The sequence below is a fragment of the Amblyraja radiata genome, chromosome 18 (genome assembly GCF_010909765.2).
Source record: "Amblyraja radiata isolate CabotCenter1 chromosome 18, sAmbRad1.1.pri, whole genome shotgun sequence".
In the NCBI taxonomy this organism is placed as follows: domain Eukaryota; kingdom Metazoa; phylum Chordata; class Chondrichthyes; order Rajiformes; family Rajidae; genus Amblyraja; species Amblyraja radiata.
In genome coordinates this window covers 31,934,058-32,078,236 of record NC_045973.1, presented here as the reverse complement: position 1 = coordinate 32,078,236, position 144,179 = coordinate 31,934,058, and the positions used below count along the sequence as shown (strand labels likewise).

The following is a 144,179-nucleotide window of genomic DNA, read 5'->3' as shown; positions in this document are numbered from 1 at the left end:
CTTCAATTATTGGCTCGTGTACAGCGATACAGTGAAATGCTTTTGTGTGCAAGCTAGCAAATTAAATTAGATAATACTATACACAAATACAATCATGCGCAAGTACAACAGGTAGAGCAAAGGGAAAAATACTGGAGTGCAGAATGTAGTTGTACAGCACTGTATCGTTGCAGTTCCAAGACAACTCCAATGTCCGCAATGAGGTAGGTTGGAAGATTGTGACTGCACCTGGCTGTGACAACCCTAATTTATGGGAGGACCTTTGGACAGGTGGACAGGAGACATTTAGACAGGTACATGGACACTAAAGGTTTAGAGGGATATGGGCCAAATGTCAGCAGGTGGGACTAGTGTAGGTAGACAGGGCATCTTGGTCAGCATGGGCAAGTTGGGCTGAGGAGCCTGTTTCCATGCTGTATGACTCTATGAGTCTATGACCATTCAGAAGTCTGACAACAGAGGGGAAGAAGCTGTTTCTGGGTCTGGTGGTACATGCTATAAAGCTTCCGCGCAAGGGGTGCAGGGAGAAGAGGGGATGAAAAAGGCCCTTGATTATGTTGAGGCATAATGTGTAGATGGCGTCGATGGTGGGGAGTCTGGTCTGTGTGGTGAACTCAGCTACATCCACAACTCCTGCAATTTCTTGCGGTCTTGGAATTAGTAATCCAAAGGTGAATAAACTCAATTCTTCCTCTGTCAAATAACAAACTGGTATTTTTAGGGTTTTTTGTTTTTTTTTAATATTTTTATTAGAAGCAAACACATATTATAAACATTTCATGTATATCAGGTACATTATTAATATTATCAATTGTGGATTGATTCTGCTTCTAGTTTTTTTTTAAAGATAGGAAGTAAGAGAGAAAGAGGAATAAAAACCACAAATGTCAATATTAAAAAAAAGAATGGAATGATTTACTAATAATACATCATTGGAGATAGGTTCGTGGATTATAAAGTATAACTTTTCATCTAATTCTGAGTTCAAGCTTCAGTTAGGTTCCCGTGCTGGACCGATCTACCCCTTCAAATAATCAATGAATGGAGACCATATTCTAACAAAAAGTTCTTGTTTGTCCATTAAGACAAGTCTGATTCTTTCCAGGTGTAGGGTCTCTGACATTTCCATAATCCACATTTTAATTGTGGGGGTTATAGGGCCTTTCCAAAATTTTAGTATTAATTTTTTCCCAGTGCAGTTTTAGTTTTCAAGTTTTAGTTTTAGAGGTACAGCATGGAAAGAGGCATATCAACCCACCACATCCACGCCAACCAGCAGTCGCCCAGTTCTACGTTACACGCTAGTGACAATTTAACCTACGAAGCTGCACATCCTTGGAGTGTGGGAGGAAACCAGAGCACCCGGAGGAAACCCACAGGGTCACAAACTCTGTACAGACAGCAGCTGGAGTCAGGATCGAACCCTGGCCCCTGGCGCTGTGAGGCAACAACTCTATGGCTATGCCACTGTTCTGCCCTAGGCACAGTAGGTTAGCTAGTCATGCTTCTCCTTTATGTGGAATATATTGTGTGCACGACCCTACAGCAGTAGTTTCCAGCTTTAGTGTCTGATGTCCATGGTATTTTGAGTACTGGCAAAGTGGAATAGAATTTAATCTCCTCATTTATATCCACTTCCAGTTACACTTGCACAGCTTGTATCGAACCAGTTATTATTTTCAACAACTTGCATGTACAGTGTGTTAGCAATGCAGTAAATGTGCTCGCCAGCGAGTTGGCTGTGCCTTGATGATGAAATGTGGGCCTGGTACAGAGATGCTGCTGGATTTTATCACAGCAAGGTTTGACTCCACTTGGCAGCATGACTGTGACTGGAAACTCACATCCATTGCCACTTGCTGGGCATGTCTACAGCCTTGCTCCAAGTAATGCCTCCACATATTCTTAGCCTGTGATTCTGATTGTTGCTACGATAGAGGAGGGGAGATGCAACGAGACGGCTGGGGTTAGTGAAGGGCAGCTGGGAACGATTTAAAAAACAAAGAGGAAGAAACCGGAAGCTCGATTTGGAGAAAAGGTCAAGAATCAAAGGTGTTTAATAGTCATTAGCACTGAAAACGGAATGGAGAGGGGCGGCACAGTGGCACAGCAGTAAGGTTCATGTTCATAAGTTCTAGGAGCAGAATTAGGCCCTTCGGCCCATCATCTACTCCGCCATTCAATCATGACTGATCGATTTTTCACTCTCAACCCCTTTCTCCTGCCTTTGCCCCATTTTCCCTGACACCCTATTACTAATCAAAAGTCTGTCAATGTCAGAGATGCTGCCTTACAGCGCCAGAGACCCGAGTTCAATCCTGACCTCGGGTGCTGTCTTTCTGGAGTTTGTACGTTCTCCCTGCGACCATGTGGGTTTTCTCCAGGTGCTCCAGTTTCCTTCCACAGGTTTGCAGGTTAATTGGCTTATGTAAAATTGTAAAGTGGCCCCAGTGTGTAGGATAGTGTTAGTGTACAGGGTGATCGCTGGTGGGTGCGGACTTGGCAGCCAAAGGCCCTGGTTCTCTGCTGTATCTCAAGCATCTAAAGACTAAACAGCGAGATTCTTACTTGCAGCATCTTCACAGCTACACTAACACAATAAATAAGTATACGATAATCAATAATACAATAAATTATCAGAAATACTAGATAACCAGAACAGTGTAGTGCAGACTGAAGTAAATCCTGCAACCTAAAGGAAAAATATCATGACCAAAGGAATTATTATGAGGTGCATGGAATCACTATGGCAACTGTACAACTCCAAGGACAAGCACAAATAATACCTTGGAACACATCTCCCAAAGAGAGTTGAACCTGTAGTTGTTATTACCAAGGTTTAGTTTTAGTTTTAGAGATACATTTTGGAAACAGGCCCTTCGGCCCACCGAGCCCATGCTGACCATCCTATTACCAAGTAGAGTGCAGCCCTGGCCTACCACCTTCCTCATTGGAGACTCTCGTATTATCTTCAGTCGGACTATACTGGGCTTTATCTTCCAGTAAACACTACTCCCTGTATCCTGTATCTGTACCCTGTGGAAGGCTCGACTGTAATCATGTCTAGTCTTTCCGCTAACTGGGAAGCACGCGACAAAAAGCTTTTAATTTCTACCTTGATACACGTGACAATAATAAACCAAATTTAAATAAACAAAACTAAACTAAACTGAGATAAATGAAACAAAATTAAACAAAACACTCCAAAGACGTACAAATCAACTCAATAATTGTTGATTTTGGTAAAAAATGTAAATTGTCCCGAGCGTATGTAGGATAGTGTTAGTGTGTAAGATAGTGGCAGTGTGTAGGATAGTGTTAGTGTGCAGGGGTTGCTGGTCGGCACGGTACGGTAGGCCGCAGGGCCTGTTTCCTGTTTCCCTGCTGTATCTCTAAATTAAACTAAAATAAACAGAATTAATCTAAACTGACTAATGATCACCTACCCACTTGTTCTATCCCACACCCCAGGGACAATTTACTGAGGCCGTTTAAAGTACAAACCTGCACATCTTGAGAAGTTATTTCAATTAATACTGACAGTCATCTTCTAACACGTTCGTTAGTGCAATTATTACTGCAAGAGTACACAACTCTAGTAATAACTCCAGCAGTCACATTTGGTACATTGTTTGGCATGGTATAAATATTGCATGCATTGTCTTTACTTATTCCTTTCCACATTGCAATATGTGGCTACGCATCCTCCCTAAGGGCCTCTCTGAGCCCCGTCACTGGCCACACAGGCCAGGAGGAGCTAACGTCTAGCACCATGGACAGCGCCTTGAAGCTTGAAACTCCAGCACCCTGGACAGCGCCCAGGACTGGGCTGAGCTAAGGCCACAGTCCGAGGGTCAGTAGTTGCATCCAAATTCGCCAAGATTGGATCAGTTCCCCTGCACAATTACGCTTTACTTTAGACTTTAGAGGTACAGCGTGGAAACCAGCATCCGTGGTGCCTTTTTAGACATTATTTTGGACTTTACACGTGAGAGATAGGGTACGGAAAGATGCCCTTCGGCCAACCGAGTCCATGCCGACCAGCGATCACCCCGTACTCTAGCACTATCCTACACACTAGGGATCAGTTACGATTTACAGATGCCAATTAACCTACAAGCCTGTGCGTCTTTGGAGTGTGGGAGGAAACTGGAGCACCTGGAGGAAACCCATGTGGTCCCAGGGAGAACAAACAAACTCCATACACAGCACCCACAGTCAGGATTGAACCCTGGTCTCTGGCACTACAAAGCAGCCACTCTATCGCTGCGCCACCGTTCAGCCCCTGTACCTCATCAACCCTAATCCTTAAAAAGCAAGGCAGTTCCAGGCAGGAGGGGAATGAGGAGAAAGTGGAGGTCTCCTTACTAACTGGGCTTCTCTTTGTAGGATTGGAGCAATACTGAGCTGCTGGGTCAGGCCAGAGACGCCAGCACTTCCTGATCTCCCCACAGATGATGAGGGTCTATACCCCCACACATGGTCTTTGATCGGTTCCTAGTCCTTCCTGCTTTCTCTGTAACTAGATCTCTTTGTATGAGTTTACCCTATGTGACGGTGTAATCATTGTTGACCTGGTGTCTTCCCTGATGCCACAAACAATACACAATTATTACTGGAATTGTGTACTCTTAAGTAATAATTGAACTGTTATTGCTGATCAATGTGTTATAATCTTCTTCTTCTTCTTCGTGTGTTTGAGGCAGCAGAGGTTATGTAACGCCCTCCAGGCACTGCGCTGTTGTCGATGCAGCACGGTGATGCCATCCGGTTCGACATCCGTAGATGCCCACCCCAAAAAGGGTGCATGCTCCGGGTTGGCGCCAAGCTGCTACGACTGAGGTTGCATTAGGGCTGCAAGCTGTTGTTGTTTGTTGTTCGTTGTTATTTCTGCTGCAGTCTCTGTTTGTTGTCATTGGCCTGACTGAGGTCAGTTGACAGGGCTCATCACAGGGAGGTTGACAACGTGAGCCCCATGTGTGATAATCACCCAGTGGGACACCGCTGGTTACAGGCCTTCAAACACAATCACCCCCTACCTTTACCTTCTTCCTCTGGACTTTAGACAGCGTGGAAACTGGCCCTTCGGCCCACAGTGTCCACGCCGACCAACAATCACCCTGCACACCAACACTATCCTACACACTCGGGACAATTTACAATTTTACCCAATCCGATTAACCTACAAACCTGTATGTCTTTGGAACATGGGAAGAAACCGGAGAACCCGGGAATATCCAGAGAAAACTTATGTGCTTACAGGGATAACCTACAAACTCGGTACAGGTAGCACCCGTAGTCAGGATCAAATCTGAGTCCCTGGCGCTGTAATGCATCAAAGTTACCGTCGTGCCACTGTGCCACCCACATCTGCCTCTACTGTCAAGTTCATTTTTGATTTCCAAACTTCTCAGGATCCCAATGGTTCTAAGCTTTTTGACCAATCTCCTATGTATGGCACAGTGGCGCAGCGGTAGAGTTGCTGCCTTACAGCGGCAGAGACCAGAGTTCAATCCTGACTACGGGCGCTGTCTGTGTGGAGTTTGTATGGTTCTCCCTATGACCGCGTGGGTTTTCCCCAAGTGCTCTGGTTTCCTCCCACATTCTAAAGACGTGCAGGTTTGTAGATTATTTGGCCTCTGTAAATTGTCCTTAAAGTGTAGGATAGAACCAGTGTAGGTTGTCCGCGCGGACTCAGTGGGCCAAAGGGCCTGTTTCCACACCATGTCTCTGAACCAAACTAGTTCAAGTTCAAGTTCAAGTGAGTTTATTGTCATGTGTCCCTGTATAGGACAATGAAATTCTTGCTTTGCTTAAGCACACAGAAAATAGTAGGCATTTACTACAAAACAGATAAATGTGTCCATATACCATGATATAAATATATACACACATGAATAAATAAACTGGTAGTGCAAATAACAGAAAGTGGTTGCTAATAATCAGAGTTTTGTCCGAGCCAGGTTTAATAGCCTGATGGCTGAGGGGAAGTAGCTATTCCTGAACCTGGTTGTTGCAGTCTTCAGGCTTTTGTACCTTCTACCTGAAGGTAGCAGGGAGATGAGTGTGTGGCCAGGATGGTGTGGGTCTTTGATGATACTGCCAGCCTTTTTGAGGCAACTAAACTAAACTAAACTAAACTAATGTGGGACCTTTCAAACCCTATCACAAATCCATATGGACCATGTTAATCCCACCACCCTCATCAATATACTTTGTTACCTCTGCAAAATAATTTGATGGTAACACTTGGGTAAAAATATATAGAAATCAAAAGAAGTTTTGAGTTTTCCTCAGGCCATTTATACAGCTTCCTCACATGAAAGGCTATGGCCTCAATCTGCCACTTTTAATGTTTCTGTTAAATTAATAGTCTTTAATGAAAATATTTAATTGTATGACATATAATACATTGAAGTAACAGTGAAAGGAAATAAACGACTAACCCAAAATGAAATCAGGCACATTCCCACCTCCCTACCCTCTCCTCAATCGTTATTCCTAATCCAGAAACATGCTTAAATTTGTGGTCCACTTCCACATTATTTTTCACAGCAGAGGATGAAGCCATTCAGCCCATCAAGTCTGTGCTAGCTCTCAGTGCAATTCTATTCCTCCACCTATTTCCAAGTAACCCATTCTCTCTCTCGCATGCCCATTAACTCCACCCCGATTCTCCCACCACTGACCCAACTGGGCAGCCACAGTGGCGCAGCAGCAGAGTTACTGCCTCTGGGTACTGTCTGTATGGAGTTTGCATGTTCTCCCCGTGATCGCGTGGGTTTTCTCCGAGATCTTCGGTTTCCTCCCACACTCCAAAGATGTACATGTATGTAGGTTAATTAGCTTGGAGTACGTATGTGTAATTTGTCCCAAGTGTGTGTAGGATAGCGTTGATGCGCGGAGATCGCTGGTCTGTGCGGACCTGGCGGGCCGAAGGGCCTGTTCCACTCTGTATCTCTAAACTAAACTAAAGTGATTAACCTAACTACTTCCAAATCGTTGGGATGTGGGAGGAAACCGGATCACAAACGGGAAACCCATTGTGCACAGAATCCATGTGAACATCACCTGACTTCCTCAGCAGGTCGACAGTGGAGAGAGTCAACAGCATCAGGTTTCTGTGTGAACGCATCTCTGATGATCTGACCTGGACCCTGCACGTTGATGAAATTGCATAGAAAGCTCAACGATGCCTCTACTTCCTCAGAAGTTTGAGAAGATTCAACAGATCACCAAGTACTCTTTACTTTAGGCTTTAGATATACAGCACAAAACAGGCCCTTCGGCCCACTGAATCTGTGCCAACCAGCGATCATCCCATACACTAACCCATCCTGCACAGTGGGGACAATTTACAATTTTACTGAAGGAAATTAACCTGCAAACCTGTACGTTTTTGGAGTGTGGGAGGAAACCAGAGCACCCAGAGAAAACGCACGGGGTCACAGGGAGAACATACAAACTCCATACAGACAGCACCCAGAGTCATGATGGAACCCGGGTCTCTGGTGCTGTAAAGCAGCAACTCCACCGCTGGGCCACTGTGCCATCACTCTATCAAACCTCTGCAGGTGTACAGTGGAGAACATACTGACTAGTTTGCGTCACGGCCTGGGTTGGTTATTTCGATGCTTAGCAATGAAGAAGGCTTTGGAAAGTGCTGAAAGTTGGCCAGTCCATCATGGGTGTCGACTTCCTTTCAATTCAAGCCATCTACAGGAACCTCTGCATCAAGAAGGCAGCTAATATCATCAATAATTCTCACCACCCCGTCCAGGCTCTCATCTCGTTGATACCATCTACAAGAAGGTACAGCAGCCTGAGAACCATTACCGCACCAGGTTCAAGAACAGTTTCTTCCCATCACCTACCCTACTCTTGAACCACCCTGCATAAACCGAATCACAACCCTACCTCAGCACCAAACTATATGGACTTTGTGTAGGAAGGAACTGCAGATGCTGGTTTATGCCGAAGATTGCCACAAAATACTGGTGTAATGTAGCAGGTCAGGCAGCATCTCTGGAGAGAAGGAATAGGTACCAATTTGAGTTTGTACAAGGTTGTACTTTGGCCTTCACTAACATGTTTTTCCTAGATTAACTGATGATTTACTGAATCTTTATTTATTGCGTAGTTCCTTTTAATGTGCTTGTAAAGCTTCTGCAAGTAAGAATTTCATTGTTCGGGTGTCAGTACAAATGACAATTAAACTCTTTTGACTCTTGAGATTAATCTTTCTGGATTGATTAAATCAGTACCGTTAGCAATGCTGAGACCGTCAATATGATTATATCAGTGCTCATACAAACCATCGCAATGGTTTCAAATCTGAATTATTGCAAAAGTTAAGAAATGCTCAGCAGGACAGTCGGGATCCATTGGAGGAGAGACTGAGTTAATGTTTAAGGTAATAGCCTTAAGGGCCTGTCCCACTTAGGTGTCATTTGCACGTCATTTACGCGACATCATTTATGCGTCACGACGCACAACCCATGCGTTGTGACGGGCACGTGATGCGCGCATGCCGTGCATTATGTGCGCATGCCGTGCATTACGAGCGCATGGCGTGCATTACGTGTGCATGGTGCGTGGTGACGTAGGCAGTGACGCACGGTTGTGCGCGGCGCCCCAGGATTTGGGGATTCACAAAATCTTCGCGCGCCACCTGCGTGACGCGCAAATGACGCCCAAGTGCGACAGGCCCTTTAGATTAAATGTTAAGGATGGAACAAGTTTGAACTGGCAGAGAAAGTGGGGAGTGGGAGAGGAGAACTAAAAGGGAAGGTATTTTCTACGTTTGAGGGCAGAAACTGAATGATCAAAGAGTGAATGTTTTAGTTTTAAAGTTTTAATTTTAGAGATACAGCATGAAAACAGGCCCTTCAGCCCCGTGGCTCCACACCGACCTGCACTAGTTATGTCCTACACTAGGGACAATTTACAAAAGCCAATGAATCTACAAACCTGCACGTCTTTGGAATGTGGGAGGAAACCAGAACACCAGGAGAAAACCCACATGGTCACAGGGTGAATGTGCAGACTCCATACAGACAGTACCTGTAGTCAGGTCAGAAGAGATGCTGTTCCTTGAACTTAACGTCAGACTTTATGGGAATAGTAGAGAAGGCTAAAGTCAGGAATGGAGTCAGAATGGAGGTGGGGTAGAGAAGTAGCAGATCATCTCAACGTTGCTTTACTCCAGAGCAAGTGCAATCTTGCCTCACAAGGTTTTGACTCCCAAAACACAGAAGGATAATTTCTTATCGTTGTCCCCTCAGTGACATTCATATTTTCCCAGTGTTGACCCTTTATTTTTTCCATCCTCGGGAAAGGTCCTGACTGTCTTTCTATTACCTCTCATCATTTTATATACTTCTATCAGTTCTCCTCACAACCTCTGGTGTTGCAGAGAAAACAATCTGGGTCTGTCCAACCTCTCCCTGTGTTAATACCCCCTAAATCAGGCATCGCTCTGGTAATATAAACAAATCGTTCACAATATACATATTGAAGTGACTTTTGGAATGCCATATGGATACGCAAGGAATGGAGAAATATGGGCAGGCAGTTAAGAGTTGGTTTTAGCGTCATGTTCAGCATCGTCACTGTGGAACAAAGGGCCTGTTCTTGTGTTATACTGTTCTATCTATTGAATGTTGCTTCTTGTTAAGATCAATACCTCAAGCAGGTGTCTTGTTTTTCTCACTGGAAAGTTTATAGTGAAAGTGTTCTCTATTTATTAGGGTTAGTGTTCGGTCACGTTACAGCATAAAGTAAACAGATCAAAGGTCAGAACAGTTGTGCAGTATTTTGAGGAGGAACTGGGACTAAAGCCGTCACCAAGATTAATATCAAAGGCATTCGGCACACAGCCATCTCCCCAGAGTGATGACATTGCCTACAGCCATCAATGGGTGCATCTTTTGTTATACGTTAAATTGTTGATTTGAGTTTTATAAGACATCTACTTACTAAAGATGTCAGTAATGAGAAATATCTCCACCATTATAATCTCTTAACTCTCTCTTGCCTCTTTAGCTTTCATTAAAGATTTAGAGTGTATATTTTGCCAATAATCTATCCCCCAGGGAATGTGCGAATTTTCAGAGATAAATGGTGTAAGATGTACTCTATGGATTTAATCAGGAGATGTGTTTCGTAGATATGTGGTAATTATTCTTGAGTATGACAGTTCTTGCAGCTTCCAACACACTTTAGGCAAAGGAATGCAGGTTGTCAGGGCATTCTGCAACTGCTTGCTTTTATATAACACCTTCAATGTACTAAAAGTGCAAAACAATTCAAGTGAGCACTATCAAATGAATTATAGAAACATGGAATAATAGGTGCAGGAGTAGGCCATTCGGCCCTTCGAGCCATTCAATATGATCATGGCTGATCATCTAAAATCAGTACCATGTTTCAGCTTTTTCCCCCATAGCCCTAAGAGCTAAATCTAACTCATGATGCATAACTGCTTCCAGAGGTACGAAGATAATTTGTGCTGGAGAAAAAGGAACAAGTTGCCAGAGAAGGTGGTTGAGCCAGGTACAATAACAACACTTAAGAGACACTGGGACAGGTACATGGATAAAAAATGTTCAGTGATCTACGGACCGAATGAGGGACAAAGAGATTATCTTAGCTTGGTCGGCATGGATGAGTTGGGGCAAAGGGCCTGTTTCCGACTATATGTCTTCATGACTCTATAATCTCAGCTTGAGCTAAGAAATGAGTTTAGAGAAGCTTATAAAGTTACATACACTTGGTGCATGAATAGGATAGATTGAGAGGGATATGGGCCAAATGCAGGCAGGTGGGAATAGTGTAGGAGGGGTATGTTGGTCGGTCTGGGCAAGTTGGGCCGAAGGCCCTGTTTTCACACGGTGTAACTCTTTGAGTCTAGAAAGGCTCAAGGAGGGAATTCCACATGTTAGCATAAACATCATGGTGAAACACAGAAGTTGGACACAAAATGCTGGAATAATTCAGCGGGTCAGGCAGTATCTCTGGAGAAAAGGAAAAGTGACATTTTAGGTGAGAGCCCTTCTTCAAATCAAACACAGAAACACTGAACGGCTTCACCAAGGAATCTGACCTCATCCTTGCAGACTATTCCAGTAGAGGATCATCATGAGAACCAATAAGGACATTGGCGTGATCATACTGCTGTCAACAGGTTGTCCAACCCATGGGCCAAGCTGGTGACATTTTGGCCTTTTGCTCATTGAGCAACCGCTATTGTTAATGAATCACCAGTTATGCGAAACTCATCCCATCAACTCTTCAGTGGAAACAGAAAGCATCCATGGAGACATATTCAACCCAAGCAAACATTTAAAAAATGTAATTAAATATCATAGGAAAATGATACATCTGGCCATGACTACACTGTAAATGTAAGATTTAATGCGCTTCTTAAAACAAAGTTTGGCTTAATAATAGTATATAATGAAGAAGTTATTTTGGATTTAGTTGTGGATGTAGCGCGGTCCATCACACAGACCATACGGTGGGTATCTGAGATCAATATTTTATGGTTCTGTGACTGTGTTGAACCTTCCTAGGGTGTTGTGGGCCTAACTCAATAAAACACCAGTGAAGGGAGGTGCCCACGTGGTAACCCCAATGATACACTGACATCCACATGATCAGTTTTGCTGTGCTTGTTAACATGTAGATGATAGCTTTTTATTGCATACTAGACCAAGTGCAGACCCGTCGGGTCTGCTCCCCCAACGCAGCCGTTCCCTACCCGTAGCCCCCACGGGAGACGTGGTCCTCCAACTCAAGCCATTCAGGACTCAGCAGTGCGGCTGTTTTTAAATGGCGTCTTTGAGGCGAGATGCGGGCGCCAGCAGCCGTTATAGTCGCTGGCCAGCAGGAGGCGACAAAATCAGTGAGTGGGGGGCGGGGGAGAGAAGGATTTTATTTAAAATGTGTACATAAACACAACGAAATTTAATCAGGAGTGGATACTTGGAATGAAAAGTGAAATCTCTACTGAAATGGAAAAAATCTGGGCGTTTGTGGGTCTGGTGTTGGCGTAGCAACGAATCAAAGGCTGGCACCCACAGGCTGGCAACCACAAGTCAGGCAGAAACACAGCCAGCCAGCAGCCACAGAGTTTTAATATGATAGATAGATAGATAGATAGATAGATAGATAGATAGATAGATAGATAGATAGATAGATAGATAGATAGATAGATAGATAGATAGATAGATAGATAGATAGATAGATAGATAGATAGATAGATAGATAGATTTAATTATTGTCCTCTAGCATAAGTGTGTATAAGCAGTTTAGATACCACTTTGGCTTTAGGCTTGGTTTACTTGGTTGGACGCTTATCCTGGTGTTATAACACAAGCAATTTGTGTTTTAACAGTCATTTTAATCCCCACCATTGACTCCATCTACACTTCATACTACCTCGGGAGTATGGTTCATTTATTTGATCCATCCAACCACAATTAGACAACAGTCCTGAACTATTATCTAGATCAATGTTCAATGTTACATGTACCGAGGCCCAGTGACATTTTTTGCATACAATTCAGTAAATGATTACCATACATAAATACAATCTCAGATTAAGTACATGGCGTTTAGAAGCATCCCACTGAGGCCATACACAAGAGTTACCATTTTCAAAGTCCAAGCTGCATCTGGCCATAAAGTGCGGAAGTTCATAAATTCATAAGCTATAGGAGCAGACAATTAGTGGGATCACATCGGAAGTATTATGCACCAGGCTCCTTGTTTAAAAAAACAAAGCGATTGTGTGGGAAGCAGTTCAAAAAAAGTTTACCAGACTAATCTTCGGAATGAGCAGGAAAGGTTAGATGGAGCATTCTTATATCCACATATGTTCTAGGAACAGAATTAGGCCATTCGGCCCATCTAGTCTTCTTCCCCCATTCAATCATGGGTAATCTATCTTTCCCTCTCAACACTATTCTCCTGCCTTCTCCCCTTAACCCCTGACAGTCTGGCAGGAAGGTAAGACCCTGGTTCGTCTCACCGGCCCCTTTGTTCTGGCGTCTGAATCCTGCAACCCTCCTCTCCGTTTCTCAGGTCCTCGGGGACGAGCAGGGGCCGGACTCGACATCACCCTCTACTGGTGGGTTTCCTGGCTCTGCGGCAGCCGAGCCAGGCCGACGGCTGGGCCTGAACTGGGAGGCCTGGAAACGAAGCTGGAAGCCATGTGGCACAAGGAAACACACATGGCTGTGGAGGCAAAACCGGGTCAGAACAAAGTCGACGAGCAGGAGAGCAGTAGGAATCACAGACAGGAAGCTGAAGGATAAAGTGAAGTTGAGGTCCATTGCAGGTGTGGGTGAATGAGATCCAGATATGATACAGCTTGCAATATATTTTTACAGGAATGAATAGAGCTCCATACTGCTATAGAAGTATTTGTATTTACTGTACAACACTACTTGCTTGAACATTATAACCCGTCTAGAAAACACACATATCCCTCGGCAACATATTGCCTCCAGCATGAATATAAACAGGATGCAAGACTTAACACATTTGAGTCCTAAACTATAATTGTGAACAGAGGTCTGGGAACATTAGGTGGCAACAGGCTGGTGAAAAATGTTCCATGATACATAAGCAAATTAAATGCTAAGTTTAACCTTTAAAACAAAAATCAATAGCAATGTATGATTGTGGGTAGAGGACGTGTGAGAGATGGCTGAGAGCAATGCACTGCTAAGGCAGAAGGTCAACTGTGCCTTTTTATTAACAGGGAAGAAAGGATTCGATTTTTTCAACAACTGGGAATTGAATGAGTCAGAAAATGAAAGTCCCAACGAGATCTTTGGAAGAATCATTGCACAGCTCAAACTGAAACCAGTTCACCACAAAGTGCTGGAGTAACTCCGCAGGTCAGGCTGCATCTCTGGAGAACATGGATAGATGACGTTTCGAGTCAGGATCCTTCTTCAGTATGAAGCGTCACCAGAGATCCTGCCTGACCTGATGAGTTACTCCAGCACTTGGTGACCTTTTGTGTCTGCAATCTGCAATTCTTTCTTTCAGCATCCATGGATGTTTGTATGGATGTTCAGACTGATTGTAGTTTGGGGGGGGGGGGGGGAGCGGAAGGGGAGACTACTGTAACAGAGATGGGGTTATGAGTATAGAAGTTGGGATGTAATGTTAAAATTGTACAAGGCATTGGTGAGGCCAATTCTGGAGTATGGTGTACAATTTTGGTCGCCTAATTATAGGAAGGATGTCAACAAAATAGAGAGAGTACAGAGGAGATTTACTAGAATGTTGCCTGGGTTTCAACAACTAAGTTACAGAGAAAGGTTGAACAAGTTAGGGCTTTATTCTTTGGAGCGCAGAAGGTTAAGGGGGGACTTGATAGAGGTCTTTACAATGATGAGAGGGATAGACAGAGTTGACGTGGATAAGCTTTTCCCACTGAGAGTAGGGAAAATTCAAACAAGGGGACATGACTTGAGAATTAAGGGACAGAATTTTAGGGGTGACATGAGGGGGAACTTCTTTACTCAGAGAGTGGTGGCTGTGTGGAATGAGCTTCCAGTGAAGGTGGTGGAGGCAGGTTCGTTTTTATCATTTAAAAATAAATTGGATAGTTATATGGACGGGAAAGGAATGGAGGGTTATGGTCTGAGCGCAGGTATATGGGACTAGGGGAGAATACGCGTTCGGCACGGACTAGAAGGGCCGAGATGGCCTGTTTCCGTGCTGTAATTGTTATATGGTTATATGGTTATATGGGTTGGACAGAGCCTGGTAAATGATAGGTGGGAGATAGACACAAAATGCTGGAGTATCTCAGCGGGACAGGCAGCAACTCTGGTGAGAAGGAATGGGTAACTTTTTGCGTCGAGACCCTTCTTCAGACTGGGAGTCAGGGGAGAGGGAGTCTAGATGTATGGAAGGGTAAGGTGTGAAAACAATAGATCAAAGCAGATGGGGATAAGGAAATATAGATTGGACTGCGGGAAGGTGACCACCAGGCACAACATCAGCAATATTTAATCAGTACAGTAGAACTAGTCGGAGAATTAGGATGGGAGAGAAATGGAGAGAGTGGGAACACAATGTTTATTTGAAGTTAGATAAATCAAAATTCACACCGCCGGATTGTAAGTTGCCCAAGCGAAATATGATGTTCTACCTATCCCGCTGAGTTACTCCAGCATTTTGCTTCTATCATCGATGTAAACCGGCATCTGCAGGTCCTTCCTACACAAGTGATAGGTGGATGCAGGTGAGGGTGGAAGGGTTGTTTGGCAGCTGGGTGAACAAAGGCCAGATAGGGGAGGAAGACAAAAGGCTGTGATGAGAGAAGGAGAGAAGACTTACTTAGACTTAGTTCCTCCCACACTGTTGAGTGCATTGGGCAGCAGGTTTTCGCCATTCTGTTCGGTTATGTGCGACGTCTTCTACCCTCAATAGGTTTGGGTCCTGGCCTTCCAAATCCTTCTGGAATGTTCGCCTCCATGTGAGTTATGGTCGGCCTCTTTTCCTTCTTCTGTCAGGTTGCCATGTCATTGCTGTCGTAGGTGCACGTTCTGGTGACATTCTGAGTACATGTCCTGCAAATTTCATCCTGCGTACCTCTATGCCACAAGGAAAGACAGGATATTTAATACTGTTGGACAACCAAAACAAAAGAAGAAGAAAAAAAACAGACTAATGCTGGAACTGTGAATGATGACTGCATACGTTCAGAGAGGAGTAAAATATTGTGCCTGTAGATCAAACTGCAGATGATGTAGCAAACTCAATCAATGGGAATGAGGTGCAAATAATAGTTGAAGACATTTTGTGTAGGATGTGTAAAAAGGATGTTTAAAAAGACCAACATGAGAAAACAAAATACAAATGATCTTCCTTTCAGAGGATAAGGGAGGGTGTAAGAACAATCTAGATATTAGACCCATACATCTCCAGAGAATGATTGGATGTGACAGTTTCTAGAGAAATGAAGCTCACATGGCCATTCAGAACAGACAATGGGTGACACATAAATCACTAATCTCAAACCAAACAAAGAACACAAAGTGCTGGAGTAACTCAGCGGGTCGGACAGCATCTCTGGTGGAGAAGGATGGGTGCTTTTTCAGATTGAGACCCTTCTACTGGAGCTAAGGGCAGCCCAGTGGCACAGCGGCAGAGTTGCTGCCTTACAGTGCCAGAGACCTGGGTTCGATCCTGACTACAGGTGATCTGTACGGAGTTTGGACGTTCTCCCTGTGACCCTGTAACATGCTATCAGTCATGTAACGCCAGCTGATTTTCCCAGTGAACCTGAGAAAAGATGAGTCTCTGAAGCGGTTTTCACTACCTGGTCCTGGATTATATTTTGTTGGAGTGCAAGATGTTGCTAAAAGAATCGTTCCTACGGCCGTTCTGTGTGTTTTTTTTTTTAATTCGCCCGACAAGTTAATTGCTGGAGTCAATTTTAAATCAGCTTCTGAAGCCGTCAATGCCGACAACGGGGCCGGATTTTATGTAGGGAACAGGTAAAATAAAGTAGTTTATTTTTATGTATAAAAGTGTTTCTTAAGATGCATTTAATTCACATTTTAAGTTGCGAAACGGTGATTTTTTCCCCCGAAGAACCGGCAGTGTATTTGCTGCCGATATGGGGACTAAAATCACCGCAACCTCAGCGTTCCAAATGGTCCCGTTCCAGAAAAACCTACTCGCAAGTTGATTTAAATGGCCATTAATTTACAATTATTAAACATTAAATTCCTTCCATTTGGCCTATAAATCCATGACAATGAGATTTTAAAATTATGTTATATTCTGAATTCTTGTGTGAATGTTATTTGGACACGTAGGCTATTTAAAAATGTTAATCTATTCTTAAGAAATGGATAGATGTTTAGATCTAGTAATTGAATTTTGTAATTAGATACAATTAGGTAACTAACTAATTATATGCTTTAATTTCAAGTCATCTAAGTAAGATTGTTTCATATTTGTTTCAGAATGCTTCAATCTATAATAACTGAAATTTTCTTTCAGTTCTTTTAAATTTTAAGAAAGTTATGGGCTTTTAAATGTCCTCGATCACAGCCTTTGTGTTCAGTCAATGAAAATAGGGAACAAGATGCCAATTTCCGAGTATGAAAATGGCCATACCTTTTTTAATACCGAAGATATGAAAGTGAATTAGGTGAATTAGGTGTCAAATTAAACTTCTTTTTATGCTTTATCTGATGGGATAAATTAAAGACTTGATTTTTTAAATCTCAAAATTTTGCAACATTGCTACTTGGTGGGCATGCACAAATTAGGCTGTAGGGCCTGTTTCCATGCTATATGCCTCTATGACTATAACTACAATAGATCTCAGTATATCACAAAATGGAGAAGACATTACTGAGAACTGCAAGAAATATGGTGATTGCTGAACCGCCCTTCAAGAATAAGTAAAAAGCCTTATCTACCCTTTTGATCAAGCAGTCAGATGCTTTGATGATTTTGACCATCACATCTATTATTCCCTTTCGTATTCGTTTTCTAGGTCTGCACAAAACTTGAGAGTCTTCAATTTACAACAGAATTCTTTAATATTTTACTCAATGCTGGCAGCAAGACGTCAAAATGGCTGCACCCTCACACACTACAGACAGGATAAACTATATATAAAAACATCTCCCTTTGTCCTGTGCAACGAGGAGCAACGAGTCCTCCCACCTGACACAGTCCACCAAACATCACAATCCCCTTGATTACGCCCATATAAAGTACTAAGCAAACTGTAGATAACTGTAACCTAACTGTGATAACTGATAACTAGCTAAAAAAGGAATTCCAAGAAATAAACCTTTGCTCATTAGTTTATTGTCACATGTAATGAGGTACAGTAAAAACGCATTTATTGTGTGCTGACCAGTCAGCGGAAAGACTATACATGTTTACAATGGAGCCATCCACAATGAACAAATACACGATAAAGGGAATATTGTAAATAACATTTAGTGCAAGATAAAGCCTGTAAAGTCCGATCAAAGATAGTCCGAGAGTCTCCAATGAGGTGGATAGTAGTGCAGGACTGCTCTCTAGTCGTGAACTACTATCTACCTCATTGGAGACCCCCGGACTATGTCCACATGTCAGATGTGGTTTATAGTCAACGTACTGACACTCTACAGTTGGGCGATGTCTAAGGATGTCCTTCTGCGTGAAAGACTTGAGCCAGGCAATTAAATGGAATGCAACCAAAACCCAGCTCCGGAAAAAAATGACATCCTTATTGGCAAAGGTCAAAGCTTTCAACACACTTTGATGCCAGAAATGGAATGTGCAACATGAAGAAGAATCTTAATTATTGGCAATAAGTGTGGCAAAATGGCACAGCTGGTGGAGCTGCTGCCTCATACTGCCAAAGACCCAGGCTTGATCCTGACCTTGGGTGCTCTGTGCGGAGTTTGCATGTGAGTTTCCTCCAGGTGCTCCGGTTTACTCTCACGATCAATCGATAACATGATATACAAACAAAAAATAGTTCAATCAATCAACAACCCTAATATTAGTGCAAAACATATCAAAAGCCCGAAGTCCCTAGTGCAACCAAGGCAATTTGTATTTTGAAGTTAAATTGGAGTTTGTAGTGTTCAATAGCCTGATGGTTGTTGGGAAGAAGCTGTTCCTGAACCTGGAGGTCATGGTTTTCAGATTCTATACCTTCTGCAATGGCAGGAGTGAAATGAGAGCATGGTCACGGTGGTGTGGGTCCTTGATGATGTTGGCTGCCTTCCAACATCTATCTTTTGGCTTTGGAAGAAGTCAGGATGTGTCTCAGCAGAAAGGAGTCAGGATTTACGGAGTGCAAGGGAGCAGAAGGTGCAGCAGATGACATCCAAATCGGCAGAGAAGAATACAACGTGCGCAACTGTCATCTCCATGAGGCGATGGAAAGAATTGGAAGGGCTGAGCTGCAGCTGAATGCTGACAAGTTCATCGTAAGAGAGAGAAGATGCCAGATCTTCAGAATGAAATGCTCATCAGACAGAGTGAAGCCAAGTCCTTTACAAATCACAATTTTTGTGTAGGTGGATAAAGGTTCGTGCCACAATTGCGTTGGGCTTTGCTGTCACAGTCAGAAAAGGATACATCACAGAACCAGGCCCTTTGGCCCATCAAGTCCATGCCAACCATCAACTGGCCATTTACATAAATTTTACATTAATCTAATTTTATTTCTTCCCTGTATATTCTCATCACCTTTCTACAGTTTATGGAAAATTAATCTGCCAACCTACGTGTCTTTGGTATGTGGGAGGATACCCAAGAGAGAATGTGCAAACTCCACACAGACAGCACCTCGGTCTCTGGTGATGTGAGGCAGCGGCTTTACTAACTGCGAGGAGAGGGACATCAGTTCACGGGCCGATCCGGTCGAAGGCGAAGTAGGAAGGCCCTGGAGGAACCTGGGCCGACAGCGCCGACTGGACTTTGGACTTTGGAAATGGTGCCAAAAAAAGCAAAAATAATTTTACTGTGCAGTTGCACATGTGAAAAATAAAGCACCATATGAACAATTTAACTGCATTCAAGGAAAACTTTGGTCTCCATTCCATGAAAAGAAATGACTAAATTACTGTTAAAACTCAAATTAAATTGTTAAACTGACCTCGAAGATAGGCACAAAGTACTGGAGTAATTCAGCGACTCAGGCAGACTCTCTGGAGAAAATGGATAGGTAACCTTTCAGGTCGAGACCCTTCTCCTGATCTGAAATATCACTTATCCGTTTTCTCTAGAGATGCTGACTGACCCACTGAGTCACTCCAGCACTTTGGGTCCATCTTTGGTATAAACCAGCATCTGCAGTTCCTTCTTATTACAATTAAACTGATTTCAATTGCCAGTACAGGATCCATATCCCTCTATTCCTTGTACTTCCAACTGCCTACCTAGAAGCCTCTTAAACGTCACTAGCATATCTGCCTCCACCACTGCCCCAGGCAATGCGTTCGAGCCCCCCACCACTCTCTGTGTAAAAGACTTGCCATTAAACTTTCCTCCTCTCATCTTATAGCTGTGCACTCTAACGTTGGATCGAAATCCCCTCACTCAAAATGTGGTCAAATGTGGTTGAAATTCTTTATCTTAGAGGGCTGATTGCTTTCAAAAACTGAGATTGACAGATTTTTGGGTTTTAGAGGATTAGCGGTAGATTGAGAAATTATGTGAAAATGCGTTGGAAGATTCAGCATGATCTTAAAAAGAGCCTCAAGGGACTCGTAACTTTGGAAATCTCTATTTCAGAGAGTTGTAATGGTGAGGTGTCTAAAGTGGAAGTAATGCCCTGGTATACAATGACAGAGCTGAAGTAGAAATGGTTGAAAGTTTCACGCTCTTAGGAATAAATATCACCAACACCTCTACCTCCTCAGAAGGCTTAGGAAGTTTGGCACATCCCCAACAACCCTCACCAATTTATACAGATGCGCAGAAGAAAGCATTTTATTGGGATGCATTACAGCATAGTTTGGGAACAGCACCATCCAATACCACAAGAAATTCCAGAAAGTTGTGGACACAAACCATTTCCTCGGCGAGGCCAACAGCATAATCAAGCACCAGTCTCACCCCAGTCACTCCTTCTTCTCCCCTCTCCTATCAGGTAAGAGGTACAGAAGTGTGATGATAGTTTCTCCCCAGCTGCTGTCAGACATCTGAACCATCCTATCACCAACTAGAGAATGGTCCTGACCTGCCATCTACCTTATCGGAAACCTTCGAACCATCTTGGTGAACGGCTGCTAGCAGCAGCCGTCCGTCTTAAATTCGTTTTTTTTCTAGTTTTTAGTGAGTCCTGTTTTTTTGTTTGTAGGGGATATGGTCTTTTAATGTGGGGGGGTAGGTGTTACTTTATTTATAGGTCCCTACCTGGTCGGTGTGGCAGCCTTTTTTCCGGGCTGCCCGTCGACCCGTCGTCGCGGCCTACCAGCGGGCTTGGAGCGCCGTTTCTTGGCGGGAACCACCCAGCACCTCGTGGCGGCACAGCATTGGAGCGCTGGAGCGCTGGAGCGGAGCGGAGCGGGCGATGCCTTGCCTGGGTCGCCGCGCTGGAGCTCTGGCGAGCTGGACCGCCGTAAGCAACATCTCCGGGCTGCGGGTTTGCGGAGCGGAGAGGCGGCAAGGCTGCAGTGAGGAGAGCGGTCGCCGACTTTAACATCTGGAGCCTAGGAGCGCCAAACCGGCGCGGCCTTGTCGGCTTCGGCAGCCGCGGGCTCCAACCAGGAAGCGGCCGTTCCAAGTGGCCCAGCCGCCGAAAGGACTCTCCCGACGCCGGGGCAAGACCACCCGGTGAGAACGGCCAGGGACATCGGGCCTCCGTAGAGGCAACTGCGGTGGCCCCAATAGGCCTGACTTTGGTGTGAACATGGGGTGGGGACTGGACATTGTGCCTTCCTCCACAGTGCTATCCACTGTGGGGGGATGATTTTTTTTGTCTAACTGTAGTCCTGTAGGTCTGTGTCCAAGATGGCTGCCGTGAAGGGAGAGTGGACGCTGGCACGAATTGGTTGCCGCTGCTCTCTCTTCACACTGTGTTTTTGATTTTCTGTTTTTGGATTGAATTGTGTTTTTAATTTGTGTCATTGTGATGTCTTTAATTACTTGTTTTACTCCGATTATATGTTTTAATTTCGATTACTATGTAAGGTGTCCTTGAGATTTTGTATGAAAGGCGCCCAATAAATATAAAATTTATTATTATTATTATCTTTAATCGGATTTTTTTAAACTTTATCTTGCACTAAACGTTATACCCTTTATCCTGTATCTGTACACTGCGGACAGCTTGATTGTAATCATGTATAGTCTTTTGGCTGACTGGTTAGCATGCAACAAAAAGGCTTTTCACTCTACCTCAGTACACATGACAACAATAAACTGAACTAAACTAAATTTTCGAAAGTTGCGAGATTTGGGGAACTGATACAGTTGAGGCAATGGGGCTTGATGCAGCCATAATACTTGGGAGGGCAGGTTAGAGTGGTTTATGTTTTATGAAGTGAAGCTCAGAAGGGCAAGAAATAATTGAAAAGTATTCCAGCACTAATCCAAAACATCTATTCTGTCATTCATCACAAAACATACGGTGAACCCGAGACAATGAATGAAAGACTAGCTCTCACAATCCCATGAAATAACATCATTAAGGTTGACACTGTGCTGCACAGTGGTGCAGCTGGTAGAGTTGCTGCCTCACAGCGCCCGAGACCTGGGTTCGATCCTGACCTCGGGTGCTGTCTGTGTGGAGTTTGCCCGTCCTCCCTTGTGATCGGGTGGGTGCTCCGGTTTCCTCCCACATCTCAGAGACGTGCAGGTTAATTGCCCCAAGTGTGTTGGGAGTGGATGCGAGCGTGGAATAACTAGGGTGAATGGGTGATCTCGATGGAGCAAAGGGCTTTTTTTCCCAATGCTGCATCTCTAAACTAAATAAACCAAAGTAAGCACTGACTGAGTCTGTCATACCACACGAGAGAAAAGCCTATCAATTTTCATGTGGAGCCTCAACTAAAGCTTCCTAGTAGAAGATGACAAGGTGGAGAACATTTGCATCAAAACATTCATGTCTGTTGAAACACAGAAACATAGAACATAGGTGCAGGAGTAGGCCATTCAGCCCTTCAAGCCAGCACCGCCATTCAATATGATCATGGCTGATCATCCAAAATCAGTACCCAGCTCCTGCTTTCTCCCCATATCCCTTGATTCCATTAGCCCCAAGAGCGATATCTAACTTTCTCTTGAATACATCCAGTGAATTGCCTCCACTGCCTTCTGTGGCAGAGAATTCCACACATTCAGACTCTCCAGAAGCATTGTAGTAACATGTGGGAAGGGTTTTTACGAAACCAAGAACCAGGGCAACAATTGGCCGCAGTGCAAATCAAAGTAATCCAAGTCTACGACAACCATAATAAATCAGTTCCTAAGTGGTAAAGAGGGCAAGCAGTTATAAAAGCCGGCAATCCAACTATTGATAAAGTTGATACCTCCCGATTGTAGGTCACCGTGACCAGGATCAGACTTACAGAACAGAACACAATCCATCTCCAGCCTACACGAGCACTCACAAAGCATAGATTATCATCAGTAGTACTGGGCAGCATCCAGAGTGACTTCTGCAAAGTAAGTGGAGGGCACTGCATCACCATCACAATAACCCACTTCCATCCAGAGACGTTAACACAAAGTGCCTGGGGAATTCAGAGCGTCAGGCAGCACCAGTGAAGGGATTAGACAGATGATGTTTCTGGTCGGTACACCTCAGAAGAGGCCTGGGTTCAATCCTGACCTCGGGTGCTGTCTGTGTGGAGTTTGCTGGATGGAGTCAGGGTGGAGAAAGCTGGATAAGAGAGTTTTTAGAGTTTAGAGCTACAGCGCGGAAACATGCCTTCGTCCCACCAAGGTCGCGGTGACCAGCGATCCCCGTACACTAGCACTCTCCTACACACGAGGGAAAATTTAGCCTACAAACCTGTACATCTTTGTAGTGCGGGAGGAAACTGGAGCACCCAGGGAAAACCCATGCGGTCACAGGGAGAATGTACAAACTCCGTATAGACAGCACCCGTCGTCAAGATTGAGCCTGGGTCTTTGGCGCTGTACGGCAGCAACTCTACCGCTGCCCCACTGTGCTGCCCCGAGGCACAAAGCCGTGCAAGTGATAGGTGGATACAGGTGAGGAGGAGTCTCAACTCACAGAGGGGTAGTTACACGCAGGACAATGATCTGAAGGCACAACATCTCAGTACCAGAGTGACAACTTTAATGAAGTTTTACTAATAAGAACAGCTTGAGTTGTAAAAAAGACTATCGCATTATAGACTGGCAGCATGGTTGCGCAATGGTAGAGTTGCTGTCTTACAGCGCAGGAGACCTGGGTTCGATCCTGACTAGGGGTGCTGTCTGTACGGAGTTTGTACGTTTTCCCTGTGGGTTTTCTCCGAATGCTCCAGGTTTTCTCCGGGTTTTCTGCGGCCAGGCAGTATCTGGGGGGGGAATGGACTGGCGGCGTTTCGGGTTGAGATCCTTCTTTCAGGGCTCCCTTCCCTTTCGTCATTTGAAAGTGAATCTGATTGCCTTCATGGCATTGTCACTTGTCAAATGTTATGAGTCAAGAATGATTCTGAGATTCAACTCTTTTTATCAGCATTTCAAATAAAACATGAATTCAAATCACCAGTGTGGAAGTTGAGCCCTTTATTAGTCCAGGTTTCTGGATTGCTAATCCCGTAACCTAGCAACCTCACTTCTATACACATTACATGGCGCAGCAGTAGAACAGCTGACTCCAAAAATAAATAGGAACGTGTTTCTTGGCAACAAAGGATGGTGCTTTTTATGGGAATCGGGCGGGAAAGCGGATCTGAACTATAAAATCTCACATGGTCTTATTAAATTGCTGGGCCACATGGCGAATTCCTGGTAGACACAAAATGCTGGAGTAACTCAGCGGGACAGGCAGCGTCTCTCTGGAGAGAAGGAATGGGTGACGTTTCGGGTCAAGGTCCTTCTTCAGACTAATTTCTGCTTCCTTTCCTTAGGGTTTTGTAATTATGACTTCCAATGCCAACAGTTACAGCCAGGACTAAGCTTTATTTTGTTCCGTCCACTACATAAGTATAAGTATAAGTATCCTTTATTGTCATTCAGACCTTTCGGTCTGAACGGAATTTCGTGCCATGTATCAGAGGACAGCCACCATAGCAAAGTGTCTTCAAGCTAACCCCAGTACATGGAACTACCTCAAACACCCACTTACCTCGGCGTAAAGCTGGACGGGTCGCTTACATTTCGTCAACTCCTGGCTGGTCTCCGCGGCAAGGTCATGGCACGTAGCGCCCTCATCCAACGCCAGGCAGGAACAAGTTGGGGAGCCAGCCCATCAACTGGCAGCAACCTGGCTGCTCAACACCCGGCTTGAGATCTAAATATTCCTTTGGTTTATTTATGGTTCATTTGCAAGAAGAAGAAGTACGTGGAACATAGTACATTGCAGTGCAGGAAGAGGCCCTTCAGCCCACATTGTCCATGCCGAACTTGGTGACAAGCTAAACTAATCTCCTCTGCCTGATCTGTATCACTCCATTCCCTGCATATCTATGTGCCCATCTAAAAGCCTCTTACACGCCACTCTTGTTTCTGCCTCCATCATAACCCATGACAGTGCGTTCCAGACACCCACCACTCTTGATTAGTGCAGCTGTCAAAGGTTATGGGGAGAAGGCAGGAGAATGGGGTTGAGAGGGAAAAGTAGATCAGCCACGTTCGAATGATGGAGTGGACTTGATGGGCCAAATGGCCTAATTCTGCTCCTATGTCTTATGGCCTTTTGATGTAATAAACTATCCCCGCACAACTTTAACTTGGAGGAACAGCACCTCACATTTCACTTGGGCAGCTTACAACCCAACGGTAGAATATTTATTTCTCTAACTTCAAGCAACCCTTGCATCCACTCGCTCTCTGTCCCCATCCGAGTCGTCGTACTAGTTTCACTGTCGTGAATCAAGAATCAGAGGACATAGTTTCAAGGAGAGAGGAAAGATTGAATAGGAACCTGAGGGGTTACTTTTCCAGACAAAAGGTGGTGGGTATATGGAACGAGCTGCTGGAGGAGGTAGCTGAGGCAGGGACTATCATAGCCTTAAAAGATATTTGGACAGGTACATGGATAGGAAAGGTTTAGAAACCTATGGGGCAAACGCAGGTAGGTGGGACTAGTGGCGGTGGGGCATCTTGGTCGGAGTGGGCATATTGGGCCAAAGGAACTGTTCCTATGCTGTATAATAAGTATCGAGAGGTTGGTGATGTAGGATAAAGGTGAGTGCACAGTAAGAGTTTGGATTTTTTTTGTAATTCAGTAGGTTGGAAGGATGAGGAGATAATGGAAGTTGGTGAAAGATGGTGTAACTTAGTCTGGGTCTCGATGAGTTGATCAGACATAATGGAGCAGATAAATCAAGAAGGGTGCTGCTGTAGTAACTGTACACCACTATCTCTCATGCCTGCCACCCACCCTGTCTCATTAAAGAAATCGCTGACTAGCTTGGGTATTTTGGCCGCTACTATCAAATGGACCACTGCTCCCCTCGGCTCAGCACAATGTGACGTAGCACCTTCATGGTTGGAGAAAATGGGTGGATAGTAAAGAGTGTCTTTGCAATGAACCCCTCTCTTCTGAAAGGGTTAATACTTTTGTATGCTTGGAAACTCACTTGCTTAGTTCAGAGATACAGCGTGGAAACAGGCCCTTTCAGCCCACACAATCCATGCTGACCAGTCTTCACCACGTACATTAACACTATCCTACACCTAAACACTAGGGGCAATTTACTAGTTCACTAGTTCACCTGTTCACTAGTTCTATCCTGCACACTAGGGATCATTTACAGAAGTCCATTAACCTACAAACCTGCACGTCTTTGGAATGTGCGGGAAACCGGAGCACCCGGAGAAAACCCACGTGGTCACGGGGAGAACATACAAGTTCTGTACAAACAGGATCGGGATCGAACCCGGGTGTCTGGGACCGTAAGGCAGCAAACTCGACCGCTGTGCCACCGTGCCGCCCACAAATGTGCCAACGCCACTTGTCACAACAAAGCCTCGTGATGACGAGTTTCTAAATTTTACTCCTTATAAGTGATACAGTTCACAGAAGGTCCTCACTCTGCCAGTCACACCTGTAATGGTTGCCATTCAGCGGGGGGAAATGCAAAGCACAATGAAGTCCACGGCTGTCAAAACACAAGCGGCTTCTGTCCATGTAACTGTGTCAGAACAGAATTACTGCTGATTTACTGCGTTTCCACCTCAACATTCTCTCCCTCGCGCATCGCTATGTGTTGCCACCTTGCATTTCGCAACACCACATGTTCCACTTTAAACCCAGATTTAGAAATCTTTGTGAATCTGGTGCCATCTATGACATATTAATAATAGACAGGCAGCCAGATGGATTCTACAGCAGAGTCTTTGATCAATGCAACGAGTGAAAGAGAGCATCCCTGGTAGCTCAAGAGAACACACACATTTTGTTCAGAACGCAAAGAGTTACAGTGGTGATAGACATTCAATTTACGAGCAGGCTAGCGACTTGTTGAGACTGCCTTGCCCACAGGATGTAAAGGTTATTTTAGTTTATTGTTGTCACATGTATCAAGGTGTAGTGAAAAGTTGTTTTGCGTGCCATCCAGTCAGAGAAAAGACTTTGCAGGAAGTGCGACACAGTGGCTCAGCGGTAGAGTTGCTGCCTTACAGCGCCAGAGACACAGGTTCGATCCTGACTACGGGTGTTGTCTGTATGGAGTTTGTAGGTCCTCTTCGTTACCATGTGGGTGCTCCAGTTCCCCCCCCCCCCCCCCCCCCCCCCCCCCCAACACACACACACACACACACACACACACACACACACACACACACACACACACACACACACACACACATTCCAAAGACATGCAGATTGGCTTTGGTATAATTGTAAATTGTCTCTCGTGTGTGGGTGTAGGATAGTGTTAGTGTTTGGGGTGATCGCGGGTCGGTGCCAACTCGGTGGGTCAAAGGGTATGCTTCCTTACTGTATCTAAAGTTTAAAGAAAAAGTTGAAAAATAATCCAATCAAGCTGTCCACAGTGCACAGGTAACAGATAAAGGTACAACATTCAGAGCAATTTATAACATTGAGATATAACAATAAAGTCCAATTAAAGATAGTTTGAATGTCTCCAATGAGGTCGATGAGAGGCAAGGACCATTCTCTAGCTGATAAGGGGACCATTCAGTTGCTGATAACAGCTGGGAAGAAACTGTCCCTGAATCTGGAGGTATGCCTATCACACTTCTGTACCTCTTGCCTGATGGGAGAGGGGAGAAGAGGACGTGACTGGTGTGAGACTGGTCCTTGATTATGCTGCAAATAATGACACAAAGTGCTAGAGTAACTCGGCATGTCTGGCAGTATCTCTGGAGGACATGTAGAGATGACACTTCAGGTATGGGAGAGGGTTCTGACGCGAAATGTTGGTTATTCATGTTCTCCAAGGATGCTGCCTGACTCGCTGAGTTACTCCAGCGCTTTGTGTCTTCGTTTCTTGTACTAGTGTATGTCTTGATTGAAATCGTGTATACAGTGGTATGATTTGACTGGAAGGCACACAAACAAACCTTCTCACTGCAACTCGGTATACTTGACATTATTAAACCAATACCATTAACCAGATAGGGACATCACTTGTACCTCACCAATTATTATCCATTTCATAAAGCCTTTGAGAAGCCATTGAAAAATGGACCACTTTGTGAGTCCTCAGTCATGTACAACCCAAACTGGGTGAGGGCAGAAGATTTATTTACCCTTCCTTCTCCATCCAGATAAAGATTTCACAATATGATGGTGTTTTTGAATAAACAAAATATATATTCAATATTAGGTTCATAACATTTTAGCTACCTTAATTTTATCTACATACTTTAATCTTTCTTTACACTCTATAAAAAGTTAATAATGTTCGCAATGTTTTTTCCTCCTGTTTGAAGAAGGGTCCCAACCCAAAATGTCTCCTCTCCATTTTAAACATAGAAACATAGAAAATAGATGCAGGTGGAGGCCATTTGGGCCTTTGAGCCAGCACCGCCATTCATCGTGATCATGGCTGATCATCCAAGCCTGCCTTCTCCCCATATCTTGATTCCCCTAGAGCTCTATCTAACTCTCTTTTAAATTCATCCAGTGAATTGGCCTCTACTGTCTTCTGTGGCAGATAATTCCACAAATTTACAACTCTCTGGGTGAAAACGTTTTTTTCTCTTATCTCAGTTTTAAATGGCCTCCCTTTATTCTTAGACGGTGGACCCTGGTTCTGGACTCCCCCAACATTGGGAACATTTTTCCTGCATCTAGCTTGTCCAGTCCTTTTATAATTTTATATATTCTTATATTTTCTTCCACACATGCTGCCTGACCCATTGATTCCTGCAACAGTTAAGATTCCAGCATCTGCAGTCTTTTTCTCTCTTCATGCTTTTTCCTTCCTGGTGTGCTGTCTGAGAGAGTGTTGCAAAGTGATTGGCTGCTTAGTCACTCAGTGTTGCAAGATTCACTCAGTGTTTGAAGATTCCGGGAGTCGTATAGAACTAAAATGAACCTTGCAGCATAGCATGATATGGAGATGATTAAATCATTCTGGCCAACAGAGGTCTGTGATTTTGCTGCAAAAAAACCACAATGATTCAATGATAGCATATGGACTGGTTGCATCACGGCGTTTGAATTTGGTGGCCTGCACTCTAATTATATGAAATTGAATTTGGTGGCCTGCACCGTGCCACCGTGAGTGAACTGCCAGCCCACCAGCCGTGAGTCAATCAACTGCCAGTCTACCAGCCTTGAGTCAATCAACTGTTAGCCCACCAGCCATGAGTCAGTCAACTGCCAGCCCACCAGCCATGAGTGAGTGAACTACCAGCACACCAGCCCTGAGTGACTGAGCTGCCAGCCCACCAGGCCTGAGCGACTGAGCTGCCAGCCCATCAGGCCTGAGTAACTGAGCTGCCAGCCCAAGAATCCATTTGGCCCACAATGTCCATACTAGCCCTCTGTAAACTAGTTCCTTCGGCCCACAACACCCATACTAGTGCTTCAGAAAGCCCCCCCCCCCCCCCCCCCCCCACCCCCACTGGCGACCAATATTGAAATTGGTGGATAGGTGGAATATTGCGTTGGGGGACCAGCCCAACCGTGTGAACATGGGAGTTGGGTCCCACTTAGTCTAGTACATATATATATTTGTGTAGTTGTGAGTATGTGTATATTATACACACACTGAAGTTATTTTTTTCTCTCGTTTATTATATTGTTTGCATAGTACTATGTTTACACATTCTGTTGTGCTGCTGCAAGTAAGAATGTCATTGTTCTATCTGGGATATATGACAATAAAACACTAGGTACAGTGAGATGCATTGTTTTGCATCCAACCCAGTAAAATCATATAGTGGACCCCACCTAGGCAGTAGACACGTGTCGCCACGTTTTGGCACCATCAAAGTTGCAAATGTTTACCGAAGTCCTATCTACAGCCTGCCGCTCTACGTGGCAGCAGCCCCCACACCCCCACCAGGTCCCCTCTTTGTTCTCAGCGACCCTAGATCTAGGGCAACAATCCTGGAAAGCAAAGAGTCAGTGATGTCTTGTGTGAAATACTGAACTGCAGAATGGCGAACCTAATGTAAAATCACTTTCAAGGCTGCAACGGAGTGACTTATTGACTCTAGTCACTTCCACCATAACCAGCTACAGTCATGATTAAGGTTGACAAGACAGGTGACTGTGAAGCTGCACAACTGGCTCCTTTGTTAGTTTAGTTTATTGTCACGCGTACCAAGGTACAGTGAAAAGCTTTTGTTGCGTGCAAACCAGTCAGTAGAAAGACAATGCATGATTACAATCCGTCCTTGATTATGCTGGTGGTCTTGCCGAGGCAGCGTGAAGTGTAGATGGAGTCAATGGAAGGGAGGTTGGTTTGCGTGATGGATTGGGCTGCGTCCACAATTCTCTGCAATTACTTATAGTCTAGGATGGATAAAGCAAAATCAGCCCAGTGGGTTCCCGATCTGAGATTTCACCTATCCGTAGGTACACAAAAATGCTGGAGAAACTCAGCGGGTGCAGCAGCATCTATGGAGCGAAGGAAATAGGCGAAGTTTCGGGCCGAAACCCTTCTTCAGACTGATGGGGGGTGGGGGGGAGAAGGAAGGAAAAAGGGAGGAGGAGGAGCCCGAGGGCGGGGGGATGGGAGGAGACAGCTCGAGGGTTAAGGAAGGGGAGGAGACAGCAAGGGCTAGCAAAACTGGGAGAATTCAATGTTCATGCCATCCGGACGCAAGCAACCCAGGCGGAATATGAGGTGCTGTTCCTCCAATTTCCGGTGTTGCTCACTCTGGCAATGGAGGAGACCCAGGACAGAGAGGTCGGATTGGGAATGGGAGGGGGAGTTGAAGTGCTGAGCCACCGGGATCACAGAGGGTGTGCAGTTAGAGGGGAGGTTGTGAATGTCTCCGGAGAGAGGAGGAGAACTTCTTCAAAGTAGGCATACCTTGAGGAGATATCGCAGTGGAGTAGACAAAGTGTTCAAGCAGGAACTGCAGATGCTGGAAGATTGAAGGTACACAAAAATGCTGGAGAAACTCAGCGGGTGCAGCAGCATCTATGGAGTGAAGAAGAGTCTAGGATCCCCCCGCCCTCGGGCTCCTCCTCCTCCCTTTTTCCTTCCTTCTCCCCCCCACCCCCCATCAGACTGAAGAAGGGTTTCGGCCCGAAACGTCGCCTATTTCCTTCGCTCCATAGATGCTGTTGCACCCGCTGAGTTTCTCCAGCATTTTTGTGTACCTTCGATCTTCCAGCATCTGCAGTTCCTGCTTGAACACATTTCACCTATCCGTGTTCTCCAGAGGTGCTGCCTGACTTGTTGAGTTGCTCCGGCACTTTGGGTGCTTTTTTTTGTAAACCAGCATCCACAGATGTTTGTTTCTCCATCTCAGATATTCTGTAGCAACTATAGAATTTGCTGACTGCTACCTTCAGTACAAGGTGGTTGAAGTAGATTATCTCCGAAGGCAGAGATGAGAGAAACAGTCAGCACCTTTCTACCAGGGAGGAAATGTCAAAGACTAGAGGGCATAGGTTTAAGGTGAGAAGGACAAAGTTTACAAAATAGTCTGGAGAAGGGTTCTGACCCCAAACATCACTTATCCATGTTCTCCAGGGATGCTGCCTGACCCGCATTTTGTATTTAACTTTGGTTAAAAAAAGCATCTGTAGTTCCCTGTTATTTCATTAAAGTTTAAAGGGAATGTGCAGGACAGGTTATTTTCACAGAGGGTGGTGAGTGCCTGGAACACACTGGAGGTAGAAATGATAGTGACGTTTAAGAGGCTTTTTAGATAGGCACATGGAAATGTAGAGAATGGAGTGATATGGATCGTTTATAGATGAAGAGATTAGTTTATCTTAAGTTCATAAATTCATAAGTTATAAGAGTAAAATTAGGCCATTCAGCCCATCAGGTTTACTACCATTCAATCATGACTGATCTATCTTTCCCCTTCTAAACCCCATTCTCCTGCCTTCTCCCCATCAGCCCTGACACCTGTACTAATCAAGAATCTGCCAATCTCCGCCTTAAAAATATCCCCTTTGTCTTAGCCTCCAAAGCTGTCTGCGGCAATGAATTCCGCAGATTTGCCACCTCCTGAGCAAAGAATTTCCTCCTCATCTCCTTTCTAAACGTACATCCTCTTATTCTGAGGCTGTGCCCTCTGGTCCTAGACCCTCCCGCTAGCAGGACATTATGCTAAGAACAGAGACTATGGGCCAAAGGGCGTGAATGAGTTCTGCAGCCCTTGCCTACGTGTAAGAGCCAAGCTCAGTTTGGGAGGCCACTGATGCCAAGAGCACCAGCTTGCGCCAGCTTCTGCCAGGACATAGAGCTCTCACGGGAAGCTGCCATTTACAGCACCCTGAGCTCATCGCTAGCTCAGCAGCCTTATTTTGGTGAGAGCATTTATCTTTGTATTTCCTGTCATCATCAGAAACGCGTAAAGTTGACAGTAATGATGTAATGCACAGTATTCACATCCTATTAACTTCTTGAAGTTAACCTCATGGAAAATGTCGCCATTAATCACTAATACGATTTTTTTTCTTCCCTTTTCTGCCAAGTGATGATCCATCAATCCTGACACTTGAATAATCCTTGACTGGTAGTTTACAGCCATTCGCAATTGTCGTCCGTTTTCAAAGAATGCAAAGAATATTCGCTTATTGCCATCTTGTTTTGTAAAAGCACATTGCAGGTGCACCTCCGATTTTCCGGCAACTGGTGGTACAGTGCCCCCTTTAATCCGGACAATATCACGTGAGAGCACGTGAAATCCTCTCTCGGATGTCCACCCGAAAATGTGGCGCCTAGGCCGGGCGAGGCAGCGGATCTCAACCTCATCGGGACTTCCGCACAGAACGGTGGGTCGCATTTGCCCCCTGCGGCCGGGGCTCTGGAACTCTGGCCCAGCCGGAGCTGGCAGATCCGTTCCCGTTGCTGACTTTCGAGGCCAACTTTGTGGGTCGGTAGCATGGTCCCTCGGCGGCCTAGGCGATTGGCCCACACATCTCGGACTCCTCTCGGAGGCTGTGATTTCCGTTGTTCCGGCAAAACGAATAACGTATCACCAGTTGCCAGAAAATCGGTAGTGGAACTGCAATGTGCTTTTAGAAAACAGGATGGCATTAAATGAATATTCTTTGCATTCTTTGAAAACGGACGACAATTGTGAATGGCTGTAAACTACAAGGCTGTCAAGAATTATTCAAGTGTCAGGATCAACAAGCTGATGAAAAATTGGAACTTTCTACCTTTAGGCAATTTACTTTCAACCGATTGTTCTGAACTTAGTGTACAGATACCTGCTGCAAAAGAATAGGCTTGTAATTGCCTTGTGACACTTATGTGACAATGTGATTCCCTGGTGATTTCATCTTTAATAGCCCAAGTTCACAGGAAACAGGGATCTATTTAGACAAAGATAGACACAAAGCGCTGGAGCGCAGGTCTGGCAACATCTCTGGAGAAAAAGGACGGGTACCGTTTTCGGTCAGGACCCTTCTTCAGGCCTGATCAGTGAGAGGAACAGAACTTCTTCAAAATAGGCACATCCCGAGGAGATTCACAGTGGAGCAGACAAAATGTGGAAACAAAGAACTGCAGATGTTGGTTTATAACAAAGATAAACACAAAGTGCTGGAGTAACTCAGCGACATATCTGGAAAAAAAGAATGGGTGATGTTTTGGGTCAGGACCCTCCTTCAGAAGACAGTATTTAGTATTTAGGCAGGCTGACATCCTCTTCCTAGTGGTCAGAAGCATGTACATGGGCATTATTAATGAATAGTGAAAGGCCTAGATAGAGTGAATGCGGAGAGGATGTTTCCACTAGTGGAAGAGTCTAGGATCAGAGGTCATAGCCTCAGAATAAAAGGACATACCTTTAGAGATAAGAAGGAATTTCTATAGGGTGGTGAATGTGAAATTCATTGCCACAGATGGCTGTGGAAGCTATGTCAATAGATATTTTGAATGAGGAGATTGACAAATTCTTGATTAGTAAGGGTATCAGGGGTTACGGGGAGAAGGCAGGAGAATAGCATTGAGAGGGAAAGCCATGATTGAACGGCAGTGTAGATGTGATGGTCTGAATGGCCTAAATCTGCTTCTAGAACTTGTGAACATTGTTGTTAAAGGGTGAGGGCCAGTTCTGTGTCTATCTTCAGTAGCTTCGGTACATACCGGCATCTGCAGTTCCTTTCGACACTGTAGGAGCCATTAAGCTTAAGTCAGTATTATTATCATGTCTGATATCTCTAGTTTTCGTTTTTATCTGCCTTTTTTTTATGTAGGTGAGGGTTGATACATAGTGGGGGTGTGTTCTTTTGTTAGAGGAGTCTGGCGCAGACTCGTAGATTAGAACTTTCAGTTTGGTGTCGGAGTATGAGGAGAAATAGTTTTCTACCACAATCACAACACATGTCGAAGTTCGACTTTGAGAACGTTGTAAAAACTGCCATTTTAATTACATAATTCCTCGTATGTTGCAAAACATACTTGGCTTATAAGGCATGATTATGATTATGATAATGTTGTGAGGTTTACATGTCCACCTGAGTGGGCAGATAGAGCTTTGGTGAAATCTCGTCTCCATCAGCGCAATAAACCCTCCAAACTGCGCTGAGATGTCAACCCAGATTATGAGCTCAAGTCTTCGGTGCAGAGCTTGAAAGCATAATCTTTGATTTGGAGATGAAAGGACAAGCACTGAGCTAAGGGTGACAAAGGCCAGAACTGTGAGCTCCGAAGGTTACAAATTCACAACTCGTTATTGTCAGAGCGGATCAGCAAGGATGTCGGAGCGGGCTAGCTTACAGAATTACGGGTTCAAGGCTACTTCGAGATTTGTAAACAAGGGAAAGAACGTGACTTTATGACTTGACAAGTCACTTAAAGTCAGCACCGCACCGTGCAAATCACCTTGCGATTCCCTGCGCCTATCTTTAGGCATTAAGTCTGAGGCTTGAAAGCCACCTGATAGCCTTTTAGTAAAGCAGCAGTAGAGTTGCTGCCTCCCAGCGCTAGAGACCCGGGTTCGTCCTGACCCGGGCACTGTCTGTGTGGAGTTTGCACATTCTCGCTGTGTGGGTTTTGTTCGAGAGCTGTGGTTTCCTCCCACATCCCAAAGGCCTGCAGGTTTGTAGCTTAATTGGCTTCTGTAAATTGCTCCTAGTATGTCGGATGATGAAAGTGGGATAATGTAGAACTGGTGTACCCATGTTCGATGGCCAGCGTGGACCCGGTGGGCGAAGGGCCTGTTTCCATGCCTTACCTTTAAACTAAACTAAACTAAACTAAACTGAAGCAGGGTTTCGACCCAAAACGTCACCAATTCCTTCTCTCCATAGATGCGGCCTCACCCGCTGAGTTACTCCAGCATTTTGTGTCTACCTAATGATATCTACACCGATTTTGTATCTAAGAAGTCCATTTTTTGAACCGGATTGCCACATTCACAATGTGGGTTTGATTTGTCACTCATGCTTAAGTGCTTACGTAATCCATTTTGACTTGAAGATGACAACTGTATCACAGCTCATTCAGTTAATGCCATTAATCAGTCTTAAGCGTCAATGATAGAACACCTGCTTAAAGGATGAATAGGGATGATGATTAATTGTGACTTCATTCAACAACTCCTCAGTAAAGTAGTCATGACATATGAAAAAGGTAAGATAATTGTGCGGGATAGTGGATTTGAGCTAGTTTGTTTAGTGGAGTTTAGAGAAACAACATGGAAACAGGCCCCTCAACCCACCAAGTCCATGCCGACCATCAATTACCCATTCACACTAGTTCTACTGTATGTTATTCCACTTTGTCATCCACTCCCTACACATTAGGGCAGCGCAGTGGTGCGGTGGCGCAGCGGTAGAGTTGTTGCCTTATAGCGTTTGCAGCGCCAGAGACCCGGGTCCGATCCCGACTATAGATGCTGTCTGTACGGAGTTTGTACATTCTCTCCGTGACAGCGTGGGTTTTCTCCGAGATCTTCAGTTTTCTCCCACGCTCCAAAGACGTACAGGTATGCAGGTTAATTGGCTTGGGTTTGTATACTTGATATAAGTGTAAATTGTCCCTAGTGTGCGCAGGCTTGTGTTAATGTGCGGGGATCGCTGGTTGGTGTGGTACTCGGTGGGCCAAAGGGCCTGTTTCTGCGCTGTATCTCTAAAACTATAAAACTAAATTGCAGGCAATTCAATAGAGGCCAATTAATCTACGAATCCACAGGTCTTTCGGACGTGGGATTAACCCAGAGCATATGGAGGTCACTCACGCGGTCACAAGGAGGGCGTGCAAACTCCACACAAACAGCACCCGAGGTCAGGATTGAACATAGGTCTTTGGTGCTGTGAGGCACCAGCTGATGCCAATGTGGTGACCAAAAACAACCCAATACCAGGTTATTTGTTAATAGCACAGATATTACTGGGCTGAATGGCCCCATTGTGCATTGTAGACTTTTATTAATCTTGTAGATTCTATATTAACAGGTAGGGAGTACAGAATCAGCAAATTATCAATTTAGCTAAAATCTGCCATTAACACTCAATTAGGTTTTTCATGCAATTATCTGAATCAAGCTCTCCGTGGCATTAGGACCAGGTTCAAACCAGAAACGCAACTAGAAGATAATGTGTCAGTACATTTCTTCTATGTGAATACTGTGTTTATTTTCCCTTGACAGCAGTGAGCTGTTCTGATAATGCCTGTACCATGATGACAAAGAAATCAGCCATTGCTCGAACGAGGTGTCACAGAGAGTTTCGCCAACTACACACTTGTGTCAAAGTCTGAGTAGTAAAATGGAACAAATATTTCCTTCAGCAAGGTGGTTGAGGAGTTTTGTTTAAAAGTATTGAGAGAGAAGCAGAGAAGGTATCTCCCCTGTGGTATCATTCATGGCAAGGGGAAGTGATTGATGATAGAACCACGACTGTGTAACCATGTACAAATCCAATTCAATTTACAAATTTGCAGACAACAACACCATTGTGGGCCGGATATCAAATAATGATGAGACGGAGTACAGGAAGGAGATTAAGAACCTTGTGATGTGGTGTTCAGACAACCTTTCTCTCAGTGTCAGCAAGACAAAGGAGATAGTGATTGACTTCAGGAGTGAAGCAGTAGATACACCCTGGTTTGCATTGACAGCACTGAAGTAGAGATGGTTGAAAGCTTCATAGTCCAAGGAGTAAATATCACCAGCAAATTGTCCTGGACCAACCACATTGAAGCAACGACCAAGAAAGCACACCAACGACTCTACTTCCTTAGAAGGCTTAGGAAGATCGACATGTCCCCAATAATTCTCATCAAACTTCTACAGATGTGCCGCTGAAAGCATTTTACCAGGATTCATCACAGGATGGTTTTGGAACTACTCCATCCAGGACCGCAAGTAATTATAGGCAATTGTGGACACAGCCCAGCCCATCACACAAATCAACCTCCCTTCTATTGACTCCATTTACACCTCACGCTGCCTCGGCAAGGTCACCAGCATATTCAAGGACAAGTCTCATTCCACTCACTCCCTCTTCTCCCCTCTCCCATCAGGCAAGAGGTACAGAATTGTGAAAACGCACACCTTCAGATTCAGGGACAGTTTCGCCACAGGCAACTGAACCATCGTATCACCAACTAGTGAGTGATCCTGAGCTACCATTTACCTCATTGGAGACCCTCGGATTGTCTTTAAGCAAACTTTTACTGGACTTTATCTTGCTCTAAACATTATTCCCTTTATCCTGTATCTGTACACTGTGGATGGCTTAATTGTAATCATGTATAATCTTTCCGCTGACTGGATAGCGTGCAATAAGAAAGGTACATATGTCAATAAATGAAACTAAGCTAAATTAAACTAAAGAGGGCACAATGTGCTGGAGTAACTCAGCAGGTCTGGCAGCATCTCTGGACAGAAGGAATGGCTGACGTTTCGGGTCAGGATCCTTCTGAAGGGTCTCGACCCAAAACATCACTTATCACTTTGGCATGTCGACGAAACCTAAAATTAGGCAAAGCAATTGGAGTCAGTGGAAGCATGGAGCTGGGGGAACAGATCAGCCATGGGTCCCTGCCTCTTCTAATCTTGTCGAGGATTTGAAAAGCGATGCCCAAGGAGTCCTCCTGAAGCTCGTCTCCACCATGTGAACTTCAGGTGGAGACCAGGGGCAAGGTTGCCCTGACTGCTGTCAGTCACCAATGTCCAGAGGAACGGCAAGATCCTGGGGAGCCGCCAGTCACAGCCAGGAAGATTTTGGTTCAATGTGAAACTCTGCAGTTCTGAGGCCCTGAAATAAAAGCAGAAGATGCTGGAAAAACACAGCAGATCAGATGTAACTGTGGAGTGGAAAACGGAGTTCCCCCTTCAGCTTGATGATCTTGCATCCAAAAATTAATAAGTAGTTTGACCTTGCACCTATATCTTATTTCTAGATAGACATAAAAAGCTGGAGTAACTCAGCGGGACAGGCAGCATTTCTGGAGAGAAGCAATGGGTGGCGTTTCAAGTCGAGACCCTTCTTCAGTCTGAGAGTCAGGGGAGAGGGCAACGAGAGATATGGAAGTGTCAGGTGTGAGATTAACGGGGACGAAGATTAAGGAAAATGTAGAATAGATCATTGTTAGCTAGGGGAAGCTGACAACGAGGTATACAATGTAAAATCTAATCAGGAGGACAGTTAAACTAGTCTGAGATTTAGGGTGGGGGATGGATGGAGACAGAAGGAAAGCAAGGGCTACTTGAAGTTAGAGTAATCTATATTCATACCACTGGGTTGTGAGCTGCCCCAGCGAAATATGAGGTGCTGTTCCTCCAATTTGCGTTGGGCCTCACTCTGACAGTGGAGGGGCCCCAGGACAGAAAGGTCAGTGTGGGAATGGGAAGGGGAGTTAAAGTGTTTAGCAACCGGGAGATCGTGTAGGTCTAGGCGGACTGAGCGTAGGTGTTCAGCGAAATGATTGCTGAGCCTGCGTTGATATACAGTGCATTCAGAAAGTATGCAGACCCCTTCACTTTTTCCACATTTTGCTACATTACAGCCTTATTCTAAAATGGATTAAATTCTTTTTTTTTATTATGAATCTACACACAATACCTCATAATAAAAAAGCAAAAACAGGTGTTTAGAAATTTTTGCAAAGTAATTAAAAAGAAATAACTGAAATATCACATTTACATAAGTATTCAGACTCTTTGCTATGACACTCAAAATTGAGCTTTGGTGCATCCTGTTTCCATTGATTATCCTTGAGATGTTTCTACAACTTGATTGGAGTCCACAAGTGGTAAATTAAATTGATTGTACATGATTTGGAAAGGAACACACCTGTTTATATAAGGCCCCGCAGTTGACAGTGCATGTCAGAGCAAAAACCAAGTCATGAAGATGAAGGAATTGGCCGTAGACCTCCGAGACAGGATTGTGTTGGGACACAGACCTGGGGAAGGTTATGAAACAATTTCTGCAGCATTACAGGTCCTGAAGAACACCGTGACCTCCGTCATTCTTAAATGGAAGAACTTTGAAACCACCAGGACTCTTCATAGAGCTGGCCCCCTGGCCAAACTGAGCAATCGGGGGGAGAAGGGCCTTGGTCAGGGAGGTGACCAAGAACCCAATGGTCACTCTGACAGAGCTCCAGAGTTCCTATGTGTAGATGGGAGAACCTTCCAGAAGGACACCTATATCTGCAACACTCCACCAACCAAGCCTTTGTGGCAGAGTGGTCAGACGGAAGCCACTCCTCAGTAAAAGGCACATGACAGCTCGCTTGGAGTTTGCCAAAAGGCACATAAACAAGATTCTCTGGTCTGATGAAACCAAGATTGAATTATTTGGCCTGAATGCCAAGCGTCATGTCTGGAAGAAACCAGGCACAGCTCATCACCTGGCCAATACCATACCTACGGTGAAGCATGGTGGTGGCAGCATCATGCTGTGGGGATGTTATTCAGCGGCAGGAACTGGGAGACTAGTCAGGATCGAGGGAAAGATGAACGGAGCAAAGTACAGAGAGAGCCTTGATGAAAACCTGCTCCAGAGCGTTCTGGACCTCAGACTAGAGAGGAGGTTCACCTTCCAACAGGACAACGCAGGAGTGGCGTTGTGACAAGACTGTGAATGTCCTTGAGTGGCCCAGTCAGAGCCCAGACTTGAACCCGATCGAATATCTCTGGAGGGACCTGAAAATAGCTGTGCATCAACGCTCCCCATCCAACCTGACAGAGCTAGAGAGGATCTGCAGCGAAGAATGGGAGAAATTACCCAAATGCAGGTGTGCCAAGCTTGTAACGTCATATCCAAGAAGACTTGAGGCTGTAATCGCTGCCAAAGGTGCCTCAACAAAGTACTGAGTAAAGGGTCGGAATACTTATGTAAATGTGATATTTCAGTTATTTATTTTTAATTACTTTGCAAAAATTTCTAAACACCTGTTTTCGCTCTTTTATTATGGGGTATTGTGTGTAGATTGATGCTAAAAAAAAAGAATTTAATCCATTTTAGAATAAGGCTGTAACGTGATGAAATGTGGGAAAAGTGGTGTGAATGCTTTCTGAATGCGTTGTATAGTGTACAACTAGAACAGCGGATACACCTAGAACAGCGGATACAGTAGATGAGGTTGGAGGAGGTGATCTAAAAGCATGCAAGTCTTGACATTGCACCTATATCCTATATCTAGAGGCATACAGGTATTGACGTACCTATATCCTATGTAGATGAAAGATCACTTAAAAACCCCAATGATATATTGGCATCTATACGCTTTTCTGTGCTTGTTAACATGTGCTGTAGATGGCTTCTTACTGAAAATGGAGTTAGTTATTGTCCTATAAAATAAGTGTGCATAGGCAGATTCGACACAACTTTGGCATTGGGCTTGGTTTTTTTAAGCGCTTATCCTGGTGTTATACCACAAGTACGTTGTGTTTTAACAGTAATTTATCTAGCATACAAATATTGACATTGTGACTATATCCTATATCAAGAAGCATACAAGTATTCACATTCCACCTATATCCTATATCTAGAAACGAACATGTGTTGACATTGTACATATATCCTATATCAACAAAGCATACAGACCTGACATTGTACCTATATGCTATATCTAAAAGTGTGCGTCTTGACCTTGTATCAATATCATACATTTAAATATGTACATCTTGACCTTGTACCTTTATCTAGAAGTGTTGACACTTAGTAGTGACACTTAACCTATCTTGATAAAGACCAAACATTCATTGAAACGTAGGGAAAGCATCTTCCTTGTGACAGTAATTAACGTGATTAAGAATAGATGATAAACTTGGGTCAGATTTTCAATCCCCTTAAGATTGCTTCTTCAATCATAACTTCATATGTCATAGTTGCGGAAGTAGGCCATTCGGCTCTTCGAGTTTGCTCCACAATTCAATTCTGGTTGATCTATCTTTCCCTCTCAACCTCATTCACCTGCCTTCTCCCCATAATCCTTGACACTCTTACTAATCAAGTATCTCTCAATCTCCGCCTTAACAATACTCAAAGTCTTGGTCTCCACAGCCATCGGTGGCAATTAATTCCACAGATTCACCACCCACTGACCAAATAAATTCCTTCCCATCTCCTTTATAAATTGATTCTGACACTATGGCCCCTTGTCCTAGACTCTCCCACTAGTGGAAACATCCTCTCCACATTCACTCTATTCGCTATTCGGTAAGTTTCAATGAGATACCCTCTCATCCTTCTAAACTGTATCGGTGGTTTATCAGTACTGGCCGTGGTATGTCAGTACAGGGCATGGCGTGTCAGTACTGGGCTGGCGTATCAGTGCTGTATCAGTACTGGGCTGGCGTATCAGTGCTGTATCAGTACTGGGCTGCTATATCAATGCCAGGCGCGGTGTATCCGCCCCGGTATCCATCCCACCCCTCCCACCGCCACTCCGCGCTGTTCTCTCCCAGCCCTGCTGCCGGTCGCTGTGTGGACCCTCCTCTTCCCCCAGTGTGCCACTGGCAATATCTGAGCCCAGCGCTGGCTGCGGAGCGCAGGGCTGGCTGGCTGGCTGCTCATGTGCCACTCGAAGCGCCGCGCCTTCCACCACAAGCCGGTGAACTGCTTGGACACACGACAAACTTGCTTTCTTTCTTTACATTGAATCGAGCTACCTTGTGGCACGCTAACCTTAACTCGAACCAGAGCAGCGGGATAAGACAACTCCTTTCCGAGCGCAAGGAGGATTAAGTGAGTACTGTTGTACAGTCGTGTTAACATCACCACTGTTATTTATTAGGTCTGGTGAAATTTGACTAGTAATTTGATTTTGAAGCAGCCAAAACAAATGTAATTTGACCTGTTTCAGGTCAGTTTCTTGTGAATGTATTTCTGTGTTGCTTGCAGTCAGGGCTATTTTTCTTCTCTTGTTCAAGAAAGACTCCTGTTCCTCTCTGCGCGGACACCTCTGTTGGGAGAAGGTTTCCCTTCGCGTTGTTAGTTATATCTTCGCGACTGCATATTTAACCTGCGATTTGCAAACAAATTAAAAAATATATATAAAGTTGTGGATCTTTCCCCCTTTTTTTTCCCGGTGCAAAGAGCGGGGTTTAAAAAAAAGGTGGAAGGAATTTGAGCAAGCGAGACGGTCCGCTTGGTTTGGTGGAGTGTTCGGGGCCAGAGACTGCGGGTGTTTCTGTTTCAAATAACGGAATTGGTAGACGATTTTGGAGGAGAAAAAAAAAGAACTTGGTCTCTTGTGGGTTTAAAATGTGCCTGGTTTTAGTTGAGGTTTTTTTTTTTTAAAGCTGCCAACTTCATGAAACAGCACCATCGTCTGCCAAAGATTGTTCTTTGCATTTTCTCTCTCAGTTACTCCGCGACGAACACGGCGAGAGTGTCTACGCTCGGTCAGTTTGTGTCAGTTTCACCCCCCTCTCTCCAAGGCGGACTGAAATAATCGTTTGACAATCCAGTTGAGATGTAACGAGTAGACAATATTGTAGCTCGTAGAGATGTAACGACCTCTGCCGCATCTCGCTGGCATTCTCGCTCAAAACTTCAGTCATTCAATTTGAAACAACGTTTAAGACAGTCTATGGACACGAGGGACTGCAGATGCGGGTTTATATAAAACACACACACACACACACACACACACACACACACAAAGTGCTGGGGCGACTCAGCGGGTCAGGCAGCATCTCTGGAGAGACACGGATAGGCGACGTGTCGGGTCTGAAGAAGTGCTTCGATCCCCCTAACGTCGTATATCCATGTTCTCCAGAGATGCTGCCTGTCCCGCGGAATTACTCCGACACGGTGTCTTATTTTTGTAAAATAGACTCTTCAAGAGTCAAAAGTGATTCGCTGTCTTTTGGTGTAATGTCGTTTGGTGCCGAACAATGAAATGAACAATTTGCAGCAGTTTAACTAACAGACCTGTAAACGCAATACACACAATGATATAGTAATCAAGCATGCAATAAACTCATGTTCTAATTCCCCTTCTTGCATAACGCGCCATTATAAATTCCCCTTTTCCCATTATTGCATAACACTGCGGCTATGTGGATCGGAACCGTTTTGACGACCCCTTGGGTTAGGTGATGGGCTTGTTTTTTCAGAGATTATACGGACTGATGGACACAAATGAATTGCAGATGCAGGAATCGCGAGCAAAACGCAAAATGCTGGAGGAACTCAGCGGGTCAGGCAGCATCTGTGGAGGGAAATGGAGTCTGAAGAAGTGTCTCGACCCGAAACGTCACCTATTCCTTGTCTCCACAGATGCTGTCTGGCCCGCTGAGTTACTCCAGCGTTTTGTGTCCATCTTCAGTTTAAACCAGCACCTTCAGTTCCTTTCTCCACAAGCAACGTTTAGGGTCGGGACCCTGATACTAATCGGGAGTCCAAGGTGCGTTTCACCCCTCTATCCCAGGTGCCTGTACAAATCAAATGCTCGGAAAATCATCCAAAGCGCCCTTAAAACGAGTGAAGATATCGGTAATCCGCGGTGATAGCGCACTCCAGTTTAAAATCCCTCGCTATCTATCGCACTTGATTTTTACAAAATATTGTTCCCCCTTCCCAACTGTCTCGCTTGTCCCCCGCCAAAGGGGTTGTCTTTTCAATCAAACGTTTCATCTATTCCATTCAAAGATAACTTGACTTAACTTGTCACTGCAGTTTCATCTTTAAACGCAGAAAAATTGTCCTAAGCGTTTTAAGTGCATGCGGTAGGATTTAGACGCGTTTTGAAACACATAATAATATATATATAGTGTTGTAACTTCACATAACTTGCACAATGGTGTTGATGTTTAAACCCACGGCGCTAACATGACACATTTTGTGGATTTCAAACCGGCGGAAAATTTTATAGTGCCAGATATATCTTCCAGCAGCGTGCCGCTTGTTCTGTCGTGTAAGGAAGTTGTTGTTGGTCATATACAGTGGGAAGTGCACATGCTTCCCCTCCATCCCACCTCCCATCCCCAAATGTGCACCCCGTGTGTCGTGACTTTGCATCGCACCGTATCTGTCCGTCCAACACGGAACAAAATGCCAACGCTGGGATAAATCTTTTGATGGTGTGAATCTCTCCTCCGCATTGGCAAAGGCGACAGATATTTAAACTCTCAGTGGTGAAAGGAACCGTTGGAAAACTGATGCAAATCCCGATTGGAGGTGTCAAAATGCGCTGTCTGTGTACATCCGAACCAGCTTTGTTTACAACAAAAAATACAACTTGCATTTATGTAGCGCCTTTCCCCGCGGTCGCAACAAGTTCCAAAGCACGCGGCAGGGGTGCTATCCAACCCATCGGAAAGCGCAGAGGACAGACTTGGTCAAAGAGGCGGGTGTTAAAGGCTTTGGGCAGTTTTAAGAGAGGAATCCCAGAGTTTTTGGCAACTATAGGCAGGGCTCAGGGTGGTTGGGCTAATAATTCTTCATGAGGCACAAACTGGAGGGATAGAGGGACAGGGGCAAAGTTTAAAGGAGATGTGTGGGGCAACTTGTTTACTCTGAGGGTGATGAGTGCCTGGACCACGCTGCCAGGGTTGGTGAGTGCCTGGACCACGCTGCCAGGGTTGGTGAGTGCCTGGACCACGCTGCCAGGGTTGGTGGTTGACGGAGGTACGATAGCAGTATTTAAGAGGCTTTTGGCCAAGTATATGTATAAGCAGGGAATGGTGGTATATTGGATTGTGCGCAGGTGGATAAGAGATGGCCTTGGCATCATGCTGGGCACAGACATTGTGGGCCGAAGGGCCTGTTCTTGCGCTGCATTGTTCAATGTTCTATGTTCTGTCAGGGAGGGCCACAGAGGGCATGGTGGGACTAGGCAATAAGGATTTGGTGTAATATAACTGGGAGCCAGTGGCAGGGTAAATGGGAGTTAGAATGGGACCAGGGCGGTAGGGTTTTGTGTAGTTGCACATTTACAAAGAGGGGTGGGGGTTCACAGGCCACAGACCAGGACTGGATGGAAGGGCTAGAGGTGCAGGTACGATTGGGGATTTCAGCAGTAAGTGAGGAAGAATCTGACCCAGTCATAGATATAAAGGTGGAATATAAAGCATTCAGAACAACGGTGTGTCGATCAAGCCAAGGCTGAAGAAGGGGTTCGACCTGAAACAGGCACCAAGATTGCCTTAGACCATTGTTGGAGAAAGGGACAGGTGGAGAGGAAATCGAAATACGTCTATATTCTATTAGATAGAGTACAAGATTGTGAGAGGAATAGATAGGGTAAATGAACATTTTACCCGGGGAGGGGAATTGTATAGAGGACATAAGCTTGAAGGGAGGGGGGGGGTTTAATATGGTCCTGAGGGATAACATTTTTACACAATGGTGGTGGGTATAAGGAAAGAGCTGTCGCCGGAGATAGTTGAGCCAGGTATCATTATAAAGTTCACGAGACATTTGGCCAGGTACATGGATAGAATAGGTTTAAAAAGGTTATCTTCATAAGTTATAGAAGCAGAATTGGGCCATTTGACCCATCAAGTCTGCTCTGCCCTTCAATCATGGCTGATCTATCTTTCCCTCTCAATTCCATTCTCTTGCCTTTTCACATAACCCCTGACACCCATACAAATCAAGAATTTATCCATCTCTGCCTTAAAAATATCCATTGACGTGTCCACCACAGCCCTTTGTGGCAATGCGGTTATGGGCCAAACCAGGCAGGTGGGACTAGTGTAGATGAGATATGCTGGTCGACATGGGCAAGTTGGACCGAAGAGCCTGTTTCCATGCTGCATGACTCTAATGAAGGAACAGCAGTGGCTGTTCCTTCACTGTTCCCTGTGTTTATTCGAAGAAACCATTGCTCCCTCAGTATGGAATGTGTTAGGTGGCTGATAATGGGAGGATGTCAGTGGCCTGCACACCTTTAGTGCCCACTTCCATTGTGCCTTTAACGATGGATCAAGGAGCATCCCGTCAGGGGGAAGCCAAGGGGAGATCAATGTGTCACTAGATTAACAAACAAAGAACAAGATTTTGTGGAAACGAGGAGCTGCAGATGCTGATTTACAAAAAAAGACACTAAATGCTGGAGTAACTCGGCGGGAACGCAGCATACCTGGAGGACATGGAAAGGTGATGTGTTGGGTCAAGAATCCTCCACCTCAGACGAAGAAGGGTCTCGACCCTAAACGTCACCTATCCATGTTCTCCAGAGATGCTGCCTGACCTGCTGAGTTACTCCAGCACTTTGTGTCTATTTTTAAGCATGATATGTTTCTCGGGATATTGTCGTTCCTTGTCCTTTGAGCCCGTTGACAATTGTCGAGAGTGGGAGAGATGTATGTAGACAACCTGGTTTTAACATTTTCTGAACTACATTTGCGTCGCAGTGATTCCAAGTGATTAAAATGTTCGTAACTCCTACCATCTGATATAGAAGAAGGGCATTTGCTTGGGTTTCATTTCAGCTAGATGAGCGGTGGTGGGAACAGGTACTGTGGTCAACTCAGTCACAGCTTAGGGTCAGGCAGGGAGCATGGGGAGCGACCATCCACCTCTGTCACTACACACGGGTGAACAATTATAGTTTCTCACATTATTATCCCCTGCGTGATTCCTTCATTAGTGCTTTGACCTGGACTCGCACGCAAACCATTTAATACTTGATTTGCAGAGGATAATTCAATCGATCTCCAGTAGCATCACCAACTCGACGGTCAGTTGCAGAGAGATTTATGAGCTAGAGATCAACAGGGAAATTTACCTCAACATTTCACATTGCACAAATCATCGTGACAAACTCCAAGTCTGTGCTCTGCACATTTAAAATGGATGTTTAATTCACATTTTAAGATGTGGTTGTGTTTGTGTAACTGCGCTGTGTGTTTCCGTAAGCTTTTATTTGTCTTTGGTGACATCATTCCAAATCGGACACATTTTTCCAACTATGCAATCCTACTTTAGAAGGGAATATTGGCAAGAATTAGTTGCAAAGTCTAACGGAACTGCAATTTTTAATCTGCATATGTTTAAATGAAGCAACCCGTGCGTTTGCAAGATAGGTTGGTTAATGCTTAGTTAATCCCTCCCAATCTCTCTGTGCCCAAACGCAATTTGAACAATGTCCCAGTGTGGTTTCTAAACATTTTTAGTTGGCTTCTATTAACAGTAACAGGTTAGGAGGTTATTATTTTATGCAACCTATATAACAGTCAGGGCTACTGAGACTGGGTGGCCCAATTAATTGAACATTTAGTAAATTAGCAAATTCAGATATATAAAGAGGAGTTATTAATTTGGTTATATGAATACAGACTGCGCTTCTCGAGTGAAATCTGACACATTGCAGATAATTAACAATCACTCTGTGGCACATTGCCTTAATTTTCTATACTTAGCAAATACTCAAAGTGCTTCAAACATTTACCAACTTAATGTATAGGAAAGAACCTTTTCATTGATCAACTCAAGAAAGCCATTTATTTCAAAGGTTGGTGAAGTGTGTTTTGCTTTGGTTGGGACAGATGTACTTGGTATTGCTTTCTACACAATGAGTTAATTCCTGTTGCCTTCTTCAATCTGCCTTTTCCAGCCAATTAGGCAGAAAGGGTAAAAAAAATAATACTGAGAAAAATCAAGTCTTTTGACTATTTTCCTCATGTTTTGTTTCCACGAAGGAGAGACCTAAATGTTTTGAGATGAACAAAATTTTAAGTAAAAAGTAAAGACTGGCCTCTTTTATTCAGCAGCCTCGAGACTTCAATTCAGAATAAAGTTTTACAAGAGGCTTGGTCTACACAATAGAACCGAATATTGTGTCTGGGAATAATGGTGTGATTGATGATTCAACTATGGCCAGATGAAGCTGGATAAAGTAGTTGAGGCAGGTGCATTAACAACAATTGAAAGACATTTGAACAGGTATTTCGATAGGAAAGGTTTAGAGGATAGGCGTGAGGCAAACAAGACTAGATTGGATGGGGCATTTTGGTCGGCATGGATGAGTTGGATCAAAGGACCTGTTTGCGTGCTGTGTGATTCTACGGCTGCTTATGATGTAGAGCTGAACTAATGGCAAAGTCGACATGAAAGTTGAGGATAAAGGGTAGACAAATCCATTACTGGAGTCCATTGCGGCAATCCATTCTTATGGTGACATTCTTGTCTTGAATGTCTCTGCACAGTGCAGCACGTGGAATTGTACAGAAATTGTGTCAATATTTGTACAAAAATGCGCCAATTTTTGTCACTGCTCCCCCACCAGCAACACTAGAAAAATGCCTGACCTCTTTCCGACACTTTCCCCAACATTGTGCCCACTTCCCCAACATTAAACACCATGTGTATGTCAAGACATAAGCTTCCTTCTGTGAAACAATTGTCCATGCGATAGGCTTAAATGGCAAAATAGTTAACATAGAATGTAGAACAGTGCAGCACAGGAACTGGCCCTTCAGCCCACATTGTTCGTGCTGAACATGAAGCCAAGTTAAACTGATCTCATCTGCCTGTACATGATCCATATCGCTCTATTCCATGTGCCTTTCTAAATGCGTTTTAAGCACCACAATCGGATCTGCCTCCACCACCACCCCTGGCAATGTATTCCAGGCCCCCACCACTCTGTGTAACATACCTATAAAAAGCCTGGGGATTTTGAAATGTTTTTAAGTTATTCAATTTGTTTTAAATTTTTTTAATTCGTTTTTTACATAGCATATTTTACTTGTGTACCCTACACCATGGTATGAGTTGTCCCTGCATAGTCCTCTCCTGAGGTCAGCAGCTGAACAAAGGACTGACCTTTCTCCCGTAACAAGGCAGCAGTATCGTAGCAGGCAGTGGAATTGAATAGGACGATCGGTGGGTTAATTTAACAAAACTGAGATGAGACAAACGAGGAGAATAAATTAAACCAAAATTGTATCAGACAATGACTCACAACATACTTTCTTGTGCAAAAAAATATAATTGCTTTAACAGTAGCTGCAGGAGCCCTGCTGCTTTTGCCTTCTATTACTTATAAGCATTTAGATTTTTTTCCCCTGTATCATACAGAGCTGAAAAGCCATCATTCGCTTTCTTCTTGATTGATCAACGGAGGGTGTCATTGTCACTACTGTTTTCAATCTATAACAAGAATTAGTGGAGGGCAGGATGTAACAGAATATTATTGAGCAGGAACTTTAATAAAATATTACATATGAGATAATTATTTTTGCTTTGCATGCACACAGGTGAATGGACTTGGCCAAAACTAATCAATGGTCAATGGTTCCTTAATTATCACGAGTAGCAAGATACAGTGAAATTATTATTTTTTACATACAAGTCAGTACGATTATTGCCTTGCGTAAATACAATCCCAGATTAAGTACAGAATGTATAGAAACACCCACTGAGTCCATATGCAAGAGTCGCCAGGTTTTGGGGCCATTTTCAAAGTCCCCACTGCATAAAGGCCCGTGGCAGCCGTTGCCCCCATCTAGATTGCCACCATCCAGGGGGAACGTGCAAACACCACGCACAGCACCGGAGGTGGGGTTTGAACAGGGGTGTCTGGAGCTGTAAGGCAGTGGCTCTATCAGCTGTGTCACTCTTCAAGACAACGCTACCACTATTTCCAAGCACACAAAGCCGTAATATGTAAGGAAGTGAGTGACTGTTTTTGATCATATTGTTTAAATGGAAATATAATCTTCAACACCCCATATCACAACCCCAGCAAAAGTCATTTCTCTGTAAATAGGGATCAATAACTTTCATCTCTGTTCAAAAGAAATAGATAGATGCCATACTAAGTGGCCAGAATGACTTACTTCTGATATGACAGCACTCTCTTACTGCACCAGTTACCCAGTATAAACTATGGGTTCAGCTCCTGCAGTAGGAGGAGCATTCCCTTGTAATGGAACACCAAGAATTCTACCAATTGAGCCATGCTGATGCTACAAAATAATAAAAGGTATCTAGACTGGGGATGAAGCGTGGAAACAGGCCCTTTGGCCCACTGAGTCCACATCGACCAGCGATCACCATGTACACTAACACTACCCTACACACCAGGGAGAATTTACTGAAGCCAATTACCCAACAAACCTGAACGTCTTTGGAATGTGGGAGGAAATCCAGAGCAAACCCATGCTGTCACAGGGAGAACGTACAAACTCTGTGCAGACAGCACCCATAGTCAGGATCGAACCCGGATCTCTGGCGCTGTACAGCAGCAACTCTACCGCTGCGCCACTGTGCCATCCAAACGTCTTGTAGTTTGTAGTTTGTTTGTTTGTTTTTTGCACAAAGTCCGCGAGCATTGCCACTTTTCATTTCGCTGCACATCTCGTATGTGTATGTGACGAATAAACTTGACTTGACTTGTATCTCTAATCCTCCCTTGTAGTTTATAACACGATGCATTGCATGAGGCTACTTTCTCACAAATTCAGCTCTTGCAAAGAATTCTGATCACTTTTCTTCATTAGAATTCTCTGCAAGAATTTAATTAATCAGAAAGTATCCTCATGCTATTCTTCCTCTTTCAATTCCTCATGCTATAAACTACAATGGTGATTTAGAAGTGTGGGAGATTAGAAATACTTTTGTCGTAAGAAATGACTACGGATGATATTGCCACAGACTCTATTGTAGTTGAACCCAACAGTGCCAATGAGGTGTTTTAATGTTGCAAGGTGGCAGATATCTGAATTGCTATATCACATTCTTGATGTCAGATGTAGTTACCTTTCCTCATCAGTTCCTGTGGTAAATAATGATGTGATAAAGACCATTTAATCCAGGATGTTTGATGATCAAATAGTCTTAAAATCTTCCAGTAGTCATAGTAGTTGCAGCATGGAAGCATGCCCTTTGACCCAACTTGCCTGTCTGCGTTTGGCCCATATCCCTCTAAACTGGTCCTATCCATATACCTGTCTACATGTTTCTTAAACATAACAATAGTACCAGACTCAACTACTTCCTCTGGCAGCTCGTTCCATACACCCACTACCCTTTGTGTGATAAAGTTACCCCTCGGGTTCCTATTAAATATTTCACCCCTCACCTTTAACCTCTGTCCTCTGGTTCTCGATTCCCCTACTCTGGAAAGATACTCTGTGCATCTATCTGGGGGGGGGGGGTTCAATCTCCACCTCTGAAAATCAATATTAAAAACAAATGGCCCGTTGTTGTAATGAGGGAGTGAACATTACATATTGATGAAATATAAATATAGTCTTCAACACCTGGGGCAGCACAGTGTGCGTAGCGGTAGAATTGCTGCCTTAAAGCACCGGGTTCGAACCTGACTGCGGGTGCTGCTTGCACGGAGTTTCACGCTCTCTCGTTGACTGCGTGGGTTCTCTCCGGGTGCTCCGGTTTCCTCCCACATTCCAAGGACATGCAGGTTTGTAGTTTAATTGGCTTTGACAAAGATAGTAATTTGTCCCAAGTGTGTAGGATAGTGCAAGTGTACTGTGCTCGCTGGTCGGCTCTGTCTCGATGGGTCTATTTCCACGCTGTATCTCTAAACTAAACTTAACATTACAAGCACACTATGACTGAAATAAATCTTTCGCGGACCCCCCTAAACCTTCTTAATAATAATAATAATACATTTTATTTATGGGCGCCTTTCAAGAGTCTCAAGGACACCTTACAAAAAAAAAAACCCTTACCCTAACCCTACACCCTCTAGTTCTAGACATTTGTCCTGGGGGACAAGTTTCTGAACTATCTATGCCCCCCATAATTGTGAATGCCTCCATTAGGGCCACTCTCTATGTGGCCTTCTCCATTATAAGGAAATATAAGGACATAAGTTTAGTCGGGTGCATGGATAGGAAAAGTTTAGAGTGCGTATGGGGCTAACGTAACTGTGGACCTTAGTCGGCATGAACATATTGAGCTCAAGGGCCTGTTTCCATGTTGTATAAGTCTCTGACTGTGGATCTGATGCACCACAATGCTGAGACATATATTCTGCACTCCGTATCTTCCCCTTTGCTCCAGCTCTTGTACTTGAGTTTGACTTGATGATATTCATGGACTCGTATATCTGATCTATTTGGATAGCATGCAAAACGAAGATGGATAGGAAAGGTCTAGAGGGTGGTGAATCTGTGGCATTCATTGCCACAGACTGCAGTGGAGGCCAGGTCAATGGATATTTTAAGGTGGAGATTGACAGATTCTTGAATAGTAAGCTTGTCTGGGGTTATGGGGAGAAGGCAGGAGAATGGGGTTGAGAAGGAAAGATAGACCAGCCACGATTAAACGGTGGAGTAGACTTGATGGGCCAAATGGCCTAATTTTGCTCTAACTAATGAACATGAAAATGGATCAGATCAAATGGAAACCCACGCGGTCACAGGGAGAACAAACAAACGCCACACAGGCAGCTCCCGAGGTCAGGATCGAACCCCCTCCCCCGGGTCCCTGGCACTGCAAGGCAGCGGCTTCACCAGCTGCGCCACTGTGTGTCGCTCCTTACAAATCTTCACACTCGAAGAATGGTTATCCCTCTAACAAAGTGACATATTAAATATGTTGCAGAACCAGCACCCAGAGGCAAGGATTATGGATACACTGTCGAGAGTTTGAGGCAGCCGGGGTATTTATTGAAGGCATTAAAGAACCTACATTATAGATGATAACCATGAAACCCATTATTAAAGAAATCCTTTCATGTCCCTCAAAGAAGTAAATCGCGCTTTCTTTCGTGGTTAAAAAAAACTACACGCGACTGCAATATGTGGATAGATTAAAAATCAGTCCAGTGAACAAAGAGACAATAATTTCAATGTGGTGACTTGGTGTTGTTTTCCAGTTGGTATTTAATCTCTTGCGAAGGACCATAGACTTGTTATTTTTTTTAACCGAGAGTTTCATTGCCTCCCAGAATCAACTCCGAGCGCTCTACAAGCCAGCAGTTATTTTTATATGTGCTTGTTGTTATTTAATCTAAATTAGCAAACAGTAATGAGCTGGGTGTCAGGAGATCTATACTTGGGCAGAACATTTAAGAATAATGTTTTCGTAGAACTGGATGTGGCATGCAGTGTTCCAAAGTGAAATCAGAGATCTTTGTCAAAAGGGTTCTTTAAAAAAAAAAAAATATTTGTATGTAGCTGGTATTCCAGTTGGATGGAATATTACCGTGAGTCCGCAGATTAAATGGTACCAAACAAAATGCATTACCTTCGCTGCAGTTAAAATTGAAACCAATGCATAAGAATAGTTCCTAGCAATGAAAAAGGAAGATGGATTTATGATTTATTTCTATAAGGGCAGCAGGGTGACGTAGCTGGTAAAGCTGCTGCCACGCAGCGCTAGGGACCTGGATTTGATGCTGATGTTTGGTGCTGTCTGTGCGGAGTTTGCACGTTCTCCCTATTGTTGCGTGGGCTTCCTCCGGTTGCTCTGGTTTCCTCCCACACCCCGAATACGTGCGGTTAACAGGCCTCTGTAAATTGCCCCAAGTGTGTAGGGAGTGGATGCGAAAAGATGGGATAACATAGAACTAGTGTGAATGGGCGACTGATGTAAGCCCTGTTTTTGGGCTGTATCTTTGGAAATTCTCACTAGAGAATGCCTGAAATACTCAGCACACGTACACTAATACCCTGCGATCATCCGTACACTAGCTCTTTCCTACACGTTCGGATCAATTTCCAGAAGCCAATTAATCTACAAGCTTGTTGTTCAAGAAGGAACTGCAGATGCTGGAAGATCTGCACCTTTTGTGTACCTTTAACCTACAAGCTTGCATGTCTTTGGAGTGTGGGAGGAAACTGGAACAGCCGGAGAAAACCCACACGGTCACAGGGAGAACGTGCAAACTCCGAACAGACATCACCCGTGGTCCTCCAATGGTGGCTTCTTGATCTTCCACATATTTATTGATTACAAACCTCAACTGCCCTAAGCTCTAGAATTCATTCATTAAATCCTTTCCTTTCACTGTTTCATTAAAGGCATTGTGTAAAACCTATCTCTAGAGAAACAAATATAAAAAGAAGGAAATGTTGCATTTTACGAGGATGTTGCCGGACTCGATGGTCTGAGTTATAGGGAAAGATTGAGCATGCTGGGGCTCCGTTTCTTGGAGTGCAGGAGGATGAGGTGTGATCAGAGATGTGTATAAAATCATGAGAGGAATAGATCGGGTAGACAGAGTCTCTTGCCCAGAGAAGGGGAATCAAGAACCAGTGGACATAGGATTAAGATGAAGGGAGAAAGATTTAATAGAAATCTGAGGTGTAACTTTTACACACAACGGGAGGTGGGTGTAGTTATTGAGCTGGTAGTTGAGGCAGGAACTACTGTAACATTTAAGAAACGATTGGACAGGTACATGGATAGGACAGGTTTATGGACCAAACGCAGGCAGGTGGGACTAGTGTGGGTGGGGTATGTTAGTTGGTGTGGTCAAGTTGGGCTGAAGGGGCTGTTTCCACACTCTAAGACTCTAGTACCCAATTACCTTATCTGTAAAAGAGGTCACTGAAGCAACAATGTGTAATAACATTGTTCTCCTTATGTAAGAAAGGATGTTAATACTTTGGAAGCAGACCAGAGGCCCCTGGAATGGGTTTGAAGTCCGGAGGAAAGGTTAGACATGTTGTATTGGTTGTGATGTGATTGAAACATAAAACCTTAGGGGATCTTGGCGTGATGGATGTGGAGAGAATATTTTTGCTCTTGAGAGAGAATCTGTATTGAAAGGGCCACCAAGTTAAGACAGTCTAAAGCAGAAATCCGTTCTCTCAGACAGTCACTTGCTTTTGGAATTATTTTGCTCAAAGAGTGAGTGAGGCAGCCAAGGTTTAGTTTAGAGATACAGCGAAGAAACAGGCCGTTCGGCCCACCGAGTCAGTGCTGACCAACAGTCATCCCACACACTAGCACTATCCTACACACTAGCACTATCCTACACACTAGGGACAATTTACATGTCAATTGACCTACACACCTGCGTGTCTTTGGAGTGAGGGAGGAAACCAGAGTACCTGGAGAAAACCCACATGGTCACAGAGAATGTACAAACTCCAAATATACAGTCTTTGATTATTTTTAAGTTAGACGGATAAATTCTTGTTAAGCATGGGTGAAAAATCACCTCTAGGTAGGTACAAAGTGGGCTGCACAGTGGCACAGCTGATAGAGCTGCTGCCTCACAGCAGTGGAGACTCGAGTTTGTTCCTGACCCTGGGTGCTGTCTGTGTGGAATTTGCATGACCTACCTGCGACCGAGTGGGTTTCGTCCGGGTGCTCTGGTTTCCTTCCTCATCACAAAGACGTGCGGGTTTGTAGGTTAACTGGCCATTGTAAATTGACCTATAGTGTGTTGGGAGTGGATGAGAAAGTGAGATAACATAAAAACAGTGAATGGATAATCGATGGTCGGCAAGGACTAGGTAGGCCGAATGGCCTGTTTTCACGCTGTATATCTAAAATAAACTAATCTAAAGTGGAATGGTGCTTACGTCCACATCAGCCATGATCTTATGCAATGGCAAGTCCTTGACTTCTGGTCCTAAATTCAGATTTTTGTATGTAGTTTAGAATTTTTCCCCAAATAATCATTGTTCAGCAAATGGAACATGAAGTGCCAAATCTGAAATTAAAACCAATTCGTTGATTAGTGAATACCACTGGAGCTGACAAATGTAATTGCACAACTGTTATTCCAGTAATGTACCATTAGAAAGAACATCGGCATTTCTTGGAAAATGGATCTGAATTACAAGAGACCAAATTATATTTGTTTTTAAAGGAAAACACTTTCCATTATTTCTTTAAACGTCTACAACATTACATGTTAATATCAGGAAGATCAGTCGGATCAGGCAGCATCTCTGGCAGGAAATGGACAGGCAGCGTTTCGGGTCATCACCTTCAGGCAGAAAATTGTGCCAAAACCTGGGGACATGCATCTGGACTCAGTGGGCTGTTTTCTATGTATCGTATACTTAACCGGGGATTGTACTTATGTATGACAATAATCTTGCAGATCTATACGGGAAAAAACATTTCACTGTACCTTGGTACACGTATGAATAAAAGAACCATTGAACCATTATAGTCCATTTTCAAGTGCTGCGGGAAGATCATCAAATCGATGAAAGACGCTCTTTGGTCAGCCCGAAACCTGTGGGCCTCCTGCCACAGCGAGATGTCCGTCAGGGAATGTTGCCATCTGGCCCCCTCCAGACTGCAGGAGGACGTGCTGAGGGACGCACTGAAGCTTGGTGCAGCCAACGCCAAGGCACTGTGGGGGAGGACCACAGTCTAGGGTCCTTCTGCTGCTGGACATTGAGGGGGCAGAGTGGACAACCCTCAAATAAGGGGTGGATTAGCACCCAGGGGGGTCACATGAGTGGTAAGGGTGTATTGTTTAACGATAGATGTGAACACCACTGAGTATGATACTATTGAATAGAAGTAGGGGAATAAAAATGGTTAGGCGCCATTTTCAAGTCCCAGTTGTTGTAAGTGCAGAGTTTCTTAACCTGACCATGAAGGCCTGTTGTCCTAGCACAAGATTAGTTTAGTTAAGAGATACAGCATGGAAACAGGTCCTTCGGCCCATCAAGTCCGTGAAGACCATCGATCACCAGTTCGCACCAGTTCTATGTTGTTCTAGTTCAACTGAATGATGTGGGACTGCTGCATCTTCATTCTCACAGAAAAGTGGCCACATGATAATATCCCCGACACGGCCATCCAGTTAGCGGGGCTAACACCGTTCTGTGTGGACAGGAATGCCGTTGTCCTCCGGTAAGCCTCGCGGAGGGGGGCTTTGTGTGTAAACATAGAAACATAGAAATTAGGTGCAGGAGTAGGCCATTCGGCCCTTCGAGCCTGCACCGCCATTCAATATGATCATGGCTGATCATCCAACTCGGTATCCCGTACCTGCCTTTTATCCATACCCTCTGATCCCCTTAGCCACAAGGGCCACATCTAACTCCCTCTTAAATATAGCCAATGAACTGGCCTCGACTACCCTCTGTGGCAGGGAGTTCCAGAGATTCACCACTCTCTGTGTGAAAAAAGTTCTTCTCATCTCGGTACATCAATAACAACTGGTTTGTGAACTATTCTACAATCTAGGCACACAGTTCACCACTGGTGGAGTTCTTGATGGCTAAATGTCGGCCATTCCACCTGCCGAGGGAGTTCACAGCCATTGTTGTTGTGGCTGTTTATATCTCTCCCAGCGCCAATTCCAAGGAGGCAATGTGGGAGCTTTATGGAGCTATCAACGATCTACAGACCACGCACCCTGATGGGTCTTTGTGATTGCTAGGGATTTTAACCATGCCAACCGAAAAGCTGTATTATCCAAATTCCACCAATACAACTTTGCAACCAGAGGGGAGACCAAACTAGACCTGGTTTACTCAAACATTCAGGAAGCATATATGGCTTCCCCCCTCCCCCACCTCGGACCACATCGCCATCATGCTCACCTCCTCATACAAACCACTACTTAAACGGACAGAAGCAACACATGGACAGATCAGAGTATGGCCAGCAGGATCTACTACAGAACTACAAGACTGCTCCCAAACCACAGATTGGGACATATTCAGGGAAGCAGCCACATACGTAACCCACACTGACAATGGAGAATATGCCGACTCCGCTTGTGACCAGCGACATTAATAAGGACGTGACTGTTATTAAGAACATCACCACGCGAGCCAACCAGAAGCCATGGATGATGGCGGAGGTCCGTACGCAGCTAATGACCCGGGACGCTGTCTACAGGGGATAAGGCAGCCTTCCTCAGGTCTGCAAGAACCGAGCTCTCCCGGACCATCAAGAGAGCAAAGCGGGCCGACGTGTGGAGAGCCCTAACCAGGGTGGGCCCACGGAAAACCCCAGGACCAGACAACATACCTGGTTGTGTGCTCCAGGAATATGCTAACCAGCTGGCGGACGTCCTCACAGACATTTTCAACATCTCCCTGAGCCAGGCCACCTGACATTCACCTGCTTCAAAGTCGCCACCATCGTCTCGATGCCAAAAGAGTAATCTGTCTCCTGCCTCAATGACGACTGGCCCGTGGCACTGACCTCCATCGTGAAGAAGCGCTTCGAACGGTTACTCATGGTACACATTAAGTATAGCCTCCCCACCTCACTAGACCCACCAGTTCACATACCACCCTGACCGCTCCACAGAAGATGCCATCTCCTCCACCCTCCATGCAGTCCTCTCCTACATAGACAACAAAAAAAACACCTACACTAGAATGTTATTTTGTTACTTCAGCTCGGCATTCAACACGATCCATCAGAAGCTGGTGGGGAAGCTCCCTCTGCACGGCCTCAACACCCCCCGTCTGCAACTGGATCCTGGACTTCTTAACACATCGACCACGGTCAGTCCGTGTTGGCAACAACACCTCAAACGCCATTACCCTGAACACCGGAGCCCCCCGAGGCAGTGTGTGTAGTCCACTACTATTCACACTACTTACCCACGACTGTGCCTCCAAAGACAACACCAACCAAGTAATCACATTCACAGATGACACTACAGTGGTGGGCCTCATCAGAGACAACAACGAGACGGCCTATAGAGAGGACACGGCGCAGCTTGTGAACTGGTGCGAATACAACAATCTGTCTCTGAACGTCACCAAGACCACAGAGATGATCGTAGACTTCAGTAGAACGCAGGCTGCCCACTCCCCCCTGCACATCAATGGCTCCATCGTGGAGAGGGTGAGCAACATCAAATTCCTCGGGGTGCTCCTCGCTGCTGACCTCTCCTGGTCCCTCAACACGACACACCCGGCCGGGAGAGCTCAGCAGAGGCTGTACTTACTCAGGAGGTTGAAATGAGCGATGCTTCCCCCACCCATCCTCTCTATGTTCTACAGAGGTACCACAGAGAGCGCCATTACCAGCTGCATCACCGTCTGGTATAGGAACTGCTCTACGTCAGACAGGAAGATCCTGCAGCGATTAGTAACGGAGAACATCATCGAGGGAAATCTCCCATCCATTCGGGACATTTTCAACGAAAGATGCCTCCGAAAAGCCTCCAACATTATAAAAGACTCCTCCCACCCCTCCAATGGACTCTTTGGCATGAGGCACCAGAGCATCTAGGCCAGCAACACCAGGATGTGCCACAGCTTGTTCCCCCTGACTGTTAGAATGATGAACACCCTGCTGCCACCCAACACACACACACACACACACACACCCCACCTAATACACACACACACACCACACACACACACACCACCTAATACACACACAAACATGCACTGCACTGGCACCTTGCACCTCAGTCCCGTGAGCAACGACATTTTGCTCAAAAGTATACTTATATGTTCGAATGACAAATAAATAATAATAATTATTATTATGCGGGAGGAAACCGGAGCACCCGGAGGAAACCCACGCGGTCACAGGGAGAACGTGCAAACTCCACCCAGACAAAGCCCGAATTCAGGATCGTGCCTGGGTCTCTGGTGCTGTGAGGCAGCAACTCTACCAGCTGTACCACTTTGCACCTAACATGCAGTGACTTTTCACCCCATGGGGCTGTGAGATGACAGCCCTTGCCAGTTGTGCCACTGTGCCACTGTGCCACCCATGATTCTGGTCATTTTTGTTTCAAAATCCAGATTTATTTATTTGATTTTAAACTCTCCAATGTCAGGGTGCGGATTAGATCTCCAGATCGGGGATCTGGTTACTAGTCGTGTACTTTAACCACTATGCTGCTGTATGCACATGTGAAGGATCGTGATTAAGTTGCTGGACTATAATTCAGAAATATTCATTGTCTATTGAGCAACGTGGTCTTGTTTCTAATAACTCTCGTGGAATATGACCTGGCTCTGGAGATGGTCCACAGGAGGTTTACAAGAATGATCCCAGCAATGAGTAGGTGAACCTATGATGAGCGTTTGTCGGCACTGGGCTTGCACTCGCTGGAGTTTAGAAGAATGAGGGGGGACCTCATTGAAACATACAGAATAGTAAAAGGCTTGGATAGAGTGGATGTGGTGAGGATGTTTCCAATAGTAGGAGTGTCTAGGACTAGACGTCATAGCCTCAGAATTAAAGGACATTCTTTAAGGAAGGAGATTAGGAGAAATTTCTTTAGTCCCAGGGTAGCAAATCTGTACTATTCGTTGCCACAGAAGGCTATGGAGGCCGTGTCAGTGAATATTTTTAAGGCAGAGATAGATAGATTCTTGATTAATACATGTGTCATAGGTTATGGGGAGATGGTAGGAGATTGGGGTTTGGAGGGAGAGATAGATCAACCATGATTGAATGTCGGAGTAGACTTGATGGGCTGAATGGCCTAATTCTACACCTATCCCTTATGACCTTAATTACCAGAGACAGGGATTACCAGAGACAGGGATTACCAGAGACAGGGATTACCAGAGACGGGGATTACCAGAGACAGGCATTTTAATTACTTGAGATGAATAGAACCTGAAATGTAAAAGTTAATATAAATCACGATGACAATGAAAGTATAGATTATGAGTGCCTTATTTAAATTATGCAAGAACAAGAAATTGCAGCTAAGTTATGGGTATGATGGTCAAAATGTTTAATATTTAATTTTATTATCTGTGGTAATTTGCAACGGTCTGGAGGCGTTTTTCTTTCTTGAGATATCCAGCTTAAATTAAAGGAACATTTTTAATAACTTTATTTAAACATTTAAATCCTGTTAAATTGTGGCTGAAATGTTTTCCCTTAGAGTCTATTGGTCTCCAATGAATATCTCTTGGTACATTGGTGTTTCATGCTCTAAATCAGTCTAGTCTAGTCCTAGTGCCCCGGGCAACAGTTCAGGCTCTCACCATTCTGTGTAAAAAAAAAAATATTGCCCCGCACATCGTCTTTAAACTTTGCTCCTCTCACCTGGAAAATATTCCCTCTAGTCTATGATATCTGCACTCCAGGAATAAGGTTTTAACTGTTCACCCAATCTATCCCTCTCATAATGTTATATATTTATATCAGGGCTCCACACAGCCTCTGACATTCCAGAGAAGACAATCCAGGTTTGTCCAACCTCTCCTTGTAGCTAATACCCTCTAATACAGGAAGCATTCTGGTAAATACCCTCTAATACAGGAAGCATTCGGGTGTCAGAGGTTATGAAGGCAGGAGAATGGGGTTAGGAAAGAGATAGATCAGCCATGATTGAATGGCGGAATAGACTTGATGGGCCGAATGGCTTAATTCTGCTCCTATCACATGATCTTATGATCTACACCACTTCTGCTTCTTTTCCAAAGCCTTCACATACCTTCCTGTAATGGGGTGAGCAGAACTGCATGTAATATTCTAAATGCAGCCCAACCAAAGTCCCATAAAGAGGAATATGTGGCATTTCGGGTCGAGACCCTTCTTCAGACTGAAAACGTTACTCCAGCACTTTGTGTCTGTCTTCATTGTAAACCAGCATCTGCTGTTCCTTCCCACACACAAAGTCCTATAAAAGCTGCATTGTGACTTCCTGACTCCGATTCTCAAATTACATTCCTATTCAGCCTCGTCTCTCCTGTAGCTAAAGTACGTTGTCACTATCTTTTTTAAGTTACATTGCTGTAGTCAGACATATCATATTGAAGTATTGTAATTCCCTTACTTTCAAATCACAACTTAACCGACTCGCTGTCTGTCATGGAACAATACAAGATGGTTAATCTGCATATGAATTGTTCTTGGAAATCTCCAACATATCTCCTGGGAAGGACAATTGAATAGAGATCTATGCTTTTTAAATGGTTTGAGAAAGCGTTCATTTATAAAGTCTCGTAAAATGTCAGCAGGCAGTGTAATGTTGTGATAAGCAGCAGGTCTGTTGCATTAATCTTCATGACTTTGAGCTGAAATTGAAAAATAAACTCTACCCAAACAGCCACGTTGACAAACTGCAGACTGATGGTGTGCCAGAGATTTAGACATAAGTGTTTGTGAAGGTATTTAAATGTGATTCTTTGTAAGTCACAGACGTAATAGCAAGAATAGAACTTGGAATAATCTATACAAATAGTTACTGCAAAATAGCTGCCAATTATGTTCAGTGGTAGTACTTGAACTTAGTAGTAGAAGGAGAGATGGCAGGGTGGTGCAGCAGTTGAGTTGCTGCCTGACAGCACCAAAGACCCGGGTTTGATCCTGACTATGGGTGCTGTCTGTATGGAGTTTGTACATTCTCCCCGTGACCGCGTGGGTTTTCCCCTGGTGCTCTGGTTCCCACCCACACTGCAAAGGCGTAAAATGTTTGTAGCTTAATTGGCTTTGTTAAAGATTGTAAACTCTCCCCAGTGTGTAGGATAGTGCTAGCGTATGGGGATTGCTGGAAGGCGCAGAGTCGGTGGGACGAAGAGCAGGTTTCCTTGCACTATCTCTAAACTAAACTAAAGAAAAGCCCCTTCAGTTCACCATGCCTGCAATGAGCATGACTGTCAAACCAACCCCATCTGCATACACATGGTTAATATCCATCTATTCCTTGCATAGTCATAGAATCATGCAGCATAGAAACAGGCCCTTCGCCCAACTTATCCACAGCAACCAACATGCACCATCTATACTAGTCCAACCTGCCGGTGTTTGGCCCGTATCCCTCCAAACCTGTCCTCATCATGTACCTGTATAAATGTTTCTTAAACATTGTGATAGTACCTGCCTCAACTACTTCCTCATGGCGGCTCGTTCCGTACACCCAGTCACGGTGGCGCAGCGGTAGAGTTGCTGCCTTACTGTGAATGCAGCGCTGGATACCCGGATTCAATCATGACTAAGGCTGCTGTCTGTACGTTCTCCCCGAGACCCGTGTGGGTTTTCTCTGAGATCTTCGGTTTCCTTCCACACTCCAAAGCCGAACAGGTTTGTAGGTTAATTGGCTTGGTAAATGTAAAGTTAAAAATTGCCCCTAGTGGGTGTAGGATAGTGTTAATGTGCGGGGATCGCTAGTCGGCGCGGACCCGGTGGGCCGAAGGGCCTGTTTCCGCGCTGTATCTCTAAAATTAAAAACCAACATTTGTGGGAAAATGTTACGCCTCAAGTTCCTGTTAAATCTTTCCCTCCACATTTTACACCTTTGTCCTCTGGCTCTTGGTTCCCTCTGACCTCTTAGAAGAACGTATAAATTATGTTCATGTATATATGTTAATCCTATTGTAACTGCTTCTACCATCTCCCCTGGCAGCACTGTCCAGGAGTAACCTACACTCCTTGTGTTAAAAAAAACTTGCCTCACCCATCTCCATTAAACTTTCTCCCTCTCACCTTAAACATATGTCTTCTAGCATTTGAGATTTTAACCCTTGGAAAAAGATTGTAGTTATCAAAAATGGATACAAAGAGCTGGGAGTAACTCAGTGGGTCAAGCAGCATCTCTGGAGGACATGGATAGTGGTGTTTTGGGTCGACGCCCTTCTTCCCGGGTCTCAGATTCGTTTAGTTTTAGTTTAGTTTAGAGATACAGCGTGGAAACAGGCCCTTCGGCCCACCGAGTCTATGTCAACCATTGATCATCAGTTCACAGTAGTTCTACGGTGCAAGGCAGTACCTGGAGAAACCTGACCATGTAGAAGTTTACAAAATCAATGCATTCCAGAATTGTCGATGATGGAACATACAGCAGTGGAGCACAAGACCAGACCCTTTGGCCCACAATAGCTGTGCCGAACATGATGCCAAGTTCCAACTCCTCTCCTACACTTTTATAAGGACAAAAATCAAGAGAGATGAAGTCGAAATGGTTTCGTGCCAGAACTCTTCTGCAGACTGGTTTTGGAGTATTCTTCTTGAGACTAAAGAAGGGTTCCAACCTAAAAGTCACCTATTCTTTTTCTCCAGAGATGCTGCCTAACCCGCTGAGTTACACCAGCATTTTGTGTCTATCCTTGGTCAGTCTGAAGAAGGGTCCTGACCCAAAATGTCACCTACCCTTTTTCTCCAGGGATGCTGCCTGACCTGCTAAGTTACACCTGTATTTTGTGTGTATCTTTGGTATAAACCAGCATCTGCAGGTCCTTCCTACACAAGAGAAATTAACAGTCAGCGACCTAGTGCTATTCTATCCATTGTAATTATTTTTTTCCCCCACAGACCTCCAATTGGGCAGGCAGAAGTCTTGCCCAGAAATAGCTATGGGCATAATTAAAACATGCAGATAGGAATACAGGCACAGTATTGTGATTGTTAATTGTAGTGTAAAGAGGAGTCAGAATTCTGAGCCACTAATGCACTACCATATCACCAAGACAGCCAGGGATTTAAAGTCACACGTTCGTCTTTAGTTGAATTTGCATTTGGGTTTAGTTTATGTATCGAGGTACAGTGAAAAGCTTTTGTGCCGTGCTAACCAGTCTGCAGAATGACAATGCAGGATAACAATCGAGCTGGCCACAGTAAGCAGATACATAATAAAGGGAATAAAGTGAATAACGTTTAGTGCAAGATCAAGTCCAGTAAAGTCCGATCAAAGATAGTCCAAGGGTCTTCAATGAGGGAGATGGCAGCTCATGACTGCTCTCTAGTTTATGGTAGGATGGTTCAGTTGCCTGATAACAGCTGGGAAGAAACTGTCCCTGAATCTGGAGGTGTTTTAGGAAGCTGGCTCCTGTGATGCTAGCCAGGAAACTGCCAGACTGCACAGAAATGGCTTCTGTACTCTGCGCTGCTCAATGGAACTACTGAATAACCATAATAACCATCCGGGTTTTATCTGGGTGCTCTGGTTATCTCCCATATTCTCAAGACGTACAGGGTTGTAGGTTAATTGACCTCTGTAAATTGCCCTTGTGTATAGGTAGTGGATATGAAAGTGGGATAATATAGAGCTAGTGTACGGGTGATCGACAATCGGCATGGATTTGGTGGACCGAAGGGCCTGTTTCCACGCTGCATCTCTAAACTAAACTACATAGCATGTTACAGCTTCAGAGAAAGTGCAGCTGAACAATATGCAGCGGCAACAATGAGGCAGATTGGGAGATCGGGATTATATCTTTCATTGTGAGACGTCTGTTCATTAGTCTGGTAACAGTGGAGAACAATCTGGCAGCACATTCTTTCAAACCTTTGTATCTTCTGCTTGATAAAGAGAGGGGAGAATGGGAATGACAGGAGTGTGCGCGATCCTTGATTGTATTTGGCTGCTTTCCCGAGTTAGCTTGAAGTGTAGCCTGATCCGATTGACAGGGGAAGCTGGTTTAAGTGATGGACTGGGCTGCGTCCACAACTCTCTGCTATTTCTTGCGATCTTGGGGAGTGCAGTTGCCAAAACAAGTTGTGATGAATCTCGATAGGTTGCCTTCTACATAATCTCACTGAATTTATAGAATCACCAAACCATTCATACCATCAAGACTGCACCGCCACTGTGTAGGATCTTGGCATATTCGTAGACTGACTGCTCCTATCTGGAACCTTTTCCTTCTACATCACTGAAAAATTACCTGATTTGTGCCAGGAGAGATTTCCTAATTTCTCTCTCTTAAATTACCTGCCTTTGCTTGTTAATTTAAAAATACTTTCTGGTAGCTTTGTAATGTGAAGAGACTTCTTTAACTTTTCCCAATGTTATTTTGGTGTAATGAGCAGCCAGAATTCTGAGCTATAGATGCGACGCAGTGACACAGCTAGTGGAGCTGCTGCCACTGGGACTCGGGTTCGATCCTGACCTCAGATACTGTCTGTGTGGAGTTTGCGTGTTCTCTGGTGTTGCACGTGAATTTGTCTTCGGGTGCTCAGGATTCCTCCTACATCGCAAAGGCGTCCGGGTTTGTCGGTTAACTGGTCTCTGTAAATGATCCCCTAGTGTGTAGGGAGTGGACGAGAAAGTCAATCACAGATGGTCAGCATGCACTTAGTGGGCAGAATAGCCTGTTTCCATGCTGCACCTGTTTAATTCAAGTCACAGCCCCTCAGTTTGACTCATGACGTTGACATGGGCAGCACAGTGGCGCAGGGGTAGAGTTGTTGACTTACAGCGCTAGAGACCCGGGTCCAATTCTGACTACAGTTAGCATGTTCTCCAGGTGACCATGTGGGTTTCCTCCGGGTGCTCCGGTTTCCTCCCACAACCTAAAAACCTACAGGTTTGTAGGTTAATTGACATATAAATTGTCCCTAGTGTGTAGGATAGAACTAGTGTACGGGTGATTGATGGTCAGCCTGGATTGGGTGGGCTGAAGGGCCTGTTTCCATGCTGTATCTCTAAACTAAACTAAACGCATCTTTAAGATGTGGGTGCATTCCATTGAAACTCTGCATTCCTAAAGGATGAGCTTCTTGCAAACAATCACTGCTCCAGAATTACTTCGGCCTCAAGCCAATGTCAAGAGGTAGGTGGAAGATTCACCATGTCCTGCAACAACATTCAGCATGCAGGTGGTGCAACATTCTGCATGTGGTGGCTTTATGGAACGAGTTGCCAGAGGAGGTAGTTGAGGCCAGGACTATCCCTACATTTAAGAAACAGTTAAACAGGTTCATGGGTAGGACAGGTTTGGAGGGATATGGGCCAAAGGCGGGCAGGTGGGACTAGTGTAGTGTTGGCCAGTGTGGGCAAGCTGGGCTGAAGGGGCTGCTTCCACACTGTATGACTCTGTGGCTGTGTGCAATCCAACACCACTTTCTGCTCTTCTCACAGAAACGTTGAACTTTGGGTCACTGAGCCAGGGAACAGAGCACTGAGCAAAACCAATAATGGAAATAGCATTTCTAAAGTACCTTTACATGTTAAACCATGTGGAGATGTGTCTACAGGTATATAGAGGTAGTTGTATATTTGAAACCAAAATATATAGTATTGGTTCAGTGGGTCAGGCAGCATCTCTGGACAATATGGATAGGTGACGTTTCAGACTGAAGAAGGGTCCCAACCCGAAACGTGTTGGGGGTCCAGAAATGCTGCCTGATCCCCTGAGTTGCGAAGGGGGGGGCCGCCGAGAATGATTGGGGGATGCGATGAAACTAATGTAAAGCAGTTCCTCGTCATTATATGGTAAATCGGGACCACACCCCATCTTATGCCATGGGAGGACCATTTAGAAGTCTGATAACAGAGAGGAAGCAGCTGTTCCCGAGTCTGGTGGTCCATGCTCAAAACTCAGGGTGTCAGCCAGTGAACAGAGCACTCAGCAAAACCAGGAACGCAAATTGCATTTGATTAGATTCAATTGGGAGATACAGCATGGGAACAGTCCCTTTGCCCCACCGAGTCCATGCCGACCATCGATCACCCATTCACATTAGTTCCATGTTATCCCGCTTTCTCATCCACTCCGTACACACCAGGACTAATTCACAGAGGGCCAATGAACCCACAAACCCGCACGACTTTGGGATCTGGGAAGAAACCGGAACGCCTGGAGGAAACCCTCATGGTCACAGTGAGAACCGAATCATCTTATCACCATCTAGAGAACGGTCCTGACCGACCATCTACCTCATTGGAGATGTTCAAACTATTTTTAATCAGACTTTACCGGACTTTATCTTGCACTAAACACTATATCCTGTATCAGTATACTGTGGACGGCTTGATTGCATTCATGTATAGTCTTTAAGCTGACTGGATAGCATGCAACAAAAAAGGTTTTCACTGTCACTGGGTACATGTGACCAACTAAATTAACTCAGCAGGTCAGGCAGCATCTCTGGAGAACATGCAAAGGTGACGTTTCGGGTCTGAATTAGTCTTCACTTTAGTTCAATATATTGTCATTGGCTTTTCGCTGACTTAAATGACAACAAAACAAATAATGATGCTCAGCGGATTTGTAGTTTTAAATTTGATATTGAAGGACTTTTGGTTATCAAACGTATTCCAAAAAGCTTTTGCCTATACTTCAGTACATGTGACAATATTAACCAAAACTAAATGTGTAGGAAGGAACTGCAGATGCGGATTTACACCAAAGGTAGACACAAATGCTGGAGTAACTCAGCGGGTCAGGCAGCATCTCTGGAGATGAGGAATGGGTGACGTTTTGGGTCGAGACCATTCTTCGGACTGAGAATCAAGGGAGAGGGAAACTAGAGGTATGAAAAGGTACAGAACAATCAGAGCAGGCCAAGGAAAGGTGGAGCCCACAATGGTCCATTGTTGGCTGTGGAAGAGATGATAACGGGGGAATACAAACAGTGAAACTAGCAGGATGACCAGGGTGGGGGAGGAACGGAGAGAGAGAGAGAGAGAGAATACAAGGGTTACTTGAAATGAGAAAAATCAATATTATGCCGCTGGGTTGAAAGCTGCCCAAGCAAAATATGAGGTGCTCTTCCTCCAATTTGCATGTGACCTCACTCTGACAATGGAGGAGCCCCAGGACACCCTGGTTGTCCTGCTAGATTCACTGTTTGTATCCCTTCTTAAAGTTAACTAACCTGGTTTAGGGAGCAGAAGGCAGTGGAGCAGTGAACTTCAGGAACTGGCACTTCAAGAACATAGCATCGTAAATGGATGCAGAGAGTGCTGGAGAAATTCATTAGGACAGGCAGTCAGAAATTACTCGTGTGCCGTGTAGATCGTTGCTTGTTCAGCTGCTAAAATAAAACCATGATTCACTTCTCTTGATGCTAAACAGTACGCTCTGAGTGAGTAGCCCCAAATGGGCACAGTGAAATCAATTAGAGGATAATTATTGATAGAAACCTCTCAATAGAGCTGTCACTTGGGAAGAAGCGAGCTAATGGAATTCAGAAATGCAGTAAGCTTGCTTTTTTTTTTAAATTAAAAGATAATTTTGACACTCTGAAGGCTGATGGATACTGCTTGTGCTGAACACTTATTTATACATTTTCGAGAGGACAAAGAAACAAGAGGAATATACTGGTTGTGTTTGATTTCTGGGTCTAAAATTGAATTGAACCTCAGAGTGGGAGGTGTGGTTCCATCTTCCAGAACATAGAAGTTGCTTTGACATTGTAATAATTAGATTGGCTTGAGAACCAAAATGAAAGGATTTTGAGACGTATACCGTGCCACAGCACTGCTGTAAATTTTTGGAAACAAGTAGCCAACTGAACACTGAAGTTTTCAGCAGTCACTGACAGCTAACCAAGGACCAGTTTAGTTATTTAGTTTAGAGATACAGCGCAGATACAGGCCCTTCGGCCCACTGGGTCTGCGCCGACCGGCAATCTCCGTACACTAAGCACCATCCTACACACCAGGGACAATTTACAATTTTCACCAAAGCCAATTAACATACAAACCTATACATCTTTGGAGCGTGGGAGGAAACTGGAGCACCCGGAGAAAACCCACCCATTCACAAGGAGAACGTTCACACAGCACCCGGAGTCAGGATCGAACCCGGGTCTCTGGCACTGTAAGCCAGCAGCTCTACCACTGCACCACCATGCCACCCAGTTCTATCCTGCACACTAGGGATAATTTGCAGAATCCAATTAACCTAAAACCTGCACATCTTTGGAGTGTGGGAGGAAACTGGAGCACCCGGAGAAAACCCACGAGGTCACAGGGAGAGAATGTGCAAACTCCCAACAGACAGCACCCGTGGTTAGGATCAAACCAGGGCAGCAACTCTACCACTGTGCAGCTCCTATATATAGTATATTAGAGCCCAAAAGCGTGAGCAGGTCTTTGAGTCTTTTCTGCTATTCATTGAGACCGTGATTGATTTGTGGCCTGCTTCCTTACGACTACCTTTGTCACCTGTGCCTTAAGTTTGATTAACAAAATCAAATTTAAAACTACAAATCTACTGAGCATCTAATGTGTATACAGTAGCATAGTGATAAAAGTACATGACTAGTAAACAGTCGCCCAGTCCCCTAATCTGGAGTTTCAATCCCCACCCTGACATTGGGTGGTTTAATAAATAAATCTGGATTTTGAAATAAAATTGGAATGACCTGAATCATGGGCGTCACAGTGGCCTGTCACTTAAATTCTCCACCCCATGCTTACTCTGATCATTCTGTCCAGGTGTATCTATCTAAGTATCTTAAACACTGTTAACCTCAACTACCTCCTCTGGCGGCTTGTTCCATACGCCCCCCCACTCTCAGAGTGAAAAAGTTGCTCTTCAAGTTCTTTCACTCTCACCTTTAAACAATGTCTTCTGGTTCTTGGTGCCCCTATCCTGGGTAAAATACATTGTATATTCACCTTATGTCTAAATTGAGATTCATTAGCCTTAAATATTTCTCCCCATTTAGGTTTATTTATTAATTTATTATTATTGTTTTGTTCACATCCACATTGATTTCATTGCTACCTGACTTTGTATCCTGAATGACCCTGAATATGTGATTTTCTGGGATACTTTAGATGTGGTGAGTAGTTGAGTCCGGTCCATATTGGATATGCAGCCTTTGTCCCTTCTTACCACCTTGATTCTATATAGATGAATCTCTTACTCACAATAGGGGATTGAGATCAAACTGCCACGGAACACAAAAATAAATTCTTCAAAACAGATGCCTTGAAGCTATTTTACTGCAAAATAATAAAAGTTTTCAGTCTGAAAACTCAACTATAATAATCTTTGGTGAGAAATTGCTCAACGGTATGGATTGATTGATCTTAAATAGGACTGAGCATAGCCTATCTCTCAAGGCTAAAGTACAGCATTTGTTTTAGGTTTATCTTAGCTTAGAGACACAGTGTGGAAACAGGCCCTTCTGCCCACCAAGTCCACACCGACCAGCGATCATCCTTCACACTAGTTCTGTTATCTTACTTTCACATCCACTCCCAACACACACGTCCAATTGTGTACAAACCCACGTGTGTTTGAGATGTGGGATGAAACCAGAGCACCCAGAGGAAACCCACGCGGACACAGAGAGAATGTTTGGACTCCACTCAGACAGCACCCGAGGTCAGGATTGAACCCCGGTCTCTGGCGCAGTGAGGCAGCAACTCTGCCAGCTGCACCACCATGCTGCCACAGTGGTCTGTAGAGTTGAGTTCTTCTTTACTTAATGAAAATCAAAACAATCTGTAGATGCTGGCATCCTAAATAAAAACAGAGCATACCGGAAACACTCAACAGGTCAGCCAGCATCTGTGAAAAGAGAAACAGAGTTAACATTTTAGATGGATGACAGGAATATGTAACCAATAAACAATACTACGAATGCCAACTGCAAGATTCAATTCATCAACTCACCACAGCTACTTTGACACCACATCTCAAGATTACAATGACAAACTTTAACCTGGAATGACAAGAGGCCATGACCTAGTGTGAGGACCGTGACCAGGAGTAATGTGAGCTGTTTTGGGCCCCATACCTGAGGAAGGATGTGCTGACGTTGAACAGGGTCCAGAGGAGGTTTACGAGAATGATCCCAGGAATGATTGGGTCAAATATACGATGAGCGTTGACAGCACTCAGCCTGTACTCGCTGGAGTTTAGAAGGATGAGGGGACACCTCATTGAAACTTACCGAATAGTGAAGGTGGAGTGGATATTTCCACCAGTGAGAGAGTCCAGGACAAGAGGCCATAGCTTCATAATAAAAGGATGTACCTTGAGAAAGGAGATGGGCAGGAATTTATTTAGCCAGAGGGTGGTGAATCTATGGAATTCATTAGCACAGATGGCTTTGGAGGCCAAGTCGATGGATATTTTAAAAACAGAGATTGACTGTTTTTTGATTAGTACATGTGTCAGGGGTTATGGGGAGAGGGCAGGCGAATGGGAAGGATAGATCAACCAAGATTGCATTGCATGGAGTAGACTTGATGGGCCAAATGGCATAATCCTGACCCTATAATTTATGAACGTGAAGAATCTCCAAGTTTCCTACTAAATTTCACCCATTCTTCCCCATGGCTAGATCTAGATTCTCATGCTCCCTTTCCCTGGGCTCAAGAAGGCAACTCCTCACCACTATTTACAGTGCATTCAGAAAGTATTCAGACACCTTCACTTTTTCCACATTTTGTTACGTTACAGCCTTATTTTATTTTACCTGTTTATTTATTTATCTATTTATTTATTTATTTATTGTTTATTTATTTTTGTTTATTAGAAGTCAGTACAATACAGTGGTATCTTTTTCCAGGTTCCCAAAATTATGTTAACATATTACATTCTCTGTACAACTTCCTTTTTTTTTTAACAAGAAAAGTAAGAAGAAAAAAGAAAAAGAGGTAGTAAAGAGTGAAGGATAGACTAGTGTGTGTGGGTAAGAAGCAGAAAAAGGAAATAGTGAAGAAAAGAAATAAGTGAGGAAGGAAAGCAGGAGGGAACTTATCCAATCGCCACAAGGAGATGATTTTTTTATATTCTAGGTCGTCTTTCACCCATACCTGAAACTTTTAATTTTTACGATACTGTTGCACCACATGACTCCAAGAAATCAATAAATAGAAACCAACTCATTAAGAATTGGTCTTGTTTGTCTATTAGGAGGAGTCTCATTTCTTCCAAATGTGCTGTGTCCAACATATTACTGATCCACATTTTAACTGTTGATGTATTAGCATTTTTCCAAAATTTAAGTATAAGTTTTTTTGCTATTATTAACCCATAATTAAAGAATGAGTTTTGGGGTTTATTTAATTTATTTCCATCTCCCCTTACTCCAAATATAATCATTTCAGTATTCGGTTCCATTTTTATCTTAAATAGCTTCGTGAATATATCAAATATATCACACCAAAATTTATGAAGATTTTAACACCAAAATTTATGACGTTTTAACAAGTAACAAATGAGTGTGTAATATTGGCATTTTGAGAAATACATTTATCACAAATGGGAGAGATATTTGGATAAAATTTATTCAACCTAGTTTTTGAATAATATAATCTATGTAATATTTTAAATTGAATTAAATTGTGTCTAGCGTTAATCGAACATTTATGTATATATATCAAATACTTTTCCCATGTTTCTTTTGAGATTTTTGTCATTAATTCTTTTTCCCAGTCTTCTCTAATTTCCTCATTTTAAAATGGATTAAATTCCTTTTTTTTTAAATCATCAATCTACACACAATAACCCAGAATGAAAAAGCAAAAACATGTGTTTAGAATTTTTTGTAAAGTAATTAAAAAAGAAATAGCTGAAATATCACATTTACATAAGTATTCAGACCCTTTGCTATGACACTCAAAATTGATTAAACTTAGGTTCATCCTGTTTCCATTGATTATCCTTGAGGTGTTTCTACAACTTGATTGGAGTCCACCAGTGGTAAATTAAATTGATTGGACATAATTTTGAAAGGCACACACCTGTTTATATAAGGTCCCACAGTTGACAGTGCTTGTTAGAGAAAATATGAAGCCATGAAGAAATTGTCCATAGACCTCCAAGATTGTGTCGAGACACAGATCTGGGGAAGGGTATAAAACATTTTCTGCAGCATTGCAGGTCCTGAAGAGCAAAGTGGCCTCCATCATTCTTAAATGGAAGAACTTTGGAACCACCAGGACTCTTCATAGAGCTGGCCGCCCAGCCAAACTGAGCAATCGGGGGAGAAGGGCCTTGGTCAGGGAGGTGACCAAGAACCTGATGGTCACTCTGACAGAACTCCAGAGTTCCTCTGTGGATATGGGAGAACCTTCTGGAAGGGCAACGATATCTGCGGCACTCCACCAATCAGGCCTTTATGGTAGAGTGGCCAGACGGAAGCCACTCCTCAGTAAAAGGCACATGACACTCGCTTGGAGTTTGCCAAAGGGTTGTTTTCTCTGGTGCTCTAGTCTGATGAAACCAAGATTGAACTCTTTGGCCTGAATGCCAAGCGTCACGTCTGGAGGAAACCAGGCACCACTCATCACCTGGCCAATACCATATCTACAGTGAAGCATGGTTGTGGCAGCATCATGCTGTGGGGAAAATAGCTGTGCATCGACGCTCCCCATCTAATCTGACAGAGCTTGAGAGGATCTGCAGAGAGGAATGAGAGAAATTATCCAAATACAGGTGTGCCAAGCTTGTAGCGTCATACCCAAGAAGCCTTGAGACTGTAATTGCTGCCAAAGGTGTCTCAACAAAATACTGAGTAAAGGGTCTGAATACTTATGTAAATGTGATATTTCAGTTATTTATTTTTAATTACTTTGCAAGAATTTCTACACCTGTTTTCGCTTTTTTTATTATGGGTATTGTGTGTAGATTGATGATTTAAAAAAAAGAATTTAATCCATTTTAGAATGTCGTAACGTAACAAAATGTGGAACATGTGAAAGGGTCTGAATGCACTGTAATCTATCTATATCTATATCTATATACTATTAAAAGTTCTGTGGCTGCCGTCTGGCTGCCTTTCTGCCTTTTGATTTGTTCCCAATACTCGCAGATGTCCAATCGGAGTGGCCGATGCTCGCAGATGTCCAATCGGAATGGCCGATGCTCGCAGATGTCCAATCGGAATCTGCCGGCTGCATTTCTTCCTTTGATTCATTGCCGCGCCGAATCCAGACGCTCAATCTCCGACATCATTTCCATTTCGGTAGAGATTTCGCTTTTCTTTCTAAGTGTCCGCTCCTCATTACATTTCGTCGTCTTTAAGTACACGTTTTAAAAAAAATCCTTCTCCCCCCCCCCCCCCCCCCCACTCACTCATGTTGTCGCCTCCTGCTGGCCAGCGACCATAAAGGCTGCTGGCGCCCGCATCTCAACCTCAAGAGACGCCATTTAAAAACGGCCTTTCGGCAATGGCTTTACTTCGAGGACCACGTCTCCCGTGGGGGCTACGGGTAGGGAACGCCTGCCTTGGGGCATTATACTTTTAAAACTCTGTGTGTGGGGGTGCTTGGTGTGTGTGATGCCGCCCCGCCCCCCACCCCCCCCCCCCCGGACCCGACTTCGAGGGCCACGTCTCCCGTGGGGGCTACAGGTAGGGAACGGCTGCGTTGGGGGAGCAGACCCAACGGGTCTGCCATTGGTCTAGTATATTACTAAAAGTCTGATCTTGACCACTTTTGGCTCACTGTGCTGCGATTTCCGAGATAACGCCGCCACCTAAGGCCGTCATTTTTGACCACCTCACTCAGAGCCCCCCTCCGCCTTCCGGGACCAGAGGATTTTTTCCATTGATGAAAAATCTGAGAGATATTAATGTTTTTTAAAGAATTGCCATTCTCTCTGCTGCCCCCGCTGGCGGCAGGGGGGAGGGACTATAAAACCTGGAAGTGTAGTCCCTCACTCAGTCTCTGCCAGACCCAGGAAACGAGAGGGTCATGGCTCTCTGAGCTGCGAATAACACTGAACGCACGTCTACTCCACGGTGAGTCCCCTCGATGCGGCTGTAAAGTGGCTGCAGCCCAATTGTTTGCCTCGCCTTTTTAAAAAGAATCTCACTCAGTCTCTGCCAGACCCAGGAAGCGAGAGGGTCATGGCTCTCTGAGCTGCGAATAACACTGAACGCACGTCTACTCCACGGTGAGTCCCCTCGATGCGGCTGTAAAGTGGCTGCAGCCCAATTGTTTGCCTCACCTTTTTAAAAATAACTGTGTTCATAAAATGGATTTTGGTTGTCAGGTGGCTGTAGCCCAATTGTTTGCCTCGCCTTTTTAACAAGTTTGTGTTCACAAAATGAATTTTGGTTGTCGGGTGGCTGCAGCCCAATTGTTTGCCTTGGCTTGGCTTTTAAAATCGTTGCAACAGTTGGATGCCAGCCCAAGAATCCATTCGGCCCACAATGTCTATACTAGCCCTCTGGAAACCAGTACCTTCGGCCCGCAACACCCATACTAGCACAACAGACAGCCCCCCCACTGGCGAGCAATATTGGAATTGTTGGAGTGGTGGAATATTGCGTTGGTGACCAGCCCTCCCGTGTGATGCTGGGATTCGATTCACAACAGGAGTAGAAAGTTTGTCAATACTGTGGTGGCACAGTAGCACAACGGTAGAACTGCCATCTCACAGAGTCAGTGACCCAGGTTCGATTCTGACTACAGGTGCTGTCTGTGCAGAGTTTGCATGCTCTTCCTGTGACCGCGTGGGTTTTCTCCGGGGGGGCTCCAGTTTCCTCCCACATCCCAAAGACGTGCAGGTTTGTAGGTTAATTGGCTTCTGCAAGTTGCCCCGAGTGTGTAGGAGAGTGGATGGGAAACAAAGAACTAGTGTTGAACGGATGATCGATGGTCAGCATGGACTCGGTGGGCCGAATGGTCTGTTTCCATGCTGTATCGCTAAACTGAAATAACTGAAAACGGTCTGGCAATGATTAGTTTAGCCATGATTTAGGTGCCTCATTGCAGAGAGATGATAGAATGCATGGGAAAGGTGGCATAAATATAGACTGGGGATGGCACTAAAACGGAGTGATCTGATTAAGATAAGAGGACCACAAGAAGTGGAACATTGGCTAAAAGGGAAGGAGCCACCATAAACTTGAGATGGTTTATGATAACATTTATTTCTACGCTCAGTGAATCAGCAGCAAAGTGTCGTAAATGTGGATTTGGTGTTAAGAATAAAAATATGTTGAGACTGCTAGAACCTTTTCTTATGCATAGCATCTTCACAGATTTTCAATACATTAAGATAGCTAACTCTCGGGAATTAGAAATGAATTAAATATTGGCCTGGAGTAAGATATTAAAGGACACAAAAAGAGCAGCGAATTGGGATTACGTTTGACAACCGTGTTTGCAGGTTGGACTCATAACGATAGGGTCTTGTCCTCGTTGAAATAGCTGATTTTCTGTGTGTACATCCGAGGCAGTGAGATCTGCCACTCCACTACATGTATAATGACAGCACAGGTACACTGCGCGGACGGGAAATCAAGCCCCAGTGCTTGCTGCAGGGAACCAGAGGTTTAGTTTAGAGATACAGCATGGAAACAGGCCCTTCGGCCCACCTAGTCCAGGGCGACCATCGATCACCTGTGCACTAGTTCTGTTAGCCCACGTTCGTATCCTACGTACTGGAGGAATTTACAGAAGCCAACTAACCTATTAACCTGCACCATTTTGGGATGTGGGAGGAAAACAGAGCACCCGGGAAAACCCCACAGGGAGAACCTGCAAACTCCATACAGACAGCACCAGTGGTCAGAATCAATCCAGGGTGCGCTACCGTGCTGCCCCTGCTCCTGTTCCCTCCCACATCCTAAAGACACGCGGGTTGGTTTGTGCAGTAGGCTAATTAGCCATTGTAAATTGAATTGAATTGAATTTCCTTTATTGTCATTCAGACCTTTCAGTCTGAACGAAATTTCATGCCTGCAGTCATACATACAATAATAGACAACAGAACAGACAGTAAACACAAATTAACAACCACCACAGTGAGTCCACCAAACACCTCCTCACTGTGATGGAGGCAAAAATCTTAGGGCTGCAGTCTCTTCCCTCCTCTTATCCCTCTGCGCTGAGGCGATACCCCACCGGGCGATGGTAAGTCAGTCCCGCGGCTCACCGAGCTCCGCGAACGGGCCGGTTCAAACACCGCGGCCCGGGGTGGTCGAAGCTGCCGCCCTCCAGTCCAGCGGACGCAGCTGTTGACGACGTCGTCCACTGACCCGCGGCCGAACCCCGGACTCAGGCCGCCGCCGCCAGAACTCCGTCTCAACCACCGGAGCACCGTTCCAGCCCCGAGCCGGGTCGCCCTCACGTGAGCGTCTCAGCCCCGTGCCAGGCCGCCCTCACGGGAGCGCCGTTGCCCTCGAGCTGGGCCGCCCCGACGGGAGCGCCGTTACCCTCGAGCTGGGCCGCCCTCACGGGAGCGTGGTTACCCTCGAGTTGGGCCGCCCCGACGGGAGCGCCGTTACCCTCGAGCTGGGCCGCCCTCACGGGAGCGTGGTTACCCTCGAGTTGGGCCGCCCCGACGGGAGCGCCGTTACCCTCGAGCTGGGCCGCCCCGACGGGAGCGCCGTTCCACCCTCGGGCTGGGCCGCCCCGACGGGAGCGCCGTTCCACCCTCGAGCTGGGCCGCCCTGATGGGAGCGCCGTTTCCCTCGGGCTGGGCGGCCCCGACGGGAGCGCCGTTACGCTCGGGCTGGGCCAGCCTCACGGGAGCGTCTCAGCCCCTCGCCAGGCCGCCCTCACGGGAGCGTCACAGCCCCTCACGGGAGCGCCGTTCCAGCCCCGAGCCGGGCCGCCCTCACGGGAGCGTCACAGCCCCTCACAGGAGCGAGCCCAGGGCGAGTCCTAACAGGCTGCCTCCGGAGCCTCGAGGTCGCCAGCTCCGCCATTAGGCCTCAGCGCAGACGGAGGCAGAGAAGGGGGATACGACAAAAAAGTCACATTCCCCCGAAGGGAGAGACAGCAAGCCCTGTTTAAACCCCCCACCCCCCCCCCCCCCACACACACACACACATTGCCCCTCCCGTATAGATGAATAGAGGAAATAAATTGGGAAGAGTATAACATTAGTGTAGATGGTTGTTTGAAAGGCATCGTTGACTCAGTGGGACAATGCACGGTACTCTCTGTGTATCTGGGAACCATTCCTACTATTTCAGCTAAAATAGACACAAAGTGCTGGAGTAACTCAATGGGTCAGGCAGCATGCATGGAGAACATGGATAGGTGATGTTTTGGGTCGGGGGCCTTCTTCGTACAGCAGGGAAACGGGCCCTTTTGCCCAACTTTCAATGCATGTGAAATACTTGTAATCCAGTCTGAAGAAGGGTCCCAATCCAAAACATCACCTATCCTTAGATAGACACAAAAAGTGGAGTAACTCAGCAGGAAAGGCAGCATCTCTGGAGAGAAGGAATGGGTAACGTTTTGGGTCGAGACCCTTCTTCAGACTGGTTAGGGATAAGGGAAACGAGAGATATAGACGATGATGTAGAGAGAGCAGTTCCTTCCTACACATTTTGTCACCTATCCTGGTTCTCCAGAGATGCTGCCTAACCTGCTGAGTTACTCCAGCACTTTGTGTCTTTTTTTGTAAACCAGCGTCTGCAGTTCCTTGCTTCTTACACACCATTCTATTTCCATGAAGGAAAATTAAAATATATTTATCTTTAATGTGCTTAATTTAACAAAAAAAGAAACGCAGGTCTCCTTGGAATAAAGCTGGAGGCAGTGTTAGTTATTTCTCTCCACCACTGATGAATGACAGCCTCTGTCGTGCAGTAATTAAGATCACAGTGGCGCAGCGGTAGAGTTGATGCCTTACAGTGTCAGAGACCCGGGTTCGATCCTGAGTACGGGTGCTGTCTGTATGGAGCTTGTGGGTTTTCTCTGGGCGCTCTGGTTTACTCCCACACTCAAGACGTACAGGTTTGTAGGCTAATTGCCTTCAGCAAAAATGTCAATTGTCCAGAGTGTGTAGGATAGTGTGTGTGTGCTGGGATGATAGCTGGTCGACACTGAGTCTGTGGGCAGAAGGGCCTTTTTCTGCGCCGTGTGTCTCTAAAGTCTAAATGACATCTGAAGCAAGTGGAAACCCTGATTTCTCAGGAACAACATTGGCACGGTAATAATGAGGGGGAAATATTTTTTTCCATGTCAGTTTCTTGATGTTGTCATGACACTCAGTTGTAATCCAGCACCGTTCTCCTGCTCTGCACTAGTATTCTGAGAAGCATTCTGAGAAGCATTTTGCAAAGGTCTTATTTGTGCAGAAAGAAAGAAAAAACATTCAGGCTATAGATTTTACCGAGCTCTTTTAAAAAAAAATTGAATTAATAAGTCCCATTTGCTGCATGCGAATTGGTACTGTAACAGATTGCGATACAGCGGGTAGCTGGACTGCCAGCCAAACTGCGTTTAAATAGCTCTTCTAAAAATGTTACCTTTTGTCTGGTGGCACTCGAGTGCTGTCAATTTATTCTTGTTTCCTCAACTTAAAGAGAAACCTCCATCACTTGCGATGGCCAAGTGGGTAAAGATTGTGTGCGTCTCATCAAAGGAAACTGGACGATCCAATTCATGATTTAAGTTCATGGTCTCCATGGCTACTCAAAAGCCGACTGTTCAACTATTTTTCTGAAGCAGAAAGGCTGCCGATTGTCGTTCAGTAATTTTTGCTGCAGTGAGGCGGCGGTAGAGTTGCTCCCTCACAGCGCCAGAGACCCATGAAGAGATAAATAAACTGAAAAAATGTCCGGAGGTAAAGATTAGTTGGATTCATAACAGGGATGGAAACATTGTCAACATAGTGGAGGCACAGTGGCACAGCTGTCTCAGAGCGAAAGACCCACGTTCGATCCTGACTACGGGCGTTTGGCTGTACTGAGTTTGTATGTTATCCCTGTGACCGCATGGTGTTTCTCTGGGTACTTCAGTTTCCTCCCACATTCCAAAGCCGCACAGGTTTGTAGGTTAATTGACTTCTATAAATTATTCATACTGTGTAGAATAGAACAAGTGTACGGGGAGATTGCTGATCGGCCAGGACTCGGTGGGCTGAAGTGCCTGTTTCCATGTTGTGTCTAAACTAACCTAAATTAAACTAAATAAACTGATCTTAGTATGTGCATTGTATCTAGATTGTGACCCAGTTTCAGCCTTATTGCCAATTCCCACCACGATTCCATAGATTTCTGGGAATTAGAGGAATCATCACTTGATCATATTAGCCCATAGACCAGACCATCACGCAAACCAACCTCCCTTCCATTGACTCCATCTACACTTCACGCTGCCTCAGCAAGGCCGCCAGCATTATCAAAGAATCAACAACCAGTCTCACTCCGGTCATCCCCTCTTCTCCCCTCTCCCTTCAGGGAAGAGGTACAGAAATTTGAAAACACACACCTCCATGTTCAGTTTATTATCAGGTAACTGAACCATCCTATCACCAACTAGAGAGCATCTTGAACTCCCATCTACGTCACTGGAGACCTTCAGACGATCATTAATCGGACTTTGCTGAACTTTATCCTTCCATTGACTCCATCTACACTTCACGCTGCCTCAGCAAGGCAGCCAGCATTATCAAAGAATCATTTTTCCCTTTTTTCCTGAATCTATACACTGTGGGCTGTTTGATTGCAATCATGTACCAACAACAAAGCTTTTCGCTATACCTCCGCGCACGTGACCATAATAAACTCAACTAATCTAAATGAATGCAATGATTAAGCATTGCAAAGTAGTGATTGCTAAAGAGCAAGATTGCTAAGGTGCCTGTTGGAAAGTGAATCAGTCGTTCAGTTTGATTTAGAGATACAGTGCGTAAACAGGCCCTTCGGGCCACCGAGTCCATGCCGACCAGCGATCCCCACACACTATGGACAATTTGCAATTTCACCAAGCCAATTAGCCTATGAACCTGTACGTCTTTGGAGTGGGAGGAAACCTGAGCACCCGGAGAAAACCCACGCCGCAACAGGGAGAACGTACAAACTTCGTACAGTCAGGATCGAATCGGGGTCTGTGGCGCGCAAGGCAGCAGCTCTATCACTGCGCCACATGCCGCCAAGCTGTTTAGTACGGCATTCTGCATTACTGCAGTTAGTACGGGATTCTGCAGGTCTTCCATGTGGAAGAATTGTTAGGCATTTGCCTTGATGGAGAACCGTTAATCAGATTGGATCAGAGCAGTGATATTGCTTAGTATATAAATTGCTTAGGTGCAGGAATAAGCCATTTGGCCCTTTCAGCTAGCACAGCCATTTCATGTGATCATGGTTGATCATCCCCAATCAGTACCCCGTTCCTGCCTTCTCCCCATATCCCCAGACTCCGCTATCTTTAAGAGCCCTATCTAGCTCTCTTTTGAAAGTATCCAGAGAACCGGCCTCCACCGCTCTCTGAGGCAGAGAATTCCACACTCACAACTCTCTGTGAGAAAAAATGTTTCCTCATCTCTTATCTAAACGGCTTAACCCTTATTCTTAAACTGTGGCCCCTGGTTCTGGACTCCCCCAACATCGGGAACATGTTTCCCACCTCGAGCGTGTCCAAACCCTATAATTTTATATGCTTCAATAAGATTCCCTGTCATCCTTCTAAATTCCAGAGTACACAAGCCCAGCCACTCCATTCTCTCAGCAAATGACAGTCCCGCCATCCCGGGAATTAACCTTGTAAACCTCCGCTGCACTCCCTCAATAGCAAAATTAGGGGACCAAAACTGCACACAATACGCCTGGTGTGGTCCCATTAGGGACCTGTAAGACTGCAGAAGGACCTCTTTGCTCCAATACTCCACTCCTCTTTTTATGAAGGCCAACATGCCATTCGCTTTCTTCACTGCCTGCTGTACCTGCATGCTTACTTTCATTAGGTACACAAAAATGCTGGAGAAAATCAGCGGGTGCAGCAGCATCTATGGAGCGAAGGAAATGGGCGACGTTTCGGGCCGAAACCCTTCTTCAGTCTGAAGAAGGGTTTCAGCCCGAAACGTCGGCCATTTCCTTCGCTCCATAGATGCTGCTGCACCCGCTGAGTTTCTCCAGCATTTTTGTGTACCTTCGATCTTCCAGCATCTGCAGTTCCTTCTTGAACACAACTGCTTACTTTCATTGACTGATGAACAAGGACCCCCCCCCAGATCCCATCATACTTCCTCTTTTCCCAACTTGACACCATCTGATGTGTATGTGTATGATAATAATCTAATCAGTATGTGGCATGATGGTTTGTTTGCCTGGTATTTGTTGGAGATTAAGTGCAGGATAACAAATGTTTGCTGAAGTGAACATTTTTTAAATGTATATATTTTTTAAATATAGTGCACTCATGTAATTTGACAATAGATATCAAAGGATTTGGCATAGTGTAACCCTTTTCCCCGGCTCCATCCCAAATTGACAAGACGTTGGTGAGGCCACATTTGGAGCACCATGTTCGGTTTTGAACGCTTTGCTATACGAAGAATGACACTAAGCTGGAAAGAGTGCATAGAATATTTACGAAGATGTTGCCAGGACTCGAGGGCCATAGCTCCAGGCAAAGCTTGGGCACACTAGGACGTTATTCCTTGGAGTGCACGAGGATGAGGGGTGGTCTTACAGAGGTGTAGAAATGCATGAGGAGAATAGATAGGGTGAATGCAGAGGATGGGGTGTCAAGAACCAGAGGACATAGGTTTAAGGCTTGAGTGAATAGAGGGAGGAACAGCACCTCATATTTTGCTTGGATTGTTTACACCCCAGCGGTATGAACATTGACTTCTCTAACTTCAGATAGCCCTTGCTTTCTCTCTCCATCCCCTTCCCCTTCCCAGTTCTTCCACCAGTCTTACTGTCTCCACCCACATTCTATCTTTGTCCCGCCCCCTCCCCTGACATCAGTCTGAAGAAGGGTCTCGACCCGAAACGTGGCCCATTCCTTTTCTCCAGAGATGCTGCCTCTCCCACTGAGTTACTCCAGCATTTCGTGTCTACCTTAGAGGGAAATAAAGATCTTCACTGCATATTGAAGACAGAAGTAGCTGCAAATGTGTAGTGGCCAGGTGAAGATTTGATTGCAGTTGGTGTGAATAATCAAGGGTTGGTACGAGGCATACTTTGTGCAGGTGAAGGGGATAAAGCAGGGTGGATAGCAAGGCTCAGGACAAGGGCTGAGATCATTCTTGGAGCAGTAAAACAGGTCGGATGCAGTTCAATTAGGAAAAGACTTTGGGTGTCTGCGGGTCAGTACAGGAATAATCTCAACGGTTCAGTACTATTCAAATCATAAATACATGGTGTGAAGAGGTCTAGGCTCAGGTTTATTATTGTCACGTGTACTGAGGTGACTATAATAGTAATAAATACAATGACAATATACATCTGTCCCAGCTTTCAACTCCCATAATTACAAGCAGTCTGAAGAGGGGTCCCAACCCCAAACAGAGATGCTGCCTGACTTGCTTAGCTACTCCAGAACTTTGTGTCTTTTTTGTTTAGTGATAAGCTTTTGTTCGCCTGCTATATTAAGAAACAATTAGACAAGTACATGGATAGGACAGGATTAGAGGGTTATGGCTAAAAAATGCAGGCAGGTGGGACCAGTGTAGATGTTGGTCGGTGTGGGCAGGTTGGGCCGAAGGGTCTATTCCAACTCTCTATGACTCTATAACTATGACTATGCAATCAAATCAGGCAACTACAAGTACAATACGTAGAATGAAGGGGGGGGAAATGGAAAAAAGAGAAAGGAAATGAGAACAAAGTGGACAAGAGAATGAAGATAGAAATGTCAGAGTAGAAGAGTTACAAGGTGTATGAAAATAGCCGGATATTTTTGTGGTCTCTGCCAGGTTGATGGGATTAGATTTAGAAGATGAAAATGACAACTCGGTATTGATCAAACTGTGTCTGATTCCAACCTGAGATGTCACCTATCCATGACCCACCAGGGATTCTATCTGATCCGCTTAGTTACTCCAGCACTTTATGTTCTACCCGAGTTTCCAGCATCTGCAGTTCCTCGTGTCTCTATTGATCAGGTTGTGTTGGGAGCCTTGGTGTGTGCAGTCATGTGTGTAAGCCATCGAACAAAAATGGCAATGTCCTTCAGAACAAATTAGATAGTGGAGGTTGATGACAATGTTGGGAATGTACAGGAACAAATTGACGCTACATCGGAGCATAAAGAACTTATTTTTCACTGCCAGGGGTCTTAAAATGAGCATGATGACAGGAATGTTTTCAGCAGCATAGAAACCAAAAGATTCTCTGTCTCTCTGTCTCTCTGTCTCTCTGTCTCTCTGTCTCTCTGTCTCTCTGTCTCTCTGTCTCTGTCTCTCTGTCTCTCTGTCTCTCTGTCTCTCTGTCTTATAAACATTTGGATTGTCAATCCAGTACCTCAGTCATTGCTCTGCCCATCCTACCATTACTGCCTCACAGCGCCAGAGAACTGGCTTTGATCCTGACCTTGGGTACAGTGAGTGGAGTTGTACATTCTCCCTGTGAATGCATGGGTTTCGTCTGGGTGCTACAGTTTCCTCTTGCATCCCAAAGACGTGCGGGTTTGTTGGTTAAATGATTTCTGCCAATTGCCCCGTGTGTGTTGGGAGTGGATGTGAAAGCAGGATAACATAGACTAGTGTGAGCGGGCGATCGATGGTCGGCTTGGACTCAGTGGGTCGAAGGTCTTTTCTCCATGATGTATGTTTTAATTCACTACCTCCATCTGCTCTGTAATTCAAAACAAACATGCTTTCTTGCTTTCCCAGTTCTGACAAAGGGCCTTCAACATGAAACAGAAACTCTGTATCTCTTCACAGAGATGCTGCCTGGCCTGCTGAGTATTTCCAGCAGTTTCTTTTTTTCTATTTCTCTCAGAAAACAAAGGAATGATTGATAGATTGAATGATGCAGCATGGAAAAAGGCCCTCTGGCCCACGCTGACCATCGATCACCTTTTCACACTAACTCTGTTAACCAATTTTCGCAGCCCCTCCCTAAACACCAGGGGCAATTTACAGTGGCCAATTAACAGAACAAGAACAGTACAAGCACAGTCCCGTTGGCCCACGATGTCTGTGCAGAACTTGTTGCCAAGACCATCCCTTATCTACCTGCGTATAATCCATATCCCTTCATTTCCTGCATATGCACAAGTCTATCCAAAAGCTTCTTTAACGTCACTATCGTTTCTGTCCCAACCATCAATCCTGGCAGCACGTTCCAGGCACTCGACACACTCTGTGTAAAAAACAAAGGTGCCCCGCACATCTCCCTTGAACTTTGCCACCCTCCTCCCCTCACCATAAAGCTATGCCCTCTAGCATCTGACCTATGCCCTCTCGTATTTAACATACAAACCTGCACTTTGGGATGTGGGAGGAAACTGGAGTGCCCTGAGGAAACCCACGCAGTTTATAAATTCATATGTTCTAGGAGCAGAATTAGGCCATTCGGCCCATCAAATCTACTCCGCCCTTCAAACTCCAGCGAGTACAGGCCCAGTGCCGTCAAACGCTCAACACTGGCACACAGAGAATATGCAAACTTCACATAAACACCTGAGGTCAAGAACCTGGGTCTCTGGCACAGTGAGGCAGCAGCTCTCTCAGCTGCCCCTCAAAAAGGAGGTTTTGTAATGATGAAGTTGTGGTGAAGCATGAGGATCATTTTAATCATAAACCCACAGAAATTATGGACAATAATAAGTCTGGAACTAGGAATCGGACAATTCGGAGACATAATCAAGTATATTATTGTGTTAAAGGATCTGATAGATGCACACAAAGTGCTGGAGTAACTCAACGAGTCAGACAGCATCTCTGGAGACAGCTGACGTTTTGGGTTGGGACCCTTCCTCAGAGTCTCAGAGAACCGACCTGAAATGTCACCTATCCTTTTTCAGATGCTGCCTGACCTGCTGAGTTACTTCAGCACTTTGTATTCAAGAAGGAACTGCAGATGCTGGAAAAATTGTAGGTAGATAAAAATGCTGGAGAAACTCAGCGGGTGAGGCAGCATCGATGGAGCGAAGGAATAGGTCAATAATAGGTCAAGAGTTGGTGTCTATCTTTTGTATAAACCAGAATCTGCAGTTCTTTATTTTTTACAGGTTAAAGGATCTGTCTTGATGTTGGGTGTTTAGACAGTTCTGTCTTTGTCAAATTTGTGTGTCGTTTAATTAAGAATGAATTCAGTTGAAGTGATTAAGTGCACTTCACCTCGTATTTGTCTTGCTTCCAAAATTGAAATCCATGGAGATGGCGGATTGAAATAGCAATGAATTTTGTACATTGCGAGGAACAATCGCAACTGTATTTTATAATCATAAACTAGTAGTCAAGGCTCGAGATTTAAAGCTGAACAACAAACATGAGTGAGATTGATGCAAATAGCTGTGCTGAATGCAATGGAAGCCATCTATCACAATAACAGCAATTTCAAATTGTAAACATTTTAATTGTCTGTGGAAATAATATATATCCTCGACATCCAAGTCTAAAACCAAGGTAGTGATTAAGTCAACTCTGGTAATTTTATGTCTTCACTGGGGAAAATGGTGTGCAGCAAAAAGCCAGAGACAGATGGAGACACAAGGAACTGCAGATGCTGGAATTTGGGGCAAAAAACGAGTTGCTGGTGGAACTCAGCTGGTCAGGCAGCATCTGTGAAGACAGAGGGATGGTGGACATTTTGGCTCAAGACTGCATTGGGGGTCTACTCAACCGGAAGCCAGTGCCGCACAGTGGTGCAGCTAGTAGTGTTGCTGCCTCACGACGCCAGAGACCTTGGTTCAATTCTGACTATGGGTGCTGTCTGTTTGGAGTTTGCACGTTCTCCCTGTGATATTGTGGGTTTTCTCTAGGTGCTCCGGTTTCCTTCTACACTCCAAAGATGTACAGGTTCGTAGGTTAATTGGCTTAGGTAAAAAAAAAATTGTAAACTGTCTCTAGTGTCATTGTTTGGCGCAGTCGCGGGGGACCAAAGGCCCTGTTTCTGTGTTGTATTTCTAAAGTCTACCTCAGGCCCTTAGAGTTTGGCAGCATACTCATAAACCTACTCTGCACTCTTTCCAGCCTTTTTCCTATAGAAGGGTGACCAAAATTGAACATAATACTCGATGTGGCCTCACCTATGTCTTACTTATGAAGAGCCTTTGTTAGTTCATGACCATACTGTGCATACATTGAAACCTATATATGATGCTTCCACTTCTGGAGTTGGAGATGTACTCCATCGTGTGATGATCAATGTCCAAGTTGGTGAACTGCGATGTTGTCACGTATGGGAGATATCTCTGCTTAAGATGAGTATGAGCTACAATGTTCAATGGTTCCATGATACATTATTGTCACATGTACCGAGGTACAGTGAAATGGTTTGTTTTGCATACAACCCGGTCAAATAATATAATTTGAGTTCGAGTTTAGTTTATAGTCACATTGTCCGAGGTACAATGAAAAGGTTTTGTTGCGTGCTAACCAGTCAGCTGAAAGACAGTACATGAATACAATCAAACCATATACAGTGTACAGATGCATGATAAAGGAAATAACGTTTAGTGCCGGTAAAGTCCCATCAAAGGTAGTCTGAGGGTCTCCAATGAGACCGATATTATATTTTGACAGGCACATGGATAGGAGAGGTTTAGAGGGTTATGGGCCAAACGCGGGCAGGTGGAACTAGTGTAGATGGGGTATCTTGGTGGTCGTGGGCAAGTTGGGCTGAATGGCATGTTTCCATGCTGTATGGCTTTAAGAATCTATGACAATGAGAGAGGTTTGGAGAATTATCTTTAAAGTGAAAAGTTTATGTTAATTGCTACTTGGACAGCTATTTTTCTTTGGTCACGGACCATAAACCTTTATTAACAATTTTTGGCATTACTAATAAGGTACATTTGAGACTTTGAATGTTTGGCCATCCTCTTATCGCAATATGACTCCACAGTCAAATGCAGAAATTTGAAACTAAATGTAATTGCAGTTGCGTTGTCAAGGTTACCATACAAGAATTCAGACATGGTGTGAAATTTCGAATTAAAGGTAGCAGAACCATAGAATTATATATAGACAAGAAAGCGGCCATTCGGCCCAACTAGTTCATGCTGACCAACTTGCCTAACTGAGCTAGACCCACTGACTGATATCTCTCTAAACCTTTTCTATCCATGTACCTGTCCAAGTGAACCTCTTAAATGTCATTATTGTACCCGCCTCTAACACTTCTTCCAGCAGCTTGTTCCATGTTCACATCACCCTCTGTATGTGAAGCCTTTCCCCTCAACGTAAAACTGTGGCATTTAGTTTTATACATCACTATCCTGGGGAACAGTGTGATAGACACAAAATGCTGGAGTAACTCAGCGGATCAGGCAGCATCTCTGGAGAAAAGGAATAGGTGACATTTCGGGTCGAGACCCTTCTTCAGAAGAGCTCAGAAGAAGGGTCTTGAAGTGAAACATCACCCTATAGGGAGGGAGAGGTTAAGTAGGGTGGGTCTCTATTCCACGGAGTGTAGGAGGATGAGGGAGATCTTATAGAGGTGTACAAAATCATGAGAGGAATAGATCCGGTAGATGCATAGAGTCTTTGGCCCAGAGTAGGGGAATTGAGGACCAGAGGACATAGGTTCAAGGTGAAAGGGAATTCGAGGGGTAACTTTTTCACACAGAGGGTATGGAACAAGCTGCCAGAGGAGATGGTTGGAGCAGGGACTATCCCATCGTTTAAGAAACAGTTGGACAGTTACATGGTTAAGACCAGTTTGGAGGGTTATGGACAAAGCGCAGGCAAGTGAGACTAGGGTAGCTGGGACATTGATGGGCAAGTTGGGCCGTAGGGCTTGTTTCCACACTGTATCACTCTCTGACTCAATGGCTCTACCAGACCAGGTAACTTCCTCGTAAATCATTTTTCACTTCTTTCTAGTGGTCACATGGTGAAAAATGACTTTCAGACTGCACCAACAGAGATGGTCGAGAAAACATACAAAGATCTTGCTCTGAAGGAGTGAAATAAAAAGATGGACTGAAAATGTATAAAGGAAGCCGCGTTATTAGCTGAGAAATGAGTTGTCAACTGACAAAGGTTGTGAAGAAAAGGACAAATCAAGGCCAGCAACTAAGATCAAGGAATGCTGGAGCCCACAATGGTCCATTGTTGGCTGTGGGGAATGTGATACCTAAAGTTTCCCTTTCCCCTGAAGAAGGGACTCGACCCAAAACATTATCTATTCCTTTTCTCCAGAGATGCAGCCTGACCTGCTGAGTTACCCCAGCTTTATGTGTCTATCGTAGGTGTCAACCAGTTTCTGCAGTTCCTTCCTACACAAGTTTTCAGGGAGACATTACTTAAGCAAACCTCACTCAACTGCAGAATAACATCACGTTCCAGCACAGTTTATACTCCTGCTGACTTACTAATGATCTGGTGACTCAGAGCACGATTGAGCCAAATTGTAAGGAGAGAGTAGAACAGGTGAAATGAAGGCAGAAACTAAATTATGACTCAAATCATAATTTAAATAAAAGCAATGCCAAGACCACGATCGAGTTTGTGCTGTAGACACCACTGAACAAATGTGATATTTGGAAATCTGCTGTTGGGGTGGAGACATAAGGAACTGCAGATGATGGTTTACAAAAAAAGAGAGACACAGTGTGCGGGAATAACTCGGCAAGTCGGGCAGTATCTCTGGAGAACACGATTCAGTGATGTTTCAGGACTGGACCCTTCTTCAGACTTCCGACCCAAAACCTCTAATGGCTGAACTAGACTAAACAATGCGAGGCATAGATAGGGTAGCTAACCAGAACATAGAAGCAAGGAACTGCAATGCTGGCTTCCAAAAAGGACACAAATAGCTGAAATAACTCAAGTGGGTCAGGCAGCATCTCAGGAGAACATGGATAGGTGACGTTTTGGGACGAGACCCTTCTTCAGACTGATTGTTGGGTGGTGGGAGGTGGGGGGAGAAGAAAGGTGTGAAAGGGGAGAAGCAGGTGGTTGGAGGCAGAGCTAAGAAGGTGAGAGACTGGTTTGGTGTTGCAGACTGTGGCTATATACAATCTGAGACAACTAGTCAGGGTAGCACGGTGGCACAGCGGTAGAACTGCTGCTTTACAGCGCCAGAGTTCCAGGTTCAATCCTGACTACGGGCGTTGTCGGTATGGAGTTTGTCCATTCTCCCTGTGACAGTATGAGTTTTTCCCAGGTGCCCTGGTTTCCTCCCACATTCTAAAGACATACAGGTTTGTAGGTTAATTGGCTTCTGTAAATTGTCTCGAGCATCTAGGATAGAACGAGTGATCGTGGTCGGAGTGGACTCGGTGGGCCGGAGGGCCTGTTTCCACGCAGTATACCTAAGCTAATCTAAACCTTTATCAAAGAAACACTGTAAATGTGAGGTCTTACATTATTTTTTTTTAATCAAGACTTGTTTCCACCAAGTAAGCTTGAATTTATATAGATCAGAAAACACGCAGAAGCATTTCATTTGAGAGATATCCCATGATCCACTGAGACTTTGGAAGTGAGCTGTAAAGTATCTTTGGGCGGCACGGTGGTGCAGGGATAGAGTTGCTGCCTTACAGCACCAGAGACCCGGGTTCTATCCTGACTACGGGTGCTATCTGCACGGAGTTTGTACGTTCTCCCTGTGACCATGTGGGTTTCCTTCAGGTGCTCAGGTTTCCTCCCATGCTCCAAGAACGTGCAGGTTTGTGGGTTTAATTGGCTTTGGTAAAATTGTAAATTGTCCCTTGTGTGTAGGATAGTGCGAGTGGATGGGATGATCGCTGGTCGGCGCGGACTCGATGGGCCGAAGGGCCTGTTTTCACGCTGTATCTCTAAAGGCTAAAGTCTAAATCCACCAATCAGAATCCGGCAGCATGAAGATATTCACTCTTATTAATATGTAATACAAACTGTGATTCATCATGTATAATTTATAACCTTACACGGTTTTCGTTGTAGAACTCTTCATGAAAATGTAAAAGGATGCAGAGCAAGGAGCAGCAGGATATGTCATTTATCTCAAGAGTTTCAATAAAGGCTACATACACTGTCTGTTAACACCTACTCTATTTTCCTTCTGGGGTATTCAGCATGGCTGTGCGAGCCATATGTACAATGTACCAGAGTAACATTTTGACACAAAATCAATTTATCACAATATGTTTCTAATTACAAAGAAACACATTGATCCCGCAATGTAATTGGTAATAATTGGTTTACTATTGTCATGTGTACTGAGATACAGTGATAAATGTTATTTTGCATGCTACCCATGTAAATCATACTATGCATGAGTATATCAGGTAGTGTGAACGAGAAAATAAATGGGTTGCATGGGATAGTTAGGGTGGCACGGTGGCGCAGCGGTAGAGTTGCTGCCTTACAGCACCAGAGACCCGGGCTCGATCCTGACTACTGATGCAGTCCACGCCAAACATCGATCACCCCGTACACTTAACACTATCCTGCACACTTGGGATACTTTACGATTTTACCGAAGCCAATTATCCAACAAACCTATTTGTCTTTGGAGTGTGGGAGGAAACTGGAGCACTAAGAGAAAACCCACGCGGTCACGGGGGAGAACATACAAACTCCATAAAGACAGCACCCGTAATCAGCATTGAACCCAGGTCGCTGGTGTTGCAAGGCAGCAACTCTACCGCTGCGCCACAGTGTCACCCCCATAACCTCTCCCTATAGCTCAGGCCTTCAAGTCCAGACAACATCCTCATAAATCTTCTCTGCACTCTTACCAGCTGTACAATATCTTTCCTCCAATAACAACTCATTTTTAATCCCTCCGTCACCGGCATTATTAACCATCGTCCTCATTGTGTGCTCTGTGGTCAATGTCCCGCCTGCCAGCAGAGACTGATTGCAGAAGGGAAGGCGAGCTGAAATACCGCATGAGGAATGAAACCTTGCAATAAAAGTGGACATTCATTTAGACCGTTGCCGCCAACATTCATTGGAGCGCTGCTCTCATCAACCCGTGTTTGCTGACCAAGCACATTTGAAAGTGGAGAGTGCTCCAATCCCAACACAATCATAACTCACTCTGACGCCTGCTGTACAAGTAATCAGTTGTGTGCTGTCTTGTTCAGCGCAATTAGTATGAGCTTGATGTCTGCTGCCATTGTGAGCTCTCTGAGATACTCTACATGGAAAGCCTTCTGCCGCAAGCATGATTCCCCAGCTGTTATCAGGCAACTCAACCATCCTACCATAACCAGTGAGCAGTGCTGAACTGCTATCTACCTCTGATGTCCCTCGGACAGTTCTTGGCGTTATCTTGCACTAAACGTTATTCCCTTATCATGTAAATCATACTCCCTTATTATTCCCTCATTTATACACTGTTAATGTATTGATTGTAATCATGTATAGTCTTTCTGCTGACTGGTTAGCATGCAACAAAAAGCTTTTCACTGTACCTCGGTACACGTGACAATAAACTAAACTGAACTGATTTACATTTTCTTTATTAACTCATGGGTAACACTGCGTAACTCTGGGAGACTCCATTTATTTCTTCTCGGGAGTCTTTGACTGGATTAAGGATGTGGCTTTCAATAGAAGGCACATGTTCTCACAGAGCATTCTAGATAACAAATAAGCCAGTGTTTGCCTGGTTCAGGGACTGATTTATTTTCTCGTATTTTTCAGATTTCTCTTATATTTTCTCACAATGGCGAAGGGGGGCATTTGGCCCGTCAAGTCCGTGCTGGCTTTCACAACAGTCCCATCAATCCCATTCCCGCACTTTGAGTTGCAGAGTCACAGAGCCATGCAAAATAGAAAGAGGCCCTTCAGCCCACCATGCCCCTGCCAGCCATTGTACTTATCTATATTAGTCCCATTTACCAGCATTTGGTCTCATGTTCATTAGTTATAGGAGTAGAATTAGGCCATTCGGCCCATGAAGACTATTCCACAATTCAATTGTGGCTAATCTATCGCTCCCTCTCAATCCCATTCTCCTGCCTTCTCCCCACAACCCCTGGCACGCTTACTAATCAAGAATCTGTCAATCTCCGCCTTAAAAATATTCATTGACTGCCTCCACAGTCGTCTGTGGCAATGAATTCCATAGATTCACCACCTACTTACTAACGAAATAGCTCCTCATCGTCTTTCTAAAGGTACGTCCTTTTATTCTGAGGCTATGGCCTCTGGTCCTAGACACTCCCACTGGTGGAAACATCCTCTCCACATGCACTCTATCCAGCCCGATAGCCTTCAATGCCTGGACAATTCAAGTGCTGGTCTAGATGAACATCAAAAGGATCTACTAGAGGCCTCAATATGGCAGTCATCTTTGTCGAAGACCCTCACCACCCTGGCCGCACTCTCATCTCACTCATCGGGAAGAAGGTATAGGAGCCTGAAACCTGTAACGCCCAGGTTCAGGAGCAACTTTTCCCCCAACAAGCAGAATATTAAACTACAAATACCCAACTAAACTACAAACTATCTTGGTTGCACAAGTTTAATTTAATTTATTTAGTTTATTGTCGCGTGTATCGAGGAACGGTGAAAAGCAATTTGGTGCGTTAATCCAATCAGCGTAAAGACTACACGTTAAGACATCAACAGTGTGCAGATACAGGTTAAAGAGAATAATATATAGTGCAAGATAAAGTCTAGTAAAGTCTGATTAAAGATAGTCCGAAGGTCTCCAATGAGGCAGATGGTAGCGCAAGGCTGCTCCCTCGTTGTTGGATCAGATAAAGGACAACAACTGGGAAAAAACTGTCTCTCAATTTGGAGGTGTGCGTTTTCTCACTTCTGTACCTCTTGGTGAGAAGAGAGAGTCTAGGGACAGGGGCTTTTGTTTTGTTTTGTGCTAATAAATACATTTTTTCTTTATTATTATGTTAACTATTGTGTACAGTATTTTCAAACCTATTATTCTGCTGCAAGTAAGAATTTCATTGTTCCGTTTTGGTACATATGACAAATGAACAGTCTTGATCTTTGCTGCTTGCATCCTACAGTTGTGTTGGGTGGGAGGTATATTGGCAACTAGTGTAGTGGGTGGTACGAAAATTGGGGAACCCAGATGACAATGTTGGGATTGGCAGAGGTTGGCCAGTCCAGAGATCAGCTGAAGCAAAGAGCAGAAACGTGATCAAGTTGTTGGCTGGGAAGTGGGAGGGTGGGGATGGACAGACACCAAAGGAGACGTTCTCTAATCACTTCAATCTCAAAGGCAGCAGCACAGGGTTAGCTTGGAGCCCTTCAACAGACACCAGCACCCACAGGTCTTCAGTAGGAGTGACCTGTGCCTTGAAACTGTACACGTGTACAGTAAGCCCTTGTTTTAACGGTAGACCAAAATGCTGGAGCATCTATGGAGACCACTTCTTCAGACTGATATTGTACATTAATGTTGCTCGGTTTCTTCAACTGGGCAGCATGGTGGCACACAGGTAGAGTTGCTGCCTTACAGCGCCAGAGACCTGGCTTCTATCCTGACTACAGGTGCTGTCTGTATGGAGTTTGTACGTTCTCCCTGTGACCGCGTTGGTTTTCTCCCACATTCCAAAGATATTCAGGCTTGTAGCTTCATTGGCTTCGGTAAGATTGCAAATTGTCCCCAGTGTGCAGGATAGTGGTGGTGTATGGGCTGATCGCTGGTCAGCACGGACTCGGTGGGCCGAAGGGCATGTTTCTGCACTATATTCCTAAACTAAACTACTGCACAGAAAAAAACATTTTGAATACTTTGGAGAATTACACATTTGAATAGTGTTTAGCTTAGTTTAATTTAGACATACAGCGTGGAAACACCAAGTCCATGCTGACCAGCGATCCACGTACACTAGTTCTATCCTGCACACTACAGACAATTTGCAGCGTGTAGGTTAGAACTATACTGTATAGTTCTATCTATCCTCCCACATAACTACGGTAGTGGTCATATCTTTCGGTATGCCTATCCTACACACTGTGAATTGTCCTTAGTGTGTCAGATAGAACTAGTGTACTGGAGCACCCGGAGAAAACCCACGCAGTCACAGGGAGCACCCCAGTTCAGGATCGAACTCTGGTTCCTGGCGCTGTAAGTGAGCAACTCTATGTGCCGCCATTGTGCCGTCCCAAGGTACGGTGTGTTTTGTGTCTTCTATTGTTTATTACCCAGTGTAAGTTTATTGGCTGTTTTTGCAATAGTAATGTGCATATTAACCCCTTTATTTGTTTAGAGTCTTAGAGTGATACAGTGTGGAAACAGGCCCTTCGGCCCAACTTGCCCACACTGGCCAACAAGTCCCATCTACACTAGTCCCACCTGCCTGTGTTTGGTCCATATCCCTCCAAGCCTATCCTATCCCTGTCTAACTGTTCCTTAAACTTTGGGATAGTCCCAGCCTCAACTACCACCTCTGGCAGCTTGTTCCATACACCCACCACCCTTTGTGTGAAAAAGTTACCCCTCAGATTCCTAATAAATCCTTTCCCCTTCATCTTAAACCCATGTCCTCTGGTCCTCGATTCACCTACTCTGGGCAAGAGACTCTGTGCATCTACCCGATCTATTCCCCTCATGATTTCATACACTTCCTTGCATGATTTTGTACAGTTTATACCAGACATTCGGCATAATAGACACCATCCCCTCCCCGTGTGGTCCATTATAACGAGGGAAAATGTGTTGGAAAATACTTGCTTTTTAGTTGCGTGCACCCAGTGGATGCCACACTGCTGAATTATAAATATAACGGTCCACCATGGACAGTAGGAAGACTTCCTGAACCCAACGTCTCTCCTAGATACCAGATATCATGTTCTGGTTCTGGGCTCCTGGGCCACTGGGATTCAAACCTGGCTTGGCCAGGCCTTGACATTATCTTAGAGTCATACAGCATGAAAACAGGCCTTTAGGCCCAACTTGTCCATGCTGCCTCATCTAAGTTAGTCCCATTTGACTGGATTTGATCCATATCCATCTAAACCTTTCCTGTCCATGTACTTGTCCAAGTGTCTTTTAAATGCTATTATAGTACCTGCCTCAACCACCTTCTGTGGCAGCTCGTACCCACAAAGTTTCCCCTCAGGTTCCTATTAAAGCTTTCCTCTCTCACCTTAAACCTACATCCTCAGCTTCTTGGTTCCTCTACTGTAAAAAGACTCTGTGCATTCATCCTATCTATCCCCTTCATGACTTTATACACCTCAACCCTCAGCCTTCTGCAATCCAAGGAATAAAGTCCTAGCCTGCCCAACCTCTCCCTACAGTTCAAGCCCTCTGTTGTCCTGGCAACATATTCATACATCTTCTCTGCACCCTTTCCAGCTTAATGACAGCTTTCCTACAGCATGGCGACCAAAACTTAACAAAAGGCTTTCAATGCCGCCTCACCATTGATGGCGAGACCACTTCAAGATGGTGGAGTTAAAATGGACATCCTGAATCTATGTGGACCTTGGGAAGGCAGAACTTTCTAACCAAAGGCTTTGTTTTGCTTCTCACATAGGCCAACATCAGCAATGCCTTTTGGTTGCATAACACTTGGTGACAAAAAGGATTATAATAACCCTTCAGATGTAACGGACAAATATGACTTGGGACAAACAGTCAAGACGTAAGTATACACTGAGATATCTTTTCTTCTTGAGATTATAATCATCATGGTAAAAAAAAATGTTTTTCTTCTCCCGTTATGTACTACGTTTACATATTCCGTTGTGCTGCAGCAAGTAAAAATGTCATTGTCCTAACTGGGACATATGACAATAAAACACCCTTGACGACTCTTGAATGGAAGAGAGTTTAATCAATGAATATGTTACAAAGTTTGACTGCTGGAAACACGAATAAGATGGATGTGAATATACAGTCATTGAGAGTCATAGTCATACGGCGTGGAAACAGGCCCTTCGGCCCAGCTTGCCCATGCCGACCACAAGCCCCATCAACACAAATCCCTCCTATCTACTTTTGGCCCATATCCCTCTAAACCTACCCTATCCATGTACTTGTCTAAATGGTTCTTAAACATTGCGATAGTACCTGCAAATACAAGGTAGCATAGTTTTATTGAGATCTAATGTGGTCGTACAGAATGGTAAACCTAAAGACGAACTGTGTTGATAATTGAACAAGGCATGGTGAATTTATAACGTGTCCCTTCATTTTTGGGCCAGTTACTTAAATCCAACCAATGAAGAGAAAATCTCTACTCTATCTCCATTATAAAAGACTTGTTTAAGGCAATTCCAGCTTCTGCTGTTGATGCTGAATTGATGCAAAAAAATTACAAAACACGCAAAGGAAAAAAATAGGTTGAATGGCCTCATTAGAGTTCAGTTTTAGCGATACAGAATGGAAACAGGCTCTTCAGCCCACCATGAGTATACTGACCATTGATCACCCATCCACACTAGTTCTATGTTATCCCACTTTCTCATCCACCCCCGACGCACTAGGGACAATTTAGAGAGGGCCGATTAACCTGCACGTCTTTGGGATAGGGGGGGAAACCGGAGCACCCAGAGGAAACCCATGTGGTCACAGGGAGAATGTGCAAACTCTGGACAAACAGCACCGAAGGTCAGGATGCAACCCAGTCTATGGCGCCGTGAGGCAGCAACTCTCCCACCTGCGCCACTGTTGAACAGTAAATAGCAATATTTGTTTATTGGAAAGTAAAAACTGAACTGCTGCTGCTGGAAATTAATTAAGAATAGAAAATGCTAGAAATAACAGGTTGGGTAGAATTGGTGGAGGGAGAAGCAGTATTAATATTTCATATTGATGGTCCTTCATCCCAGCTTGGGCAAATTTAACATTTCAGAAGTTATAGGAGCAGAATTAGGCCATTCTGCCCATCAAGTCTACTCCGCCATTAAATCATGACTGATCTATTTATCCCATTCGACCCCATTCTCCTGCCTTCTCCCCATAAACACCGACACTCTTACTAATCAAAAATCTGTCAATCTGCGCCTTAAAAATACTCAATGACTTGGCCTCCACAGCCGCCTGTGGCAATGAATTCCACAGATTCACCACCCTCTGACAAAATAAATTCCTCCATCTCTTTTCTAGAGGTACGTCCTTTTATTCTGAGGCTGTGGCCTCGGGTCCTAGACTCTCCCACTAGTGGAAACATCCTCTCCACATCCACTCTATTTAGGCTTTTCACTATTCGGTAAATTTCAATGAGGTTCCTCCTCATCCTTCTAAACTCCAGTGAGTACAGACCCAAGAGCCGTGAAATGCTCAAACCAATCATTCCTGGGATCATTCTTATAAACCTCCTCTAGACCCGCTCCAAACGCCAGCACATCCTTCCTCAGATATGAGGCCCAACAGGTCCGCACTTGGTCTAGTAAATGCTGGCATTGCATTTGCCTTCCTTGCTACCATTTTAGAGATGGGGAGAAAGCAGGGGGGCTTTCTGCAGTGGGTGGGAATTGAATGAGACTTAATGTCAAAAGTGGTGGTGGTGCGGACTGAATGAGGGTGTGGGAGACTTGTTACAAGCAGCAACTCTGAATGGGAGGAAGTGTAGGTATTGTAGATGGAGATGAATGAGAACTGTGAGGAGAGAGAAAGGCAGTGCTGGAATTACATAGAACAGTACAGCACAGGAACAAGCCCTTCCTCCACAATGTTTGTGCCGAACATGACACCATGACACAGTGGAGCAGCGGTAGAGTTGTTGCCTTACAGCACTAGAGACCTGGGTTCGATCCTGACTACGGATGCTATGTGTACGGTTTGTATGTTCTGTCTGTGACCGCATGGGATTTCTCCAGGTGCTCCAGCTTACTCCCACCCCCAAAGATGTGCATGTTTGTATGGCTTTGGTAAAAAAATTGTAAATTGTCCCTAGTGTGTAGTATAGTGCTAGTGTACAGGGTGATCGCTGGTCGGCGCGGACTTGATGGGCTGAAGGGCCTGTTTCCACGCTGTATCTCTAAAGTCTAAATTAAAGTCCAACTAATCTCACAGGCCTGCACATGATCCATATCCCTCCATTCCTTGCACTTCCATCTGCCGATATAAGAGCCTCTTTAATGTCACAATCGTATTGTGTTGATTTGTGAATCAAAGAACACTACATTCGCAAATGTGAACTAAAAAAAGAATTGGAAATATTCAGCAGGTCAGGAAGCATCTGGGGAGAGAGAGAAATGTTTAAGAAGGAACTGCAGATGCTGGAAAATCGAAAGTAAACAAAAATGCTGGAGAAACACAGCGGGTGAGGCAGCATCTATGGAAGAATAAGTGACGTTTCGGGTCAAGACCCTTCTCCAGTCTGAAGAAGATGCTGCCTCACCTGCTGAGTTTCTCCAGCATTTTTGTCTACCTGTGGAGAGAGTGAAATGGATTTTCCATGTGAACTGGCCGTTTCAGCTACAAAGCAAAGCTTGGGAGGCACGATGGCACAGCGGTAGAGCTGTTGCCTTACAGCGCCAGAGACCTGGGTTCAAACGCTTTCACACAGAGGGTGGTAGGTATAGGAACAAGATGCCAGAGGAGGTAGTTGAGGCAGGTACTATAACAACATTTAAAACACATTTGGACAGGTACATGAATAGGAAAGGTTTGGAGAGAGATGAGCTAAATGCAGATAGGTGGGACCAGTGTAGATGGGGCATGTTGGTCGGCTTGGGCAAGTTGGGACGAAGGGGCTGTTTCCACGTTGTATAACTCTATGACTCTCTCCGGGCCAACTGCGGAAAAATGGGATGGGCTTAGATGGGGCATCTTGGTCAGCATGGAAGAATTGGGCCGAAGGGTCTGTTTTTGGTGCTGTATGACTCGATGGGTGACAAAATTCTGAAGGAATGTTTTTGCTCTCAATATTAACAGGGCAATGAAATAATTTAATGGAGTGCATTGTTGAGGAGCCTACTGGTTACGACTGTTCGATTGTCAATTCCTGAGTGGTTGAGTTGACTGAACGTAAATCGTTGGCCTTTTGTTCTTAAAAAGTCATCTTTTTAAAATCTGCATTAGAAAGGGATTAGAAGGGATTGTGAGCTCTAGTTATTGGATTTCTCGTCCCAGAATGGATTTTCGAACCCACTTTTGATTGAGGAAATATTACCTGTAGAAATGTGCCACTCTTGAATACAAAGGTTAATTGAGGTTTCAATTGATCTGAACAATGTAATTTAAATTCTGAACCACCTTTTGAAATTCTGTTGGTATCGCAATTAAGCGGATTTTCTAATGTTGCTCAACAAGTGACTTTTTGAAGCTAGTTTAGTGTTTAGTGTAGATATACACCACAAAAACAGGCCCTTCAGCCCACCGAGTCCGTGCCGATCAGCTATTTCCGTATACACTAACACTATCCTATACACACTTGGGAAAATTTTACCCAAATCAATTAACCTACAAACCTGCAGGTCTTTGGAATGTGGGAGGAAACCAGAGCACCTGGAGAAAACCCACGCAAGTCACGAGGAGAACGTACAAACTCCGTACAGACACAACCAGTTGTCGGGATCGAACCTGGGTCTCTGGCACTGTAAGGCCGCAACTCTATCGCTGTGCCACTGCACCAAAGTGACTTTTTGAACTACCTATTATCCTCTGCAAAAACTGTCCCTGAGGAAATGTGTTTGAAATCCAGGCTAGAGTAGCGTCGAATTTCACTTGGTATCTCATCATGTCCATAACGCAACGTGGAACCAATAAAAAGAAAAGAAATTCACGCTTGTCAGAGATGGGAAATAGAAATAGAAGCTTATGAAAGGTGTCATTAAGTATTGATGAAGTGGCTTTGGAGTTTCAGCATTTATTTTGGAATGGTGTTAGCTATTGTCAGTACTGTGTTCAGTTTTGGGCACCATGTTATAGGAAAGATGTTGCCAAGCTGGATAGGGTGCAGAGAAGATTTATGAGTATATTGGCAGGACACGAGGGCCTGAGCTATAGGGAGAGGATGAGCAGGCTAGGACTCTATTCCTTGGAGCGCAAGAGGATGAAGGGTGATCTTATAGAGGTATATAAAATCATGAGAGGAATAGATCAGCCAAACGCACAGAGTCTTTTTCCCAGAGTAGGGGAATTGAGAACCAGATGACATAGGTTTAAGGTGAGGAGGGAAAGGTTTAGTTTAGAGATACAGCGCGGAAACAGGCCCTTCAGCCCACCGGGTCTGCGCCGATCAATGATCCCCGCACATTAACACTATTCTACAACACACAAGGGACAATTTTTACATTTACCAAGCCAATTAACCTACAAACTTGTACATCTTTGGAGTGAGGGAGGAAAGCGAAGAACTTGGAGAAAACACACGCAGGTCACGGGGAGAACGTACAAACTCCGTACAAACAGCACCCGTAGACGGGATCAAACCCGGGTCTCCAGCACTGCATTCGCTGTAAGGCAGTAACTCTATCGCTGCGCCACCGTGCCACCCCTAAGGGGTGGAACCTGAAGGGTAACTTTTTCCACACAAAGGCTGGTGGGTGTATGGAACAAGCTGCCAGAGGAGGTGGTTGAGATAATAATAATAATAATAACTTTATTTATAAAGCACTTTAAACAACTACAGTTGCCACAAAGTGCTGTACATGAGAACTCATGGACAAAAAGCTATTACAAACCATTAAAAACCATTAAAAACCGTAAAAACGAAGGACTATAAAAAACACACTAAAAATTAAAAGACATTAAAAGCACTAAGAACAGGAGCAATGCCTCAGCCAGTGTCAAAAGCCAAAGAATAAAAATGTGTTTTTAGGGAGGATTTGAAGATGGACAGTGAGGGGGCCTGTCTGATGTGCAGCGGCAAGGTGTTCCAAAGTGCCGGAGCAGCAACAGAAAAGGCTCTATCCCCTCTGAGCTTCCGCTTAGACCTTGGTACCTCAAGGAGCAGCTGATCAGCTGACCTGAGGCACCGGGCAGGAGCATATAGGTGGAGCAGCTCAGAGAGGTAAGGCGGGGCGAGCCCATTCTACCTTCGCAACATTTAAGAAGCATTTAGACAGGTACATTGATAGGACGGGTTTAGAGGGATGAAGGGCCAAACACAGGCAGGTGGGACTAGTGGAGATGGGCAAGTTGATTGGTGTGGGCAAGTTGGGCTGAAGGGCCTGTTTCCATGCTGTATGACTCTGACTCTCTCAGGTATTCCATTCTGGATCTGAACACCCTCTATTGGAAAAGAACCATGCTCACTTCCCACTTTAGTGCTAATTAAAAAATATTTGAAACAATTACCCACTTGGCAAATGAACAAATTCTGCTTTCTTTATCGGAAACTTTAATGATGTGAAATATCTCAACTTACAAATGAACAAATTATAAACAAACCTTCCTTTAATTTTCTCTGCTCTAAGGAAATAATCGCAGCATGTATAATCTTTCCTCGTCAAACCCCCAAGAAATTATTAATGTGACCCTGTCAAAGCCGCGGTGTTGAAAATTCTACATGGTACATTATAAATTCATATGTCATAGAAGCAGAATTAGGCCATTTGGCCCATCAAGTCTGCTCCACCATTCAATCATGGCTGATCTATCTTTCCTTCTCAACCCCATTATCCTGCCTTCTCCTCATAACCTTTGACAACCTTACCAATTAAGAATCTGTCAATGTCCACTTTAAAAATACCCATGTCAGCCTCCACAGCTATCTGTGGCAATCTTCTTCTTCTTCGAGTCCACACGCAAGATTAGAAGTTGTTTAGCCAGAGCTGAACACACTTCTCGGCATCTGCTTCTTGTGGTGGTGGAAAGATTAGTGAACGCTCATGGCCCCATCTGTGGCAATGAATTCCACAGATCCACCACCTTCTGACCAAAGAAAATCCTCCTTATCTCCTTTCTAAAGGTATGTCCTTTTATTCTGAGGCCGTACCCTCTGGTCCTAGACTCTCCCACTATTTGATGTTTCAATGAAGTTCCCCCTCCAGTGAGTACTGGCCGCCAAATGCTCATCATACACCAACTGAGACCGATTCATCCAGAGAACATTAGAATGACTTCCTTGCTTTTGTACTCAGTGCCCCTATTTACAAATCCTAGCATCCAATCTCTTCTCAAACTGTTCCGCCATCTTTATGGATGTGTTAATCTTGACCCCAGACCCTTTGTACTTCCATCTTCATCAGAATATTGCTACCAGAATCATTTTCCCATGGTGGAAATGTCAAAGACTCTGGGGCAGAGCTTTAAGGCGAGAGGGGAAAAGTTTAAAGGAAATATGAAGGCTAGTTTCTTTACACAGATGGTGGTGCGTGCCCAAAAAGAGCTGCCCAGGGTAGTGGTGTAGGCAGATACAATGATGGTAAATAAGAATCTTTTATACATGAGGTAATGGAGAGATATGGATCAAGTGCAGGCAGGGGAGACTAGTTTATCTTGTGATTGTGTTCAGCATAGACATTGTGGCTTGTTCCTATGATGTGGTTTTCTAAGTTTTTTGTTCTAGATTACATTGCCTTTCCATCTTGATTCTTTTATCCAGAATGTAGGATCTAAGGTTTCTCTGCATTAAATAATGTATGAGGTGTGGGCCCATTTAACTAGTCTGCCAGTGTCCTCACAACTTTTCCTACCATCTCCTCACCAGTTGTACCTTTTCTCAATGTTTAAAAAGACCCAAGCACAAAGGTGGCACAGTGGCGCAGCGGTAGAGTTGCTGCCATACAGCGCCTGAGACCCAGGTTCGATCCTGACCATGGGTGCTGTCAGTATGGAGTTTGTACGTTCTCCCTGAGACCTGGGTTTTCTACGGGAGCTCCGGTCTCCTCCCACAATCCAAAGACTTGCAGGTTTGCAGGTTAATTGCCTTTTGTAAATTGTCCCTAGTGTGTAGGATAGAACCAGTGTTAGGGTGATCAATGGTTGGCATGATCTTGGTGGGCTGAAGGGCCTGTTTCCACGCTGAATCTCAAAAAAATAATTTATATACGAGTAATTATATACATTAAAACATAATGAATAATATGCATTTATATATAACGTATATTGTTCATTTATATATAATGAACATTGGTCCGATAGTTGAATTTCTTAATGAACCTCAGAAATTAAATGATGACATTTTGTGGAGTTTCTCATTTTATTCCTCTCTCTTTTTCTAAAACAGGGAGGAGTTCTGCGAAATATTAAGGGCAAAAGAGAAATCTACTGGGAAAATGTACACTTGCAAGAAGTTTTTAAAGAAAGATGGAAGAAAAGTTAGAAAAGCAGCAAAAAATGAAATTATGATTTTAAACATGTAAGTCCCTGCACTTGTGTCACCTCTTCCGTTGTGAAGTTAATCCATCACCATCATTTAAGTTACATGCTCACATTTTGATTTCCTTGCCTAACGTGAGTGAACCCAGGCAGGAGAAAAGTCAACATTTCATTATTTTTAACACAGTTGCTGTCTCAGAGTGCCAGAGACCCGGGTTCAATCCTGACCTCGGACGCTGTCTGTGTGGAGTTTGCACGTTCTCCCTGCAACCATATGGGTTTCCTCCAGGTGCACCAGTTTCCTCTCGCATCCCAAAGATGTGTTGATTTGTAGGTTAATTGGCCCCTGGAAATTGCCCCTAATGTGTAGAAAGTGGATGAGAAAGTGAGATAGCATAGAATTAGTGTGAACGGGCGATCGATGGTTGGCGTGGACTTAGTGGGCTAAAGGGCCTGTTTCCATGTTGTCTCTCCGAACTAAACTAAACCAAAAGCCGCATGTAATCAAAAATAACAATGCGTGTCCATTAATGATGCACAGAATTGCCAGTTTACTCTTGATTTGGAACAGATTTTGTATTGGGACTTGAAACCATTTCCTTCAGGCTCAAGCCTAACAGGTCCCAACTGGAACCAAAGCTATGCTGCTGTCCAGAATGATTTTTCTATCGCTTGGTCACCTAACATGCTGGCAATTACATTAGTGTGTGCGTGCGTGCGTGTGTGTGTGTGTGTGTGCGTGCGTGTGTGTGTGTGTGTGTGTGTGTGTGTGTGTGTGTGTGTGTGTGTGTGTGTGTGTGTGTGTGTGTGTGTGTGCGCGCATATAGCTTCACATTCATATGATGATTCATGATTATCCATGCAGAATGATTTTGCTATCTCTTGGTCACCTAACATGCTGGCAAATCTAAGATTTGAGGCTTTGAAAATCATTGTTGGCATCTCTGCCTGATTTTTAGAGTAGGATTCTCAGCTTTGTGATCTCCCTCCTCCAAAAATATGCTTCTTTGCACCTCAATAAACTGCTGTGGGGATCAGAGGCACGTTTTCATGCTTTGACTTTCAGACACTGACGATATTGGACACCATAGTGAATATCTACTTTCAACCCTGTCTCATCTCCATCGCAAATCTTCCCCTGTTTTTTCCAGCTCATTACTGTTCTAATTCCTTGTTTCACTTACCTCTTTGTGACAAAATGTGTACATGAACAATGCCACTTTGTTTAATCCATTTCAGTGCATTGCTTATTACCTGCAAAAAAAGATAAGGATAGACTCGTACAAATTATTTATGTAACACTTCCAAGAAATCTGTTTCGAGGCAGTCAATTAAAGTTATCCACAAATAGGATTTCTGCACTAAATGTATTGCCAATTCTTCAAAAACGCCTTTTGCAGTCTTAACTGTTTCAGCGTCCACAAGTAACTAATTGGAGACCCTCGGACTGTCTTTAATTGGACTTTACTGGACATTATTTTGCACTAAACATTATTCCCTTTACCCTGTACCTGTACACTGTCGATGGCTCCGTTGTAATCATGTATAGTCTTTCTGCTGACCAGATAGCACACGACAAAAAGCTTTTCATTCTACCTCAGTACACGTGACAATAATAAACTAAATGAAACTGAAACTAAACTAACTTGAGTGTATTATGTGACTAGTTTTCACTCGAAAGTAAAGTATTTGCGGCATTTAATAAAGTATTAAGCAAAAATCAAGTGTAGCCAATCACCTTGCTTACTTATCGTTTCAGATCAAAAGGTTATTATTAAATGAACCATTATTTAATTAAATGATCACTATTTTATTTATTAAATTATCAATTATTATTGAAATTTCATTGTTCAATTTTGGAACATATGACAATAAAATAATGTTGACCCTCTCTCTTGACTCTTGAAATGAATATGATTTCATCTCATTCAGTAAAATTGCAGATTGCTGATATCCTTTGGAGATGTCTATGCCGATATGTCTGAAGGGTCTCGACCCGAAACGTCACCCACTCCTTCTCTCCAGAGATCATGCCTGTCCCGCTGAGTTACTCCAGCATTTTGTGTCTATCTTTGATTTCAACCAGCATCTGCAGTTCTTTCCCTCACATCAATGCCAATGTGACTCCACTTTCCAAGAAAAGAATAGTTTCATTTGAAATTAGTTATTTGGTGAACACATTTGTAAATGCGTTTGTACCTGTGTGTTTGTGTACATAGCATCACATTCATATGATGATCCATTACCTTGATGCACCATGTGTAGAAAGGAACCACATACCCTGGTTTATTCCAAACATAGACACTCAGCAACACTGAACATAGACATTGGAGAAACTCAGTGAGTCAGGCAGCATCTCGAGAGAAAAAGGATGGATAACGTTTCAGATCCATTTGAAGAAGGGTTCTGACCCAAAAAGTCACCCATCCTTTTTCTCTAGAGATGCTGCCTGACCCACTGAGCACTTTGAGTCTACCTTGATGCACTAGCCTGTCTCAATCGTGCCTGCCTGTTCTTCCACTCCAAGGAAGTTGCTGAGTCCCAGCAAGCTGGAAATACAGGCCGTCACCAAGCTCGCCGCTCCTGCCAGTCAAATAAGTATTTGGCATTGACATCTCCACCTTCTCCATATCAGCTATCACACAAACCACCCATAATCCTGGTATTTACAGGCCTTCTCCTAATCCTTAATCAACAGCTCTGTAAATCCATTTGGCGTGTCTGTAAATCCAGAGATTTTGTTTGTAAGCTTAACGTTTTTAATTTCAACGTTTTGCAGAAAGATAATTATTCTGTGCTGGTTTGGTCATTTTGTAAACTAAAACAAAAAACACAATAATTTCCTCTTTTTTTAATGTTATATCTGGTTTAAAGTGAAGTACATTTCATACTTGCTGCAGATATCACATAAGTATACCAACAATAGACATAAAGTGCTGGAGTAACTCAGGGGGTCAGGCAGCATCTCTGGATAGAAGGAATGGGTGACGTTTCTGGTCGAGACCCTTCTTCAGACTCATCTGATGAAGGATACCGTCCCCAAATGTCACCTATTCCTTTTCCTCCAGAGATGCTGCCTGATCCGTTGAGTTACTCCAGCACTAAATGTCTATCTTTGGTATAAACCAGCATCTGCAGTTCTTTGTTTCAATCATTGTAAGTACTGTTGTTTATCAATTTGAGTTTATTGTCATGTGCACAGACTCGGTGATCTACAGGCACAATGAACATCTTGCGTGCAGCAGCATCAGAGGCAGCACACAAGTCCAGAGATTTGACCATAAAATACATATAAATTCTGCAAGGCAAAAATAAAAGACAACGCAAAAAAAGATGAAAAGACAAGGTAAAATAAAATGAGACATGTGGCAGGGCGGCACGGTGGTGCAGCCGTTGAGTTGTCACTTTACGGCATCAGAGACCCGGATTCGATCCTGACTAATGGTGCTTGTCTGTACGGAGTTTGTACATTCGCCCTGTGACCTGGGTGGGGTTTTCTCCGGGTGTTCCGATTTCCTCCCACACTCCAAAGGCATACAGGTTTGTAGGCCAATTGCCTTGGTAAAATTGTAAATTGTCCCTAGTGTGTGTAGGAAGTGCTAGTGTGCGGGGGTCGCTGGTTGGGGCAAACACTGATGGGCTGAAGGACCTGTTTCTGTGCTGCAACTCTCAACTAAACTAAGCTAAACATTATTGCAAATCACAATTAGAAAAAAACATGGTAATGCAAGAGGTGGTCTGTAGTGTTTTATATTGAGGTAGGATTAAGAGTAGGCAAGTTGGTTCAAGAACCTTATTAATATAGAGAGTATTGTTCCTGGACTTGCTGATCCCATTGAGTTACTCCAGCATTTTGTTTCTATCTTTGGTGTAAACCAGCATCTGCAGATCCTTCCTACAGGCTATGATGGACCTGGCTGGGTGCACCACTCTCTGCAGCCTCTTGCATTCCACTGCACCATGCAAACCAGTTAGGATACTTTCAACAGTGAACCTGTAGACTTTTATTCATTTTAAGGTGAGAGGGGAAAGGTTTAATAGGAACCAGAGAGACAACTTTTTCACACAGAGGTTGGACAGTATCTGGAACAAACTGACAGAGGGGGTAGATGAGGCAAGTGCTATAACATCATTTAAAAGGCATTTGGACTGGTACATGGATAGGAAAGGTTTAGAAGCATACAGGCCAAACGTGGGTAGTGTAGATGGAGCATCTCGCTCGGCATGGGCAGGTTGGGCCGCACGTCCTGTTTCTGTGCTGTAGAATTCATCCCTTCCTGCCTTTCCCCCATAACCCTTGACATCGTTTCTAATCAAGAATTTGTCTATCTCTGCCTTAAAAATATCCACTGACTTGACCTCCACAGCCCTCTGTGGCAATGAGTTCCACAGATTAACTACCCTCTGACTAAAGAAGTCCTTCCTCACCTCCTTTCTAAAAGAGCGGCATTTAATTATGAGGCTATGACCTCTGGTCCTAGACTCTCCCACCAGTGGAAACATCCTTTACACATCCACTCGATCTATGCCTTTCATTATTCTGTAAGTTTCACTGAGATCCCCCCCCCCCCAACCTAAACTCCAGCGAGTACAGGCCCTCTGCTGTCAAACGCTCGTCATATGCTAATCCACTCATTTGTGGAATTGTTTGTTCTTGATTACAATCAAGCTGTCCACATTATACAGATAAAAGATGATGGGTACAACATTTAGTGCAAAGATATAACACCAATAAGTCTGATGAAGTCCAATTAAAGATAGTTCAAAGGTCTCCAATGAGGTCAGGACCAAACTCTAGCTGATGAGAGGACCGTTCAGCTGCCTGATAACAGCTGGGAAAAAACAGTCCCTAAATCTGGAGGTAAGTTGTTTTCAAACTTCTGCACCCCTTGCCTGATGCGAGAGGGGGGAAGAGGGTATTACCAGCGATATCTATGTCCCTGCGTGAAGAGTGTAGAGTGTTTGATTGTCAGGAACGGAAAAAATCTTACTTTTGCTGCAGTTTTACAGGCACATTACCGCAAAAAATTAAGGAAAGAAATATGCAATAAACGATAGCTCTATAAATGATCAGAATAAGCTAAAAGAGATTACATTAGATACAGGAGCATTTTGAAAAGTTTAGTTTGTCCTCGCAAGAGACTGTTGCTTTTGGAGATGTTTGCTGCTCTCACCATCATTAGTATTGACTCACTTCTCTCTGTCCTCAGGGAGCGCAGGTTTCCTGTTTCTTCAGCCAATACTGAAACACTTTGTTCTCTCTCCCAGGGTGAAGCATCCAAACATATTGCAGCTGGTGGATGTCTTTGAAACGCGCAAGGAATATTTCATCTTCCTGGAACTGTGAGTTATCAGCATCGGAAGGCTGGGGTGGGAGAGGGCTGGAGCTGACCTGATGAATGATGACCAAATGGCTGCTTATTTCCCGATCTATCCATTTGACATTTTACATGTTTTGACAAATGTTGTTATAATTTTACGGGAACCCTACATGTATACTCAATTCTCTGATCTTTGGCTGGATAACAAGTCTATAAACAACTCAAGAGGATTTGACTTCAAGGAAAGGGTAGCACAGAGCTGCTACCTCACAGCGCCAGAGACCTGAGTTCGATCCTGACTACAGGTGCTGTCTGTGCAGAGTATATACGTTCTCCCTGTGACCTCGTGCGTTTTCTCCGGGTGCACCGTTTTCCTCCCACATTCCAAAGACATGCAGGTTAATTGGCTTCTGTAAATTGCCCCGAGAGTGTGTAGCATTAAACCAATGTATGGGTGATCATTGGTCAGCGGGCCGAAGGGCCTATTTCCACTCTGTATCTCCAAAAATAAAACTGAAAACTAAACTAAGCCACAGTCATTCATGTTGCCTACATCACAAGAACAACATCCTTGCACGATTTGTATATCTAGCACATGGCTTCTGTAAGTTGAACAAATATGAAAAGGTTCAGAACAAATCAAGAGCCGGCACCGATGTCCAAGGAAAGGTGGAGCCCACAATGGTCCATTGTTGGCTGTGAAAGAATGGATAACCTCTCGTTTCCCTCTCCCCAACTCTCCGTCTGAAAAAGGGTCTTGACCCGAAACGTCACCTTCCTTTTCTCCAGTGATGCTGCCTGACCCACTGAGTTGGTCCAGCACGTTGTGTCTATCTTCAGTGACATAAGAATAATAGCTAATCGTTAGAATAATGATTTAAAAGAGTGGATCGATTGCAATAGATGTATGTAGATCTTCTGAAGCCAGCAGGCAAAGAACTGCCTCACTCCTAAAGCAACCTAAAGGGCCAATACACAAAATACATCCTTTATCCTCGCTGAGATCTCTAATCTTTTCCAGCCTAATACATAGTGAACTGTAAAGCAAAAAACCGAAGGTGCTGGAAATCTGAACTCAGGAAACGCTGGAGATAATTAGCAGGCCAGGCAGCATTTGTGGAGAGGAACAAAGAGGTGGAACAGTAACACTGCTGGGAGAGCTGATGCCTCACAGCGCCAGAGACCCAGGTTCAATCCTGACATCGGGTGCCGTCTGTGTAGAGTTTGTACATTTTCCTAGTAACCATTCCACAAAGCACCAGCACAAAGGATGATAAAACAAGGGAACATGCAGATGCTGGTTTACACAAACCATCACCTGCAGCGTACACAACATGCTGAAGTAACTCAGCAGGTCAGGCAGCATCTCTGGAGAACACGGATAGGTTACATTTCAGTCGGGACCCATTTGAAGAGTGGTGAACTGTGGGGATGATCACATAGTGAGGTCCAGCCCTGACCTGAAACGCCACAAATAGAATGGCACAGTGGCATAGCAGTAGAGCCATAGCATCAGAGCGCCGGAGACCCAGGTTCGTTCCTGACCTCGAGTGCTGCCTGTGTGTGGAGTTTGCACGTTCTCTCTGTGACCACGTGGGTTTCCTCTGGGTGCCCCGGTTTCCTTCTGCATCCCAAAGATGTGCGGATTTAAAGTTAATTGGCTTCTGCAAATTGATGCTAGTGTGTAGGGAGTGGATGAGAAAGTGGAATAACATAGAACTAGTGTGACCGGGCGATCGATGGTTGGCATGGACTCGTGGGGCAGAGCCTGATTCCATGCTGTATCTCTAAATGATTAAAGAATGTGAAGAATGGTTATCTACATGAACTGTGGCTATGATCAAGAAGTGAGGCCCAGTCCCAAAGATGAATTATATTTGATTTGACTCTGTACTGCGTTGGTATATAACAAGCTCCAGGGTGTGAGATTGAAGGAGGAATGTTTAGCATAAACCGGGGTCTCCTAGGAGGCTTTTTGCAGTTATCACACTGTAAGGCTCATGATCATTCATATTAAGTAGCTGGCAGCAATGGCAGCTCCTGCAGCAAGGTTGTGTGTTCCATTTGTATAAGAGAACAGGATGTTCCGTGGCTGAGGGACTGTCAACATTTAGCCCCCAGGGGATTTTCAAGGATTGCTCCGTATCTAGTTTCTTAATCACAGTTGTGCTCGTGAGATCAATTGAGGGTCGATGAGAGATTGAGGATTGATGCTGGCTTGGTCCTGAGAGATTGAGGGTCGATTCTGGCCTGGTCCTGAGAGATTTCAGCTGCTTTTTGCAGCTTTGCTGAAACATGAATTTAAGTAGTAGGTGAAGTGCATCAGCAGGACTGTTGTAATGGTGAAGGGAGCTCTCTTCCTTCCAACAAGGAACTGCAGATACTGGTTAATACACAGGGTGGCATGGTGGCGCAGAGGTAGAGCTGCTGCCTTCCAGCGCCAGAGACCATAGTTCGATCCTGACCATGGGCACTGTCTGTGTGGAGTTTATACGTTCTCCACATAATCGTGACGGTTTTCTCCAGGTGCTCTGGTTTCCGCTCACACTCCAAAGACGTGCAGATTTGTAGGTTAATTGGCTTCTGTAAATTTGTAAATTGTCCCTAGTGTGTAAGATAGCGTTAGTGTATGGGGATCGCTGGTCAGTGCGGACTCGGTGGGCCAAAGGGCCTGTTTCCGTGCTGTATATCTAAACTAAACTAAACTAAAGTGCACAAAAAGACGCAAAGTGCTGGTGTAACTCAGCAGGTCAGGCAGCATCTCTGGAGAACACGGATAGATAACGTTTCAGGTTGAGACCCTTCTGCAGACTGATTTGTGATGTTTTAGGTCAATACGTTTCTTCAGACAGATTTGTGCCATTTCGGGTAAAGATGCTTCTTCAGACTGATTGGTCTGAAGAAGGCTCTCAACCCGAAATCACCTATTCATGTTGCCCAGAGATGCTGCCTGACCTGCTGAGTTACTCCAGCACTTTGGGTTCCTTTGTTTCAACCTCTGAGACCAAATCATTTTATCATGAGTGTATAGATATCACCAGATTTGTCACTGGTATCTATCATACCATTACCCAAGAAGACCATGGTGACATGCATCAAAGACTACTCTCCAGTACCACTTGCATCCACTGTAATGAAGTGTGTCAATAGGTTGGTTATGGCACCAGTCAACTCCAATCCTGCCTCAGAAATGACCTGGAACTACCTCAAAAATGACCCAGAATTGCTTCAAATTGTCTTTCACCATAACGTCAAAACTCGATGCTATCCCACAGCCATCCACACTGGATCATCTGGTTAATGGGACACGTATATCAGGCTGTTGTTCATTGACTACAGCACAGTGTTCAACACAATTATCTGCTCCAAACTCATCGCCAAGCTCCAAGCCCTGGGTCCCTGCATCACCCTTTTCAACTAGATCCTTGACTTCCTCATCGACAAACCTCAATCAGTTTAATTTAGTTTAGAGATACAGCATGGAAACAGGCCCTTCGGCCAACGCTGTCCAGTAATGGCCTGTACACTAGTTCTATCCAACACACCAGGGACATTTTACAGAAGCTAATTAACCTACAAACCGGCACATCTTTGAAGTGTGGGAGGAAACTGGAGCAGCCGGAGAAAATCCACGTGGTCACAAGGGGAAGGTACAAACTCCATACAGACAGCACCCATAGTCAGGATCGAACCAGGGTCTGGTGCTGTGAGGCAGCTACTCTACCGCTGCATCACTGTGCCGCCCCCCCCTGATTAACTGGGCACGTACATCAAGCTCTTGTTCATCAACTACAGCTCGGTATTCAACACGATTATCCCTTCCAAACTCCACACCATGTACTAAGGTCTGGGTCTCTGCACCTCCCTTTGCAACTGGATCGTTGACTTCCTCACCAGTGGACCTCAATCAGTGTGGATTGGTAACAACACCTCCTCACTGACCATCAACACACGTACACCTCAAGGCAGCATGCTTAGTCCACTGCTCTACTTTCTTTACACCCAATGACCCATGGCTCTGTGTCTAAGCACACGTCTGATGCATCTATAAATTTGCTGATCACACTACTGTTGTTGGCCAAATTATGTGTGGTGAGAAGTCAGCGTGCAGGAGAGAGGTGGAACACCTAGTTGAGTGCTGTCGCAAAAACAACCTCACACTCAACATCAACAAAACCAAGGTCCTAATCCTTGACTTCAGAAAGGGGAAGTCGAAGTACCACAGGCCAGTTGTCAATGGAGGGAAGGATATTACTAGAAATTGGAAAATTCAATGTTCTTACAGTTGGGTTGTTAATCTACCCAAGTGGAATACCTTGGGGCGACACAGTGGTGCAGAGGATATAGAGCATAGGTTTAAGGTCAGAGGGGCAAAGATCAAAGGAGATATACAGGACCAGTTTAGTTACACAGAAAGTGTTGGGTGCCTGGGACGTGCTGCCAGGAGTGGTGGTGGTAGCAGTTTCAATAACATGGATATCCAGGGAATGAAAGCATACGGATCACATGCAAGCAGAGGAGATTAGTTAAACGGCATCATGTTTAGCACCGACATTCAGCCAGGGGCGGGTGGCCGCTGAGAACGAAGGGGGACGTTGCGTGGGGGGGAACTGCTGTCACAAGCGGTGGCAGGCCTGGTTCGCCGCTGCGAGAAGATGGCTGTTCGATGAACTTTTTATAACTTTGTCGGCGCCAGAAAGGTGGCGACTCTCGTGTCCTGCCTGGGTGAGGTCTGCCGCATGATTTTACCGGGTTGTGTGCATTTCACTGTACCTAGGTTGATGTGGCAATAAAGTGTAATTGAATCATTGAATTGAATCATCATGGCTCAAAGGGCCCGTTCCTGCACTACACTATGTTATCTTCAGATCAGGCCTTGGACCTTCAATTCAGAGATGAGGATGCAATCAATTGAAACCACTGCCACTGGTCTGATATTTTATCGTTCTTTCACCTGCCAAGTCTTGATTCATCTTTATTTAATTTCTCACAGCCATCTGCCCTGATTAAATATTTGCTGAATAAGCTCTCTGCCGCAGATAACTTCCACCCGGACTGGAAACCGCCCAAGGCACCATACTGAAATAGATTCATGAAAGTGAGAGATGAATCTGCTCCGACACGGAGATTGTGTTTTGTTGTGTATTTGTGCACCAGCTTACATTGGCGAAAATAAAGTCCCACAGTGTCAAACCCATGAAAGCCTAGGAAAGCTTTTGAAGTTGCATGTTTACTGCAGGTCTGGAGGCAGCTTCAATGTGACAGACTCTTGATGTATGATTCATTGCCGATTCAAAGTGCATCTGATCCAACATTTACAGAGACTTTTTTTGACCCCTGCTTTTATTTTTTCGTAAACTTGCTTTGAGAAAATTCAACCCATTACCAGATTAAGTACATTAACATTTTCATTCCAATTTGCACTGACTTTGTCTTCTTCCCCCATCTAACAATTCCTGTGGAGAATTTAAGCTCATATCTGTCCAAATGTTTCATTTATTCTTCCTGCTGGACTCCGATCCAGAAATATTTGCATCTGTACAAAAGAATTGACCATAAAAATTCAGGCTGGCACTAAGTGAAGTACAGAGTAAGAGTGTAGAAACAAGGAGCCACAGGTGCCGGTTAATAAGCAGAAGGACACAAAGTGCTGGAGTAACTCAGCAGGTCAGAAAGCATCTCTGGAGAACATAGAGTTAGAGTCATACAGTGTGGAAACAGGTCCTTCGGCCCAACTTGCCCACACCGACCAACATGTCTCTAGTCCCACCTGCCTGCATTTGGCCCATATCCCTCTAAGCCTGTCCTATCCATGTACCTGTCCAAATGCCTCTTAAACGTTGCAATACTACCTGCCTCAACTACCTCTTCCGGCAGCTCGCTCCATACACCCACGACCCATTGTGTGAAAATGTTACCCCTCAGAAACCTATTAAATATTTCCCCCCTCACCCTAAACCTATGGTTCTTGATTCCCCTACTAGAGTGGGCGTCTACCCGATCTATTCCTCTCATGATTTTGCACAAATCTATAAGATCACCTCTCATCCTCCTGCACTCCAAGTCCCAGCCTGCTTAACCTCTCCCTGTTTCTCAGCCCCCGAGTCCTGGCAACATCCTTGTGAATCTTCTCTGCATCCTTTCCATCTTAACAACATCTTTCCTGGAACATGGTGCCCAGAACTGAACACAATACTCTAAATGCGGCCTCACCAACATCTTGTACAACTGCAACATGACCTCCCAACCTTTATACTCAGTACACTGACTGATGAAGGTCAATGTGCCGTGGATAGGTATCTTCAGTCAGAATAAGGGTCTTCAGAAAACAGGTCACCTATCCATTTTCTCCAGAGGTGCTGCTTGACCTGCTGAGTTACTCCAATACATTATCCTTTGAAATACAGAGTAAAATGTTTCTTGCATTTGATTTGATTGCAGCAGAGTTTATAAATCGCACACACAATTTTAACCTTTCAATAAAAAGGTTTTATTTTAAAGAAATCGCCATTGAGTGCAACTATGGTGACAAGAAACTACAGATGCTTGGAATCTTGAGCAAAACACAATGTGCTGGAGGAACTCAATGACAGGCAGCATCTGGGGAGAGAATGGAAAGGCGACGTTTCGGATCGGTTCATCTTGACAATCCATTTAGTCTCACGGGGAAATATGTAAGATATCACTGCATTCTTCTGAAGAAGATCAGAAGACTTTTCAATGAGTCAATCATACTTTATTGTCACATGTACCTACGCACAGTGAAATGCTTTGTTTATGTCTACAATACACAAAGTAAGCAAAGAGTTGCCACATATCTGGCGCCGACCAAGTTACAAAGTACTCATTATAGTCCCAATGATCCTTCCTTGTTCTCGGTGCATCGCTCCCACCCCCTGCCGGGGCCCTCTTTGTTCTCGGCGGCCAATAATTTAGTTTCAAGCAACATTTTATTTCATCATTGTTTGTGGGAGTTTGCTATATCAAATTTAATTATTGGGTTCCAACTTTGTAATAGCTTTATTTTTAATTTATTGCACAGGGATTTGAGAAAGATACCTTCCTACCATTATATTAAGTCTTGTGTACCGTTTTGGGCCACTCACCTTAAAAACAATGTACTTGCTACAAAGGGAGTCTTGTAGTGGAAGTACAATGAAGATTCGCCAAATAGTCCCCAGGACACGGAGTCTGTGTTATGTGAAGAGATTGGTTATTCTAGACTGAGAACAAAACAATAAGAGGTGACCGTATCAAAACATATAACATTCTCAGCAGTAATAATGAAGAACTGCAGACCCTGGTTCATACCAAAAAAAGTGCTGGAGTAACTGCGGGGCAGGCAGCGTCTCTGGAGAATATGGACTCAAAATTTCGCTTTGGCAGCTTACAACCCTTTGGTAACCCCAAGTCTTCCTACTAGTTCCACTGTTCACATCCTTGTATCCCTGTCGTTAGCACATTTTCCCCAGCCAACAATGGGCCATTATGGACTCCACCCTTCGTGAGGTCATCTGTTGCCGGTCCTGTTTTGTTCTGGCATTCTGCATCTTTCAGGTTGATCCGACCTGACCAGTTCTGACCCGAAACGTCACCTGCTCCAGAGATGCTGCCTGACCCACTGCGTTACTCCAGCATTTTGTGTTTAACTTCGGTTCAGGTTTGGGTTTAGGTTTAGGTTTACTATTGTCACATGTATCGAGGTACAGCAAAAAGCTTTGTTTGACTGCTTTCCAAACAGATCAGATATATATACCATACATAGAAACAGTCAAGTCAAACTCAAAAATAGATAGAGCAAAGGGGAAGATGTGGAGTACAGAACATAATTGCCACATTACACATTAGAGGCAATTTACAATGGCCAATTAAGTACCAGCCCACACATTTGTGGGATGCAGGAGTGAACTCACACAATCACAGAGAACATGTGCAAACTCCACTCAGCTGGGATTTAATGTACAACGCTGGAGCTGAGAGGCAGCAGCTCTACGATGGGTGTACGGAACAAGCTGCCAGAGGAGGTAGTTGAGGCAGGGACGAGAGCAACTTTTAAGCAACAATTCGACAGAGATATGGGCCGAATGCAGGCAGGTGGGACTAGTGTAGATGAGACATGTTGGTCGGTGTGGGCAAGTTGGGCCGAAGGGCCTGTTTCCACGCTGTATGACTATGAGTCTACTCAACTCTAGAGGCTTTTCTACACTCATCCTATGCTAGATGCTTGGACATGGAGCAGAGGAGTTTAGTTTAACTTGGCATCATATCAGACACAATCTATGGGCACAGACTATGTGGGCCGAAGGGACTTGTTCCTGCGCTGTACTTTTCCATCTGACATCCTTTTGACCCATTCTCACCTCTAGCCTTTGTCACTTATTCAACCCATCTGCAAATCAACCCTTCCCCCCCTCTCACCTGTATCCACCTATCACTTACCTGCCTTTGTTTCCCCCACCCCACCTCTCTTATCCAGTTTTCTCTTCACTGTGAAGAAGGTTCCTGACCTAAAATGAAGCCAATTCATTCCCTCCACAGATGCTGGCTGAGCCGTTGAGTACTTCCAGCAGTGTGTTTTTTGCTCAAGGTTCCAGCATCCGCAGTTCCTTGTGTCTGCATAAAACTTTCATTATGTTTACTTCCAGCATCTGTTAACATTTATAAATTTGTAATTTAGATTTGGGATATTTTCAGGCTATGTATTCTTGGACTTGAATTCCGTTGCACAGCCTGAGGGATTAAATCAGTGGTGAAGTAGCACAGTAGTTTGTTCCTTCACTACTGACGCAGAGCCTGGGTTATTGATCTAATGGCATGAGTTCAAAACCCAGTGAGGCAGCAGGAGATTGAAATCCGGAATTTAGGGAAACGTCTGTGGCCAAGAATTATTGTTATAAAAATGCATCTGGTTCATGAATGAGCTTTGGAGAAGAAAATCGCCTGCTTAGTTTAGTTTAGTTTAGTTTAGAGATACAGCGTGGAAACAGGCCCTTCGGCCCGGGGAGTCCGCTCTGACCAGCTATCCCCGTGCACTAGCACTATCCCACAATCACTAAGGACAATTTACAATTTTACCAAAGCCAATTAGCCTACAAATCTATATGTCTTTGGAGTGTGGGAGGAAACTGGAGATCCTGGAGAATAGTCTGAAGTTTCGGAGTCTGAAAAAGGGTCCCAACCAGAAACGTCACCTATCCATGATCTCCAGGGGTGCGACCTGACCCGCTGAGTTACCCTAGCACTTTGTGTCTTCTTCTATTGTCTTCTGAGTCTATTTCTCTAGGACGTTTAACTCCATGCTCTCCGGAGATGCTGCCTGACCCACTGAATTACTTCAGCACTTTGTATCTTTTTTTTTGGTAAACCAGCGTCTGCAGTTCCTTGTGTCTGCTTAACTCAATTTGTAGCTCAAGGAAACCCACAGGGTTCCTATGTGTACCAGCATATGGTCAAGTATTAAACCTCCTGACACAGGCAGAGAGGATGGTGAAGAAGGCCTATGACATGCTTGCCTTCGTCGGTCAGGGCATCGAGTGCCGGAGTTGGGACGTCATGAGGAATTTCTTTAGACATAAGGTCATGTGATAGGAGCAGAATTATGCCATTCAGCCCATCGAGTCTACTCCGCCATTCAATCATGGTTGATTTATCTCTCCCTCGTAAACTATTTCTCTTGCCTTCTTCCCATATCCTCTGACACCCGTACTAATCAAGAATTTATCTATCTCTGCCTTAAAAATATCCATTGACTTGGCCTCCACAGCCTTCTGTGGCAAAGAATTCCATAGGTTCACCACCCACTGACTAAAGAAATTCCTCCTCATCTCCTTCCTAAAGGAGCGTCCTTTAATTCTGAGGTAATGACCTCAAGTTCTAGACTCTCCCACTAGTGGAAACATCCTCTCCACATCCACTCTATCTAAAAGTCAGAAGGTGGTGAAATTAATTGAGAGGGAATTCATTGAGGTGGAAAGATAGATCAGCCATGATTGCATGGCGGAGTAGACTTGATGGGCCGAATGGCCAAATTATGATCCTGTAATTTATGAACTTATGTTATAACTGTACAGGTCATTGGTGAGACAACACTTGGAATGTCATGTGCAGTACAGGAACATTATCACTAAGCTAGAAAGTGCAGAAAAACTTCACAAGGATACTGGCAGGACTAGGGGTCTTGCGTTAAAAGGAGTGGCTGGATAGCCTGGGACTTTTTTCCTGGAGCATAGAAGGTTGAGGGATAACCCTATAGAGGTATATAAAATGATTAGGGGTGTAGACAAGGTCTAAAGTCTAAAACAAGAGGGAATGAATTTAACGAGAGAGGGGAGAGAGGTAAAAGGGACCTGAAGGGGAAGCTTTTTGACACGGGGTGATTGGTAAATGGAACCAGCTGCCAAAGGAAGCTGCAGAAGTGAGAACAATTACAATATTTAAAAGACATTTATTCAAGTACATGGATAGGACAGATTTGGAGGGATATGGACCAAACGCAGGCAGATGGACTAGCATTGGCATCTTGGCATCATGTCCGGCACATTGAGGTCTAAAGGGCCTGTTCCTGTGTAGGAAGGAACTACAGATGCTGGTTTACAAGGAAGATAGACACAAAATGGAGGAGTAACTCAGCAGGACAGGCAACATCTCTGGATAGAAGGAATGGGTGATGTTTTGGGTCGGGACCCTTCTTCAGACCACTGGCCTGTTGCTGTGCTGTACCGATCAATGTCCCAACTCAAGATTATCCCTTTCCCCCAATATCCCTTGCCTGTGAGTTGCGGCAACATTTTTATGAATAAGTTGAGTTCTTAGTATTTCCTGGGCTCCTTCGAGGGCTGCGGATTATCCAATCCTGTCCCTGTCCCTGTCCCATTGTATTTTTGGAAAGCTTCAACAATACCATCCCAACTGGTTTGAAATGAATGCTGTCAGCAACCAGCATTCCATCCCCATGGCAACGTGATAATTTTAGCTCTTGAGAAAATGTAACTTTCCAAATTTACATTTTGTCCTCATTAAGATGACGGATGTCAGTTGTGAGAAAGGGAGCGCAAATCTTCAGGTTTCTTACGCAAGGCTCCGCCAACATTGAACACGCTTGATACAGGGTCACAAATGTGTTGTCAGCAGCATTTGAAGATGATGATGATGATGAAGATGAAGAGTGCAGGCGCTGACAAAGTTACAAAAGTATTCATCATAATCCCGATGCCCTTCTTTGTTCTCGGCTCCCCCCCAGGGTGTCCCACAGGATAAAAATATACGACAGTACATGCCACTTGTGTTCAAGTAAATGACTGGATTGGGGAACTAGGAACTATATATTTCTGAATAAAATGAAGCTTTCAATAGTGCATGATTCTTGATGTCATGGTTTTTCTACAACAGTACAGGTCGTTGATAGGGTAGGTTTAGAAGGATATGGGCCAAATGCCGGCAGGTGGGACTAGCGAGGTGAGGATGAGATATGTTGGTCAGCGTGGGCAAGTTGGGACGAAGGGCATGTTTCCACGCTATACAGCACACAAACAGGCCTCTAGGTTCAACTCGTTCGATAGGGTCTCCACTCAATCTCTGGCATTCCAGAGAAAACAATCCAAGTCTGTCCAGCCTTGCCTTATAGTCATTACCCTCCTGTCCAGGCAACATTCTGGTAAATGTTTCGGGTAAAGACCCATCACCCGGCCTGAAATGGCACCCATTCCTTTTCTCCAGAAATGCTGCCTGACCCGTTGAGTTACTCCAGCTTTTTCTGTCAATCTTCTGTTTAAACCAGCATCTGCAGTTCTTTCCTACAACATTCTAGTAAACCTCTTCTGCTCCACCCCTTCCTGTAACAGCTTATTCCATTCCTGGCTTATTCTTTGCAGAAGGTGGAAAGGCTGTGTGGAATCGACAGGTGAGTCACTTACCAAAGGAGGTCGTATCTCCGACCTACTCATGTAGCCACAGTGCAGCTTAGGCTAGTTGTGTTAAGTTTCTGTTCAGTGATTATCCCCAACTGACGGAGTGTCTGTGACCTGAAACGTTAACTCCGCTTCCCCTCCCACAGCTGGGGCCTGATCTGCTGCCTATTTGCAGCATTTTCAGTTTCCAATTTTAGATTGAGAGCATCTGCGTTTTCTTTTCAATTTTCATATGCAAACAATTTCTTTGGCAGCAATGCAGAAAGTCTCCAAGCAACATTTGCCAGCAACACTGGCAGAGAACACGGTTAGGATGTTGAGTGGCACATCAGGCTTTTAAGGGGGGCTTTTAAGCAGAAATGAATTAACATTAAAGAAACAAATAGATATTGATCTTTCCTGTCTGTAATAGGTTCATGGGTAAATCCGGTAAAAAGATACAGTATAACTAGGCACCTGGAGGTGAAATCTAAATCACAGAAGCACTAATATTAGTGATGGTAATGGTTATAGATCAGCAGCTAATGGCATTAATATTCACAATTTACCCTGTTTGTTCTTATTTATTGTCAAAAATTAGTGTCGAAACAAAGAACTACAAATGTTGATTTATACCAAAGATAGATACGTACATAATGCTGGAGTAACTCAGCGGGTCAGGCAGCATCTTTTACTTTAGTTTGGTTTGGTTTGGAGATACTGCATCGTAACAGGCCCTTTGGCTCACCGAGTCCTTGCCGACCAGTGATCCCCGCACACTAACACTATTCAACACACGGCTCGGGACAACTTTTTACAATTTTACCAAGCCAATTAGCCTAGAAACCTGTACATCTTTGGAATGTGGGAGGAAACCATCCTTTTTCTCCAGAGATGCTGCCTGGCCCACTGAGTTACTCCAACACTTTGTGTCAAATAGAGTGTGTAGGCTATTTGCTGAATAAGACTGCAGAGATCACAAATACACTACAGGGACAGGTCGTTCAGCCAACAATGTCCATGGGCCGAAGGGTCTGTTCCTCTGCTGTACTGTTTGACGTTTTACTTCATCAATCCCATTTTTAAACATTTTCCCCAGATTCTCATCACCTCTCCCAGATTCTACCACTCACCAACACATCAGGTCTGCAGTACCGGACTCTTGTCTAATTTCTGGGAGGTGTAAAGCAAACTTCTTTACAGGAATAGCAAAAAACATGTATGAAGGAGCTGCAGATGCAGGTTCATACCAAAGCTAGATACAAAATACTAGAGTTACTTAGCAGGTCGGGCAGCATCTCTGGCGAAAAAGGATGGGTGACATTCCGGGGAGGAATTCTTCAGACTGAAAGTAGAGGTGGCGGGATGGGCCGGGGGGGGGGGGGGGAGAGATGGGAGAGAGAATACACTGGAGGCGAGAAAAGGACAGAACGAATCAGGGTCGGCAACAGATGACCTCAGTAAGGGTGGAGCCCATAATGGTCCATTGTTGGCTGAGGAAGGTGTGATGACAAGAGGGCAAGAGGGATACAAGGACACGAACAGTGGAACTGGTGAGCAAAAAAACAGAGTAACTCAACTGGTCAGGCAGCATCTGTGGAGGGAATGGACAGGCGACATTTCATGTCAGGACCTTTCCTCAGACTCAGATGTCTGAAGCATCTTCATGCCAGATGTCGTCCAGCATCTGTGGAGGGAATGGACAGGCGATGTTTCAGGTCTGGACCCTTCTTCAGAATCAGACATCGGAGTATGATGAAGGGTGCCAATCCGAAACATCACCTGGCCCGCTGAGTTACTCCACTGTGTTTTGCTCAAGGTTGCAGCATCTGCAGTTCCATGCATCTGCCTTGAAATTCCTTCTTGGTTGGAGTGTTATGTATTTGGGATGAGGTTCGATCCCATAGCCTGTCAATGGAGTCCACTCACTCCTGTGCAGTGCTTTAAACTAAGCACACTGTCAATGCTGGTGCAATGTTATAGATTCATCTTGAAACCACTGGATTATCTAAATAATTTCCTAATGGTTAGAAATAAGCCCTGGCAGTGTGTTCTTCCAGCAGATCTCAATGAACATTGATTCAATGTGCCACAGTGTAACCTTTCAAATCAATTACGCTTGGGATTCAGAACCATCTTAACAGGTGGGAATAAAGGTCAGGTTGTTAATTTACGCAGTGCTATCTGTTATAGTGTTTAACTAGCTCCGATATAGATGGTGGAGTCAATTTCTCACAACTAAATTGTTTAGAATTTGTGTGCATAGTAAAAACACAATCTGTGCCATAGAGTTGTTATGGGGTGCTTGTATCATTTAGTTCCAGTTTATGGGTGTGTAAAGCATAGGCTGCACGTAAATAATAATAATAATAATAATGGATGGGATTTATATAGCGCCTTTCTAATACTCAAGGCGCTTTACATCGCATTATTCATTCACTCCTCAGTCACACTCGGTGGTGGTAAGCTACTTCTGTAGCCACAGCTGCCCTGGGGCAGACTGACGGAAGCGTGGCTGCCAATCTGCGCCTACGGCCCCTCCGACCACCACCAGTCACTCACACACATTCACACACATTCAAAGGTGGGTGAAGTGTCTTGCCCAAGGACACAACGACAGTATGCACTCCAAGCGGGATTCGAACCGGCTACCTTCCGGTTGCCAGCCGAACACTTAGCCCATTGTGCCATCTGTCGTTAGGCTTTTAGAAGTTGCTGAAGATCAGAAAAACACCTGTAATTTAAATTTACATTGAAACGCATGTTAGATATCAAAATCATACAAAGATTTTGATGCAGTCAACGTTACGCAGCACACAGGAATGATGATTAGTTTAGTTTTGGTTTTAGTTTCGTTTTTGTTCAGAGATACAGCATGTAAGCTGACCCTTTGGCCAACCGAGTCCATGCCGACCAACGATCACCCATTCTATCCTACACACCAGGGACAATCTACTGAAGCCAATTAACCTACAAACCTGCACGTCTTTGGAATGTGGGAGAAAACCGGAGCACCCGGAGAAGACCATACCCGGTCACAGGGAGAAAGTGCAAGTTCCACACAGACAGCACCCACGGTTGGGATCGAACCCGGGCCTCTGGCACTGTAAGGCAGCAACTCTACCGCTGTGCCACTTGTGCCACCCCAATTAGTGTCAATTACTGAGCATAAAAAAGGACCTAGAAAGACCATCTGTTCCATAAGCAGGAAAGGAAATTGGGGGGGAAAAAATAATCCCAAGATGCTGCAGTCATGCTCAAATAGACTGATATTATTTTAACTGCGGGACGACAATGGGAACAGAGTGGATACCCAAAATCTGTTTTCTGCAGCTGTTCCAGTTAATGGTGACCCCATCCCCCCCCAGGATGTTGGGGACAGGGTAATGGCAACACAAGGAACTGCAGATACAGGAATCTTGAGCAAAGCACAAAGTGCTGGAGGAACTCGGCAGGTCAGGCAGCATCTTTGGAGGGAAGGGGCAGGCGATGTTTTGGGTCAGAAGCAAACTTTCAACTGTGTAACAACTAACACTTAGTAGGGTTTGGACCAGAGATCAAATATCTTCCGAAAGCCCCCCTTTACAGGTTACCTGTGCCTGAGAAACCCAAGTAACAACGTGACTTTTTGACAACCAGCCACATTAAGAGTTTGATGGAATGCTCTCTCCTTGGCTCAGTGAATGAAGCTCCTAACAGCACTGAAGATACTCAAATCCATCAAGAACAAAGGAACAAAATGTTACAGATTGCCAAAGGTTGCCAAGCAGATTGTCCAAAGATATACAGGTTTGTAGGTTAATTGGGTTTGGTAAGAATATAAATTGTCCCTAATGTGTAGGATAGTGCTAGTGTATATGGGGTGATCGCTGGTCGGCATGGACTTGGTGGGCCAAAGGGCCTGTTTTTGAGCTGTATCTCTAAAGTCTAAAGACTGCACCATCTTATCGGGGGTGGGTGGGGGGGTAATTAGGGATGGGCAACAAATGCCAGCTTTGCCAGCAATGCCCACTCCTTGTAAATTAATATATAGCCACTGAGTATCTGGTTGGAGCAGAGTTGGCACCATTTGAGCGACTGAATTGTTCCATTCGAACAAATCTTTGCTGTTTGATGTGGAGCTACTGTTAATGGCGCTGGTAATTTTAAAAGGGCAGGTGTTGCCATGGAAGCAAAAGCTACACGACACACTCTGTGAGGTGTGCAAAGGAATGACACATTGACTGAGTTGGTGAGTCATGTCACCTGTCACAACTAATGTGATGGATTCAATATTTTTATCTTCACTTTAATTTTTTTTCCTTTGCGGTTATTATAATTGCTGGAATTAAAACACATCTTAAAATTTTGTAGGAAGGAACTGCAGATGCTGGGCTAATCCGAAAATAGACACAAAATGCCGGAGTAATTCAGCGAGACAGGCAGCATCTCTGGATAGAAGGAATGGGTGACGTTTTGGGTTGAGACCCTTCTTCAGACTCTCCTACAATGTTAACCATTGCATCTTACCATGCCTAACGACAGCACATTGGAAAATTGGAACACTAAAAATGTTGGGTAGATTACATGACTAACTCTTACTATTTCTTTCAGCGCCACAGGTCGGGAGGTTTTTGACTGGATCCTGGACCAAGGATACTATTCAGAACGAGATACCAGCAATGTAATCCGACAAGTATTGGAGGCTGTGGCTTACTTGCACTCCCTCAAGATTGTCCACAGAAATCTGAAGGTAACCGATAAGTAAATCAATTAGTCCTTTACTCAATTGGATTTGCACCAAATTGTTTCCATCAGGTCAATCGTGCCTCAGCCTTACTGCCCCTTTAAGAAAACTCTTGCTACGTTGTTTAAAATACAGCGTGGAAACACGCCCTTCGGCCCACCGAGTTTTACTCTGACCATCAATCGCACTTTCACATTAGTTCCATGTTATCCCACTTCGGCATCAGCTCCCTACACACTAGGGGCAACTTACAGAAGCCAATTAATCTACAAACCTGCATGTCTTTGGAATGTGGGGGAAAACTGGAGCATCCTGAGAAAACGCACGCTGTCTCAGGGAGAACGTACAAACTCCGTACAGACAGCACCCGTAGTCAGTATCGAGCCATGGTCTCTGGCGCTGTGTGCCAGCAGTTCTACCACTGCACCACTGTGCCGACTGCCCATTGAAAGGAGTAGATGTTTCTTCCATCAGATGAGCGGAGAATCTTTGGAATTCCCTATCCTGGAGGGCTGCGGCTGGTGTCTTGTCCCAGATTGAAATACCTTGGGGCCGCAAAACCAAGGATTGATCAGTTTTTGGGTATGAGAATAATCGAGGGATAAGGTAATCATGCAAAACAAACACTACAGAGGTAGATGGTCAGCCACGACATTGTGGAATGGTGATGCAGGCACAGAGGGCTGAATGGCCTATACCTGCTTTAATTAACGTTCTTATGTTGTTGGTCTAAATGCCAGTTAATTGGTGAGACTACATTGGAGTTACTGCTCTTGATATCAAAACACCAGTTAATCATGTGCATGACCACAAACTAAGAGTTACCAATGACCAGAGACCCTACTGGTACAGCTACACAAACCCCGTGTCTACAAGAGCAGGTCAGATGTGGGTAACCTCCATTGAGTGTCTCATTTACTGAGACCCCAAAGCCTCTCGATCTGTTTCAAGACACAAGTGAGAAGTGTGAAGGAGTATTCTTCACTTACCAGAATAAATGTGGCTCCAATGAGTCTCAAGAAAGTCAGCACCATCCAGGATAAAGCAGTCCATTTGATTGCTTCTCCATTCACCACTCGAAAAATTAATTCTCCCTACCTTTGACACACAATGGCTGCAGTGTGCGCCATCTACAGTGTGTCCTGCATTTACTCACTTAGGCTTCCCCACTTGCAATCCACCCAAACCCGCAGCATCATCCAGCAAAAGTAGAGGGTGGTAAGTTTGTGGAGACAACATGACATGGCTGGTAAAGCTGTTGTCTCACAGCGCCAGAGACCCTCGTTCGATCCTGACCTCAGGTGCTATGTGTGTGGAGTTTGCACGTTCTCCCTGTGACCGCATGGGTTTCCTTCGAGTGCTCCAGTTTCCTCCGACATCCCAAAGGCGTGCAGATTTGTAGGTTAATTGCCCTCTATATATTTTGCCATTTTTGTTTTCATGACAAAAATTGTCATGAAAATGAAAAACTTTCACTGATAAATAAAAATAAAAACATTTTTGATGTATAAGATTGCAACAATTCATTGTTAGAATATTTGCCTTCAAATGAAAATTGTCTGAAGACGGGTCCCGACGTGAAACATGACCTATCCAGGTCACACTGAGTTACTCCAGCACTTTGTGTCCTTTTGTGCGAACCAGCATTTGCAGTTCCTTGCTTTTTTTTTTAAATTGCCCCTAGTGTGTAGATGTGTGAAAGTGCGATAACATAGAAATAGTGTGAAAGTTAAAAAGAAGGGCAAGCTGTGCATGGGAACACCACCAGCTTCAGCTTGCTCTCCAATTCACGCACTATTCTCGCTTGGAGCTGTATGACCATCCCTTCATCATTGCTGGGTTCAATTCCTGGAACCCCTTACCCAACAGCAACACGGAGACACAAGAAACTGCAGTAATCTGGTGGAAAAGTCAAACTCCTGGAGGTGTCAGCGGTAATGGGAAGAAGGCAGGAGAATGGGATTGAGAGGGAATGATAGATCAGCCATGATTGAATAGTGGAGTAGACTTGATGGGTCGAATGGCCTAATTCTGCTCCTATAACATGAACATGAATACAGCTGGCTAAGCAGCTTCTGTGGAGGCAAAGGGATAGTTGACATTTTGGGTCGGGTCCCTGCAACAAGATCTATACAGGGCCTCGACCCAAAGCACGACTCCTCTTTTGCCGTACGCTGCTTGATCTGCCGAGTTCCTCCAGCAGTTTGTTTCTTACTTAACTGCAACATGGGACTATTTTCACCTGAGGCAGTTCACCTCCACTTTTCTCAAGGGCAGTTAGCGGTAAGTAATAAGTGCTGACCTTCCTAACGGTGTCCAGCTTTTCGAAATAAATAAATAATGCAGCCATATGAGTTTAAATTTCACTACGGCTAATGACATTGTTTTATTCAGTTAGTTAAAGAAATCTGGAATGAAACCCAATAATCAGTAATGGTGAGTATCATCTTAAACAGTCCATATATTCTTCATTAATGTTCTTCAGGATGGATACTGTCCTTAAGATGGACTCTAAATGCTGGAGTAACTCAGCAGGTCAGGCAGCATCTCTGGAGAAAAAGGAATCAGTGACGTTTCTGGTCACAGTCCTTCATTAGACCCAAGGCATGGTTCTGAAGGGTTACAACCCGAAACGTCACCTATTTCTATTCTCCAGAGATGCTGCCTGACCCGCCGAGTTACTCCAGCATTTCATGCCTCTCTTCAGTATAAACCTGCACCTGCATTTCCTTCCTACACATACTGTCCTGACCTGGCTTGTCCTAGACACGACTCTAGACCCAGTTCTGAATGAATCTAAGTGCATCTGAGATAGCCTGCCTACCACAATCAGTTGCAGGGACGGGTATTAAACAGAGATTTTTTTAAAAAACGATTATCTTTTGATGGAGTCTCACAATGAGTAATCCTTTAAGATGAATATTAACATCAACTTTCTATTTGTAGATTTTTTTCCCAATTATTTTTATATGTGGTAGGTGTTGACGACAGAGAGATTGGCAGGTTGCCAAACCCACGGCAAGAGAGATTTGGTGACATCATTGAAGATGTTTATCAAGCGACTTTTAGCAAATGTTTGGGCCAACCTATTTTTTGTTAAATTTTAATTCATACCGTCAGCTCTGCTGCTGCTCAAAGCCCTTCCAAGTCAATCTGCACTGGCGTCAGAACACTCATGATTTAAACAAAAGTATTCAAAATATACCCAGCTCAACAGCGAGCGCTCCATATGTCTCCACAACAAGTCTATGACTAGCTCTTTACATCTCAGTCGTCTACACGCACAGGGGCTCCATATGCTTTGCACTATGATTATACCCGTGCCTTAACCCTTACCTCACCGGGCAAGTGCTGCACAATATACACAATGCACCAGAATATTTTATTCCATTTCCCAGTTGCAGGATATCTTGAGATGCTACTATTTATTGAATTTTAGTTTAGTTTAGTTTAGAGATACAGCACCGAAACAGGCCTTTCAGCCAACCGGGTTCGTGCCAACAAGCGATCTCCGCACTCTAACACTATCCTACACACTAGGGACAATTTACAATTATACCAAGCCAATTAGCCTACAAACCAGCACGTCTTTGGAGTGTTGGAGGAAGCCGGTGCACCCGGAGAAAACGCACACGGTCACAGGGAGAACGTACAAACACCGTACGGACAGCACCTTTTAGTCAGGATTGAACCAGGGTCTCTGGCGCTGTAAGCAAGCAACTCTACCGCTGTGCCATCATGCTAATCTGCAAGTATACAGCAGTTATCCAGCATGGAAACAGATCCTTCAGACGACCGAGTCCATAATGACCATCAATCACCTGTTCACACTAGTTCCGTGTTAACCCACTAGCTGCACATTAGGGGAAATATAGGGAGGCCAATTAACCTACAAACCTACTTGAAGTCTGAAGAAGAGTCCCAACTGAAAACCTCGCCCATCGTTTTTCTCAGAGATGCTGCCTGACCCGCTGAGTCACTCCAGCACTTTGTGTCTATCTTTGTGTCTATCTATGCAAGACCTGGACATCCCTCTTCAGTGGCTTGAATAAACGCACCCCCAGGAGCACGTTAACATCAATACCACCCAATCTCTCACCTTTTAACAAATATTCTGCTTTTCTATTATGTTCACCAAAGCAGGTAAAATCACACATTGCCACATTATATTCCATGTGCTGTGGGTCAGGCCCACTAGCTCAAATTATCCACATCACCCCGAAACCTCTTCACTCTGTTCTTAATCAACAATCATCTCATTTAGTATCACCAACAAACTTGGAAATTTAACTATGTATTCCCTCAGCCATATCGTTGACATGGTGAACAGCTGGAACCCAAACACTAACCCCAGAATACTCCACTGGTCACACCCAGGATAGACACAGAATGCTGGAGTAACTCGGCGGGACAGGCAGCATCTCTGGAGAGAAGGAATGGGTGATAATTTCGGTCAAGACCCTTCTTCAGACAGTCGGGAGAGAGGGAGACTAAGAAATATGGAAGGGTAATTGTGTGAAAACGAGCAATCAAAGGGGACAAAGTTCAAGGAAAATGTAGAATAGATCATTGTTAGCTGAAGGGAAGGTGACAACAAGGCGTACATTCAGTAAACTTTAATCAGGAGGACGGTGAAACTAGTCGCAGAACAAAGATGGGGGAGGGATGGAGAGAGAGGGAAAGCAAGGGTTACTTGAAGTTAGAGAAGTCAATATTCATCCCGCTGGGTTGTAAGCTACCCAAGCAAAATATGAGATCCTTCCTCCAATTTGCATTTGGCCTGACTCTGACAGTGGAGGAGGCCCAGGACAGAGAGGTCAGTATGGGAATGGGAGGGGAAGTTAAAGTGTTTAGCAACCAGGAGCTCACATAACACAATTTTGTCAAACTGTGAAGGGTCTATTTTTTAACATTCTTTTCTTTCTGTCCGATAATCAATTCTCTCTCCAGAATATTATTCTCCAGCACCGTGTTGTTCACAATGATTACAACAACCAAGCTTTTAATTTTTTTTAAACTACTTCTGTTGTTTCTGCGATGTTTTTAAATTGTCGATGTGATGTGATGTACTGACTGATTATTGTCAGTCCTTGCTTAAACCAGACAGCTGATGAGCCTTGACATTCAGCGACTACTAACAATAATTGTCCTTTCCCTCCAATGCTTCTGAACCTGTGCAATCTTCTGCTGCTTCTTTCAGCTGGAGAACTTAGTTTATTTCAATCGCCTAAAAAACTCCAAGATCGTAATAAGCGATTTTCATCTGGCAAAGTTGGAGAACGGTCTGATCAAAGAGCCCTGTGGCACGCCGGAGTATCTAGGTGAGACCCCCGCAGACACACGTGCGAGAGATAAGTGGAGAGACCAGCGTACCTTTAATATACGTTTTAGAACTTTCTTAAGCATTTTACAATCAATGAAGTGATTTCCAAAGTGTGCTCACTGAATGTTTAGTTTAGTTTAGAGATACAGCGTGGAAACAGGGTCATGGCTGAGACCACGCCGCCCAGCGATCACCCGTTCACGCTGGTTCTATCCTACACACTAGGGACAATTTACAGAGGCCAATTAACCGACAAATCTGAACATCTTTGGACTGTGGGAGGAAACCGGAACACCCGGAGAAAACCCACGTGGTCACGGGGAGAACGTGTAAACTCCGTACACCTGTAGTCAGGATCGAACCCGGGTCTTGGCCCTATAAAGCAGCAACTCTACCGCTGCGCCATCATGCCGCCCTTAAATTCTACATTTAATATATTGTACTGCAAGAGATTTGTACAGATAAACATCAAGATATCAAGGTTAGTTCTGGAAATGCACAGGACAGGACTGGGGAACACTCCCCTGCTCCTCAGTCCTAGATTTTGGTTAATGCCTTAAAAGACAAACATTCACCAACTAAACTATTGGAACAAAATTGTTCCACCTGTAGTTTATTTTATGAGGTAGCAGATGGTGAATTGGACTGAGAGCATGTGTTTTTAACATTGTTGCTATCTGCTTGCTGTGAAGTTTCTACGAATTATTTTTTTTGAAGTAGGATTGTAAGATGTAGGGCAAAAGACGATCATAAATTCAAAGTGAATTTCAAGAAGGGATCCACATTCTGTGCATTGATCAATCTCCCGGCCACATTGAGAGTTTAATTATCACTGCAACCCTCAGGAATGAAGATAGACATGTTGTTAGTCAGAGGGTGGTGAATCTGTGGTATTCGTTGACACAGAAGGCTGTGGGGGCCAAGTCATTGGGTTTTTTTTTAGGCGCTGATGGACATATTGGTAAGGTTGTCAGGGGTTATGGGGGGAAAAAGCAGGAGAATGGGGTGGAGAGGAAAAGATAGATCATCCATTATTGAATGACCAAGTAGACTTGACAAGCCTAATTCTGCTCCTACAACCTATGAACGTATGTATATACAGGGTTCGGCAGTGGGAATTATTAAGAACATGCATATAATGGTTTTTGTGAAGGCATTATCTCCCCCTACTGTGTAAAATCAGGAATACAAAAGTATGAAACTGCATTTGCCGAAAATGCTGGAAATAGTCCGTAGAGAGACATAGAGTCATAGAGTGATACAGTGTGGAAACAGCCCACATCTGCCAACAATGTCCCAGCTAATATTAGTCCCACTTGCCTGCGCTTGATCCATATCCCTCCAAACCTGTCCTATCCATGTACCTGTCTAAATGTTTCTTAAACGACGGGATAGTCCCAGCCTCAACTACCTCCTCTGGCAACTTGTTCCATACACCCAACACCCTTTGTGTGAAAAAGTTATCCCTCGGATTCCTATTAAATCTTTTCCCCTTCACCTTGAACCTATATCCTCTGGTCCTCGATTCCCCTACTCTGGGCAAAAGACTATGCCCGATCTGTTCCTCTCATGATCTTATACACCTCTATAAGATCCCCCCTCATCCTCCTGCACTCCATGGAATAGAGACCCAGTCTCTAGTCCTGGCAATAGAGACTCACACCCTCTAATCCTGGCAACATTGTTGTAATTCTTTTCTGAACCATTTCAAGCTTGACATCTTTCCTATATCATGGTGCCCAGAACTGAACACAATATTCTGGATGCGGTCTCACCAACGTCTTGTACAACTGTAGCATGACCTCCTCTTCTATACTCAATTCCCGGTGGGCGGCGCGACTCACGTCGCAGCGGCCTCTGCAGCCCGTTTGTCTTTTTGTTATTTTTTGTCCCGTTTTAATGTAGTTTTTATTATTTTTTTGATGGGGTATGTGTGTGTGTGTGTGTGGGGGGGGGCGGGGGGTGGGGGGGGGGGGAAACTTTTAAAATCTTTCCCCTGCACGGAGAACCCGACCTTTTCCCTGTCGGGTCTCCGTTGTCGTTGGGGCTGCAACATGGAGCGGCCTCCAGCAGGAACGTCCTGGAGCTCCAGTCACGGAGCTGCGGAGCTACTCACCATCATGGAGCTGGCCGAGTCCGGAGCGGGTGGAGCGGTGGTGGCGCGCTGCTGTGACCCGACCCCCGGAGATTCGGAGGCTTACCGCAGGTCTGGCAGACAGTAATATCGGGAGCCCGCGGGTCCCTGGTGGAAGACCGCTTTTCGGGGCTTCCGCAACGGCGACTTCTCCCGCCCGAGTCGCGGGGTCGAGGAGTGTCTGGAGCGGGGCCTTACATCACCGCCCGGCACGGCTTCAACGGCTGCGGGACTTTGCTAGAGCCCGCCGGGGGCTCCAACAACTAGACCCGGAGTGGCTTTAATGGCCGCGGGACAATTGCCATTGCCCGCCGGGGGCTTTGACTCTGACATCGGGAGGGGAATGGGGAGTGCAGGGGAGAGATAAGTTTTTTTGCCTTCCATCACAGCGAGGAGATGCGCTGTGATGGATGTCTGTGTAAATTGTGTTGTGCCTTGGGTCTTTTTTTTCATGTGTGTATGACTGCAGAAACAACATTTCATTTGAGCCTCTATGAGGTTCAAGTGACAAATAAATTGTATTGTGTATTGTGTACTCTGACTGATGAAGGCCAGTGCCAAAAGCCTTTTTGACCACCTTATCTACCTGCGACTCGACCTTCAAGGAACCATGCACCTGTACTCCTAGATCCATCTGCTCTACAACACGACCCAGAGGCCTACCATTTACTATGTCGGTCCTGCCCTTGTTCGCCATCCCAAAATGCAACACCTCACACTTCTCTGTATCAAATTCCATCAACCATTCCTCCACCCACCTGGCCAATCGTTCCAGATCCTACTGCAATCGTTCACAACCATCTTCACTATCTGCAAAACAAGTAACTTTTGTATCATCAGCAAACTTGTTAATCTTACCCTGTATGTTATCTTCCAAATCATTGATGTAGATGACAAACAGTAACGGGCCCAGCACCGAATCCTGAGGCACACCACTAGTCACAGACATCTAGTCGGAGAAGCAATCTTCCACCATTACCCCCTGCTTCCTTCCATGGAACCAATTTGCTATCCATTCAGTCATTGGATCCCATGCGATCTAACCTTCCAGAACATGCGGAACCTTGTCAAACGCCTCACTGAAGTCCATGTGAGGCAAACGTTGTGGAGAGAAATGCAGAGCAATCATATCAGGTTAACAAGCTTTCATCATTTCATGAACTCTACTGCCACTGGAGATACCTTCTACCGATGAGAGAACCATAAAATGGTAGATTGTTACAGCACAAAAGGAGGCCATTTGCTCCATCAAGTCTGTGCTGGCTCCGAGCAGAGCAATTTAATCAGTCCCATTCTCTAGCTCTTTCCCTCCTAGTCTTGCAAATTATATTCCATCAAGTGCTTGTAAGCACAGGAACAACCCGCTGGCTGGGCCCGTGAGTCATGTCAACTGTCACAAGTGGTGTGAAGGATTAAACATTTTTATCCTTGCTCTAATGTTTTTTAAATGCTGGATTGAACTCCTCTTAAAGCATGAACCATTGTTTCTGTTGATGGCCTACTGCAGTATACATTATCGGTTTGCATGATCAAGCAGTATGCAGATGACACCAACATTGGTGATGTGGTGGATAGTGAAAATGGTTAGAACAAAATCAAGAGTCTAGATTCTAGACCAACTGAGAAAGTGGGCCAAGGAATGGCAGATGGAATGTAGTTCAGAAATATGCAAGGTGATGTATTTTTGGAAGTTAAGCCAGTGCAGGACATACACAGTGAATGACAGGGCACTGGATAGTGTTGTAGAACAGAGAGACCTTAGGGTGACTCAGAAAGTGGAAACGCGAGTGGACAGGGTGGTGAGAAAGGCATTTGGCCGACTAGCTTTCATTGGACGTTAAGTGCCAAAGTTGGGACAGCATGTTATACCAGTAGGGGATGTTGGTCAGATTGCACCTGGAATATTGTAGGCAGTCTTGGTCACAATACTGTAGCAAAGATGTGATTAATCCTGAGAGGCTACAGAAAACATTCACAAGGATACTGCCAGGGCAGGAGGGCTTGAGTTGGAGTTGGAGAGTCTCGATCGGCTGGGATTGGGTTTTATTTTAGCAAAGGAGGTTGTGTGGTGATCTTACAGAGATTTATAAACTCATGAGGGACATAGATAAGGGAAAGGGTAGAATAGCCTTAAACTAGAGGGCATAGGTTTAAGGTGAGAGGGGAAAGATTTAAAGGAGACCTGAGGGATTGTTTCTCGCATACAGGCTGTTTGGTTTATGGAACGAACTGCCAGAGGAAGTGGTAGAGGCGGATACAATTACAATATTTAAAAGATATTTAGACAGACTCATCAATAGTAAAGGTTTCAAAGGATATGGGCAAAATGCAGCCAATGGGACTAGCTCAACAAACACCTTGGTCAGCATGGTTGAGCTGGGTCAAAAGGCCTGTTTGTGTGCTGTTTGACTCTCGTCAGACTTCTATGGCTTAAGAGGCCATTCTGCTCATCGAAACAAGGCTGACTCCTACAGGAGTAATCCTATCAGTTCCATTGCCGCCCCCATTCCTTATGGTCCTGTCAATTATTATTTCTCGATTGCCTTCTATTTCCCTTTTGAAAGTGCTGGCTGGCTCTCACTTCTCCACAGGTAGTGAGTTCCAGATCATGACCACATTCTGCCTATCTTAGAAACATAGAAAATAGGTGCAGGAGTAGGCCATTCGGCCCTTCGAGCCAGCACCGCCATTCAATATAATCATGGCTGATCATCCAAAATCAGAACCTCGTTCCAGCATTTTCCCCATATCCCTTGATTCCCTTAGCCCTAAGAGCTAAATCTAACTCTCTCTGGGATCTTCACAACCACCTTATAGATTCTGCTCAAAACCTAAACATTGCAAGCTCAAGCCCTTGAATCATCTGTTAAAGGAAATGGCTTCACTTCACTTGATACTATCCAAAATGTTAAATGGACAGCTCGACATAGATTACAAGACCTACACCAAACCCAAACCAATTAGGAGCAGACGAGGGCATTCGATCCAATTTGTGATCCCAGCTACAAAGACAGATGTGTACAGCAATTCGATCTTCCCCCGCACAATTAAAGCATGGAATAATCTCCACCCTACTATAGTTACCCAACCAGATACAACTAAATTTAAAGTAGCTATTTCTTCCCAATAACCCTTTCTGGCTTAAGTCCCCCCTCCACCACCTCCAGTTTAAATTCCATTTGGAATATTTTGGAGGACCAAGAAACCAAGAACCTGAACGGTTCGCAAAACCTGAAGAGTGCTTTGTTAAGTGAAGTTTCCCAAATATGTTCACTGTTAGTGAGGGTGGATACTTTTCCCCCATATTGCTCAGGATTGTGTGATTGTCTGTTTTGTGTCTCTTTCCAGCTCCAGAGGTTGTCGGGCGACAGAAATATGGACGGCCAGTTGACTGCTGGGCCATCGGAGTGATCATGTACATACTGTACGTACGCCATCCCTTAGGCTCATGATTACGGGAGGAATTGGGAATGTTTTTCAATTAGTCTGCTTACTTTTACTGCAAAAACTTGTCCTTGCTACCTACTGGAAGATGATAACCACTGCACCCATTATCTCTCAATCCACCACCTTCAAAACCTTGAGATGCAAGGATGGGGAATCACCTTTCAGTTATATTCATTTCTTTAATAGTTATTTTTTTCATGAATGATAATTCATTTCGAATTCCCATTCCCTCTAGGGCTGCTTCATTAATTATGGGATATTTTTCTGAAACAGTCATAAAGATTGTCTCATATTTAGTTCAGTTTGGAGATACAGCATTGAAACGGGCCCTTCAGCCCATCGAGTCTGCACCAACCAGCAATCCCCGTAGACTAACACTGTCCTACACACTAGTACCTTTGTCTTTGCCGTTTGGGAGGAAACCGGAGCACCCGGAGAAAACCTTCATGGTCACAGGGAAGAATGTACAACCTCCATACAGACAGCAGCCGTAGTCAGGATTGAACCCAGATCACTGGTGCTGTATGGCAGCAATTCTACCGCTGTGCTACCGTGCCACCCCAATCCACTGGTGTTGGTTGAGAATTGGTTGAATGAACAGGGGTGAGGAATAAATGTGTTATTTTATAGTGGGGAAGCTGTAACAAGAAGGGTGCCACAAGGATCAGTGGGACCTCATTTAGAATCAAGGCTGAAAAATGACCCCCCTGGTAACGCTATTCCTCACAATCATTGATGTGAGCATTAGGTCTTCAACTCCTGCAGTGGATCCCTGATGAGTTACTGATTTCAACTCCAGCTAGTGAGTAATCTAATTTTAAATCAAATGGAAGCTGATTCAGTCCTTTATTCCTTTTTACTCTCAGGTTATCAGGGAATCCACCTTTCTACGACGAAAATGATGATGAGGATTACGAAAATCATGACAAGAACCTATTCCGAAAAATCCTGGCTGGGGACTATGAGTTTGATTCCCCATACTGGGATGACATTTCAGATGCAGGTGAGCATTAAATCTGTGCTCAGGTGACTCTGGCCCTGAGTCTGGTCTCTATTATCACTTGAATTATGTCTGGTCGATAACTCAACTCCATTCAATTACCATATTTCTTGACTTACATATTTAACTGAAGATGTGTTGATCTGCTATAATGTTCCCACAACATCCCAAGTATTTAATTTAATTTAGAAACAAGAAACTGCAGATGCTGATTTACAAAAAAAGACACAAAGTGCAGGGGTAACTCAGCGGGTCAGGCAGCATCTCTGCAGAACACTGAAACATAAAAAATAGGTGCAGGAGTAGGCCATTCTGCTCTTCAAGCCAGCACCGCCGTTCAATATGATCATGGCTGATCATCCATAATCAGTACCCCATTCTGGCTTTTTCCCCATATCCCTTGATTCCCTAAGAGCGAGATCCAACTCTCTCTTGAAAACATCCAGTGAATTGGCCTCAACTGCCTTCTGTGGCAGAGAATTCCGCAGATTCACAACTCTCTGGGTGAAAAAGCTTTTCCTCATCTCAGTCCTAAATCGCCTACCCCCTATTCTTAAACTGTGACTTCTGGACTCCCCCAACATTGGGAACAATTTTCCTGCATCTAGTCTGTCCAATCCCTTAAGAATTTTATATGCTTCTTTCAGATATCCTCTCATCCTTCTAAATTCCAGTGAATGTAAGCCCAGTCGATCTATTCTTTCATCATATGTCAGTCCCTCCATCCCAGGAATTAACCTGGCGAGCCTACACTGCACTACCTCATTTTTGGCTAATGTGAGACAACAGGCAGCTGGGTTTTTCACATGAATAACTTTTGATAATACATTTGTTCCCTCCCAGCTAAGGATCTGGTGAGCCGTTTGATGGAAGTTGACCAGGATTCCAGGATAACAGCTCAAGAAGCCATTAATCATGAATGGTGAGTGTGAAATTGGAATGACCAAGGCCCGTCAAAGCATTCGGAATTGCTTTTAAGAACCCTGATTATACTCTCCTTCTCAGGATTTCAGGAAATGCCGCTTCAGACAAGAACATCAAAGACGGAGTCTGCGCCCAGATTGAGAAAAACTTTGCCAAAGCGAAATGGAAGGTACTTGAAGTAAATACCACTTTTACTGGCTTTAATTATGTGTTGCATGAACCACCATTGTAGCATTGTGCGTATGTCTGTCTTTATACATGTTGCCATTTGATTCATTCAATAAACTTTACCTCCATCATTCATGGATCCTAACGTAAATAAAACCAATATTAGAAACTTGTACTCGGCAATAATGATAAACGCCTACAGGACAAGTGGCCCATTGTTTTATACATCTGTATAATAGAATGTGATATACAGGTATCCCTTGTTATAACAGACCATGGGGGGGGAGAGGGAGATGCTGTCAGTCATTGCCGATTGTCCTCTATAACAGAGTAAGGGATTCGCTGCAACCACCCAGCAGTTCCTCCATAAAACAACAAATTGTTTTCAAATATAAAGTTCAATTTAACGGCTAAAAAATGTTGTTTTCTTACTGCAAGCGGCATGATGGCGCAGCAGTAGAGTTGCTGCCTTACAGTGCCAGAAACCCAGGATAGATCCTGAACATGGGTGCTGTCTGTACGGGGTATGTACGTTCTCCCCGTGACCAGAGATCACCCGTATACGAGCGCTATCCTACACACTAGGGACAATTTACCAAAGTCAATTAACCTACATCTTGGGAGTGTGGGAGGAAACCAGAGCACCCGGAGAAAACCCACGCGATCACGGGGAGAACGTACTAACTACGTACACACAACTCCTGTTGTCAGGATCAAACCCGGGTCTCTGGCGCTGGCGCCATTCTGCCGCCCCTTCCAGCATAATGTTACTAATTAAGCTAAACTGAAATGTTGTACTCATCATTAAGTGAGAACATTTATTAAGATTTACATTTGTACCTGTTACATGTCTGGAAGTCATAAAAGTGTGTGGATCAATGAACATTAAAATGACATGTAGAGGAATGTATTATTTTGTACCAAAAATCCATTACTGAGTCTGTTCAAGGATTGCCCATTCTCTTTTCAATCAAGTCATATGTACTGACAACAGTGTAATTACATTCTTACTTGCAGCAGCGTAACAGACCTGTACATACAATACACATAAACACAAGGAACTGCACATGCTGGTTTACAAAAAAAGAAACAAAGTGCTGGAATAACTGAACAGGTCAGGCAGCATCTTATTTATACTGATTGGAATAGATAATATATAATAAAGGGAAATTCAGAAAGTCAACAATTGCAACTTACTTACTTACTGCCTATTATGCCTGCTAGCATGTAGGGCAGCAACGAAGGTTCTCCACTCCTGTCTGTTCTGGGCTAGCTTCTGGACACTACCCCAGGTCAGGTCCATTGTTATAATTTCCTCCTTCACAGTTCGACGCCAGGTGGTTTAGGGTCTCCCTACTTTCCTTTTTCCTTCCGGTGTTCAATGCAGGGCTATTCTTGGGATGCTGTCTGGTTCTCTTCTTTCACCATTGACATTCATCCTAGCATCTGTCTGGAAGTCCATCACACTCAGTAGTTGCTGTGTTCGTAACATATTTGTTTTACGAGACAGAGTTGTTAGCCCTGTGCTCAACCTCCAACCTGGAGGACCAGTGGATCGCTCCTCTTCTCGCCTCTACCCTTCGACCTGTCCAGCATGGGAGACCCTAACAGGAGACGAATCTCCCGCTGGCATGGCTCTTGGGGTCACTGAGACACACAAGCTCCCCGACCACGACAAGGTTTCAATCCAACAGGGAGCAATAATTGCAATCCTAGTGCTAAATAACCCAAAGTCCTTGGTGCAACTGAAGACACTCCACAGGTCATGGTTGAGGTTAGTGTTGTGTAGTCAACACTAAGAGCCTGATGGTTGTTGGGAAGAAGCTATTCTTGAACCTGGTGGTCACCATTAAAACCCATGTAAATGTGACAGTTCTCTAGGGGGGCATCTACCTAATACCATACATGTAACTACAAGGACATGTCCAAATTCCACCCCCCTGTCCCTCCAACTCTTTTCTGACACTGGTGCACACCCATTTCACCCACTATCCTTCCCACCCTCCTTCCCTCCCCATCCCCCCAATGTCCAATGTCTGACCTAATGATGTCCGGAGGTTAAGATGAACCCTTTTACTTTAGACTTTAGAAATATAGCATGGAATCGGGTCCTTCAGCCCACCGAGTCCACGCCCACCAGCGATCACCCCGTACACTAGCATTATCCTACACACTAGGGACAAATTACAATTTTACCAAAGCCAATTAACCTACAGACCTGTACGTCTTTGGAGTGTGGGAGGAAACCGGAGCACCCGGAGAAAACCCACACGGTCACAGGGAGAACGTACAAACTCGGTACAGATTGCACCTGCAGTCAGGATTGAACCCGGGTCTCTGTTGTTGAGAGGCAGCAACTCTACCTCTGTAAGCCCTGCACTATAAACCCTGGGTGGATGCCATGTGGGTGAACGATGGTTATGAAACCAATGTTTTGACTCAATGATTTTGCATCGTATCATCTCGTTCACGACCTTCACCCACAATCCACCACTATTGCTCGCCATACCAACACCCAAGATTAATCTCCGCTTCCCTTTTATACTTCTGACATGCAGAAAGCGGTGAGAGTAACAACAATCATGAAGCGGCTCCGGGCACCCGAACAGACCGCCTCCCCGGCTTCAGTGCCCGCGCCACAGGAAGGAACTGAGAACAAGGCCGCCGGCAGCACTCCTCCCCCAGAAAGTCAGACGGACAACTCAGCCAAGGTCGGCGTTACGACTAAAGCCTCCCCCAAGTGTAATGGAGAAGCGGCCAGCCCTCACAAACCCGCCGCTGAAGCGTGGGAGGAGCAGAACGGCTGATTCACACCACCTCGCGCAGCGAACTTATTGTGTAAAATTTAAAAAAGTAGTTCAAAATTTTTATCAATTATTAAAATGGCAGGCACGGTCAAACCGATCATAAGCATTAATAAAACAATTCAAAGTGGTATTCAGATGCAACGATTGCCGCAGTTAAATCCAGCAAGGCATGTGTTAATAGGTCTGTGAAGTTTGAAGCAATAATTGGAAATTGTGGGTACTGTTTCTGCAAAATGAATCTAGATTGAAATTCAGGTGGAAGAACTATGGCCAAAACTTCCTGTCTTATTTGCCATACTGTTAGAAAATTTTATTGACATTGCATCTATTATTTTGAAAACACATGCCACATATTAGCTTCTTGCAACACCTGGAATTTCACTTCCTCAAGCAATCTGCAGATACACCTTGCTTAATATCAGCCTGATTCAACTAGACCTTCTGTGCATACTTTTACTACGTCATGCTTGTGTCTGGGAGCTTTGCCCTCTGCCTCGTGTGCTAGAAAAGGTATTTGCTCTGCCTGATTTCTTTTTTTTTTCTTCTTTTCTGATTTTTGCCTGATTTCTCGGTGAGGGAATCATGGCACCCAAGCAAGGTGATTCTATGCATGCTGGTCCCAGAAGCGGATCTGCAATCACTCATTACAATCGCTCCACTATTTTAAACCTCTACTCCAACAGCAGCATTTCATATGTAGGAAGGAACTGCTGGTGTTGGTTTACACCGAAGATAGACACAAAATGCTAGAGCGACTCAGCAGGTCAAGCAGCATCTCTGGAGAAAAGGAATAGGTGACGTTTCGGGTCGAGACCCATCTTCAGTCATGGGAGAGGGAAACAGAGGTATCCAAGGGAGAAGGAAAGTATGGCTTCTAGCCATACCTCCAGTTTCCCTCTCCTCTGACTCAGTCTGAAGAAGGGTCTCGACCTGAAACGTTAACCTTTCCTTTTCTCCAGAGATGCTGCCTAACCTGTTGAGTTACTCTAGCATTTTGTGTCTGTCAGCAGCCGACTCGATTATAATCATGTAATGTCTTTCCGCTGACTGGAAAGCACGCAACAAAAAGCTTTTCGCTGTACTTCGATGCAAGTGACAATACATGAAACTAAACTAAGGAGAAGCAATCATGCTTACAATTCCCTGATCTCCATATACAGCTGGCAATGCTCCCAACCCACATCACAAAGGAACGAATCCCAACCTCCTGAACTTTGCAGAATGGAAAATGCCCTTGAGAAAATAAATTTGCACATTGGTTCCCCAATCCTAAAGCAAACAGATTGCCACCTTGGATTTCAGTTTAGTTCATTGTCATATTCCCCAAGGTGC

General features: G+C 44.5%; 1 protein-coding gene across 2 annotated transcripts; it reads left to right on the top strand.

Annotated features, from left to right (window-relative positions):
* Positions 1-42,202: 42,202 nt before the first annotated feature.
* On the top strand, positions 42,203-143,522 carry camkv (CaM kinase like vesicle associated). Of its 2 annotated transcripts, none has more exons than XM_033037065.1 (11): positions 42,203-42,442; positions 97,434-97,541; positions 105,021-105,152; positions 110,381-110,455; positions 126,912-127,050; positions 132,245-132,365; positions 137,850-137,925; positions 138,815-138,951; positions 139,792-139,870; positions 139,954-140,041; positions 142,599-143,522. In XM_033037065.1, exons 2-11 carry the CDS (start codon positions 97,447-97,449, stop codon positions 142,845-142,847), a joined length of 1,191 nt encoding a protein of 396 aa, XP_032892956.1. In that variant the 5' UTR covers positions 42,203-42,442; positions 97,434-97,446; the 3' UTR covers positions 142,848-143,522. The 2 variants fall into 2 exon arrangements, with proteins under 2 accessions (XP_032892956.1, XP_032892955.1); XM_033037064.1 differs by having other exon boundaries at positions 139,954-140,050.
* The last annotated feature ends 657 nt before the right edge of the window (positions 143,523-144,179 follow it).

Excerpts from the sequence above, each read along its gene's own strand:
- camkv (XM_033037064.1), top strand. The coding sequence starts at position 97,447 with ATGCCTTTTGGTTGCATAACACTTGGTGACAAAAAGGATTATAATAAC. Across the intron at positions 137,926-138,814 it reads GGAGTGATCATGTACATACT|GTTATCAGGGAATCCACCTT; the intron begins GTACGTACGCCA and ends TTTTACTCTCAG. Across the intron at positions 140,051-142,598 it reads CGAAATGGAAGGTACTTGAA|AAAGCGGTGAGAGTAACAAC; the intron begins GTAAATACCACT and ends TCTGACATGCAG.